This window comes from Anolis carolinensis, chromosome 4 (assembly GCF_035594765.1).
Source record: "Anolis carolinensis isolate JA03-04 chromosome 4, rAnoCar3.1.pri, whole genome shotgun sequence".
Lineage (NCBI taxonomy): Eukaryota > Metazoa > Chordata > Lepidosauria > Squamata > Dactyloidae > Anolis > Anolis carolinensis.
The window spans coordinates 230,380,646-230,486,739 of NC_085844.1; the positions used below are offsets into that span (position 1 = coordinate 230,380,646).

Consider the following 106,094-nt stretch of genomic DNA (forward strand, 5'->3'; position numbering starts at 1 on the left):
CCCCTCCCATTGTTGGCCCTGCTCTGAATATCTCCACCTTCTCATCTCAATTTCTTCTTTCTCCCACTGCTTCCCATTTACATTGTGAGTCTTACTACTACTCTTTGCATCTTTCACAGTCTTCATCAGCTTTGAGAAAACAGGTGAGAAGAAAAGCAGCAACGAGGAGGAAAGGGGATCTTGTCACACCTTGAAAGAACCAAGTTGGTAGCATTAGCTTTTATAAACAATGGCCCTTCCAGACAGACCCTATATCCCATTTAATAGTTTTCCTTTCCATAATTTGATAGTCATTGGATAAATGGAAGGTTGACCTCTTGTGATGATTTCTCTATTTGTTGTACAATCTCAATATTTTAAATACCTATTGTAATACATATTACACAAATTCATTCCTGTTGTTGTTAATTATCATGTTTACTCAGATATAAATGTAAAATTTTGAACAATATAGTTCATCTTAACCATATAATCCAATTCAAAACCTACCCATCTTTTCTCTGTAAAACCTTTATTTTAATCCCTTCAATATCTACTTTCTAGGCTTCCTTTCCATCACTATCACCCAATCATTTTCTAAAAAGAATGTGTTCCTAATTGTATTATGAACCATGTGCCTGTTCAACAGAAGCCATTACTGCCACCCATTGGCAGCAACATGTAATTATATTTTATTAGTAAAACAGTAAAAATACGATTTAGCTTAATGCTTAAAATGTAGTGTGCTTTCCAACTTATGTAGAACTCTTCCACAGGATGGATGTAGAATTTCAAATAAACTTTTAAAAGAAAAATGTTTCCAAGGGTTTGGTACTCAACTTGATTGCATTTTATTTCAGTGTTAAAAATCACACAGTTAAACTTCAGTTAATAAAGCAGATCTGTTATTTTGGCATTACTTGGGTGCATCTTCTACACTTTTGAAGAGAAGCTAAAGGCTACAACTCCCATGATTCCCTAGTCTTGAGCCATGGCAATTAAAGTGGTGTCAAACTGCATTAATTCAACTGCGTAGGTGCACGCTTTTATAAAAGTAGAAATATCATGGAAAGAACAGGCATAACTTCTAAAATCACAAAAAGATCTACAGTTCAACATCTATTCAAAACTAATACCTATTAAGCGCATGCAAAATAGAACAACCAGGTTATGTAAGCCTCACAGAAGAAAACAAAAAGGATTTTGTAAAATCTTCTAGAAACCACTGAAAGTTTCTTTCCAAATATAGTTTACACTTTTGTTGTGATTTCCATTTTGATGGTGATCTATGGTTTTCCAATATGCCAGGGTAGTTGCTAAGGCTGTTAGTGATTCTGTATAGAGTAGTATTCACTGTGCCTGTTGCATGTAAGCACACACTGCTATAGAGCATTAGACACCATTTTGCAGAATTACAATAACTTGAGATCCCGCTAACTTTCATAACTCCATGCTATGGAATCCTGGGATCTGCAGTTTGTTGTAGCACCAGAGTGCTTTGATAGAAAAGTACACATCCCAGAATTCCACAGCATTGAGCCATGGCAATTAATATGGTGTCGAAACTACTATATTTTTGCAGTGTAGTACAGACTTAAATAGCATCTCATTCTTTCCTAGATAAAGATTTACACAACCCAATACAAAAAGTCTGTGTTCTTCCAACCCTCCTTTACCATTCCCAATTTTTTATTGTGTCAGAAGCAACTTGAGAACATACTGCAAGTCACTTCTGGTGTGAGAGAATTGGCTGTCTACAGAGACGCTGCCCAGGGAATGCCCAGATGTGTTAGCTGGGAGGTTTCTCTCATGTCCCTGCAAGCTAGAGCTGACAGATGGGAGTCCACCCCATCTTGGTGATTCGAACTAGCAACCTTCAGGTCAGCAACCTAACCTTTTGGTCAGCAGTTCAGTCAGCACTCATTGTGCCACCACGGCTCCTTACCATTCCCAATGGTAATGCTACACACACTCACACACAAAAAAGCAGACAAAACTTCAATTGAGAGAGAAGACAAGAAAAAAGGATCACAGTGATTTCCCATTTTTAAAATTGTAAAAAAAAAAGAATTTCTTTTTTACAGACCTCGTTAAGTGAAATATGCCTAAAGCAAACATAATTCTGGGCATGTCTGATGTGTTACTTGGGGTAAAAAAAATAAATCTTATGTTATACAGAAGCACACAGTGGCAGAGAAGTTACTAAGCTCCTCTTTGAAAATCTTTTAAAACCCCAGTATTTGTCATAATCTGTCTCTGATACAAATTAGATTATTCTGCAGAAGGTAAGCTCCAGGAACCTCCCGCTGGGATCATCTTCAGTTTGGAGAGAGGGATCCCAACTGAGAAACAGCAACAACAGCTTTTTCTTCTCTTTATTGAAGGGCAATTTAACCTGTCTGGTGTAATGATTTGAATTAGAGCCCTGGAGAACAGACTTTGAATACCCACTTGACCTTCAAAATCCACAACTCATATGCTTAGCCCCAGAAAAACCCATGATAGGCTCACTTTAGGCTCACTATAAGTCGGAGACGACTTCAAGGCACACAACAGCAGATTGGTAAGCATAAGTGATTATACCTACCTTCATGCAGAATGGGAGAAAGTCCACAATAATTTCTACAGGTCTCAATAAATTTTAAAGAACACATCAAGGTTGGGCCCTTCCACACAGCCATATAACTCAGAATATCATAGAATCATAGAATCATAGAATAGTAGAGTTGGAAGAGACCTCATGGGCCATCTAGTCCAACCCCCCGCTAAGAAGCAGGAAATCGCATTCAAAGCACCCCCAACAGATGGCCATCCAGCCTCTGCTTAAAAGCTTCCAAAGAAGGAGCCTCCACCACGGCCCGGGGGAGAGAGTTCCACTGCCGAACAGCCCTCACAGTGAGGAAGTTCTTCCTGATGTTCAGGTGGAATCTCCTTTCCTGTAGTTTGAAGCCATTGTTCCGTGTCCTAGTCTGCAGGGCAGCAGAAAATAAGCTTGCTCCCTCCTTCCTATGACTTCCCCTCACGTATTTGTACATGGCTATCATGTCTCCTCTCAGCCTTCTCTTCTGCAGGCTAAACATTCCCAGCTCTTTAAGCCTCTCCTCATAGGGCTTGTTCTCCAGACCCTTAATCATTTTAGTCGCCCTCCTCTGGACGCTTTCTAGCTTGTCAATATCTCCCTTCATCTGCGGTGCCCAAAATTGGACACAGTATTCCAGGTGTGGTCTGACCAAGGCAGAATAGAGGGGGAGCATGACTTCCCTGGATCTAGACGCTATTCCCCTATTGATGCAGGCCAGAATCTCGTTGGCTTTTTTAGCTGCCACATCACATTGTAGGCTCATGTTTAACTTGTTGTCCACGAGGACTCCAAGGTCTTTTTCGCACACACTGCTGTCAAGCCAGGCGTCCCCCATTCTGTATCTTTGATTTCCATTTTTTCTGCCGAAGTGAAGTATCTTGCATTTGTCCCTGTTGAACTTCATTTTGTTAGTTTCGGCCCATCTCTCTAGTCTGTCAAGATCGTTTTGAATTCTGCTCCTGTCTTCTGGAGTGTTAGCTATCCCTCCCAGTTTGGTGTTGTCTGCAAACTTGATGATCGTGCCTTCTAACCCTTCGTCTAAGTCGTTAATAAAGATGTTGAACAGAACCGGGCCCAGGACGGAACCCTGCGGCACTCCACTTGTCACTTCTTTCCATGATGAAGACGACGCATTGGTGACCACCCTTTGGGTTCGTTCGCTTAGCCAATTACAGATCCACCTAACCGTAGTTTTGTCTAGCCCACATTTAACTAGTTTGTTTGCCAGAAGGTCGTGGGGGACTTTATTGAAGGCCTTACTGAAATCCAGGTACGCTACATCCACAGCATTCCCTGTATCGACCCAACTCGTAACTCTATCGAAAAAAGAGATCAGATTAGTCTGGCATGAGTTGTTTTTGGTAAATCCGTGTTGACTATTAGCAATGACCGCATTTGTTTCTAAGTGTTTGCAGACCACTTCCTTAATGATCTTTTCCAGAATCTTGCCTCGTATTGATGTGAGGCTGACCGGATGGTAATTGTTTGGGTTGTTCTTTTTTCCCTTCTTGAAGATAGGGACCACATTCGCCCTCCTCCAATCTGCTGGGACTTCTCATGTTCTCCAAGAACTCTCGAAGATGATTGCCAGTGGTTCTGAAATAACTTCCGCTAGTTCCTTCAATACTCTTGGATGTAGCTGATCTGGCCCTGGTGACTTGAATTTGTTTAGAGTGGCCAGGTGTTCCTGGACAACTTGTTTCCCTATTTGGGGTTGGATTTCCCCCAATCCTTCGTCCATTCCATGTTGCTGAGGTTGAAGATGGCTTTCTTTTTGTGAGAAGACCGAGGCAAAGAAGGCATTAAGCAGTTCTGCCTTTTCCCTATCCCCTGTCACCATCACCCCATCTTCTCCTTGCAGTGGCCCTATCGCCTCCTTTTTCTTCCTTTTTCTACCAACGTAAGCAAAAAAACCTTTTTTGTTGTTTTTTATGTCCCTAGCAAGCCTGAGCTCATTTTGCGCTTTAGCCTTGCGAACCTTTTCCCTACAGGTGTTGGCTATACGTTTGAATTCTTCTTTGGTGATTTCTCCCCTTTTCCACTTCTTGTTCATGTCACTTTTGAGCTTTAGCTCAGTTAGAAGTTCTTTGGACATCCATTCTGGCTTCTTTGCACTTGTCTTATTTTTCTTCTTTGTTGGCACTGTTTGCATTTGCGCCTTGAGTATTTCACTTTTGAAAAACTCCCATCCATCCTTAACTCCCTTGTTTTTTAATATTGGCGTCCATGGAATGCCGCTCAGTAATTCCTTCATTTTTTGGAAGTCAGCTCTCTTAAAGTCCAGAATGCGTGTTTGACTTGTCTTAGTTTCAGCATTCCTTTGTATTGCAAACTGCAGGAGCACATGGTCACTTGCCCCTAAGGATCCAAGCACTTCAACTGTATTGATCAGGTCTTCCACATTTGTTAAGATTAGATCAAGAGTTGCTGATCCCCTTGTTGCCTCTTCTACCTTCTGGACCATAAAATTGTCTGCAAGGCAAGTGAGGAATTTTTTGGACTTTGTACTCTTGGCCGAGTTTGTTTTCCAGCAGATATCGGGATAATTGAAATCGCCCATGACTACCATATCTCTTCTTTGTGCCTGTTTGGTCAGCTGTTGACAGAAAGCTTCATCAAGTCCTTCATCCTGACTCGGAGGTCTGTAGTAGACACCCACGACAAGGTCTTTTTGAGTCCCGGTTCCCTTGATTCTTATCCAGATGCTTTCAAGCTGGTTTCCCGGATTAAAGTCTTGCATTTCTTCTGCAACGTAACTGTTTTTGACATATAAAGCTACCCCCCCTCCTCTCCCCTTTGTTTTATTTCTGTGAAAGAGGTTATAGCCCTCAATGGTTAAATTCCAGTGATGGGAGTTATCCCACCAGGTTTCAGTGATGCCTATGACATCGTATGTGTGGTGCTGTGCTAAGAGTTGGAGTTCGTCTTGCTTATTTCCCATGCTCTGAGCATTAGTGTAAAGACATGTAAGCCCCTGTGACCTCCCCTTGAGCTGTTTATTTGGGATTATTGTGCTCTCTGTACTTGGTCCTTGCTGTGTTTGTGCAGCCCTCCATTTAGCCTTTTGGCGGTTCCCTGTAGTCGTGGGTAATATAGTGTTCGCCAGGCTGTTGTTCCCCTCCCCCAGTGGATCTAGTTTAAAGTGCGCCTGATGAGGTTTGTGAGTCTGTGTTCAAAAAGATGTTTTCCTACTTGTGTGAGATGCACCCCATCACTTGCCAGTAGTCCATCCTCTTGGAAGAGTAGACCATGGTCAAGGAAGCCAAAATGCTCCTCTTGACACCATTTTCTGAGCCAGTTATTGACCTGTAATATTTTTCCGGCCCTTGTAGAGCCATGTCCTACAACGGGGAGGAGGGATGAAAAGATCACATGCACATTATACAGTTTTAGCTTTGTTCACAGAGCTCGAAAATCATTTGTGATCTTTTAAAAAGTATGCCTAGCGGTGTCATTGGTACCTACATGAATCAACATAAGGTGAGGAGGGTGATGGGGCTTTAGGAGCCTCTGAGTGATATGGTGTATTTTTGCCCCCGAGAGGCAGCATGTTTCTCGAGCCATCCCATCCGGTCTGGAAATGATGGCTTCCGTTCCTCTAAGGAGGGAGTCACCTACTACCAAGTAGGTGACTCCCTCCTTAGAGGAACGGAAGCCATCATTTCCAGACCGGATGGGATGGCTCGAGAAACATGCTGCCTCCCGGGGGCACAACATCTGTTTGGTTTTTATATACCCTATTCTATTCCTTTGTGTTTGGTGATTGGTTTTAAAAAAAAAATTATCTGCAGCACTTATTCAAACTTTTTATTCTTACCCTGGAATCACAGAGTTGGAAGACACCCCAAAGGCCATTCAATCCAACCCCCTGCCATACAATTAAATCAACCGTAATAGATGGTCATCCATCCTGTGTTTAAAACTCCCCAGAAAAGGAGACTTCATCATATTGCAAGGCAGTATATTCCATTGTCAAACATCTCTGTCAGAAAGTTCTTCCTAATGTTAAGGTGGAATCTATTTTCTTGTAGTTTGTATTCGTTGTTCTGTGTTTGAGGCTGCATTTATTCTGTAGAATTAATACAGTTTGACACCACTTTAACTGCCATGGTTCAACGCTATGGAATCATTAGAGTTGTAGTTTTACAAAGTCTTTAGTCTACTCCATGGCTTGAATATTTTATTTCAATAATCAAAAAGCAAACTTTGATTTTGCCATTTTATGTATAGAACACTGCTTTACTATGCCACTGTATATAAAGGAACTTGAACATCCACAGATTAAAGTATCCTCAGGGAGCCTGGAATCAAACTCCTGCAGATACCACCTTATTCCAAAAGTTGTGGTGCAAAAATAAACTATTTCACACTTTTGCTTTATATATTTGAGGCAAAAATAACAACAACAACAACAACAACAACAACAATAAAACAACAACTTTATTTTTGTATCTCGCCTCCATCTCCCTGAAGGGACTCGGAATGGCTTACACGGGGACAAGCCCAATCAACATAGTTTAAAATAACACAATAAAATTCATAAAACAACATTATAAAATAATATAAAGCAAACAATATCATAACACAATATAAAATAACCATTGAGCAAACAACCAGTAGACTGATATAGTAAACATTTACTGAGCTCGGGTGGGAGGGCTGGTGCAATTGGTTTGAAAGGACAGGGCTGATGGATAAAGTACACAAGTCAGATGAACAGAAGTAGAAGTAGAATTGCAATATAAAGTAAAATACTATATCTATGGCAGGGGACAATAGTAAAGTGCAGATAATAGATCTTGGGTCAAAGCTGGAGCCAAAATTATCTGGGGGACTGACTAATCAAAACTCTGTATTTTATAAAACCAGTGACATGCCTTTCCATATAATGTGCCTGGGTTCTCATACTGAATCTATAGATTACAAACTTTTCCATTCTTTTTGGTGAGAAACTGGCTTTGCATGAAGCTATCACACTCATCGTAGCATATCTTTTTATGATAAATCTCCCTTTGGCATTGTTCTGATGCCTGCTTATGGTTTTCATTAGTTTAGTAGCCTTGCCCTATCCCCCCTCTGCAAACTCCCTGCTCAGTTATACATCTTCCAGATTCAAGGTGGTGTTCAGACCAGTTAATTAGTTACGTGGGGGGGGCACTTGAGAGGCACTCTCTGACCCAAGAAAGATCTTGGAAACAAAAGAATGTGAGCTTGCAATTTATTGTCCCTGGCAGATTATGTCCATTTGGAATCTGTTTTTAAAGGGCTGCATATGTTTAGCTTTCTTGGGTTATGAACCAGCATTGAACACTTCATCACTAGGATTCTTTAAGATTTTTACACAATGAAAATAAATACTTTAATCCTGACAGCTCTCACGGTACACTTGCATTCACTAATCTATGCAAGGAAACTCAAAATCCTCATCAGTTATATGGCAAAGATAGGAACCTTTTTACTCCAGAGACCAAATTGCAGTTTCAGAAGAGTCTTAGGAGCTTCATTCCAGCAATGAGTAAAATGAAAGACATGGGATAAGCGGGCAGTGGTAGATATTATTTTTACTTATTCTGATTCCAACCCACCAGAATTTGATTGGTGACCATCACTCTGTGGATCTTTTCATTGGCCGCCCCAAGACTGTTGAACAACTTGCCAGAAGACCAAATGAGCTTTGGATTTAAGACCATCCAAAGACCATCTCTTCCGGCAGGCAGACCCAGCTAGTTTTAAGCATGAATTTAACATTTTATGCTGTATGTGGATTTTTATGACTGTTTTATTGATGCTGATGTTTTATTGTTGGGATATTTGTTGTATTTGTTTTATTGTTTTGCTGTTGTTATTATACTGTTGTGTTGGGCAAAGCCCCATGTAAGCCGCCCCGAGTCCCTTCGGGGAGATGGGGCGGGGTATAAAAATAAAGTTATTATTTATAATAATAATAATAATAATAATAATAATAATAATTAATTCCAAACTTGTGTCCTGTGTATTTCATATGTATTTTATATAAATATGTTTTAATATGTATATTTTATAGAACTACAATTTAATATGTGTGTTTATAGAATTTTTGCAATGTTTGTGTGTTTTGACTGTGCTGTGACCCACCTCAATCCACAACAAGAAGTGAGTAAGTGTAGTTTCCTGGTCAATATGTGTGCTTCATGAAGTAAGACCAACTCCTGGGAATACAAATCACCCATCAGATCTATGTTACAGGCAGAAGCTTTTGCAGACTTATGCTCACTAATCATTAGTTTGCCTGTCTGCAGACTTCTGTTCATTTTGTTTTCTATATTCACTCTTCCTACATAGTGCTAATGTGCTGCCATTCCTCCTCCGAATCCCGTCCCTTACAGGAGTGGTTCTCAACCTGGAGTCCCCAAATGTTTTTGGCCTACAACTCGCAGAAATCCCAGCCAGTTTACCAGCTGTTAGGATTTCTGGGAGCTGAAGGCCAAAAACATCTGGGGATCCCTGGTTGAGGACCACTGCCTGACGCCATGTATTTAATTATGGAGAAGTGTAAATAAAGTTACCTTTATATGGGTTACAAAGAAGACTGGTAGGTGGATGGCATGAGATTTTTGTTCAGCCGCTGCCTTGCCAATTTAGTTACTTTGCTTAATATATGGGCAATTACTCAAAATTTTCAGGCTTTACTTCCTGAACAATTTGATTAATTGCCCCATAACTTGTAATACAGACATTTCTTGAAATACACACATACTAGGGCTTTTTTGCTACTGAATGTTTGTAATTGCTTGCTATAATTACAAGTAATGGAGAGGCAAGATTCAAGTTGGATTAAGAGCCCAGCTGGGACTGATTGATACTTACTTATAGTAAGTAAAATTTGCTTGCTGCAAAAAGATGATATCACGAAAGGCATTCCTCACACAGGCAAAGGAGAATGGAAAAATCATTTAAGAGATCAGGCAATTTGGGCAAAGTCCAAAAAAAAGGCAACTGAGGCAAGGTTGTGGGTATCTTTAGAAATAAAGAGAAGAAGTTCATGCTGGAAAACAGACATGGGGCATTTTATATTGTTCAAAAATATAAAATTGATAAGGGGTCAGGCAGGAATGGGTTAATGAAGTTGAAGTTTAACATGCTAGCAAACTTGCCAAGTACATTGTATTTGTTAAGGACCCAGAGGTTTAATGGAGATGAAATTGGAGCAGCATAGCTCTGCATAAATGTAATGACTTCATCTGCCAGAGCACCAAGGTAATTGACAGACCCTCTGTTCTGGCAAGGGAGGAGGTGATAGTGAGGCTTTCAAGTTTTGCTGTGGTTTCTGACAGCTTAACACAAGGGATGTCAAAGAATGAGGAAAATTGTCATGCAGAGACAGGATATTTCTCTACTTTTCTGTTGGAGTTCTTTCTTCAGGGCAGCTAGTAACTGATGGTTGTTTGCAAAATTGTTTGCGTTTCCCATGTTGCAATTTAGTTGGCAATTCTTTAAAGCGTAATTGGCTATATAAGCCAAATCAGTCTGTAGTACAACTAGGTTCAATAGAGTTGAGTCTCAGGACTCAACTCTATTTCGAAATAGAAATAGAGTTTCGAAAGCTTACTTTTTTGGATTAAAGCACCCAGAAATTCAAAGTGGTTGGAAGATTCTGTGAGTTCTGACAGAAAAAAGGGAAATGTCTATTTTTCTACAGGTCATTTATTCAGAATTGTAGTCAATCATATCTTGTAAACTTCATTAGTAGTTGGTTCTGAATATGTTATACGATATCGAGTATAAATGGGAGGTTACTTCCTGTGAGTACAAATAACAGAAAGGTTCTGAGTGTATGTGTCCACATGTATGCATGTTTACCTCCTGCAAGTGTGACAGACAATAGTACGGCTACAAGCTTCCCACTCCAATGAAGTGCTAGTTTGGTAGTCTAGGTGACAAGGAATGCCATGCAGGCCAGTGCATGGAATTCTATGCAGGATGGGTGAATGGGCTGGCAGAAGAGAAATGAGGGGTTGGGTGGTCTGCACACACTCCGTGCCCAGCATAGCAAGGCAGCAGCCTGTATCCACTGAGAAAAAAACTCCCCATACACATACTGGTTTGCTCCCAGTGTATGTATGTGCCTTCACATCTCCCGTTGACTTATGGCAACCCCATCGATTTTATAGTTTTCTTAGGCAAGGAATAATCTGAGGTGATTTTGCCTTTTTCTTCCTTTGGAACCTAGCCTATAGCACCTAGGATTTGTTGGTGGTCCCCTATCCCATTTCTAACCAGGGTTGACTTTGGCTAAATTCCAAGACTAGATGATCTGGTGCCTTTATTTGCTCCCAGCAGGGCGGTCATTTATTAACAATCAGCCCTCCACATTTACAGCTTTTGTAGATGTGATAATATGTGGATTTAATTAATATATTTTCTCTGGCACAACTCTATAGGCAACTTCCATAGAGTCACACTGGAAGACCTAGAGATTCTTAGAGAAAACACTTCCATAGACATTTTGTAGGTATTCTAACCTGAATCTGTGATGAACTTCCATTAGGCATTGACCACATAGTTGTGCTGGAAGGCCTAAAGCAGGCATCCACAAAAGTGGCCCTCCAGCTGTTTGGACTTCCAATTCCCAGAAGCCCCAGCCAGCTTGGTCAGTAGTCAGGAATTCTGGGAGTTGGGGGCCCAAACAGCTTGAGAGCCACAGTTTGAGGATGCCTGACCTAGAGAATCATGGAGAGGTGTTCTCTCAGGCAATAAGGTTGGGCTTTTTTGTTCACTTGGGCAGAACTCCTGTGCCCCTAGCCCTTGTGAAAGTGTTAGTACATGCTAACCTGTCCCCCCCCCCCCCAAAAAAAAACCAGGGTCTTATATTAATTTTTGCTCTAAAAGATGTGTTAGGGCTTGTTTTTAGGGGCAGTCTAATTTTTCCAAATTGACTTTTAAAATGAATTATATATAGGGCTTATTTTTTAAATAGGGCTTATATTTTGAGCATCCTCAGGAATGCTGAAAAATCATGATAGGCCTTATTTTCCAGGGTAGGTCTTATTTTGGGGGAAACGGGGTAGTAACCTTTCCCTAGATAATTACAAGGCTGATATAGGTAACCAAATAAGTTCTGCATTAACAAACTAGCTAGGCCTCCAGAACTACCTTAGAGCATATCCTTTTGCCTGAAATATCAAACAATACTTACCTCTTTCTAATGGAAAAAATATATAATACCATTCAAGTCTTCTGTCTAAGCAAAGTGATTTCTAAAAAGCAGAGGCATTCAAAGAAAGATGAAGTGGTTAACTTGAACAAACGCTGCTCACAGCTCTTGGAATTCAAATTCCAAGCCAATGCAAGTGGAGCAAGAAAAGCAGCGCCTTCATAGCCATTATCACCATTGCCATATAATATTAAAATAATAGTTAGCAACAATAAATATATGTAGAATGGAATGGAACTTGGAACAGAGAGAAAAACTATCATGAATAAGTTAAGACGGATGGAGTAAAAAAAAAAAGAGAGAGAGAGGAGATGCTATTACTGTAAGACTTCACTTGGCACTTTTGTATTTGACGGTCCTTGTTAGAAGCTGGTGGGTGTAACCCACTGCTTTCTTTGTATAAAATGCAACCAGAAGCACACCCCCACATTCATAAATCTGACCTGTGAAACTATTAATTCATGTTATTGGTTCATAGGGCTGGAAAATATACTTATTGTACATTCTGCTCTAATTAGCAGCAGGCATTACACAGCAATTAATGAAAGCACTATTACATACTTTTGTAGTAAATGAATGCTATTATAGCAGAAGAAATGGCAATATTCAACATCTGTCATGATTGCTAACCACATTATACACCATTATTTAAAATGCAAACTGAATTTCTTCCCTCGAATAATTTCATTCCAGTAAATCCGTTTTTTAAGATCCCAGAGGTCTCTTTAAAATGCATAGCACCCTCTGCTGGATTTGTGTTTTAATTTCTTACACAGTTTCCATGCCATGGTTAAATCAATGCTTGCCAACGTTTAGCTGTAACAAGGGCTCCCAACTTTTACATTAACTCTCAATAAAGTTTTTGTAGCAGAAAGATACTTTCCAGAAAGCTTTGGCTTTGCGTTGTTGGGAGGAAGTTAAAATCATACACCCCATGTTAACATGAGACAAAACACATTCCACTGTCAATTGCCTTTGGAAGCTCATATCAGATACACAATAGCTCAGTCACAGAAAAGTTCAGTTAAGGGGACATGGGCCATATCTTAATCTGAACTGGACAGCAGTTCTGGTTCTGCACCTATGGATTCAACTAATCACAGCTCAAAAATATTGTATTAAATAATTCCCGTATGCAAACCTTGATCTTGCCACACACAACTATAGGCACACCCTGGTATAATGTTCCACTATTTCAGATTCCCAGGCTCTCTCTGGCATTCATTTGAGTTATTCATAATTTTATATAAGGGACATAATTATACTGTGCTGTTATTTATATTGGAACTTGAGCATTTGCAGATCTTGGTATCCATGGGGGTTCCTGAAACCAAACCCAGCCCACTTTACATGCACAGAGGAACATAGAGAAGCAACTGAGAGTCGATTCAGTGTGAAGTCCATACAGGACCAGCCACAGTGAGAATGAAAAGCACATACAACAAGAAATTATTTGTAATCCCTTTGACAACCACAAAGATGAACGTTAGATAGATCATTATCGTGACGTAATGAAAGAAAGCAACATTCTTTTTGTAATTATTTTAGTTCTTATTATAGATATTGAGAATGTGCCCATTAAGAAAAGTTACTATATCAATTTTGGAAAGTGGTTAACTGTTATTTTTAAAAGAGTGATTATAATGGTAACAATTTGATCGTTTTGGAAGTGTAACTCTTGTCAGAGCTTGCAAACATTACTTTTAATCACAATCCAAAGAACCTCCAAGTTATCATAGCTAGTGGCCATTCTAGGAAGCATTGTGGGAGTTGTAGAAAATAACGCTATTAGGTAACCTTTCGAATTCTAAACCAGACTTTAGTTTTTGCCATCCTCAAGCAGCTGCCAAAACCTCAGCACTCCTACAGAGAGAGTATTTATGTCTTAATTGCTGCTATTGTGTGCCTTCACGTCTAACTTTTCACACTCTGATATTGCTTGGCCACACATTTCCCAGATTTGATCTGGGAAAAGTTGGAGGGCATGAAATACTCAGCCACAGAGTTCTAGTATACTGTTGCTATGTGCCTTCCAGTTGGTTCAGACTTATGGCAACTCTAAAGCAATCTTATCCTGTGGTTTCCTTGACAAAATCTGTTCACAGGGGAGTTGCCTTTGCCTTCTTTTCAGGCTGAGAGAGGGTGACTTGCTCAAGGCCATCCAGTTGCTTTCCATGGCTGACTGGGGGGTTTAAACCCAAGTCTCAAGAAACCTAACCCAATGCTCAAATTACTACACCATGCTAGCTCTTATTTATTAAGTAAAACAGTTTTGAAACCAGTTTTCTGCTATACTTATGAGTGCTGGGTGGCTGAATGCCACCATGTATATTTTCTGCAATGTCCTAGAGGTCCGATCTAGGTCCGATCACACTTGCCTATTTAGAGCCCTAAAGGGACAGTCCAGTGATGGATGGACACGCTGCCCATCAGACCACATTGCTTGACTTCTTGTTGAGGCCCCACTCCAAACCAGAGTGGAAGCAATGTAAGAAACTTCCCTCCTAACACAGGACTGCCACACAGAGTGAGAGTGGCCCCGTGTCCCTGCTGTTTTGTCACGGAGGATGGTGAAATGGCACCAGGGTGGGGTGGGATGTCATCCATTTGATGAGGTTGTATGGCAGTGCTTTTCCATGGACCACTGAGGCAAAAATTGGATACAACATGGACCATTGAGTTGAGTTGCAAAGAGGAGACTGCAAATGGGGCTCTGGCATCAAGCAGCCTTCTCAAGAGTAAGGAAGGGTCCAATGCTGGGCAAATGGAGGGAAGGGGGAAATTGGGTCCTTCATTCCTTGCTTGGGATTGAGACTGCTGTCCCCTTTACAGACACAGGTGACAGGAGGGGGTGGCTGAAAGGAAGAGGCTGTGAATAGGGCACTGGAAGAGCAGTCTCCTCATGCCCAGGCAAGGAAGGAAGGATCCAATGTCTCCCTTCCCACCTGTCTATTTGCCCAGTGTCGGACCCCTCCTTCCCTGCTCTTGAGGAGGCTGCTGCCAGAGTCACATTCACTGTTGCCTCCTTGCAAGCCAGATCCCTTGTTGCCTGGCCCTGCAAGGGAGAGGAGCGCTCTGAGCTTGACTGCTAACAGGAGCCAGGGCTCTGTTTGGGACAAAGGAGGAAGGGGGAAGCAGGAGAAAAAGGGTGTGTGAGGGGGATTGTGCCTATGGGGCCCCTTTCTCAACAGCCATGCTGCATGAACTCAGGTTTTCTGTGAAAGACCCCCACTGACTACCATTCTGTTTCTTGCAGACCTCTGATTGGGAATCACAGCTCTAAGGCATTATAGAAAATGTATATATTGGGGGTTTTTTTTTGCCATAATGTGAATTCTGCTTCATGCTTATTACTAGGTAGGTCTACTAGGGAGTTGGTAGGAACCTCCCACATAATGCCTCCTTGAACTAGCAGGAAGCCCTGGTTGGGACTGTCAGATAACTTCTTTGCTATATTTTCTAAATGAGGAGTGGAAATCATGTGGGCCTCCAGATGCTGTTTGACTGCAAGTTCCATCACCCTTAGCCACCATACCCAATACTTAGTGCTGCAGTTTAACAAGAATTATAGAACTATATGTTTCCCATGCCTCTTCAAAGTTTGCAAATGCTGTAGAATCACACACTGTCTTGCTCAGTCCTGTGCCATGAGATCTTAACCAGGCTACGTGCAACTCCCATTTGAGTGTTAAAATATATCTTTAGTTAGACTGCCAGTGCTTGGAAAACAGATTCTCAGTTCAAGAGCAACTCCCAGTTACGAAAATCAGGTAATAGAAATGTTGACAGGTATGTGGAAAGGTATGGAAAAGCATTCCTTATTCATGAGTGCTGATGACCAGAGGGGCTTGTCTTCTATTCCCTCTCAAACCATAATGAGAGCCTAGAAATGTACAAATAACTTAGCAGTGACAGCAGCGCAGTCCACGCATACCTAAAGTGGGGGCCCTTGGAAGTGGCAGGTTGGGTGGAACTCAGAAGACAGATGGAAGGAATCATAGTTTGGCTTGGGTCTGGGAAAACGGTAGCGGTGGGAACAATCTGGCAACAAAACCCAGGCTTTGGCTTCAGCATTGTTGAAAGTAATGCCTAAGAGTGGTTTTAATATATTTTGACTACAGTCAGCCCTCCACATTTGCAGATTTGACTTTTGCAGATTTGATTATTTACTGATTTGATTAAAACATTCTCCCTAGGAATCTCTAGGTCCCTCAGTGTGATTGTATGAACTGTCGCCATAGAGTTGCGATGAAGGACTTAGAAATTCCTAAAAAGGTGTTCTGTCAGGTTGTAAAAATAGGAATACTTGCAGTTTTCCCCTTTCATGGAGGTACTATGTCCATAGTGACTGCAGAAGTCTGTCTGTATATCCATTGAAATCTTAATACATGTTACCATATAATATTTTTATATTAATTGATATATAATTAGCCTGTAGTAAAGGTATATTCACATGTTTGTTTCCCTTTCTTTCAGGACAATGTTGAAAGAACATACAATTTTCATGCATTTCAAGGCTGACATTTTACCAAGATACTTCTGTTGTTTTTGGTAGAGGGAAAGCAAACCCAACCCCACAAGCTTATTTTAACACCACCAAGGACTTAACTAGCAGTTAAGTTCTTGGAAATTATGCCTTTTTGGACTATATCGCTCAGAGCCCCAGAGCCAGCATGATCACTGCACATAGACCAAAAACCACTAGTTTTCAAAATGTTGAGTTGCAGATGTACAACTGAATAGGTGAAGTTGAATGGAAGATACACTGTCATGTTTTCTTTGGTCTTGATCTAATTGCAAGCCTCACTTCCAACCTATCCAAAATGACCTGAACAGATTAAAGAGCTGGGCCAAAATAACTAACAAAATAAATTTCAACAGGGAGAAGCATATGATACTACACTTCAGCAATAAAAATGAAATGCACAGATATAGGATGGGGGACACCTGACTTGAAAATAGTACATGAGCACCACAATTCAAGGAAATTGATATTGACAAGCTGGAGCGTGTCCAAAGAAGAATGACTAAAATGATCAAAGGTTTGGAAACCAAGCCCTATAACTTTCTTTTTTTTGTACCCCACCTCCATCTCTCCAAAGGGACTTGGGGTAGCTAACATGGGGCCAAGTCCAAGCAATTACAATAAAGCAAAATCAAATACATACAAGACACACGACAGCATCAAGTAAAAATGCTTATACAATAACATAATAAAACAATAAAATAGTAACAATAACATAATAAAATTGAGTATAAAAACTGTACAAGAATTAAACAAACGCAAGCTGGGCCAAAGTGCGAGGAGTAAAAATTGTAAGACCTGTGAGTGAGGTTGATAGATAAAGTGCTGCATTTAGTGAGAGACTCGGGTGGGATAAACAATGAGGTTATTCTCAACTGAGGGATGAGGTAAAGCGCATCAGAAAAACAATTGACACTGAGACGGGACCTGACATGGGAATTAGTTATTTATTTTTCAAAAGCACTATGTGGAATGGTTTAGGGAGCTGGGATGTTAGTTTGGAGAAAAGGCTGAGAGGGGACATGGTTGCCATGTTCAACAATTTTAAATGCTGTCACATTTGAGGAAGGGCAAGCTTGTTTTCACTGCTGCTCTAGAGACTAGGCCACAGACCAATGGATTCAAACTGAGGGGGAAAAAGATTCCACCTAAATATTAGGAGCAATTTCCTGGAGGTAAGATCTGTTCAGCAGTGGAGCATGCTGCCTCGGAGCGTGGTGGAGTCTCCTTCTCTGAAGGTTGGATGGCCATCTGTCGGGGTGCTTTGATCGTGTTTTCCTGCATGGCAGGGGGTTGGACTGATGGCCTTTGTGGTCCTTTCCAACTCTGTCATTCTATGATTCTATTAGATCAATGGGATTTTATAAATGTTGACTTATTACTCAGCAAGTGATTCAATAATTCTACCATACCTGGCTTAAGCAGTTGGATTTGGGTGATTGCTCTTTTTAAACAAGCAAGTCTAGAAGCAAATGGAGAAATAATATATTTGTGATACTGAGAATTAAAATTTGTTAGGACTTCATCTGATTATGCTGGGAAGTGTTCAGAAGAAGAGAGTTCAGTCTAACTCCATTACGTAATAAAATTGAGTTTTTCCCTACCTTTTAATCACACTGTTTAGTGCACTCAATTGTCTTGAATATTTTTCACTGAAGAGGTTTCCACACTGCAGGCATTTGTCCCCGCCCACCATCCCTCTCGGTGCTTTTTGGTACTTCCCACAATTCCTAACAGCAGGGAGGGAGAGAAAGAAAAGGGATGGGAGGGAAATCCATTTGGAAGGGCAACAGCACTGGCCCTCCCAACACAGGACACAGACAAATCATGGAAGGAAGGAATAAAGGTACTGTAAAAGGCAATTTTTTATTTTTTATTGCAAAGTAGAAGCGTTATGAGGTAGCTTACAACCAAACCTTCTTGTTTGAGGAGCAAAAGGAAATTGCTTCAAAAAGTTTATTTTGACTCCTCCCCCAATTCTCTTCCCACAAATTGGGTGATTTGGCAAAACATCAGGAGTTTTGAGAAAAATCAATTTCCTCACTTCTTCCTGATACGTTGGAAAAAAATGTTGCCCTCAATGTTTAAAAGACTCAAAAACTGCACTTTAACCAAACGAATGTGATGAACCCAGTGGAATACCAGATTTTAAGTGAAGAATTCAGTGGAATTTAAGTTAAGTTATGTGAGGAAGTGGTAGGTCTTGATTTGCACTCCTTTTTACAGAATTCTTCAGCATGTTAGCTATTGCTCTTGTAATTACAACAGGGAGATCCACGTTTCTCTTGTCTTTCAGTATTTAAACTGGTTGTTGCTATGTCTCACAATTGTATACATTTGCCAACACCTACATTCTTTTCAATGTGTGCTCATTAAATATTTTTCACATCATTGAACTATGTTTAATCATACCCTTTGCAAAGGGCATTTCATCCTTGTTTGTCTGATTTCACAAGCTAAGCAATGTCAGTTAAGCCTGTTCAGCACAACACTCCACTTTTATGAGGGTTAGGAACATAGAACTTCTGTGAAAGTGAAAAAAATGTAAATATCTCTTGCCACATACATACACACACACACACACGCGCGCGCGCGCGCGCGCACACACACACACACACACTAAGCATCCTAGCTCCTGCCCAGGTTTGTTCCTGTCCTTACGGGTGAGGTGGATGCCACCTTGAAAATAAGAAATTCCTCAGTGGTGACTAAGAATGTGTCAAAGCAAAATGTATCTTAAAAAGAATGATAATTCAAGCACTTAGCAGGTTGGTGGTGTGTGCCTCCCTCACTAGGTTCGAGCAACCACTTCACTTAATAAATAAGCCACCTCTGGCTAAAATTGTACCTGAATTACAAGGTCCCCCTATAACCATCTAGATTTTTTTTTTCGTGTCAGGAGCAACCGGAGTTGCTTCTGGAGTGAGAGAACTGGCCGTCTGCAAGGACGTTGCCCAGGGGACGCCCGGATGTTTTTACCATCCTTGTGGGAGGCTTCTCTCATGTCCCCGCATGGAGCTGGAGCTGATAGAGGGAGCTCATCCATGCTCTCCCTGGGTGGGATTCGAACCTGGAAGCCTTCAGGTCAGCAACCCAACCTTCAAGTCACAAGGCTTTTATCCCCTAGGCCACCGGAGGCTGATGAGAGAAATAGAGCAAAGAATTTGGGGCCTGAACTGACCCACTCGTACCTATGGTTTCACTTACCCACACTCCAAAAATTATTCCCAATTCTCTAGTTCTCCAGTGTAATTCCACATTATTCTTTCCACCCAACAATAGTCAAAATATGCAGTTTGCTATGACCCACAGTTAGGTATCCATGAAGAGAATTTATTCCCCATGAACATGGCAGCCTTACTGAACTGCACAATCAGAATACAGGGCACATGGAAGAGTTATAAAATTCTATACATAACAGTTCTCTGTTTAGCCAGTCAATCATATATGTGCACACAGAGAACTTTGGACATTATTTTTGGACTACAGTTCTCAGAAAATCTCAGCTGCCATGATAGCGGAAAGATTCTGTGAACAAAAGTCCCAAACCAAAGATTCAGCAAGAATATTTCAGCTTCCAGTACATGTTAGCAAAATGGCTTTTCTGACAGGATACCAATTTCTGGATTCTGTTGATGGTGAGAGGTGCACATGACTGCATGGCAGTGGGAAAGAGTATGGGCAGAGTTATCAGTATGGTCAGCTCACAGCATTTCGCTGCCTATGGAAGAATAGAAATGACACACCCATCCTTACATCACAGTGCAGTTTACTCAAGGTTGGTCACTTTATTTTGCCAATACCAAGAAAGAACACCATCCAAGGGTATTTTTGGCCAGGAATTATTTTTAAAAGCTGACGATGATAAACCTCAATCTTATTCTCACTTACCTGGGAGTAAGTTCTACTAAACTTACTCCCAGGTAAGCGTATTTTTATTAACAGTATTTAACAATTTACAGCCAACTTAAGACACCTTGAATCAACTGTTTGAGACAGATGCCTCAAGTGTAGGGAGTTATCCAGTTTTCCATTTGATTACCCCAAGCTTTTGGTAATCTGGTCACAAGGAGCCAACGTCTGTAGAATTAAGGAGGTTTTTGTACAACTTTAACAGCCATGGCTGAAGGCTATGGAATCATGGGAGTTGTAGTTTTATAGGGTCTTTAGCCTTCTCTGCCAGACTGCTGTTGCTCCACCAAACTACAAATTCCACAATTCCATAGTATCGTGCCACATCAATTAAAGTGGTGTCAAACTCAATTAAATCTACATTGTAAATGCACCATGCAGAATCTGTCATGTGGTGAATTTGGCTGTTCTTTTCATACCCATGTTACAATTAAATCATTTATTTCACATACAACTATCACAAAGCGGCCAAAAGAGAATGGAAGCTCACTATGATAAATATGGATTAAGTTGTGAATTTGGTACATATCATCAATTACTTAACCATGTTCCCAGGTTTACGGGCATCTGCTCAACATGGCCTTAAGAAGCCATGAATAGTATTCTGCTTTGATTCTGATAGGAATGTAATTTGGTGGGAGGGAGGGAGCTGAGCAGCAGCTAATCCATATGGCCACAAATGGAGCTGGCCGTACCAGGAGGAAAAGAGATTGTGCAAAAAGAGCTTTAAATTCTCTTGTTCCAGGGCCATAATACTGCAAGGCTTAACTTTACAGAGCCTGTAAAACACTGTGTGGATGAAAAGTGTTAAATACTCTTTGTTATCAATACTCCTGCCATATTCTTCCTTCAGACTCAGAGCAATACAATGGTGTATCTGAGAAAGACAAGGCTGGTTGAGACATAAGCAAGGGCTTTTGGAGAATTGTATAGCCTCAGTTGTCAAACTCATCTAATGTCAATAAGGGTTAGCTCAAATGCAGGCTCAGCCTGGAATATTTAACTGCAACCCACAACACTTATCAGTAGACATAATGGAAAAAAATCCCCACTTTCCAGTAAACATAATGGGAAAAAACCCCCACCCACCCTAAGCCAATAGGTAGGAAAACACACGAGAGAATCCCGATATAAATCTATATTTGTTCTTCCATGATAAAAAGAAATATAAATATAATAAAAGTGAAAGAGGGATTTTTATTATAAACTGAACTAACTACTACTATTATAGGAATAAGTAAATCTATTAAGTTCTGGAAAAAAAACTATTTATTGGGCGGCACAGAAAGTCAGGGAGCAAAGTGTAAAGATAGAATTATCCATCAACACAGACAAAAGCAGATCATTCAAAATACTATTTATCTTAAACGTATGCTTCCAGAGGAACAGAACAAATGAGAATAAAATTGCTTTGTTGGTACAATAAAGAATGCTGTCTAATTCTTATTTTAAATTATAGTATCTTTAAATTCTGACAAAATATTTTGTGAAGTTTTATGCTATTTCCTCATCAGGTCCACACTGTTTTTTAAAGTAAGGAAAATAAAGAAAAACCAACAAGTAACACATCAAATAACTAGATGAAGAGAACTGAGGCAGGGAGGAATCTTTTTTATCCCACCAATTGAAGAGAGCTCCAATTTGTGAAACTCAACTCAGGCAGGGGGAAGTCCTTTTCTCAATCCCACCACTGCCTCCAATTGAGGAGATGTGCGTGCGTGTGAGAGGGAGGGATGGAGGATGTGTGAATGTATGACTGGGAGGATTTAGTGGATAAGGAAGGATAACAGAACTGATGGGTTTAAATGAGTAAAGATGGTAACTCATATAGAAAAGTATGGTAACTTATATAGATAGGTACGGTAACTGCCACCAACGTGAGGTAATGGTCTTCCTTCAGGCTTACAGAGAGGCAAGGAGACTGATCTTTATGAAAAATAAAACTCAAGTTTATTTTGGTACATAAGCGTGTGGTTTCAATCAGTAAACGTTCCGGATCTTAAGTTACAATGTAGTCTTGCTTGAATGGATATATCTTAAATAACTTCTTTTCGAACAGTAAATAAAACACCCGGTCAACTTATATCACCAGCCTTTCCCCTGAGTGAACAATAAGCTGCCGTCCTTAGCTGATTCCCACAGCTCCTAATCTTTCCAAAACCTAACAGCAACTGATCCTCTCAAAACCTTATCAGCAACTCAACTTTTAAAAAGGGAATATGCTCCAACTGTCAACTTAGCCACACCCCCTTTCTTCTCCCAAGGGAAGCTGTGTTACCATGGCAATCTACCAAACGCTGCTTCCAGCTGGTTTCCATGTTAGGCTTTTCCTTGCTAATATATAACTCCCTTTTTCCCTTAACAAACAAATAAATACAATCATATCAATAATCTCTGTTTAACACAAAACCTCTCTACACTAGAGTTACTCTGGATATGATACACTTAGTAATAACAATATAACAATGCAACTAGGCACCACTTTAATTGCCATGGCTCAGTTCTATTGCCCCAGGTGGCAAAATGGGTTAAACTGCTGTGCCTGCAGGACTGCTGACTGAAAGGTCGGCGGTTCAAATTTGGAGAGCAGGGTCAGCTCCTGTCTGTCAGCTCCAGCTTCCCAGGCAGGGACATGAGAAAAGCCTTCCACAGGATGGTAAAACATCCAGGCCTCCCCTGGGCAACATCCTTGTAGACAGCCAATTCTCTCACACCTGAAGTGACTTGTGGTTTCTCAAGTCACTCCTGACATGAAAAAAAATTTATATGGAATCCTGGGATTTGTAGTTTATTCAGCCACTAGCACTCTTTGGTAGAAAAATCAAAAGATTTTGTAAAACACCAACTCCCAAGAGTTCATAGTACTAATCCATGATAGTTAAAACAGTGTTAAACTACATTAATTTGACAATGTAGATGCATCCTAAGAGAAACAGGAACAAATGCATTTTTCAAGTCAGTAAATTATCCTTCCTAAACCAGCCTTAATGGAAGACTGCAAGAATTATAGTATGAAACATATAAATGCTTCTCTCTCTTGGTGTATATCTATCTATCTGTGTGTCCATCTGTTTACGAAGCAGTTGCCCAAGAACTCATGTGGCACAAATCTTTTTAAGGGTATAATACAGAATCTGTTTATCTGTGCGAGTTCAGCTGGTTGTTTGGCAAGTCCTTTTACATTACAGTTTAACATCCAGAACACGTTTAGTTTTATAGATTTCCATGTTGAAATATGAGGCATCACCGTAAAGGAATGAAAAGTACCCTTACGGTTATATGCGAGATTACATTTTACACATTTATGTGTGGTAAAAAAGCCAACCACTTCTCCATCTTACTGATTTCTGAGAATAAGTGCTCCCTAGAAAATTCCTAAAACATGTAATTACTTAAATAGTTTTTGATCGCATTTTTCATACTGACCTTTCAAATCAATACATTATTTAGCATCCAAGAGGGGAATACAGGAAAGTAGTAGAGGAGAATAACTGTGAATATAAATTATAATAGAAAATGTATATATTGGATGAAAGGAAGAAATCAGCTATGCACATTTCACAAACTTTAAAAAACACTAAAGTATGCTAACGTATTGAAGAGGTCAATCCATGTGAATTTGCATTAAAACCAAATTCACTGAGCCCATATAATCTGCTTGCATGTGCATATGCCTTCAAGTGGCCTCCCGAATTATAGCAAACCCAGGAAGTTTGTGGCATTTTCCTGGGCAAGGAATACTCAGCCCTACTCTGAAATGTAGCATATAGCACCATTTATTTGTTGGCAGTTTCAAGTACAGTACAGTAGAGTCTCACTTATCCAACACTCGCTTATCCAACGTTCTGGATTATCCAACACATTTTTGTAGTCAATGTTTTTAATATTTCATGATATTTTGGTGCTAAATTCATAAATTCAGTAATTACTACATAGCATTACTGCGTATTGAACTACTTTTTCTGTAAAATGTGTTGTATAACATGATGTTTTGGTGCTTAATTTGTAAAATCATAACCTAATTTGATGTTTAATAGGCTTTTCCTTAATTCCTCCTTATTATCCAACATATTCGCTTATCCAACATTCTGCCGGCCCATTTATGTTGGATAAGTGAAACTCTACTGTACTAACAAAGGCTGACCTTTCACTTCCAAAATCAAATGGCATCTGATTTCCCCATAGTATGTAAGCCATGTCACCTGCTTGACTGTCTTATAACTGCACCCACCCACCATTTCTATATTGATTTTTATCATTAAGATTCTAGGCCTCTTAATAGATGAAATAATAGTGCAGTTCTTACACTTGTGTAGTAAGATGATCTGTGAACCCTGCCCCGAAATGTATAGGATCACACCTTCAAAATTTGCAAAATAAGAACAAAGATTATTGATAATGGCAGTATGTGGTCATACACAATCACTGAATACATTAACTCCTGCAGGATGCTATTCCATCTGTAGGGAACAGCAGCAACAAGTTTAATTTTCAGCGTTGGGCAAAACCTTCATCTGAAATCCACTGTCCATCTATGTGCAGATACTGAAATGCCCAATGGTCTAGCACAGAGCTTTTTTATATATAGACTACAGCTCTCAGAAACTTGGAAACTGTGGGTGCTATAATCCAAAATAAGCTTACTTTCTTATTTAAGTACAAAGAAATAGAATCAAACTTGGTTATCTTTGCCAGTTCAGCTGTGGCATGCTGGAGTCTTCCTTAGATGTTCTCTGGAATAGCAACTGATGAATGCATCACACGAAGAAGACTTTAGTCTGTGAATGCTTTATGTTTCAAGATGAGTCTCCAGAAGACTCTGTTGTCTTTGCTGCCAACATATTAACTCAGTTACTCCTCCCTTTGGAAGCCAATTAAGATAGCTGCTTGTTGCTGCTAAGACTCAAAAATGACATTTGCGGCAGTGGAATGCAAACCATTTAATGCTGTACACAATGATAACTTTACAAAGCCAGAGGCTTATGGTGGTGAGGTGGCACATGCCAGAATGTTCAGTCTCCACCCAAAAGGCTAGTCATTCTGCACTCAGAAAATATTTATTTTCTAAGTACTTATATGGACATAAATCAAGGATAGGAACTGAGTAACCCTTAAAATTGGTGATTCTCAAATTCTATTCCTCCAGATGTTTTGGACTTCAGCTTCCTGCAGTCTCAGACACTTTGGTCAATGGTCAAATATTCTGGGAACTGAAGTCCAAAACATCAGGAGGACCAGAAATTGGGAATCACTGTTCTAGATGTCATTGCACTGCACTCACAGAAGCCCTAATTGGCCTAATCAATGATGTGGTATGATGGGAGTTGCAGTCCTTTAACTGGCATACTTTCCACAACTGGGAACTCGTTGGGTGTACTTTTGAATAAACATGGAAGAATTTGCAGCTATAACATCCTAGTTTGGAATGCCCTCCCCTTGCAGACCCAAATGGCACCAACCTTGTCCTTAAACCCAGACTAGGCATTAAAAGTATAATAAGATCAGGATTTGTTTTTCAATGGTAGACCACTTTTTGAGTCAGTTTTCAAAACAGAAAGTGTTTCAGAAATGTCATTCAAATAGTATAGTTTCAAAGAGATTTGATTCATTGTACCGTACATTGAAATCTACTTATATAGGATAAAGTAGAAACATGTACATAAACAAATGGCAATTTAAAATGAAATCTTTTCATGGTATGTTTTAATTTTGCAATGCAATCCTACACATGTCCATGACAAAGCAAATCTCATTATGGTTAATATGACTCACACCTAAATGACTGATAATGGACAGACCTGGATTATGACTTGAATTGCACTTTTTAAATGGATGTTTTTTATTAATGTTTTAATTTAATTTCATTGTAACTGTTTTAAATATTATGTTGTTAGCATCTAATGATTGCTGGTTGTGAGGCCGCCCTAAGCTGCTGCGCCCCCCCCCCCCCTCCTCTTGGGGGTGAGAAGGACGGGATATAAATGTCTGAAATAAATCAATAATAAATACAAGATTGCAGACTTATAGATAAAATGCTCATATTATGCAATAGAAATATAGTCCTCCTCCTACAAATCCCAGGTAACTTTAGAATGGTACATTTTAGCATTGCATTTAAAAAGCACGTTTCCTCATCTGGCACTGAACAGGTCGGCAGAAACAGAACATTCCTTTCTTTGGGGGCAGAAAAAAAAACCTTTGAGCAAAGTCTGACTCACAGGTTTTGCAGAGCTTGTGACTAAAATAGCTCACTAATCTTGTGCTTTCCCCAGGAAAGAAGACCTGCCTGTTTCTTTACTATCTGAACTTGCTTCCTTTCCTTGGTTGACTACAGTACCAAAGTCATTTGTGTGACGTTAGGCAACAGATGATTAATATTTTTGAAGAGGTGAGGTCCCAAGATTTCTGCCTTATGAATGTACCTTGCTGACTTCAAGAAACCTTTCGGGCACACCCTCCTTATCTGGAACTCCAACCATGCGAAGAATGCAAGGGGGAGAAATAAACTTCCTTCATAGAAACCTAATAAACCTGGAGTGATAAAACCATCCACATGATGAGTATAAGCACTCAGAGTTCAACTGGACAGCTTTTGCGTCTCAGAAGCAAGTCAATTCGACTGACAAGAAAATCCTCTCCGTGTGATCTGTATAGAGTTTGGAAAAGTTACTTTTTTAAATATAGTAGAGTCTCACTTATCCAACGTTCTGGATTATCCAGCGCATTTTTGTAGTCAATGTTTTCAATACATTGTGATATTTTGGTGCTAAATTCGTAAATACAGTAATTACTACATAGCATTACTGCCTATTGAACTACTTTTTCTGTCAAATTGGTTGTATAACATGATGTTTTGGTGCTTAATTTGTAAAATCATAACCTAATCTGATGTTTAATAGACTTTTCCTTAATCCCTCCTTATTATCCAACATATCCGCTTATCCAACGTTCTGCCGACCCATTTATGTTGGATAAGTTAGACTCAACTGTACTCCTGAAAAATGTAACAGACTTTTTGGATTTACATTAATGCATATTAATAGGCAACACATTAATACCCTAAGTATTCTTCCCACCATACACTGGAAAATTTTCAAAGAAATAACTGGTTTGTATATACAAATGGATCCTCAGTATATAAAACTACGTTGATTTTTAGCATCAGTATAGGTACGTCCAGTTGATTTTGATCCCTTCCACTTCTGTTTCTGTATAATTTTGATAAATTTAAATAATTTGTTTGAGATGAGAGTTCAAGTCAAAAGATTTGAACTGTAAACAGGCCAACCCTATCCATGGTTACTCAGAAGTAAATGTTGTGAGTTAATGTGGTTTATTCCCAAACAGAATTACAGTCTAATAGTGCATCTATATTGCAGAATTAATGCAGTTTGACACCACTTTAATGGCTTTGGGTCAATGCTATGGAATCCTGGGACCTGTAGTTTATGAGGTGCCAGCGTTCTTTGGCACAGAAGGTTAAAGACCTTGCAAAACTACAACTCCCAGGGTTCCATATCAGTGAGCTAAGGCTGTTAAAGTGGTGTTAAACTGCATTATTTCTAGTGTAGATACACCCTAATACACACTTATGCCATCCAATTAAATGTTTTTGCCTTAGTGGTCATGTAGGTTCCCCAATGGTGCACCTGTCATTCACCTGAAAGAAGAACATTTAAGGTGTCAAACCATGAGAAAGAATTTGAACTATTTCGCCCAGCATAAATTCTGCAGAATATACTTCCAGACCCAAATAAATCTTCATTCATTGAATGACATAAATCTGTTTCCCATTACAGGAGACTTAGAAACACCTGTGAGGGCTGTTCGGCAGTGGAACTCTCTCCCCCGGGCCGTGGTGGAGGCTCCTTCTTTGGAGGCTTTTAAGCAGAGGCTGGATGGCCATCTGTCGGGGGTGCTTTGAATGCGATTTCCTGCTTCTTAGCGGGGGGTTGGACTAGATGGCCCTTGAGGTCTCTTCCAACTCTACTATTCTATGATTCTATGATTCTATGACCTAAATAAGAATCCACAAGACTCTTTCAGAAACTCTTTCACAATTCAGCCTTTAATAGCAGACACAAAAAACTGTCATACAGTATTTTAAAGATTAATACTGTTTTCTTGAATTTCAGTGATAACTGGCTAATAAGCATACTGAAATCAATAGGGTTTGCATCTGATAATCCACAAACGCTTGTATTAGGAATTTGCTTTTCTTCAGTCACTCTCAAATGTGCCATTTTATGTCCTTTCAAGCTGAAACAGACTAACATGCTTTTTTCTCTGAATACTACTTCCACAGGCCTAAAGTCATTTTTAGTGTAAATTCTACTTACTTTAATAAGATTACTCAAAATACAGCTATATCCAGCCCAATAAGTAAAGAAAGTAGGTGGCAGATGAGATGGAGAGAAATTACAAAGCATGTCCTCTATGACAATGGAATTGTTAAGGAATTAAATATATGCAGATATATGCTAAAAAGGCAATGACTTCACAAAAGCACTGGTCTGTGAAAACACAACTGTCCCAGATTTGTTCTATTAATTAACAACAACAAAACAACAGCATCAGAGCATGCATCCATTGAAACTCAGATAGATAAAAGCTATACTTCTGGAGAAGTTCCAGCTCAACTGTATTAACAATATTACCCCTTTGAAGTTATATTATTGCAAGAAGGAACTTTTCAGGTGAACTATGGAATATGCTGTGGAACTAAAATGTCTTCCCACTGGCTTCTAAATGTTGCCATTTCTGATATCAGATGTGTGTCATGCATTCTTTTGTCCAGAAATGAATTTATTCAATGCAGGAAGCAGCAGGACACAAGCTGGATCTACACTGCCATATAATACCATTTGAACCTATATGACATGGCCAGTGTAGATTCATACGATGTAGTTCAGTGCAGTTAAACTGCATTATATATGTCTACACTGACCATATAATGCAAACTCAAACCGAAGGTGATAAAATTTCTCATGTTGGAAGGAAATCAAGTAAATTGTCACCCTTGATGTTGTGTATCCTGTAACTGGGAGAGAAACAAGGTTGAACACTGCGAAAGCCACCCACTGTATGGCTATCCGCCTCCTCCTAGTAGATTCAAATCAAGGCAAAGCTTCATGAGAATCACCAGCAAGATTATCCCCCTGGGCAGCTGAACCAGGAAATTCCAACTGGATGGCCCCCCACAAGGGTCTTCCTCCAGCGGCAAACCAAGAATGGTCAACTTAGAAGTCCCTGAACAGACTCAGAAGTGGAGAGGGCAGATCAAAAGACAACTTAGCAAAATGACACTACTTAAAAGAATCCTCCACCTTGTGTGATTGTGGAGCAGAACATACATCTCTGCTTCTTTATGCTTGCCCATAATGTCCTGCTTCATGCACAGAGGAGGAATTGTTTAAAGCTACAGTCAATATGGTCACTCTTGCCTGTTTTTGGTCAAAAATTATTTAGCCACTTATGCTCCCTCTATCTTATCACTTTTATACTTATTTATTTATGCAATGCTTTTGACACAAAATTTAAAAAAATGAATTTCTTCCTTCCCATCCCCATAATACATTATTACAGTATTCTTACTTTTTCTTTGAAGGACTTAAAAGACTTTGGTTAGAATTCTTTTCATTTATGAGATTACAAATGGTTATAAAAGTTACAAGATTATAAATCCTGTAACTTCTGTGAATCGTGTTTATTATCATTAATGACTGGAGGCAACTTTTTCTCTATGGATTAAAACTGAAGCGTTTCAAAAAAGGTTTCCCCTGACGTTAAGTCCAGTCGTGTCCGACTCTGGAGGTTGGGGCTCATCTCCATTTCTAAGCCGAAGAGCCGGCGTTGTCCATAGACACCTCCAAGGTCATGTGGCTGGCATGACTGCATGGAACACCGTTACCTTCCCGCCGGAGCGGTACCTATTGATCTACTCACATTTGTATGTTTTCAAACTGCTAGGTTGGCAGAAGCTGGAGCTTACAGCGGGTGCTCACTCCGCTCCCCGGATTTGAACCTGGGACCTTTTGGTCTGCAAGTTCAGCAGCTCAGCGCTTTAACACACTGAGCCACTGGAGGCTCCGGGTTTCAAAGGCCCTGGAAATCTGTTGCTCCTGTAACTAGGGGTCCATCTACAATTTTCCGGGCTGTATAGCTATATTCCAGAAGCATTCTCCCCTGACATTTTGCCCACATCTATGGCAGGCATCCTCAGAGGTTGTGAGATCTATTGGAAACTAGGCAAATAGTGTTTATATATCTGTGGAAGGCTCAGGGTGTGAGGCAAGTGTGAATGTTGCAACTGGCCAGCTTGGTTAGCATTTAATGGCCTTGCAGATTCAAAGCCTGGCTGCTTCCTGCCTGGGGGAATGTGGCTGCTTCTTTTGTAGTCCAAATCACCTGGCCGAAGTCTGCCTATGCCTGATCTACACTGTGGATTTAACACAGTTTAATACATGATATACATGATAGCAAATATGTGAGGGGAAGTCATATATATTTTCTGCTGCTCCGGAGACTAGGACGTGGAACAATGGCTTCAAACTACAGTAAATGCAACAGTATTTCAGTTGCTTAGTTCAACAATGAGCAGGGCTATTTTTTATTTTATTTTAATGGTCGGGTGCTCACTCCAACACGGGCTGGCCTCGAACTCATGACTTCTTGGTCATAGTGATTTATTGCAGCTGGCTACTAACCAGCCTGTGCCACAGCCCAATTGCTATGGCGCAATGCTATGAAATCCTGCGAGTTGTAGTTTAATAAGCCCTCTCTGCCAAGCCACAATTACCAGGAGTCCATAGCATTAAGCCATGGCGCTTAACGTGGTGCCAAACTGCATTTATCCCACAGGACCATAGCCAAAAAATGGGGGGGGGGGGGTTTGAAACTTTTTTTAGCAAATCATGAAGAGTAGTTTCATAAGGCAAAATAATTTAGAAATCAGGCTTCACTTATAAACTTGAGTGGACACTCAAGACAACAATAATTCTTTATTGATTAGTCACTTTTGACCATATCAAAACATGTAAAACATACAATACGTACACACTAACGCATACATACAATAAAACCATGTAAAGATACAAAACATCCTGACCTGCGGCCTAATAACCTGCTCCTAGATAAGTGTACAATACAGAGTAAAAAGGTTAAAATTAGTAATTTCCTAAGGTAAGGTTTGAAGGAGGACAGGGGTAAGTAAAACAAGTGTCTTGTCCATAGTAAATTTTAAGTTTGGATTTTGCAATAATGTCTCAGCTCTCAGCTTCCATCTTCTCACGAATGGCCAGTGCTTTTTGCGTAAAAAGGGCCAGTTTTAAAATAGAGTTTTTATCTGAACCCTGTAGAAGGATACGCAGTTTCTCCTTATTCTCTAAGTGAGTATGATTCTCTAGCAGAGGGTCTAAATAGAGAGATCGAACCCTGGTGTGGTAAGGGCATTTTAAGAGGATATAAGCAGATACAAAGAATTCACCAAGGAATTCTTTAAATTAAACACTCAAGAAGAGACAAAAATTCAAACAATTTGGGACACATATAAAGCCGTAATAAGAGGCTATTTGATTCAACAAAAGGCTAGAAACAATAAACAAAAATACCAAAGAATAAATGAAATTGGAAAAGGGATTGACAGAAAGGAAAAACAGCTGAAAACGAATCCCAAAGACAAATCAATCCAAGAACAATTAAAGGACCTGAAAAAAGAAAAAGACCATATGGAATTGGAGAATACTGCCAAGAAATTAAAATTCATTAGGCAAGATAACTTTGAGAATGCTAACAGGCCCGGAGCCTGGTTAGCCAGAAAAATAAGAAAAAAGCGCCAACAACTAATAACAAAAATAAGAGGGGCTAACAAAATTCACACCAAGGATGAGGAAATTATTGAAGAATTTCACCAATTCTACGCCCACTATACAAAGAGAAACAATTGGATTACCCAAAAATAGCCCAATATTTAGGCAATCAAAAACTGGAGAAAATTACCCAAACACAACGAGAGCTACTCAACAAAGAAATTACAGAAGAAGAAATAAAGAAAATAATAAAATCGCTGAAGGGGAATAAGGCGCCGGGACCTGATGGCTTCTCGGCTAATTTTTACAAAACATTCCAAAATGAACTATCTGCCCAGCTTAAAACCATTGTGTGTATGTGTATGTATATTATATATACATGAGCCCCGATGGCGAAGTGTGTTAAAGCACTGAGCTGCTGAACTTGCAGACCGAAAGGTCCCAGGTTCAAATCCCGGGAGCAGAGTGAGTGCCCGCTGTTAGCTCCAGCTTCTGCCAACCTAGCAGCTTGAAAACATGCCAATGTGAGTAGATCAATAGGTCTACTCTGGCGGGAAGGTAATGGCACTCCATGTAGTCATGCCGGCCACATGACCTTGGAGGTGTCTATGGACAACACTGGCTCTTGGGCTTAGAAATGGAGATGAGCACCAACCCCCAGAGTCAGACATGACTGAACTTAACGTCAAGGGATACCTTTACCTTTACCTATACACACACACACACACACACACACACACACATTATGCAGGGACTATATATATTATATATATACACAGTATATATCACACACACACCAATTTAACAAAGTTTCAGCCACAAAAACAAAGTTTCTGAAGTAGAACAATGACTTTCACAGTAAAGACAACCCAATTTAACAGGAAATAAGACTTTCAAACCAGGAACAGATTTCTGCAATTATTAAAAAATGGTTTATTATAAAAGCTATGAAAATTCGCCAAAAATCAGAGGATAAGGGAAACGTTCCAAATTTTGGTGAGCTATCAGTGTTAAATGTGTTCTACCACTGTACCAAGTTGGAAGAAGATCACTCAAAAAATGAGGGTGGGAGAGTCCTGTAAAGTCCTCTCCCTCTGTGCTGTTTTTGGGAATTGCGCATGCGCGTCCGCCATTAACGAATTAATTTAGAAAATAACGAATTTTCATTAATTTCAAATTTTTTGGGGGGCCAAATTCGGAAATACCATCAGAAACGAAAAGCTGCCCCCCTCTAGTTTTGAAACGAGTTTAGAATCAAATTTTTCGTGGATCGATCAAGCCTACTCACTATTGGGGAGAATCGCACTAATAAAGATGAATATTCTACCAAAACTATTATATCTTTTTCAAAACCTTCCTATTATCCGGAACACTAAAATATTTAATACCTGGAATAAGGAAATCTCAAAATTCCTGTGGAAAGGGAAAAGACCGAGAATTAAAAACTTAATTATGACTGACTCTAAGACCAGAGGGGGATTTGGTCTCCCCGACTTAAGAATTTACTTTGAAGCTTCCGCCCTAACATGGGCGCTGGACTGGGCTCTCTTGAAAAATGACAAATTGCTAGACCTGGAAGGATCCGACTTACGTCGAGGCTGGCATGCCTATATTGGATACGACAAAAGAGCAATTGAAAAAGGATTCGGAGATCACTTTGTACGATCTTCAATTATAAAGGTATGGGAGAAATATAAATCATATATATACAGGAAAATACCGATGTGGATCTCTCCTCTTGAGGCCAATCAAAGAAAAATCCTTGGATGGCAACAATGGCCAATATATAAAGAAATTCTAATAAAAAGAGGGAACCAATTCCAATTGAAAGAACAAGAAGATTTAAAAAAGATCTACCCCAACTTAACTTGGTTCCAATATATACAAATAAAAGAACAATTTGTAAAAGACAGTAAAATTGGCTTCAACGAAAATGAAATGATATGGGATAAGCTGCTTAGGAATGGGAAAAAAAGCATAACAATTTTATATAACACATTGTTAGAATGGTCGACAGAGACGGAAACAGTTAAGGCATGTATGACAAAATGGGCCAGAAATATTGGAAGACAAATTAAATTCGAAGAATGGGAACAAATTTGGAATGTTAAATTAAAGTATACCTATGCGACAGACCTGAAAGAAAATTGGTTAAAAATCTTTCACAGGTGGTACATCACACCGGAAAAATTAGGCCTAAAGTATCCCAATGTTCAAAACAAATGCTGGAAGTGCAGAAACCAGGTTGGCTCTTTCTACCACGCCTGGTGGACATGTGAGGAAACTCAGAAATTCTGGAAAATAATACACGCCGAGACTCAGAAAATAATAAAAAGTTTTTCCCTTTAAAACCAGAATATTACCTCCTAGGAATAACCGACAAAGATATGAACCTCAACAGAAACAAAGATATACTGCTCACATATTTGACTACAGCAGCGAGAATCTTATTCGCAAAATATTGGAAAATACAAGCTATACCAAGCATAGAAGAGTGGACCGCAAAAATTGATGAAATATATGATATGGACTCATTAACCTTTCTGATTAAACAACACAAAGGGAAACCAATGAAACGTACGGACTGGTCGCTCTACAAAGAATATAAGCAACAAAGGAATAAGAATTAACTTACAGAGCAAATATATAGAACAACAAACTTTGATCGGTATAAACAGAAATAAAAAATAAATCCACCCAGGACTACAGGAAGAACGGAAACAGTAGCAAATCATACTGAAGTGACGAGGATGGAAGACTGACAAATTCCCCCCCCCCTTCCCTACACTTATCCCCCCCCCCTTTTTTTCCCCTTTTTCCCCTTCTCTTGCCCTTTTTCCTTTTATCCTACTGTGTATAAAACCCTCAATAAAAATTATTTTTTTAAAAAAAGAAAAAATGTTCTGAGTCCTCCACTTCTGCATCTACCTCACGACACCCACAGGTTCTCTTCGTATAGGGGATATTCTGATGTCTACCTAGCTTGGACTTAATGTTGAGCTGCTCAAATCTGGCCCGGGTAAAAAGTTCTTTAATACATAATGGAAGAGTCAAGAAGAGGTAGGTTTCCATGCCCATGTTGCATTTAAATTTAGCTAGTTATGGAGTGGCTCTAGCTTGCACTATGATCATACCCCTGACCTCCCCCCACCCACCCACCCTTGGCTACAACCTTGACTGGAGGCAACTCTGCAAAGAAAGGAAAAGCACTATTCCTCTAGGGATGAAAACTGAAGGGTTTCCAAAACTCTGGAAATCTGTTGTGTTGCTCCAGTGACTAGTGGTCCAGCTACACCAGTGGTTTCCAAACTTATTTGGCCTACTGCCCCCCTTTCCAGAAAAAATATTACTCAGCACCCCCTGGAAATTAATTTTTAAAATTTTTTAATAGCAATTAAACAGAAAGATATAAGAATGTTTCCACCTTTTTCGTAAAATAAAGAAAGGTGTAAATTAGAAACATTGAAGTTTGAAATTATGAAACTATTTTTTAAACTCAGAACAGAAAGATAATAGTTATTCATCACCCTCAAATGCACCTGTGGCCATCACTGCCCCCCTGGATCTCTGCAGCGCCCACCAGGGGGCGGTAGCACCCACTTTGGAAATCACTGAACTACACTGTAGTTAACGCAGTTTGATACCATATTAACTGCCATGGCTCAATGCTATGGAATCCTGAGAGTTATAGTTTAACAAGGCCTTCAACCCCTCTCTGCCAAGCTACAACTACTAGGAGTCCATAGCATTAAGACATGGCACTTAACGTGGTGCCAAACTGCATGAATCTCACAACATACTGTGTTTCCCCGAAAATAAGACAGTGTCTTATATTAATTTTTGCTCCCAAAGATGCTCTAGGTCTTATTTTTCCATGAAGAAGAATTCACATTTATTGTTGAACAAAAAAAATGAACATTTATTATATACTCTACAGTAGTTGTCATCACAAACCAGCATAACCAGACAAACTGTGAATCCTATCAAGAATTTCTTGTTACTACCATTATTTCCATGTACAACACTCTATGGTAGGTACATTTACCAATCCTGCATGCTCTGGTGTTCTGTTTGGCTGGCGACAGGCATGCTTCCAAACAAAAACTTTGCTAGGTCTTACTTTTGGGGGAGGCCTTATATTTAGCAATTCAGCAAAACCTCTACTAGGTCTTATTTTCTGGGGATGTCTTATTTTAGGGGAAACAGGGAAGTTATTCATCGCCCCCAAATGCACCTGTGGCCATCACCGCCTCCCTGGATCTCTGCAGCGCCTACCAGGGGGCGGTAGCACCCACTTTGGAAATCACTGAGCTACACTGTAGAGTTAACGCAGTTTGATAGCATATTAACTGCCATAGCTCAATGCTATGGAATCCTGGGAGTTATAGCTTAACAAGGCCTTCAACCGCTCGCTGCCAAGCTACAACTACCCGGAGTCCATAGCATTAAGACATGGCACTTAACATGGTGCCAACCTGCATGAATCCCACAACTGTATATGCACTGTGTTGTCGAAGGCTTTCATGGCCGGGATCACAGGGTTGTTGTATGTCTTTCGGGCCGTGTGGCCATGTTCCAGAAGTATTCTCTCCTGACGTTTCGCCCACATCTATGCCTCTGAGGATGCCTGCCATAGATGTGGGCGAAACGTCAGGAGAGAATACTTCTGGAACATGGCCACACAGCCCGAAAGACATACAACAACCCTGTATATGCACTCTTCTATTATGGAAAACCCCGATCAGCAGCCGCGCATGCGCCGTCCTCTTCCTTTCTTAGGAATCCAGCCCGGCAGGTATTTCTTTCACCTCCTCCTTCCCTGTCCCAGTGGCGCAGGCGCAGTCTGGATCCACCCTGCCTTCGCCAGCAGGTGCCTTTCTCCTTTTTTCCCCTCTTTCTTCTTCTGCCCAAGAAGCAACAGGTGCGCATGCGCCTCCGGGGCTCGCAGGTGTGCAGGGGCTTCCCCCTCCTTGTGGTGGATTTGCGGGGCGTTTCCGTTGCCGCGCATGCGCGCTGCTTCCTTCTACGCCTCCTCCTCCTCCTCCTCGGAGCTGCAGGTGCCAGGAGGCGGCGGCTGGAGCTGCTGCTGCGGCGTTGCTGTCGGGCGGAGCTTTCCCTTCCGCAGTTCAGAGCGATCGGGATTGAAATCGGCATCGGAGAAGCCTCACCTTCCAGTCCGAGCGACCCTCGGGCGGCATGAACCGGGTCCAGCGGGGAGGAGGCGGAGGAAGCCGCAGCCTCGGCCCCATGGAAGTCAAGAGCAAGGTGCGTTTCGCCTCCCTGAGCCCCGATTGGGCGGTTTCGGGGCCTTGTTTTCCCCCTTGCTTGGGTTGCTGCGCTTGGAGGGTGGTTTTGTCGAATCTTTGTTGTGGGGAGGGGGTTGGTTCTCCTCTTTCTGAAGTGCCTCTGAGCATATGCAGAGAGCCTTCCACGCTGCGTCAGGACATCATCGGGGGTTGTGCCAAAGACGCACAGGACTCTGGAGTTGCCCCGGTTGGGAAGTGTTTTTTTGTCGAATCTGGGAATGTCTTGAGTACGCAAGAGTGCTTCTGGGCATGTGCAGAGGGCATTCACTCTGGGTAGCCATGGTCACTCGCTAACACCACACTTTGTCAACGCGCACGGGACACACAGGGCTCTGTGAGCCCACCCACAAGTCACAGCCACGCTTAAAAGCCCAGTACCAACTTTCCTAGGTATAACAACAACAACAATAGAATTACAGTAGAGTCTCACTTATCCAAACTAAACGGGCTGGCAGAAGCTTGGATAAGCGAATATCTTGGATAATAAGGAGGGATTAAGGAGAAGCCTATTAAACATCAAATTAGGCTATGATTTTACAAATTAAGCACCAAATTTGACAGAAAAAGTAGTTCAATACGCAGTAATGTTATGTTGTAATTACTGTATTTACGAATTTAGCACCAAAATATCATGATATACAAAACATTGACTACAAAAATGGCTTGGATAATCCAGAAGCTTGGATAAGGGAGGCTTGGATAAGTGAGACTCTACTGTAATATGGATTAAACCAAGCATTGGGAAACTTGGGCCTTCCCTCCAAGTGTTTTGGACTTCAACTCCCACCATTCCCAACGGCCTCAGGCCCTTTCCTTTCCCCCCTCAGCCGCTTAACTTCAGTTATAGCTAGGATGTAGTTCTCTGTGTTGAATACACAGGGTATCGTTCTTAATCAATTGTCCATAGTCTGTAGGTTTAATTGTACTCACTGAAGTCCATAAGTCATCCTTCCCTACTGAAGTTCAAACAGCAACATGCATCTACCTCCACTGAGGTGTAAATCAGAATGCAAAATGGAGTCCTGAGTCTGAACATGCTCAGTACAATCACCTGTAGGGAAGGCCCAAGTTTGCCCATGCCAGAGTTAAACCTATGATAAGGACATACATTACTAAATATCTTTTGAGGGCTTAAACACTCTGCTGCTGCTTAGTCGTTTAGTCGTCTCCGACTCTTCGTGACCTCTAAAAGTACCAAAATCTGGTCTGAACTTGGGAGCTAAGCAGGGTCAGCCCTGGTTGTTCCTTGGTTGGGAGGCTGTCAATGGGCTATATTTCAGAGGAAGGAAGTGGCAATACCAGCTCTGAATATTATTTGCCTTAGAAAACCCTATGAAATGCAATGGGTCACCATAAGTCTAGTCTTATGAGCACGGATCCAGTTTCTGCCTCCTTCAGAATTCTGGGGTTGTAGTTTAGTGCGGCCCAGGAGCTGTCCTAAACTATAAATCCCCGAATTCTGCAGGAGGCAGAAACTGGATTTAAAGTGGATCCATGCTTTAGTGTGATGAGATCCTACAGCAGTAGTTCTCAACCTGTTGAGTCCCCAAATGTTTTGGTCTTCAAATCCCAGAACCTCACAACATCTGAGGGTGCCTGCCATAGATGTGGGTGCAACGTCAGCAGAGAATGCTTCTGCAACATGGCCATACAGCCCAGAAAACACACAACAACCCAACTCACAGAAATCCTAACAGCTGGTAAATTGACTGGGATTTCTGGGAGTTGTAGGCCAAAACACCTGGGGACCCACAGGTTGAGAACCACTGTCCTAGAAGCTAATCAGGGACAGCCATGGTTAGCACTTGGATGGGAGACTGCCAGTGAATCCCAGGTGCTGTAGGCTATATTTCAGATTGAGGAACTGGCCAAAACACCTCTGAGTTTGCTTAAGAAAGCCCTATTGACTTTCATTGGGTCCCCATACGTGGACAGATGACCTGAAAGCACATACACGCCCACGTTTATATTCTGTTGTCTGGGTGAGGTGAGAGCTATAGCCAATTACCCCTAGAATCACTTCCTCCTATCAACAACACTTCTCCCGATTGCTCTATTTTTCTTTTCTGTCTCTAATAGCATGTTCAGTGACATTTGTTTTATGACAGAAGGAACGTGAGCTTGAAGGCGAGGTAGTAATTTTCTTCTGGAATAACATTGGGCAACAAGGGTGAATTGAATAAGTACTGTGGGATGGGCGGAAGGGACATACTATGGGGAATCGGTAGCAGAAGATCATTTAATGCCCACAAGTTTGCAGTGAAGAATACAGTTGGGTTTACTGGTAGCAATTATGATCAGCAAAACATTAGAATCCCCCCTTTTGTTCATACATGCCAATTGTGATATGATGGATGACAGAAAGGGCATCTACATGGTAGAATTAATGCAGTTTGTCAACACTTTTGCTGTTGCAGCTCAATGCTTTGTGATTTGTAGTTCTACCCCACCCTTTTCACCCCCAAAGTGGGACTCACAAACTTACAAACTATGGCAATAATTGAATGCTAGATTCAAACAATAATAGTAAAACACAATATTATAAAACTATAAAAACATATATGTATCCATTATAAATAATTTATTATTATTATTATTATTATTACAGTATTATTATTGAGCTATGGCAGTTCAAGTGGTAACACAGTGCATTAATTTGACTGTAGAAATGAATCCAGAATTAGGGGGTAGTATTTATTCAATGATTAGCATGAATTAATAGGGTGTGAATATATGTGGGCATTATCTGTTTGTCATGATTGTTATTGCCACATTTTTTCCTTTATGCCGTATGTTAATATGCTTTTATTGAAACACAAAGATTCAGTGTAACCTGCTGGGGATTTATGTTTGTTAGTGTTTGTCAAAGGCAGCCAGAACTATTTAGGAAATACTGATCTGTTCTTGACTGTAGATTTAGGATGCATCTACACTGTAAATAATCCAGTTTGACACCACTTTGACTGCCTTGGCTCAGTGCTATGGAAGCATGGGGTTTGCAGTTTTACAAGGTCATTAGCCTTCCCTGCCAAAGAGTGCTAGTGCCTCACTAAACTGCAACTTGCAGGATTCGATAGCATTGGGCTTTGGCAGGTAAAGTTCTGCATTAATTCCACAATGTACAGTAGAGTCTCACTTATCCAAGCTCGCTTATCCAAGCCTCTGGATAATCCAAGCCATTTTTATAGTCAATGTTTTCAATATATCATGATATTTTGGTGCTAAATTCGTAAATACAGTAATTACAACATAACATTACTGTGTATTGAATTACTTTTTCTGTCAAATGTGTTGTATAACATGATGTTTTGGTGCTTAACTTGTAAAATCATAACCTAATTTCATGTTTAATAGGCTTTTCCTTAATCCGTCCTGATTATCCAAGATATTTGGTTATCCAAGCTTCTGCCGGCCCGTTTAGCTTGGATAAGTGAGACTCTACTGTAGATGCTTTCTTAGACCATAGAAATGCTTTATATGAAGTGTTTGTGTTTATTGGGGAAGGAATGACTGTTCGGATCAATTTCCAGGCACAACTTGAGTGCAGTTCCCTCCTGAAACGTTAAAAGAAGTCCTGCAGCTTGAAACACAGTTGTTACTTGATGCAGTATTTTATCTGCATGGGAAAAACTAACAGAACTGTATTCCAAAGCTGCTATCAAAAACAGCACTTTTCTTTGTGTATTTCCAACCTATTGGCAGGTCACAGCCGATTGTTAAGCACTTGCTGCAAATCTCTTTTGGAGAAAGGGGTGCAGGAGATGCCATTTTGAGCCAATGAAGCAGTCTTTTGTTTCCTTTAGCCCCTGAATTGCTCAGCCATGTTAATTCAGCTGTAGCAGTGGCACCGACTTAAGGGCTTCCCAAATTGCACACACCTTCCTGCTGAAAGGAGATCATAGGTGGGCAATAAAGAGACGTTTATGGGAAGGGACTTTGAGAAATCAGGCAGCTTCACACTTGCAATGCTTTTGCGAAAAATGCTTACCCCGGGGTGGTTTTTAGAACCTCTTTGTACCAGTGAACACACCCAAGTGTACTTCTTTTGTTGCTTATGTTGTCATGCCACAAATTAAGATAGGTGAACTATTTAACACTATGGCCTCTGAGTAACAGGATGTATCTTAATATAGAATGGCAGCAACGTCATTTTATCACTCATTTACCTGTACTTTGACTTCGCGGCTTGCTATTAAATACATCCAGAGCACTATAGTTCCGATGACTAGTTATCAGAGTTGTAGTGTTCTGGAAATATTTAATTGCTATTATATGTTTTTAAAATCCCTTTAGCTGAAAATAGCTAATATTATACGTATGTAAAACAGAAACCTCTTGTTTGTAGAATAAGTAGGTCCAGTATTTTAGATTCAGCTACAATCTAGTAGCCTGTCCTCACTATTTTCCCCTTTCTTTAGCGAGGTTCCCTCTTAGTATTCCTAAAGCATTAAATCCATTAATTGCCTGTCTTATTAGTCTGCTGTTAGTGCAGTCACCCTTACCAAGATTATAATGCTGATCCACATTCACATAAATACTCTGAAAGCCAGTAACGTTTGGTAAACTATATCACATGCCTAAGATGTTACATGTTTCATTTATTGTATTTGTATGCCATGAAGCAACTGAAGCTCTCTTAACCAACATTGCAAGTTCTGTAACTGATATGGAAAAGAACTGTCATTTCACTGAAAATCTCAGTCACTTTTATCCCGAAAGAATAGTTCTGATGACAATCACTATGTTGTATATTTAAAATGATTGTAACTGAAAATAGCTAGTATTCCACATATGCAAAAGAGAAACCTCTTCCTTACTTTTAACTAAGTGGATCCTAAAGCATATTACCTGTGATCCAGTATTTTAAATAGAGTTACATTGCAGTACCCCTGTCCTCAGTCTTTTTCTTTGCTAGGAAAAGGTAAAGGTTTTCCCCTGATGTTAAGTCTAGTCGTGTCCGAATCTGGGGGTTGGTACTTATCTCCATTTCTAAGCCGAAGAGCTGGCATTGTCCATAGACACCTCCAAGGTCATGTGGCCAGCATGACTGCATAGAGCAACGTTACCTTTCCTCTGGAGTGGTACCTATTGATCGACTCACATTTGCAGGTTTTCGAACTGCTAGGTTGGCAGAAGTTGGGGCTAACAGCGGGAGCTCACCCTGCTCCCTGGATTTGAACCACTGACCTTTTGGTCAGCAAGTTCAGCAGTCAGCGGTTTAATCCACTGCGCCACCAGGGGCTCCATTTCCTTTGCTATTGTATATATTTAAAATTCCTTTAACTGCAAATAGTTAATAATCTAGGTAAGCAAGTTCAGCTAATATTCTAGGTATTTTTCAAATAAGTGGGTCTTAAAGCATATTACTTGTGATCCAGTATTTTGAATTCAGCTGGAATGCAGTACTCTTTGTCTTCAGTTGTTTTTCCTTTCTTTAGCAAGATTCCCTCTTAGTATTCCTAAGGCATTAAATCTATTAATTGCTTATCTTATTAGTCTGGTCCCCCTTACCAAGATTATAATGCCGACCCACATTCACATAAATACGCTACAAGCCTGTAATTTCTGTCAAAATGCATTGCGTGCCTAGGACAGTCTGTACTAGCTTTATATATTTCATTTATTATGTTTGTACATGAAGTACAGATGTAAGAAATGTAGTAACTGAAGCTCTCTGAATGGTAATTCCAAGCAACGAATGTGGAAGAGGACTGTCATTTTCCTAAAAATCCCAATCAGTTTAAGTTAAAACCTTCTTTATGCTATTAATAGAGCAGAGTAATTCCATAGTTTTAAAGAGTAATTGATTATTGTACCATATCTGAAGAAGTGTGTTTCTATCCATAAAACCTCATGCTAAAATGCAAACCAGTTAGTCATAAAGTTGCTGCTACAGTCTTTTCCCTCCTTTTTATCTTCAGTATACTGTACATCTTTAAGAAAGCCATATCTATGTAGCTGAGTCTTGGACTATAGCTCTGGAGACCAGAATTCAAATCTCCACTTGGTGATGGAAAGCCACTGGGTAATCTTGACCAAGTTACAGACTCTTAGGGCCCTTCCACACAGCTGTCAGGTAAAGGTAAAGGGTTTCCCCTGACATTAAGTTTAGTCTTGTCTGACTCTGGGGGTTGGTGGTCATCTCCATTTCTAAGCCAAAGAGCCAGTGTTGTCCGTAGACACCTCCAATGTCATGTGGCTGGCATGACTGCATGGAGCACCATTATAACACAGAATATCAAGGCAAAAACTCTCACAATATCTGCTTTGAACTGGGTTGTCTGAGTCCACACTAACATATATTACAGTTCAAAGCAGAAAATGTGGGATTTTATTCAGCTGTGTGGAAGGAGCTTCTGAGGAAGGCAAATGAGGAAATGCCCTCTGAACAAATCTTGCCAAGAAAACCCTTTGATGAGTTTCTTTTAGGGTTGTCCTAAGTCAGAAATGACTTGAGGGCACACAACAATATACATAATCAAATAATTTGTCAGTGCTGCCTCATCAAATAAAGATTTTAAAAATAAAGAAAAACGGAGAATTGGTGCATAATTAAGTCAGTCTTAGACATGAATTGATTTTTTTGTTTAAAATTCTTGTATTTATAAAACGAGAGAGGAAAGTTTTGTATTGTGTTTTAGTATCTACCAACACAGCACAAAACGACCTTCTAAGTGACACCAAATGATTGATATTGATGGCCTATAAGGTGGAACCTTTCAGCGCTATTGCATTGTTGTTTTCCTGTTTTGTGTTACATTCATAATTCCAACTAAGCAGCTGTGCTTATTGGTTATAGAACTTCATTTCTCATGTATGTTTTTGTATGTTCTGTTCACATAGTAGACATGGTCCCTTCCCCCACTTAACGACCAGTTGTGATTAATTAGTTCCCTAAGCTGTATTACCTCCCGGTACCTTCTCCCAACATTAGTAGAATTTAGATACACATCCCCCTCCCTTAAAAAGGGAGGAGATCTGGAACTATAAATGCTTTTTACTTTCATGAAAGTGTGTTTTGGGTTTTGAATGTATGGAACCTGGCTCAGGCGTTATGTAGAGATGGAGCCGGAAGCTTAGGCAATCTTTTGTTGCTGTACATAAAGACAGGAGTTGGCAAAAGCCAGCCTCTTTTATTCTGTTCATATCTCTTCTTTCTCCTTTGCCCACAACACAATATCTTTGGCATGATGTTGTGACTAATAATAAGTAATAAAGGATGATTACTTTATTTCCTGATGTTTTTTTTCCTTCTCTCCACCTTTTCCAAACATTCAGAGTGGGATGGCTTCTGTCCTTTTGTCCTCCATTTCCCATTAAGGAGTTCAGAATTTTATTCAATATATAGATACAGTAATATAACTAAAACAATTAATATAAAGAAAAATATGAAGCTTGACAGCTTAGGCTAGTGTTGTACTAAGTTTAAAGTGAGATAGAAAGCTTTGTCTGGGTCCAAAATACTTTGCTCCTCTCTTCTTCCTTTTAACTCCCAGTCTAGTTCATAGTGAGCTGGATGGGACTCATTTTCGCCATTCTGTTCAGTGCCAGCAATGAATATTATCATTTGTATGAGTTGTACTTTGTCCTTCTCCATAAGTGTTCAGGGTGACTAAACATTTTAGATTCAAACATATCATTTAAAGATGTCGAATTCTACGACTAGTAATTTTTAAAATGATGTTGCATATATAACACTAGAAAGATCCAACATTGCAAATTGTACTTATTTTCTAAAATTCTATAAAATTATGTAAACAGCAGAGACAGGTTAAACACTTGCATTATTTCCTGAACCCTTTGACAAATGTCTTTCTGCCCAGTGCAGTTGCACTTCGAATGGGAGTCCATTCATAATCAAACTGCAACCTGTGAGAAGGCCTGTTATGTGCGGTAACTCTATGATAGCCACACTGCTTTGGAGCATTGTGAGTAGAATCATGGAATCATAGAATAGTAGAGTTGGAAGAGACCTCGTGGCCATCCAGTCCAACCCCCTGCTAAGAAGCAGGAAATCGCATTCAAAGCACCCCTGACAGATGGCCATCCAGCCTCTGCTTAAAAGCCTCCAAAGAAGGAGCCTCTACCACGGCCCGGGGGAGAGAGTTCCACTGTCGAACAGCCCTCACAGTGAGGAAGTTCTTCCTGATGTTCAGGTGGAATCTCCTTTCCTGTAGTTTGAAGCCATTGTTCCGTGTCCTAGTCTGCAGGGCCGCAGAAAACAAGCTTGCTCCCTCCTCCCTATGACTTCCCCTCACATATTTGTACATGGCTATCATGTCTCCTCTCAGCCTTCTCTTCTGCAGGCTAAACATGCCCAGCTCTTTAAGCCGCTCCTCATAGGGCTTGTTCTCCAGACCCTTAATCATTTTAGTCGCCCTCCTCTGGACGCTTTCCAGCTTGTCAACATCTCCCTTCAACTGCGGTGCCCAAAATTGGACACAGTATTCCAGGTTTGGTCTGACCAAGGCAGAATAGAGGGGTAGCATGACTTCCCTGGATCTAGACGCTATACCCCTATTGATGCAGGCCAGAATCCCATTGGCTTTTTTAGCTGCCGCATCACATTGTTGGCTCATGTTTAACTTGTTGTCCACGAGGTCTTTTTCGCACACACTGCTGTCAAGCCAGGCGTCCCCTATTCTGTATCTTTGATTTCCATTTTTTCTGCCGAAGTGAAGTATCTTGCATTTGTCCCTGTTGAACTTCATTTTGTTAGTTTCGGCCCATCTCTCTAGTCTGTCAAGATCATTTTGAATTCTGCTCCTGTCTTCTGGAGTGTTAGCTATCCCTCCCAGTTTGTTGTCGTCTGCAAACTTGATGGTCGTGCCTTCTAACCCTTCGTCTAAGTCGTTAATAAAGATGTTGAACGGAACTGGGCCCAGGACGGAGCCCTGCGGCACTCCACTTGTCACTTCTTTCCATGATGAAGACGACGCATTGGTGAGCACCCTTTGGGTTCGTTCGCTTAGCCAATTACAGATCCACCTAACCGTAGTTTTGCCTAGCCCACATTTTACTAGTTTGTTTGCCAGAAGGTCGTGGGGGACTTTGTCGAAGGCCTTACTGAAATCCAGGTAGGCTACATCCACAGCATTCCCTGTATCAACCCAACTCGTAACTCTATCGAAAAAAGAGATCAGATTAGTCTGGCATGACTTGTTTTTGGTAAATCCGTGTTGACTATTAGCAATGACCTCATTTGTTTCTAAGTGTTCACAGACCACTTCCTTAATGATCTTTTCCAGAATCTTGCCTGGTATCGATGTAAGGCTGACTGGACGGTAATTGTTTGGGTCGTTCTTTTTTCCCTTCTTGAAGATAGGGACCACATTCGCCCTCCTCCAATCTGCTGGGACTTCTCCTGTTCTCCAAGAACTCTCGAAGATGATTGCCAGTGGTTCTGAAATAACTTCCGCTAGTTTCTTCAATACTCTTGGATGTAGCTGATCTGGCCCTGGGGACTTGAATTTGTTTAGAGTGGCCAGGTGTTCCTAGACAACTTGTTTCCCTATTTGGGGTTGGATTTCCCCCAATCCTTCGTCCATTCCATGTTGCTGAGGTTGAAGATGGCTTTCTTTTTGTGAGAAGACCGAGGCAAAGAAGGCATTAAGCAGTTCTGCCTTTTCCCTATCCCCTGTCGCCATCACCCCATCTTCTCCTTGCAGTGGCCCTATCGCCTCCTTTTTCTTCCTTTTTCTACCAACGTAAGCAAAAAAGCCTTTTTTGTTGTTTTTTATGTCCCTGAGCTGAGCTCATTTTGCGCTTTAGCCTTGCAAACCTTTTCCCTACAGGTGTTGGCTATACGTTTGAATTCTTCTTTGGTGAAGTACCTCCCTGAGTGATTTTAAAACCTGAGTGGTTTAGTGGTAGACTGAGTGGTTCTTTAAATAGTTTTTAGGGCTTTGCCTGGTGAACTGGGCTTGCTTACTGGAAGCCAAAGCAGAGATGCCAAGGTGGGTGTCATATATTCGGTCATTGCTCACTACCTTGGCAGAGCCCTAAGCACCAGCCACAGCTTCTCAACCTGAATCATCAAGGGAAGTTCTGTATTGGAGGCCATTGTGATAATCTAATTGGGAAGTTAACAGAGCATGAACTACTTTGGCCATTTCATTTTAGTCCAGGAACACCTGTAGCTGGCATACCACTTTAATTAGACATAAGTGTTTCACAAGACCTGGGCTATCCAGTGAGAGCTTTAAATTGAAGAGTACTCCATGTCTCCATACTATAAAAATAATAATACTGTTTGGTTCTTACCCTCTTCCCCCCAAGGTAGGTTGCAACATTATTTTTTTAAAACAACACATAAAAATGTAACAATAGCCAAAAACATGCATCTATTTCAGATACATGGATTAAAACACATAGACAAATTGAAACATACAGTGAAATCACATGTGTATAATATCAATCTGAAATTCACAGGTTGAAATTGATTGGTCTTTGGTTGTTTCTTAAATTCTGACAGCTGATTTAGCTGTTGGATCTCTTCCAATGCATATGTTCCCCCCCCCCCCCCTTAAAACCAACATTTTGTATTGTGCTCAGAAATTAATTTTAGTCCACACCTACTCCATCCAGTGGAGCTCCCAGTGGTGTGGCATATTAAACCACTGCTGAACTTAAACAGCTGAACTGCTGAACTTGCTGACCTAAAGGTTGGTGGTTCGAAACCAGGGAGTTGGGTGAGCTCCCACTGTCAGCTCCAGCTTCTGCCAACCTAGCAGTTTGAAAACATGCAAATGTGAGTAGATCAATAGGTACCGCTCTGGCAGGAAGGTAATGGCACTCCATGCAGTCATGCAAGCCACATGACCTTGGAGGTGTCTACGGACAATGCCAGCTCTTTGGCTTAGAAATGAAGATGAGCACCAACCCCTAGAGTCGGACACGACTGAACTTAATGTCAGGGGAAAACCTTTACCTTCTTCATCCAAATATTGCTACCCTCTCTCAAACAATTGTATATCTGATTCCCAAACCTGGGACCCATCTATTGATAAGTGTCTATCTTGTCAAGATTTGACTACAGTTTATTGTCCATTATCCAACTCATCAACTCAAGATAGCACAAGAGGGAAAAACTTAGGAGTGCTTGGGTGTATGTAAAATAAACGTGAGATATCCATAGAAATAATTTACATCAATTTTTTTACATCATTTTTTTACTCAAGCAAACAAAAAATATCCCCAGAGGGCTCTTTTCCTTCACCATTATCTCCTTTCTTCCTAATTCTGCTTGGGGCAGCTGAAAGGAGAAAACTTGAATTGTCTCTATAGCTTTATTGTGATGCACAGTGGCAGGGAGGAGGAAATGTAAGGGGGTGTGTCCCATCATTGTTTCCCAGGCTTTTCTTGGGACCACTGACTTCTCTGTCAATGCGATGCTCAACTTTCTGCTCAACTTTCTACTCTCTTCCTCTTGGGCTTTGGTGGGGACTTTTGTTCTTTTTTCATTCAGATTTTATTTATTTATTTATTTATTTTGTGGTGACTTCTCAATTTTCTCACTGGCTCATGTTTATCACTGATGACTGAGCTTAGCAAAATATACTATCTAATTGATGAGTCTCCACAATAATTGTAATTGGTTGTAAATGTTTTTGATGCTAGATATTTATTTATATCTTATTTCTGGATGTTAGTATGCTTTGTGAGATTTTTGTCTTTTATTTTATGTTGAATGTGCTTTGGTTTGATAAGTGTTGTATTATATTTGTACACTGTATATTTCCAATGTGGCACTGAAGTGGCCAAACTGTATGCCGCTCTGAGTCCCCTTCGGGTGAGAAGAGCAGGATAGAAATATAGTAAAGAAATAAATAATACATCTCCCACTTTTTATTTTTTTGTGAGACATCAATGCAATATCATTTCATAAGACAGAGTTGGAAAGAAAAGGGTTTGTGGGGTAGTTTTTATTTCATAAAGAAAAATGAACAGATATGAGTATGACTGGAAAATGGCACTCCAATAGGAAGTGAAGATGCATAACGTTCAGCCTCCCCATAAGTCCCTATAAAAATGCCATTCTTTTGAATAAATGGAAGAATAATGCCAAGGATGACTGATTTTCTATTTCCACTAGTTTAAAAGTCAGTTGGTCTGCATTTAGGAAAGGGGAATTGCAGAGATTACAGGAGGGCTGAATTTGATCATGTAGATATTAAGATAAACAAAACAAAGCTCTTGCAGACTAAAGATTTTTTTCCCCTGAAAACCTCGCATAACTCCTTTGTCTTGATTGTGAAGGAAGTTGACTCCAACAATATATATTTAATTTACTTTTGTATTGCACAGGTGAACAAAACAGAATGACTCATCTGTTTTGCCTGATTGGTATTTAATGTAGGCATACTGAATTCTTTATTTAGATACCTTTCGGACAAGAACATGTTTTATGGCTAATTTTAAACTTTTTTCTAGAATTCAAAAAGAATTTCTTCTAGATTTGATTGGCCGAAATATTTCCAAATTAGGAGCCCCCGGTGGCACAGTGGATTAAATCCTTGTGCTGGCAGCACTATTGACTTGAAGGTTGGGTTGCAGACCTGAAGGTTACCGGTTTGAATCCAACCCGGGGAGAGCGTGGATGAGCTCCCTCTGACAGCTCTAGCTCCATGCGGAAACATGAGGGAAGCCTTTCACTAGGATGATAAAATATCAAACATTCAGGCGTCCCCTGGGCCACATCCTTTCAGATGGCCATTTTTTTCACACCAGAAGCGACTTGCAGTTTCTCAAGTCACTCCGGACACGAATTTTTTTCCAAATTAGCACCAGTCTAGACTACATTCTATAGCTAGAATTTGCATGTGGAATTGCTTTAACTTCATGGGAGATCCTGCTTTGCCTTCATCACTCCATAAATATGCTACATATTTGTTTGACAAAACTGGTCTTACAGCTTTGATGTTACATTTCAAAAGTTTTTCTTCAATAGTACTGTACTGTTCACTGTTGAGCAGAGTTCAACCGTAGCATGCTAATTCTGCAATGTGAACTAAGTGATTCTGTACTGATATCTACCAAGAATTTGTGTTTATTAAACCGAAGTAAGGATTAATGCCAAGTTTCCAAGCCCCCGGGTGGTATAGTGCAATGCAAGATGTATGAGTATCTCTGTGTGTCACTTTACATGTTTAAAGAGGACAGCTGAAATTCAGATAACTTACCCGAATTTGAGCATCAAAGCACAGCTCACTTTAACTACACTTTTAAAATAGTTTTGAATATTTCATCCACATTGTCTTTACTACTTAAAATGTATATTTATTTAGGTTTCACTGCTGGGGGCGGGGAATAATAACGTAATTTGTAAATTGCCTCATTGTAGGTTTTTTCTACCACAATAGATGTTCTTATTGCTTTGAATCATTAATAACTATCATTCATTAAACATTGTTGACCATGTTTTCTTGAGTGTGACTCAATTGTCTGTTATGATTGTAGTATTGATTTGCTTTCAAATTTGAATGGGCTTCATCTGCAGAATTGAACTGAGCTGTAGAAAAGGGACATTAGAATTTTCCTCCTGCTAATGCTTCAAAGATAAGCATTATGAAGTTTGCTTCAGTATGACTTTTAAAGTGCACTAAACTCAAATAGAATAAGACTACTGTGCAGTCTTCTCTCACCTGTGAATACATTTAAATGTAACAGAGCATTTGAAAACTTGTCTCTTTCTTGAAGTATCATTTTCAGGTGTAATATGCCAGATACACAGCCCAGCATCAAGTCCCTTGATGTTCTTCGACACAGCTTTTGGACCCCCCCCCCCCTATATATATATATATATCTTGAAGAGACTCAAGGTGGTGAACCACAAGCAAATTCCACACAAATTATTTAGACATCTTCAGAGTTATGAAACCAATGCCTTTGAAAGAGTGGCAGTTTTGAAATGATTTTGAAAGAAATTATCTGTAGTGAAGTGAATAGAGAAGTGTTTACCAAAACAGTAGGACAAAACATAAAGTTTGTTATCATTGCAGTGAGGGGCAAAAGGCAATAAGATTTAGAAAGCAATCTTATACAAATTGTATCAGAAAAAGTTCTTACTACCTTTGTGTCATGTTTGTAACCTTACCCTGTTTCCCTGAAAATAAGAGAGTGTCTTATATTAATTTTTGCTCCCAAAGAGGTGCTAGGTCTTATTTTCAGGGGATGTCTTATTTTCCCACAAAGAAGAATTCACATTTATGGTTGAATTTTTAAAAAATGAAAATTTATTATCTACTGTGTCATGCAGCCAGATCCCAGGGCTGAATTTCCAAGCCCTGAATCTGACTTCATAACATAAACATGCGAGCACCTGGCGGGAGAAGATAAAATGAGCCTGGGAACTCAGGGGTGAAAGTATAAACAATTATAATTGCTGTAGTGTGGGGGGGATAGAAACCTTGGTGGAAATGTGATCCAGAAGGTGGGGTTTGATGATGATATTTGCGTGTGATATTACGTTGCATCAGAAGTGATAAAATTAGATGTATGTAAACATTAGGTCATTCTCGACTTTTCCAAAGTCATGTATTCTTCAATAAAGATTGTGTTTGAGAGCAGCTGTCTTTGATCTGCGTTCAGACTGGTCCTTTGAAGTAAGCCTGACATTAAAGTCGAGAATCCCATTTCTCACCCTCCTGCGGAATTCGCAGTGAAGTGATAATGAGCGAGGAAGAAGATCAAAGCCCAAATGAGGCAGAGAGGCCTTTGCAAGGGGCCCGGCCGAAGAGAGAAGAGACGCTGCAAGCCATAGCTTCCTCTACGGGGTACCCCAAGCCGAACGGCGTGACCCAGAGAATTCCCAGGCTCGGAAGAGGCGTCTCTGCAGCTGCAGAAACCAGTTGGGGATCTGGAGGAAGTATGCCGGAGACCGTGGCCCTGCGGTTATCCATCCTGGAAACTAATTTATCCAGGCTGTCGGAAACCGTGGGGAGATTGGTGCCATTATTGGAAGAGAATCTCCAGAAGGAGGCCAGCCGATATGGCGCCGAGAGAGAACCAAGCAAAGAAGGAGATTGGAGCCAGAGGGGCCAGCGGGCGTCAACGCAGAGCCCCGTGGCGGCAAGGGACGAGGGAGATGAGGAATACTGGCAGGAGCTGCAGTTCCGGGACAGCATGGCGCGAGAAGTGGAGCGTCAGCGAGCCCTGGGGACCCTGAGGCCGCCGTCTCCAACAGAGCTCCCAACCCCCCGAATGGGCGTCGGGGTGGAAAGGCCACTGGGGCCAGGGATCGGGTCCAGTGGATTCGCAGACGAAGGCGGAGAGGAGCGGGGGGTCCAGGAAGAGGAGGAGGATGTGCCGTACGACGAGGAAAGGCGAGATGAGGGGGCTACAGCTAGGCCAGTATGCGGATGGGCGGAAGAGCCAACAGCGGCGGCAGACTTCCAGGAGCCGCGCAGAATGACCACCGGAGTGGGGCGCGGCGTGTTCCAAGGAGCCACCCGAGGAAACCTGATGCAACCCTTCCCCATGCCGCCCAGACAATATCAAAGGGCTGCAGAATGGGTGCCTAGAAGGGAAGATCTCAAGCTGGAATACGGAGGGGAATCAGAGGAACTGAACTTTTTTCTAATTAGCATTAGAGGATACATGGAAGACAACGCACACACATTTCCCTCCGAAGCAAGCAGGGTTCGAGCCATCGGCAACACACTAAAGCGAGGAGCAGCCAGCTGGTATGTGCAATTGCATGCCAGACGCGACCCATGCCTGAGGTCAGTGCCCCGCTTCCTCGCCGCACTGGAGAACCGGTTCAGAGACCGGCTAGAGCAATTGAGGGCTCGAGACCAGCTGAAAGGAATAAAACAGAGGGACAAAACGGTGCCCGAGTACGCAGAGGAATTCCTCCACCTCGCGGAAAGGGTACCGGAGTGGTCTGAAGTAACCAAAGTGGAACTATTTAAAGAGGGACTACGCCCCGAGATTTTCAGCTGGGCAGCGCACAGAGACGACCCCGAGACGCTCCAGGGATGGATTCAACTAGCGGGGCGCGTCGAATCTACCCTGGCACAAGTAAAGCGCTTCAGGAGCAGCAGCGGCCAGCAAAGACCGGTGGCGAGAGGTCGAGGAGAAACGAGGAAGCAAGAAAGACCCGGAGGGAGGCCGGGGATTCCCTCCAGAGGAGACGACAACAAACCTAAACCGGGATGCTTTGTATGTGGGAAGACGGGCCACCGAGCAGCGGAATGCTGGGCCCGGAAGGGGGAGCCGCCAAAAGCCCCAAAGCCCAAGCCAGCAACCGGGAGGCGTGCGGAGGAGGAGGTGCAGGCCCCAGAATCTTCGGAAAGATTGGTGAGTCGGGACAAACGCATGATAGTAGTACCAATTTGCCTCTCGGGGCTAGAAAATCGGGCCACCTGCAAGGCGTTTGTAGACTGCGGGTGTTCTAGGAACATTATAACCCCAGAGTTAGCAGGAGCGCTGAAATGCCAGCAGATGGCACTTGACTCCCCAATTGCATTTTCGCAGCTAGATGGATCAGTCGCTGCTGGGGAAGTATCTACAAAGGAATTACGGGGAGTTCCATGCAAAATAGGCAAATGGGGAGGAAGAATATCCTTTGTGATAGCCCCTATTGCCACATACCATGTAATATTGGGGATACCATGGCTCGAACAAGCAAATCCTGAAATAGATTGGAGAGGAAAAAGCTTAGCATTTAAAGAACAGCAGATGCAATGGGAGATAAGCAAAATTGCAGAAGAGGAGGACGAGGAAGACGAAGCAGGGGAAATAGACCCACAGCTATTGCCACCTGAATACAGAGACTTTGCGGATGTTTTCAATCAGAAAGAGGCCAGTAAATTGCCTCCCAAAAGAAATATAGAAGTAGGGATTGAAATAACCCCAGGAGCAGACTTACCAAAACCAAAAGTGTATCCCATGTCTGTGCAAGAGAAGGAGGAATTGAGAAAATACATTGATAAAAACCTGGCTCGAGGCTTCATTAAGCCATCTAATTCTCCTCTCGGGGCTCCAGTGTTATTTAGGAGAAAGAAAGACAATTCCCTAAGATTGTGTATTGATTATCGAAATTTAAACGCAATTACCAAGGACAATAAATACCCTATGCCCTTAGTCAAGGATTTAATTACCGTATTGAAGAAAGGGAGCATATTTACTAAACTGGATTTAATTGAAGCGTATCATAAATTAAGGATCAAACCGGAGGATACTTGGAAAACCGCATTTTCCTGCGCATTCGGCCATTTTGAATACGAAATTTTGCCTTTCGGGTTAAAAAATGGAAGCGGCTGCTTTATGCAGCTTATAAATGAAATACTACACCCGTTATTGTACAGAGGGGTGTTCATATTCCTTGATGATATCTTGATCATTTCTGAAGATAAGGAAAAGCACGTAAAATTGGTCCGGGAAGTTTTGCAGAGACTAAGAGAAGCAAAGCTGTACGCAAAACTGTCCAAATGTGAATTTAATAAAACTCAAATTGACTTTCTGGGATATCGGATGTCTCCAGAAGGGTTAGCTATGGATCCAGCTAAAGTAGCAGATGTGAAAGAATGGGGAGTGCCTCAAACAAGGAGGCAATTACAATCATTTCTGGGGTTTGCAAATTTTTACAGACCCTTCATAAAAGGCTTTGCACAAATAACCGCACCCCTTACAGAACTTTTAAAAACAAAAGGGAAAGGGGAGACAGCAAAAGTGAAAGCTCCCGGCGCCAAACTGAGTTGGACGCCAGAATGCCAAAAGGCATTCGAGACCTTAAAAGAATGCTTCACTGAAGGACCCATCCTAAAACACCCTGATATCGGGAGCCCTTTCATAATCCATTGCGATGCCTCAGACTGTGCGTACGGGGCAGTGCTATTGCAAAAGGATCAAAATGGGAACTTAAAACCCTGTGGATATTTGTCACGGAAGTTCAGCGAAACTGAAAAAAGTTGGCCAATATGGGAAAAAGAGGCATTAGCCATATTAAAAGCCTTAGAATGCTGGCGACACTTCCTCGAAGGAAGCGGAATCCCGTTCGAAATTTGGTCTGACCATAAGAATCTCCAGTATTTAAAGTCTCCTAGAAAATTGTCCCCCAAACAAATCAGATGGGCGCAATACTTCAGCAGATTCGATTTCCAATTAAAGTTTTTTCAAGGGAAACAGAATGTCTTGGCAGATGCTCTTTCACGCATGCCTCAACACGAAGGCCTAACCACAGCAAAGGAGGGGACAATATTCTCTGACAAACAATGGGGCTTAGCTGTCAGGACAAGAGCACAAACCCAAAAGGAGGACACGGCTTTTGTCGAACTCGGCGGGGAAGATAACTGGGGAAATGAACTAAAACAGTCTTATAAAGGAGATCAATGGATCGCGTCCAACGCAGAAAAGGGGGACCAGAAGGGGGGATTTTGGTTTGTAAACAAGAAACTGTATATCCCAGCAATATTAAGGATTAAGATTCTGCATCGTTTTCACAACAACCAGAGCGCTGGTCATACAGGAATTACCAAAACAACAAAGGCAATAGCAAAACATTGTTGGTGGCCAGGAATGAGGAAGGACATAAAGAATCATGTTGTCCAATGTGATGATTGTGCCAGAAATAAATCGGGAGGAGGGAAGCCTATGGGATTGTTACAGACAGTAGCGGAACCTACCAGGCCTTGGGAATGTGTAGCTATGGACTTTGTGGGAGAACTGCCAGTCAGCAAAGGACATCGTTATATTTGGACAGTATTAGACCTGTTTTCTAAACAGGCCCACTTTATAGCACTGACGAAGCTACCATCGGCTGAGAAACTAGCTGAATTGTACATAAACCATATTTACAAATTACATGGATGTCCAAGTAGAGTAGTCAGTGACAGAGGAGTACAATTCACAGCAAAATTTTGGGAAAAATTCTTGGAAATGCTAGGAGCAGAAAGGAGTTTAAGTTCTGCTTTTCACCCCATGACAAACGGGGCGGTAGAACGTACTCAGCAAACGCTTGGGCAGTTCCTTCGAATGTACTCTAACATGAGACAAAATGACTGGTCTAGGTGGTTGGCGTTTGCGGAACTAGACTTTAATTCAACTATACATTCAGCAACAAACAAAACCCCCTTTGAAGTAGTTTACGGGTATGAAATACAACCGTTACCCCAATTGCCGAGGTGGACAGAAAATGAAGGAACAGAGGCAGGGAAATGGAAAACGCAAATGATGGAATGTTGGAATCAAGTGACTGCTTCGTTAAAAGAAGCACACAAAAAGTATAAAACGTTCGCAGACAGAAAGAGGGTGGAAGGCGATAAATTAGATAAAGGAGATCTAGTGTGGTTAAGTACCCAAAACATCAAATTGGGGTTACCTTCAAGAAAACTGGGCCCCAAATATATTGGACCATTCAGAATACAGGGTGTTATCAATGAAGTGACTTTCCAATTGGCATTGCCAAAAAGTTTAGGGAAAATACACCCAGTCTTCCATCGCAGCTTGCTGAAAAAATATATGGGGACTTTAGACAAAATGGACCCATAGAGTTATTGTTTGATTTGTTTCAGGACTATGGTGAAAGAAGAACTGAAGAGGAGGACGAAGAAAACGGGGGCGCCATGTCATGCAGCCAGATCCCAGGGCTGAATTTCCAAGCCCTGAATCTGACTTCATAACATAAACATGCGAGCACCTGGCGGGAGAAGATAAAATGAGCCTGGGAACTCAGGGGTGAAAGTATAAACAATTATAATTGCTGTAGTGTGGGGGGGATAGAAACCTTGGTGGAAATGTGATCCAGAAGGTGGGGTTTGATGATGATATTTGCGTGTGATATTACGTTGCATCAGAAGTGATAAAATTAGATGTATGTAAACATTAGGTCATTCTCGACTTTTCCAAAGTCATGTATTCTTCAATAAAGATTGTGTTTGAGAGCAGCTGTCTTTGATCTGCGTTCAGACTGGTCCTTTGAAGTAAGCCTGACACTACTGTACAGTAGTTGTCATCACAAACCAGCATAACCAAACCGTGAATCCTTTCAAGAATTTCTATATTATATTTTATTGCTATACTGTTTTTAAATTACTATTTTAAATTTCTGTTCGTATGTAAATTTATGTTGTTGTTTTGCTTGTCCCTGTGTAAGCTGCCCTGAGTCCCTTCTGGGACATGGAGGTGGGATACAAGAATAAAGTTATTATAATATTACTAGCTGTGCCCGGCCACGCGTTGCTGTGGCAAAGTGGTGGTGGTATTGGTTAAAAATTGTTGTGTAATTTTTATTTGACATTTGTATTTTTTTTATTAATTTTATTGTAAGTTTTCTTTTTATTTATTATATTTTATTATTTTCTTGTATTATTTTTAGTTATTTTCTGTTATTATAGTATTTTATTGTATTAATTTTTTAGTGTTTTTAATTATTTTTTAGTGTTTTTAATTATTTTTATTGGGTTGCTAGGAGACCAAGTTGGAGGAGCTTAGCCTTCTAACTGGCAGCAATTGGATAAAAGCAATTATTCCTCTCTCTCTAATTAAGACTTTATTTTTCTTTTCTTTTTGTTGTATCAACCTAGAGCCGTGGATGATGGGTTGTGTTGTCAAATTTCGAGGTTGGGGGACCTGTAGTTTTGTTGTTTTGTGGGTCGCCGTGATGCTATCACTCATTTATATATATAGATTATTATTATTTCTTGTTACTACCTTTATTTCCATGTACAACAATCTATGGTATGTACAATTACTGATCCTGCATGCTTCCAAACAAAAACTTTGTTAGGTCTTACTTTTGGGGGAGGCCGTATATTTAGCAATTCAGCAAAACCTCTACTAGGTCTTATTTTCTGGGGATGTCTTATTTTCAGGGAAACAGGGTAGATGCAGGAAATGTTTGCAGATCTTGTTCCTAAACAATTGGAAAGATTTGCCAGTGATGCTCTGTGGTATAATTATTGGTTTTCAACATCCGTAAAACTTGATAATATCAAAGGCAAACTTGAAATAATAACAGACGTGTCCTTTTCCCCTGTACATATTATATTTACACAACTGTAATCCAGCATAAGGAGATGTAATTGCAAGACCCTCCCTTTCAGTGTCCTCAACTCACCTTTCCCAGTTACAGGACTCTGAACCTGTCCATTTCTTGTGGAGAGTTGAGGGGAGAAGTAGACAAAAATTCACTTGTTTCCTGTATCTCCTGCAGATTACGTCATTGTTTTGTATCAAGCTGCAGGAAAATAGCTGGATGTTTGTTGCTCTTCCAGCTCTGTTGTTGTTTGCTTTAAAGTTGTTTCCAACTCTAGGTGACTCTAGGCTAAGGCAACCCTATCATGGGGTTTTCTCAGGAAGGTTTGTTCCTCTGAGGCTGAGAGAGTATGACTTTGCTAAGTCAGTCTCCATGGATGAGTAGGGATTCAAACGCTTGTCTCCAGAGTTCAACTTTCAAACCACATCACCACATTGGTTCTCTACCTAATTGGAAATTGCTGCACTTAGGGTTTAGGTGGGTTTGAGGCTGATGTTCTGCATTCCCATGATTGAGTGGATTTAATGTAGCTGATATTAACAACTGGATGTAGGTTGGGTGGAATGCAAATCAAATTGGGAGCCACATCCTGTGACCAGCAAATTTTGTTCACTAATCCTATATTTGTGGAGGAAGGCTGTAGTTATCTAACTATGAAAGGTACTTTTTGGAAATACAGTAGAGTCTCACTTATCCAAGCTAAATGGGCCAGCAGAAGCTTGGATAAGCGAATATTTTGGATAATAAGGAGGGATTAAGGAAAAGCCTATTAAACATCAAATTATGTTATGATTTTACAAATTAAGCACCTAAACATCATGTTATACAACAAATTTGACAGAAAACGTAGTTCAATATGCAGTAATGTTATGTTGTAATTACTGTATTTACGAATTTAGCACCAAAATATCACGATATATTGAAAACATTGACTACAAAAATGGCTTGGATAATCCAGAGGCTTGGATAAGCGAGGCTTGGATAAGTGAGACTCTACTGTACATGGATATGGTGTTGCTCACCACCATATGATACAGATTCACACAAGCTATTCACAAATACTTGCAAAGATTTGAGGAGGGAAGGCTTCTGGGATAGCTCATGGGAGGGCATGAACTATGCTAATGTGAGTTTTAATGCATTAATTTTTTGCAACCTCAAAGCTATGTTTGCATGGTTAAATAGCTGTCTCAGGAAGCAAGGTGTTTATTTCCCTGGTCAAGGTATGAAATGAAATTGTGTTGAGTAACATCAGTTCAAATTTCTAGTTAATATATATATGTGATATATAATGTCCTAAGGATAGGTATTGCTGTGCCTTAGAATATTTTGCTTCCTTGTTTGGGGTTTTCTGTAAATGCACATTTATTCCCTTTGGCTTGATGGAAAGAGGGAAAATCCTGTTATTGGTATTGCCTTATGTATGCATATGCCACCCACATTTCTATCTTGATAGTCATTAAAATTGAAATGTGGGTGGCATATGGACCAAGTCTGACAACGTGTATAGTAGAAAACACACTTTTGTTTAGGCTACATTTTCACAGTTTCTACCAAGTCTTGAATGTTATTATCTCAAACAAATTAGAATAAAAGAATTAATTGTTATTTATTTATTTACTATATTTATATGCCACTCTTCTCACCCCGAAGGGGACTCAGAGCGGCTTACAAATAAAATGTACGTACAATATATTGTTGGTTAATAATTCAAAACTTAACTATGGATTTAGTGGATCAGTAGTTAAATATAATATGTCGCATTATTAAATTCATTTTTATTTTCTTTTATTTATAGTTTGGTGCAGAATATAGACGATTTTCTTTGGAAAGGTCCAAACCTGGCAAATTTGACGAATTCTATGGATTACTGCAACATGTTCACAAAATACCTAATGTTGATGTCTTAGTTGGATATATAGACATTCATGGGGACCTCTTGCCAATCAACAATGATGACAATTATCACAAAGCAGTGTCTACAGCAAATCCTTTGCTTAGGATCTTTATTCAAAGAAAAGGTAAGTGTATTTTGTTATATATATACTCATGTATAAGTTGACCTCATATCAAAGTTGAGGTTATGGGGTCAAAAGTATGGGTTCTGATATGATTCATGGATAAGCTGAAACCATTCTATAGAGAGGAGAAATGGCCAGCCCTGCTTCAGAGATCCTGCTGCCCCTGGCCACCACCATTGCAGTTGTCCATCCCAAGCCTTCAAAAAGACCAAATGCCACTGTTTTAATCACAAATGGTTCCTTTTATGATAAAGGGTAAGGTACAATACTTAAGTTGACCCATGCATTAGTCAGCCTGGACTTTTCTAGACTTGTATATTAATATAGACAGTAGTTTTGACTAATCTAAATTTCTTTCTGTTACTAGTTTTACCAGAATTTAGCTGTAACTTTGTTTTTATGCCATACTGTTTCTTATGAAAACATACCTTATAGTTGTGTTGCTTATGCTGAGTTCCATCCTGTCGCTTTTCCTTTCAGTGCAGTAGAAAGAAATTGAGGTCTCATTGATGTTGGTGTCTGCCAGTAATTAATCTTTTTTAAAAATCTTGAATCCAGTTGCTTGTCCCAATTGGAGAAGATTTATTGAGTTACTGGGATTTGTTAAAATGTTTACTTAACCTTAGGTGGATCAATTTTAGTAGGGACTAGCAATTTGATTTTAGTAACTTTAAGAAATATTTGAGATTTTGTTGATGCCTGTTAATTTTGCTCTGAATTTTGTTTTTCTAGTCAGAGACCTAGTTGATCGCTTTCTTAATAGTAGTAATAGTATTAGTCTAATTATATTCTCAGAAAGATTAGCAGAAATAAAACAGTATAGGTCAGGAGATGAGAACATATGGATGCATTGTCTGTTGGGATAGAAACACGAGCATAATTTTTAAAAGCCAGCAATAGTTAAAGAATACCATTGATTATCTTACATGAACCACAGAAGAAATGTAACTTTAAAATCATTACAAATCATGCCTCAAACTTTTTAAAGCTAAAAACTGTTAAGCAGTCTCTGCCAGCTATTACTGATATTATTTTAAAATGTTCAGTAAATCAACACAATTAAATAAGGCTTGTTGAAACCCCTTTTGTAAACTGTCTGATAGCTCTGTGATGAAGATCCAGTTGAATGCAGTAAATTGTGGTCAGATTAGCAGTGAGCCATGTGCCCCCTTCTTAACTTGTACATCCAGCTTCAGATGCCATAGTTTAAAAAAATCTTCATTTCCCTCTGATGTCTAAAGTGATGAAGCATAGTTTAGGTGCTGTTTACAAATCAGATGAACAACTGGGAAGGATAAAATGTGACGAATGCAAAACCATTACTGATCTGGTAAATCTAATGTAATGGGCTGAATTCAGCATGAATTTATCAAAAACAAATAATGCCAGACTGATCTTATCTCTTTTTTTGATAGAGTTACAAGCTTGATAGATGCAGAGAATGCTGTGGATGTAGCATATCTTGATTTCAGTAAGGTCTTTGACAAGGTCCCCCATGACCTTATTGCAAACAAACTAGTAAAATATGGGCTAGATCAGTGTTCTCAACCTGGGGACCCCAGATGTTTTTGGCCTACAACTCCCAGAAAATCCAGCCAGCTTACTAGCTGTTAGGATTTCTGGGAGTTGAAGGCCCAAAATATCTGGGGACCCCAGGTTGAGAACCACTGGGCTAGATAATATTGCTGTTAGGTGGATCTGTAATTGGTTAAGTGACCGAACCCAAACAGTGCTCACCAATGGTTCCTCTTCATCCTGGAAAGAAGTGATGGGTGGAATGCCACAGGACTGTTCTGGGCCCAGTACTGTTCAACATCTTTATTAATGGCCTGGATGAAGGTTTAGAGGGTGTACTTATCAAGTTTGCAGATGACACCAAATTAGGAGGGATAGCTAATGCTTCAGAAGACAGGATCAGAATTCAAAATGACCTCAGCAGAGCTGGGTCAAAACTAACAAACTAAATTTCAACAAGAAGGATAGGACACCTCACTTAGACAGAAAAAATGAAATGCATACATACAGGATGTGTGATACCTGGTTCGACAACAGTACATGTAAAAAAGATCTTGGAGTCTTCGTGGACAACAAGTCAAACATGAACCAACCATGTGATGCAGCAGTTTAAAAATCCAATGGGATTTTGAGCTGCATCAAAGGAGTACAGTGTCTAGATCAGGCATGGGCAAACTTCAGCCCTCCAGATGTTTGGACTTCAACTTCCGCAATTCCTAATAGCCAGTAGGTACCAGGGGATACTGTGAATTTATGATGTTGTGTTGACTGTTTATTGCCTATGTTTTGTTCTGAACTTGTTCTATTTTGTGTCACACCTTGAGTGTTTTGTGAGCTGCCACAAGTCCTTCTGGGAGATGGTGGCGGAATATAAAGTTGTTGTTATTATTATTATTATTAATATTAATATTATATAATTGTGGGAGTTAAAGCCCAAAACACCTGGAGGGCTGAAGTTTGCCCATACCTGGTCTAGATCAAGGGGTGTAATGGTGCCCCTCTATTCTGCTTAGGTCAGGCCTCGCCTAAAATACTTGTCCAATTCTGGGTACCACAATTGAAGAGGGATATTGACAAGCTGGAAGGTGTCCAGAGGAAGGCAACTAAAAAGCTCAAAGGTCTGGAGACCATGCTCTATTAGGAACATCTTAAAGAGCTAGTATGTTTATCCTGCAGAAGAGAAGGTTGAGAGGAGACATGATAGCCATATTTCAGTATTTGAAAGGATGTCATAAGGAAGAGAGAGCAGACTTGTTTTCTGCTTCCCTGGAAACTAGGACTTGGAGCAATGTTTTCAAATTATAGGAAAGGAGATTCCACCTGAACATTAGGAAGAACTTCCTGACTGTGAGAGTTGTTCAGCAGTGGAACTCTCTGCCTCGGAGTGTGGTGGAAGCTGCTTCTTTGGAGACTTTTAAGCAGAGGCTGGATGGCTATCTGACAGAGGTGCTTGGACTTTGCTTTTCCTGTATGGTAGGGGGTTGGACTAGATGGCCTGTGTGGTCTTCTCCATCTCTATTATTCTATGATTCTATGATGTTATATCTGAGGCTGGCCATTGTTTATCTTACTTGTTCTCATGAGCTGCTCCATTCAAATCAGAGAAGAAGTAACTGATTGATCTGAGAGTCTGTAAGGAAAGCAACTGCAAGCTGTCCCTCTGCTGGGAAAGAAACCTTAAACACCCCAGCACAGCTTCACAGCAGAACAACCCTGTTTTGTCTTGTGCTGAGTGACAGAAGTTGTGAAAACTGCCATGCTTTAACTGAATGGAAGCAGAGGATCAAGGAAAACATGGACATGTGGAGCTGAGCAGCAGGCAGCACAATTATATTCTAGGAACACAGAATCATAAAAGAGCAGGATCTGAGAAGCCAGGAATAAAGACAAGAATCTCAAGAGAGGGAGAAAGCGAGAGAGATTGAAAGCAAGGGGTAAGGAAAATAAAAAGCCAAGCACAGCAAGTTGGGAAGGGTTCATTTGAGTTGGCACTTGTCCTTTTTGTGTTCCTATTTCTATTTCTTCTTTCCTGGCATTTGATGGAAATCTTGCAGCTTTTATAAAAACCGGAATGATATGAAGAAGAAATGAAAATAAACAAGTGGAATTTTTACAATCATCTTGAAAATAATATATTTTTAAATGATTAAGCAAATAAGCTATGGAGTTCTACAGAGAGAGTGAACTACAGTAGAGTCTCACTTATCCAACGTTCTGGATTATCCAACGCATTTTTGTAGTCAATGTTTTCAATATATCCTGATATTTTGATGCTAAATTTGTAAATACAGTAATTACTACATAGCATTATTGCATATTGAACTACTTTTTCTATCAAATTTGTTGTGTAACATGATGTTTTGGTGCTTAATTTGTAAAATCATAACCTAATTTAATGTTTAATAGGCTTTTCCTTAACCTCTCCTTATTATCCAACATATTCGCTTATCCAGCGTTCTCCCGGCCCGTTTATGTTGGATAAGTGAGACTCTACTGTATGTGCACCTTGTTGAATATTAATTTGTATTCATTGAATGGATAGTCTTTCAGTGTAAGTGTCCACAAGTGACTTGTCATATTCTTTTAAAAATGCATAGAGGTGACATACTTGAGCTAAAGAGAAGGCAAGGTTGGTTTTTTAAACAATTTGGGCATGTATATTACATTGCTGATCTTAAAATGTCTATATCTGTACAAATACAGATAGGGGGAGGCTTATAAATGAGGGGAAAGAATGAGAATGCCACTGAGAAAAGTGGGGAGAAAAGCAAGGAAAACAACCTGCCTCTATTAGGGATAATAATAATAATAATAATATAATAATAATAACTTTATTTTTATACCCCACCACCATCTCCCCAAAGGGACTCGGGGACCCAGTGCAAAGACAATAGCACGAGGCAGAGGCGAGAAGCCCAGTTTGCGGTGGTGGGATGTGAAAGTAGCATTCCCATCCAGGGCTGTAGCCAAGGGGGGGGGGGGGTGTTGGGGGTTCAATTCCCCTCCCCCGAATTTTTTCAGGTTTTAAAAAAACCTGGTTTATTCATGGATTTTAATTGGTAAACCAAATCCCCATGAGTGTCCACTGAAGTTTATCTGTCTTGAGTGTCCACTCAAGTTTATCGATGGAGCCTGATCTCTAAATTATTTTGCATTATGGAACTATTCTTCATGATTCACTAAAAAAAAGTTTCACCCCCCCCCCAATAGATTGCCCTGCTCCCAACCTATTACTCCTCCATGACCCAAACTTTTAAAAAGGTAGCCTTTCTCACTTTCCTCACCTTCTTTTTGGCCTGAACCGCATTTAGTAGCAACTTGGAGGAGCCTGAATAATAATAATAATAATAATAATAATAATAATAATAATAATAATAATAATAATAATAATAATAATAACAATAATAATAATAACAACAACAACAACAACAACTTTATTTTTATATCCCGCCACCATCTCCCCAAAGGGACTCTGGGTGGCTAACATGGGGCCAAGCCCAAAAGAAGAACAAGGTATAACAAATTAAAACAAGTAAAACAAAAGCAACCCGACATCAAGCAAAATAATCAAATTCAACACAATTATACAATAAAAACCATGATGCAACACAACTGCCATTTTTGGAAACCTGAGGTGGATCAGAATGGCAGTGGCTTACTGTAGTCTTTCTGCAAGTCTTGTGAGCTTACAGAGCAACTGCCAGGACTCACAAGGCTTTACAATAAGCCTCTATTAAAAACAGCCAACTCTACTTCACTTCAAGCTCTCAAAATGGTGGGGAGCCAATGCATTTCCAGCATTGACCTGTGGACAGTCAATACAAGTTTTGAGGGGTTGATTCTTAGTATTTTTTAAAGTAATGCACACACTATATACAGTGTGTTTGATTTTGAACTATTAGCATTTATTAGTGAAAATATAAGAACATTAATAGCTCAAAAGAGCATGTTGAATATGTTTTGGGGGGGGGGCAGAAAATGCCTTCTCTCTACTGATCTTTGAAGGCAGGAGGACTTCAAATAGTTATCTCAGTTGTCAGGGAGGCTTTTAGGAAGAATGCAGCCCTTGACACTTCCCATAACCAAATCTGTAAACAATGTTAGTGCAATGGATTTAAGGGCATATGTGTGATTTAGATATATGAAATTTATTTTGTAAAAGCAGAAGAATATTTTTCTGAGAGCTAGTATTTGCTACATCTCCCTTGTTTAGTATATAACTGATGGCAAGTTCATTTGTCTGTTGTGAAATGGCCCTCATACATAAAGGTGAGATTCCCAGACAGTGAATGTTGGTGGAACACAATAAACAAGGGAATAAACATTCCAGGAGCTGGTCTTGGCCAATGCCTGAATTTGTGGCACTGTGCTGCATAGTTTCTCTGACGTAAGTCATACTTAAGAGAGTCCAGAGCAGCATATTCCTTCCCTTTATTTATATAATATATTACAAAAGCTGTAGTCCTCACATGCTTAGTAGGAAGAAAGTCCAGGTGGATGCATTGCTACTTGTTTTCAAGTAAAAGATCGCACTGTGGCAATTTCTACAATGACAAATTTTGCTTCTTTTTTCTTAACTTTTTAAATTTTGGCTATCATTTTTATCTCCCCTTTTTTGTAACAAAAATGGAATCTTTGAAAATAGAAGGACTATTTTATAAAGTTGGGTCCAGCATTTCTGCTTAAGCTCTTTCAGTAGCCATATGACTCGAGCAGATAAGCCACTTTGGACTGGGATTATTACTTATGTTTAACCCCATATGTGTGTGTTTGTATGAGTTATGTAACATATTGGATTCAAATTTTCCAGGAGTACTCTTAAGACAGAATTTTATCAATTTTGAATATTCTTTAACTCCTATTTAAAATTCAAACCAGCTTACGGAAACGTGAAAAGTGCAACAGAGACTCCCCCCCCCCCCAAAAAAATAGAATTTTTCTCAACTTAAAAAGGGTTGAGTGTGAAAGGGTTTCACTCCAACAAAGCTTTTTTTTGCATTTCAGCTAATTTTAAACAATGTTCAATTTAAAAGAATGTGTGATGGTCTATATATTCTTAATAGGCATTCTTCATTAAAAGTTTTAACAATTTCAATATCCTCTATATTTGTCTTTGCATAGTTCAGCTGTATATGAAAGCTTTGTTAGAATGTAACCCTTTTAGCATTGATTTAGAGTACAATCCTTAGTAATAACTCTGATGTATGTGATATTTTAGTAAATTGTATGAAGATATTTTAGTGTAAATGTGGGATATATATATACAGAACAATGCAACACTGTTTTCTGGTTGAACGTGGTTCTTTGACTACAACGGATTGTATGGCTGTGGATCAGCCTTGGGTGCACTATGATTTTGGAGGAGGTAAAATTGAATATTCTAGCCAAGTTTCTGGAATTTAAAGTAAGTACAGGCAATCCCCAACTTACAAACATAAGTTCTGTAGGTTTGTTGTTAAGTAGAATTTGTTTGTAAATTGGAACAGGTACATTTTTAAGTGGAACTCCATATATATATATATATATATACACACACACACACACACACACACACACACACACACACAAGAGTCGGAGCCCCCAGAGATGCAGCAGGTTAAACCTCTGAACTGCTGAACTTGCTGACTGAAAGGTTGCTGGTTCAAATCCGGAGAGCAGGGTGAACTCCCGCTGTTAGCTCCAGCTTCTGCCAGTCGAGCAGTTAGAAAACATGCCAATGTGAGTAGATCAATGGGTACTGCTCGGGGGGGGAGGTAATGGTGCTCCATTCAGTCATGCCGGCCACATGACCTTGGAGGCATCTATGGACAACGCCGACTCTTTGGCTTAGAAATGGAGATGAGCACCAACCCCCAGACTCGGGCACGACTAGACTTAATGTCGGGAAAACCTTTATATGTACTCTGTGTGTGTATGTGTGTGTATATATAATATATGTAAGCTTTGGATAGCATAGGGGAGGGTTAACACCCCTATGCAGTCTGTTTTTCCTTCTGTGTCCCTGTTCAGAAGATTTCACCTCACTTTCTGTCCCTGTAATAATCAGGTTTCAAAAATTTGGCTTGTTGTAGAAACAAAAATAGGCAAGAAAACCTCAGTGGCGACACCTTTCTCCCATGATAATTCTTTCAAGCATCAATTTCCATTCCTGGGTGTAGATTTTTCTCACTTTCTGTTGCCTCACCCCCATTCTTAACTATGAGTCCTTTTCAAAACTGATGTTTGTAACTCATGGCCTGCCTGTACAATAGGGGTGCTGCTTGTGATTGATGTGGACACAGTCTCCTTGGGAATGTAGGTTTACACTCTTGAATGTAACCCAAATTTAATCACACGAAGAACATAGAAATGTGTCCTGTATTTTAAGTTAAAACATTAGCTTGTCTTGCACAATACTGTGTCAAGACTGACAAGCAATCACTCCCCAGAGTTTCAGACAGAATTCTTTCAAAGCCCTCTCCCAAGAATCTGCTTTTGCCAGGCTTCTTCCATCTTGGTGTGGATTATGCCCAGCCCTGGTTAGCCTCTGAAATCAGACAAGATCAGGTTAGTTTCAGATCGTATGGTAGCAAGTGTGCAGATAACCACCCCCCCCCCCCCCCCCCGAAAAAAAAAAAGCTTGGTGTAAGCTGTTTGAGATACCTCATTCTCTCATATGAGCTGAAAAGAGAGGCGTTTTAAAGAGATGTTTCATCAATGACCCATTGTCGGAGGCAGTCTTGGTGCAAAAGTGGGCATTCTCAATGGCCTCTCATAGGCACTGCATTTTTCTGCCAAGGCAGGCAAGACTATGAGCTCCGGTTCCATTGTTCTTCCTCTGGCAGGCCAAGATATTTTTATTCAGGCAGGCTTTTAGCTGTTCCGTCGTCTTGTTGCTGAGCTAGTTTTGACAGGCGCAGTTTGTTTATTATTATTTTTAATCTGACACTTTGTATTAGCTCTTGATTGCTTCTAATTTTTGTTAAACTCTAAGTGGAAAAGTGGGGTACATATTAAATATGTATATTGGAAGATACAAGAATGTATACTTCATGTGTTTGTGTCTCCTGATGAGATACTCTGCCTAGATATATTTGAACAAACAAAATATTGTATCTTGAGATTAACTCCACAAACAAGAGACTTGGAAGTTTGTTGTATTGTAAAAACAAACAGAAAGCTCTGCTCATCAGAAATTCTACATATGCCTTTCATACATATCAAAATTATGGACATTGCTGTTAGTCATAGAGACTATTAAACCTTATTGTGATTCCTACTGAAGATTATAGAAGCATTTCTTCAAAGATAGCACTACAGTAAGAAGAACTCCATACATTTCTGAACTGGCAGTAGAAACAGAAAACCATAGATAAGAGTAAACCTGATTGAAATCTACTTCCATCAAAAGTTATCATAGTCACCCTGGATGACCCAGAAAATTCCTAGAAAGGACATCTTTTGTCAGAAGTGGTTAGGTGAAGTACCGATCCCGTGGTTACAAGTGTCATACTGTATAATTTTAAATACTTTTGGCTCTTAGGATAGTGTTTTATCCAGCATTGTACTAGCACAATAATTAGAATAGGGATTCCACTAGTGCTTGTTAAAATAGGAGCAACCCATACAAGGAAGTGCTGGTTTCATAAAATTATTTGGTTTGTGAAATGATTTAATAGCAATAGAGCTAAAATACTAGATTTGATACTGGCACAAGGCTCAAAATGGGATTCCTCAAGAAATGCAAGCAATATTCGTAATATGTCATGGCTAAATATACCCCGTCATCTAATAATGGTATGTTGAAGAACAATTCACAAAGTATTTATTTATTTACTATGTCAAAAGCGAACCAGGGCTATAGTTGTAATGTATTTAAAAACACCAACAAAGTTAAAAACTTGGCATCATACTAAATGTCCTTTGACCAGTAGCTGGCCACTTGGAGTGCCTCTGGTGTGGCTATAAGAAGGTCCTCCGCTGTGCATGTGGCAGGCCTCAGGCTGCATTGTAATAGGTGGCCTATGGTTGCTCTTCTCCACACTCGCATGTCGTGGACCCATTTCTTAAGGTTGGCTCTGCAAAGTAAATTCACAAAGTAAATGATATGAGGCATTTATAAAATCTATACATTCAAGGGCACACTTTAGTTACCGGGCAACCTGTATAATTTTATCTTTCTCAGGTACTGTCCAGGGAAACTGAGTAGCAGCCAATCATGCATAGACAACAGAACATAATTCTATAAATGACTGCCTGCTTGAAGGCTCCTGCGTGGGTTGAGTCACTAGATCTGATCCAAAAACAGTTAGGCAATGTCTCGTTCTTTGTGTCCAGTGTGGCAACATGCAGCTTTGGTTTCACATCGGCAATTCTGCTTATTAAAAGCCAGTCACCTTTGGGCTATATCGATATTCGCCTTATTTATGGTAACTTTTATGATTCCTTGCCAAACGGTTTTCACTGCAGCTGTAAACTGATTAGTTTGTGTCAGAACAATGGTGCCTTTGTAGTGAATGATCTTGCTTTAAAAACATTATTCCAGGGTTTTTGAGAGGCTAAATAGTCATGCAGTCTAGAAAAGTTTATGAACGTTAGTCTTTTAACCGGAATGTATGTATTTTTTTCAAACACTCTGCATTTATTTGTGACACAGTGCAGTTTCAAGATTTGTGTTTCATGGGATAGGATTTATCTGCTACCATGCCATAAGATCCTTACTATATTTCCATGCCCAAAGCAAATGAGAATGTGCTGCCTTACATAGCATTTTTGCTACCAGCTCAATGACTTTTTTTAAGTATGTCAAGATACATCTAAGAAGATAAATTTAAAAGAACACTACACGCTAATTTGTAAGGATTAATTTGTAATACAATGGGTCCTTGTTATCCTCTAGTGCCAGGACCTCTTGAAGATACCCAAATCCATGGATGCTCAAGTTCTATTATATACACGGTGTATAAAATTGTTTCCCTTCCAGAAAATGGCAAAATCAGGTTTTGCTTTTTAGATTTTTTTTTTGAGAGTGGGGATATTTGCAAGGTGTGGATGGTAGAATCTGTGGACATGGAAAGCCAACTGTAACACAAATTGGCTTTTGGGGAAAGGAGTTGAGAACTATTCTGCTACAATGTTAATGAGATGAAGAATAGATATTATGAAGTTAGCATTATTCCTACATATTCATGGCTATGGAATATGCTCTTTATAACCTTCAATAACTTTCCTTTAGCCATGTAGTTATTATACAGCTTTCATTTCACTTAGAATTGTGGAATATCTCCACATAGTAACCGTATTAATAGGTAATGTAGTTTCTTATTCTAATGCTATAACACACATTTATCATTGCTTCCTGGAAAATATTTTTTTCCAATCAAAATTAAATTCCCCTATCTTTCCCTCCCCCCGATAATATGAACATTTCCCATTATGTATAAACAAAATGCCTAAAATAAAGTACTAAAATTAAATAAATATCTGATCTTACCCCATTGTAATGTGTTTTGATGGAAGAAGTCCTGGTTATTAAAGGAAGGCAGTCATTGAACTTTCAACCCAGGCAGCAGTTGAAATCGAGATCTATATATCTACAGATTTAACTTTAACTTGGGTTAAAAATTACTCACTTAGTAGTTTCTTGGGATAGCTTTAGGGCATTTTGAATTTCATTCAGTAATTTCTTTTCGTATGTATGCGTTATCCATTCCTCAAGTTGACAGTGTTCAAAATACTAAGATGGTTTAATAGCTGTTCAAATACAATTATATTACCGTGTTTCCCCGAAAATAAGACAGTGTCTTATATTAATTTTTGCTCCTAAAGATGCTCTAGGTCTTATTTTCAGGGGATGTCTCATTTTTCCATGAAGAAGAATTCACATTTATTGTTGAACAAAAAAAAAAACATTTATTATATACTGTACAGTGGTTGTCATCACAAACCAGCATGACCAGACAAACTGAATCCTATCAAGAATTTCTTGTTACTACCAATATTTCCATGTATAACACTTTATGGTACATACATTTACCAATCCTGAATGCTCTGGTGTTCTGTTCGGCGGGCATGCTTCCAAACAAAAACTTTGCTAGGTCTTACTTTGGGGGGAGGCCTTATATTTAGCAATTCAGCAAAACCTCTACTAGGTCTTATTTTCTGGGGATGTCTTATTTTAGGGGAAACAGGGTAGGTGAATGATAAGATTGGAAGCATTTTCACTGCATTCTCTCTTAAGAGAAATTTGCATTGCTCTGGAGCTTTTCAGTTGGTTCTTATGCCTGCAAGTTTTGAATGCAAGTTTTAAAAGCAGTTACTGAAAAGAAGCATAGAGCTAGAGTTTTCCTTTGCACTGTAGCAGGTGCTATATATGATCATAGACAAAGCGAGCAATGACCACATATCACTCTTACTGAAGGCTCCAGGAGAGACTGCAGTTGAGGGAAGAAAACGCTGAAGTTTTGGATTGTGAAGAAGGCATGAAGTCTTTCTTATATTTGTCTGTTTTGACCCAAAGTGGCCAGTACTACTTTTTTTATTAAAAAAAAACACTCAATGTTTGTTGCACAGCTAAATAATTGAAGCATTAATGGAAGTGACATCAATGTTCGCCGATAGTGCCATTGAACATTTATTTTGTGTTCCCAGATGCACAAATGGCACAGAGTGGTCCTTTGTGCAACTGTATTGTAAAATATTGTTGGCCTTTCTTTTTGGTCCTGGCTTCATACCATAGCATGATGTATAGCAGAAGAATAACTTTTGCATTTTGGTCACTGACATTAAAATAATGCCTGTGAAAGGCTCCTTGTCCCAATGCTTCCAATGTGTTCAAATCCATTATGAACCATTGACGTTCTCTTTGGACTGAGTGTTTGTTCTGGAGCACTTTTGCTTATTGTGAGGTCTGTTTGTTGCTTTGGATGTAAGTAAGTTCCTGAATAAAAAGCCCTGCCGATTGGGTGCTCCTTCATTGAAATGGCTGTATTTCACTTGTTTAATTTTTCCACTATTTCACCTGGAAATCTTTAGACGGTCTTTTTGAACTCGGCATAAATCTGGTACTGTCTTTATGATTTGTAGACAAAGACATTTTGTGTAGTAAAAGGCCCAGTGCTATTCAAAATATTCATAAATGACTTGGATGATAGAATAGAATGCATGCTTAGCAAATTTGCAAGAGAGACAAAATTAGGAAAGATAGCTAAATACCCCAGATGATCGGTTCAGGATCCAAAATTACTTTACCAGATTAGAGAGCTAGGCCAAAACTAACAAAACGAATTTCATCAGGGAAAAACTTAAGGTATTACATTGAAATAGATAGATACAGGATGAATTGCACCATTGTGCCAAAATTATGCTGTTAGATATGAAACATTGCTTTTAAATGTTTAAAACATCACCACATAAAACCTAGAAAGTACTTTCAGCTGTTTTTTCTTTCATACAATAAAAGAGCATTGATTTGAGATTACCAGGATCTCTGCATAATCAGCTAAATCAGTTTTTGATTGCTGTTATGTGACATTGTGTTCTGTTGGGTAGAAAGAAAAGTGTTGGGTTGCATTTTTAGTATGAAAAATGAAACCGTTGTAGTTTATACTGAATCAGATTTAGACACACTTTGGCATTCCTGGGGTCAGTTTCCAACCCGTTGTACCCAGTGTGCACTTACAATGGGAAAATCCTGAAAGTTGTGATGACTCATGGGCCTTGTAGTCCTGCTCATGACATTGTGATGCCTGATGAAGAAGAAAACTTGGGTTTTTTACCTTCCCAGTCAGAACTGGAATCTTCTCAGCAAGATCTTTCCCAGGCAGATCTGGGAACCTTGCACCTGCAAGAAAGCTGTGTCCCAGAAGTATGTCAAACAAACCCTGAGCCTACATCTCCTGTGTTCTCTCGCCATGAATTTTGTAAACAACAGAGAGGTTTGGAAGCAGCCTCGCGCAGGAGTGCTAGAATAACAGCTAAGAATTTAGCCAATTAAGCCTGCTTTTCGTGAGAATCTTTAAGGAGTCAAACATCTGGCCTCAGAGTTTAGCTTTCGTTTCTGGTTCCCAGAGAACTGCTTCGGCGGGAAAGTTAGACTCTATATAGGTGTTTTACCCGCGAAGTAACTTTGCGGAGTCAATTCGTCAGCCTCCGGAGCGAGTTGTGTCTGGACAGCGCGCTCCGTTTCAAGCCTCGTTCCTGCTCAAGCCTTGTCCTGGTTTCCAGCCTTCGCTCCTGTTTCCCAGCCTTTGTTTACCTACGGACCTTGCCTTGTTTCCCAGGACTAAACCTTGCCTTGTTTCACGGATTTTACCAAGTTATTCCACGGACCTTGTTCTTGTTCCTCGTTACCTTGTTCCACGATTCAAGCCTTGTTTCAAGTATCAAGTTATTTCCTAGCCTTGCTCAAGTTCATGGACTAAAGGACCTTGTCATCTCCCCTCACTTTGCTTGGCAAAGTGAGTGTTTCGGTTATTTGGATTACAACTTTGGACCTTAATATTTCATATTGGACATTGTTTCTTTGGACTAATTCTGACCTTTCCTGAAAGGTCTAATTCTGGACTATTTTCTACACTTGTTTTTATTAACTTTATATATTCCTTCAATAAAGATATTAGATAGATTCTGGCCTCTGTGTATGGTTATTGGTGCCTTGCAGCCTGGGTCCTGACAGTTTGACTCCGCCACCCTAAGCACCAATTAACCTCGGCCAGTATGTCTACCGGAGCCGGACCTGGACCGGGCGGCCAGCCGATTACCTACACCATCGACAAGGATGAGGTGGACCGAATCCGTGATAAGCTCAATGCACAGGATGGGGAAATAAAGGGTTTGAAGGAACGCGGAATCCGTCTTCCGGCCATGGCGTTGCCAACCAAATTTACTGGAGAAGCTTCTAAGGTTCATGTTTTCCGTCGCCAATGTCAAGCTTATCTAGAGGCCCGTGCTGCCGAGTTTCCCCAAGAAGACATCAAAGTGGCGTGGGTTTACAGTCTTCTAGACGGGCCAGCGGCCAACTGGGCGACGGCACTGTTCGACCAAGCCTCTCCACACCTAAGATCAGCGCAACGTTTCTTGGACCACCTTAAGGAGACTTGGGGAATCGAGGACAATTTGGAGGCAGCCGGTCACAAACTCCGCCGCCTCTTCCAAGGAGACAGACCCATGTCTCAGTACATAGCCGAGTTCCGAGTGCTGGCCCACAACACCGGCTGGAATGATGTAGCCCTCAGAGGACAATTCCGGGAGGGTCTCAACATCGAAATGCTGGAGGAAATCTCCAAGGTGGATCCTCCCCAGACCCTCGAAGCACTCATTGATCAATGTTTACGGGCTGAAGTCATGATTGCCAACAGGAAACAGTGGGTTCGAGGCCAGAGCGGTAGAGCTGGGGCAAAACCCCCCGCTCCCGCCAGCGTTCAGCCACGTCCAGTGTGGAGACCCCCACCACCAACCCCATACCCCAGAGGAAGCGAGGAGGTGCCGATGCAGTTGGGCAACGTGCGTCCCAGACTAGATGCCGCCGAGAAGGCCCGTCGTCAACGCTTAAACCTCTGTTGGTACTGCGGGAACGGGGGCCACTTCGCCAGAGAGTGCCCAGCCAAAGGGAAGCCCGCCGCCCGTCTTGCGGCGGCGTCCTCCACGGAGACGAAGGCGTCTGAGGCGGCTGGCACACAGCCGGCGGGGGAAGCCAACGACCGGGCGTAGAGAGGCTCGCCAACCCGGTCAAAAAACCCATTCAAGAGCCGCCAACCGGGGTCCTGTTCCTTCTAGTGGTCACCTTATGGTCAGCAAAAAAGGGACCCGTCATGATCCACGCCATGATAGACTCCGGAGCTACCAACAATTTCATTGATAGAGAGTATGCCGACTCTCTGGGATTACAATATCATGACTTCAAGAATGCCCGTGTGGTGCAAGCCATAGACGGCCGCCCCCTCAAGACGGGCCCCGTAAGCCAGTGGTCGGAACCCACCAGGATGTGGATAAGAGAACATATGGAAGAGATTTCTTTCTTTGTTACTGAGGTTCCCCATTTCCCTGTGATTTTGGGGATTCCATGGCTGACACTTCACGACCCAAGCATCTCCTGGTCCAACAGGGAGCTGCAGTTCGCTTCAAAGTACTGCCAAAACCATTGCCTCGTAGCCAAGGTCTGCCATACCACAGACACCGAGCCCATTATCACCTTGCCAAAGAAGTACTCCGAGTATTGGGATGTATTCAATGAAAAAGAAGCCGAGAGACTACCCCCACATAGACCTTATGACTGTGCCATTGACTTGGTGGAGGGGCCCCCGATCCCGCGAGGGCATCTCTACTCCCTGACTGAACCGGAGCAAGAAGCTCTCAGGGAGTTCATAGAGACAAACCTTCGCAAGGGATTCATCAGACCCTCTCAATCTCCAGCCGCCTCCCCGGTGATGTTTGTGAAAAAGAAGTCAGGAGACTTACGCTTGGTGGTGGACTATAGAGCATTGAACAATATCACAAAGCGAAACAGCTATCCCCTGCCTTTAATCTCGGACCTTCTAGACCGACTCCGAGGAGCCAAGGTCTACACCAAGCTGGATCTTCGGGGGGCTTATAATCTAGTTCGCATCAGAGAAGGGGACGAGTGGAAGACCGCCTTCCAGACTAAATTCGGATTATTTGAGTCCCGAGTTATGAATTATGGATTATGCGGAGCTCCCGCAACGTTCCAGCATTTTGTCAATGACATCTTTCAGGATTATCTAGATCGGTTCTTGATAATCTACCTCGACGATTTTTTGGTGTTTTCTAGATCACAATCAGAGCATGAGAACCACGTCAAAATGGTGTTACAACGATTGCGGGATCATGGGCTCTATGCCAAGCTAGAAAAATGCGCTTTTGATCTACAAGAGGTAGATTTCCTGGGGTACCGCATCTCGCCTCTAGGGCTCTCCATGGACCCGGCAAAGGTTTCAGCAGTATTGGAATGGCGGGCGCCAACCAACAAGAAAGAGGTGCAGCGTTTCTTGGGGTTCGCGAACTATTACCGCAAGTTCATTCCAGATTTTGCCCGCTGGTCTGACCCAATCACCAGCTGCATCCGTGGGAAACAGCCCTTCCGCTGGACAGATCAAGCAGAGAAAGGGTTCCAGCAACTAAAGAAATTATTCACGTCCCAGCCAATTCTTCAGCACCCAGATCCTGAAACCCTTTTTGTTGTGCAAGCAGATGCCTCTGATGTGGCAATTGGGGCTGTACTCCTACAACCGGTGGGAGATCACCTTCATCCTTGTGCCTTTTATTCCCGTCAACTAACAGCACCAGAGAGAAATTACACCATCTGGGAAAAGGAACTATTGGCCATAAAGGCAGCCTTTGAAACTTGGAGACATTGGCTAGAAGGGGCCAAATTTCCCATTGAAGTCCATACTGATCATCGGAATCTAGAGCATCTAAGAACCGCCCGCAAACTAAATCAGAGGCAACAACGTTGGGCTTTATTCTTTGAACGTTTTAACTTCCAGATTCATTATGTAACCCCAGCTCAAACCAAGCAAGCAGACGCCCTGTCACGTAAACCGGAATACGCTGCAGGACGCAAGGAGACCTTTGAATCCCAACTATTACAGCCCGAGAACTTTGCCACGCTCACAGTGGGGAACACCAAATCCACTCTCATTGATTCAGCTTCTCCTACTCTTGGACCCCTCTGTGCTCAAGAAATCAGGGCTAGTCAGCAAGCAGATGCCTGGGCGCAAGACCAACTCCGTCAAGGATTGCAATTTCCCTTCTCACTTAAGGATGGACTGCTTTGCTATAGAAATCATGTTTATATCCCACCAGGGCAGGGCAGGGAAAAAGCACTTCGTCTGTGTCATGACTGCAAGCCAGCAGGGCATTTCGGACTATTTAAAACCATGCATTTGATCCTAAGAGATTTCTGGTGGCCCAAGATCCGCAAGGATGTGGAAAAATATGTCAACACCTGCCCAGTATGCCAGCGCTCCAAGACAAGACGGGAGAAGCCCTCAGGGCTTCTGCATCCCCTTCCTACTCCATCTCGCCCATGGGAAATAATCTCTGCGGATTTTATCACTGACCTACCACCTTCCTGTGGATTCACCACGATCCTAGTGGTGGTGGACCTTTTCACCAAGTTAGCCCATTTCATTCCCTGTGAAGGCCTTCCCACGGCCAAAGAGACGGCAGATCTATTCCTCCAACATGTTTTCAGATTACATGGATTGCCCAAGAGTCTGGTCACAGACCGTGGATCTCAATTCACCTCTCGTTTCTGGAAGGCACTACAAAAACTATTGGGCATAGACTCTCGTTTATCTTCAGCTCATCATCCTCAAACAGATGGGCAAACGGAGCGCACCAATGCCACTTTGGAACAGTACCTTCGCTGTTATGTAAACTACCAACAGGATAATTGGGCTTCTCTATTACCACTGTCAGAGTTTGCCTACAACAATGGAGTCCAGGCTTCTACAAAAGAAACGCCGTTCTTTGCAAACTACGGCTTCCATCCACGTTTCTTTCCCCCTGTCATTGAAACTTCAGAAGTCCCCGCAGCAGAGGATTGGCTGCAGGAACTCACAGCGGTGCAACAACTTTTGCTCCAATAACTAGACCAAGCCAAGGAGGACTATAAACGTCACGCGGACAAACATCGCCAACCGGGCCCCGAAATCAAGGTAGGAGATCGGGTTTTTCTGTCCACTCGCTTTTTGCCCTCCCATCGCCCTTGCCGGAAGTTAGATGCCCGTTTCATTGGCCCCTATCCTGTGGTGGCGCAATTAAACCCCGTGACTTTCAAACTCCAACTTCCGCGTTCAATGCGCATTCACCCAGTGTTTCACCGCTCCCTGCTCCTTCCGGCGGATGGTGTGCGTCCTGATACAGACCAACCGGCCCCCCCTCCTGTTTTGATGAATGGGGAGGAGGAGTTCGAGGTTGAGGACATTTTGGATTCTCGCTTTCACCGCCGCCGCCTGCAATATCTCATTGACTGGGTGGGTTTTGGCCCTGAGGAACGTTCTTGGGAAGACGCCTCCACAGTCCATGCTCCTGATCTGACCCGTCGCTTTCATCAGACCTATCCCGCCAAGCCACGACCTCGCGCCTCGGGGAGAGAGTCCCAGTTTGGGAGGGGGCTTGAGGAGGGGGATAGTGTGATGACTCATGGGCCTTGTAGTCCTGCTCATGACATTGTGATGCCTGATGAAGAAGAAAACTTGGGTTTTTTACCTTCCCAGTCAGAACTGGAATCTTCTCAGCAAGATCTTTCCCAGGCAGATCTGGGAACCTTGCACCTGCAAGAAAGCTGTGTCCCAGAAGTATGTCAAACAAACCCTGAGCCTACATCTCCTGTGTTCTCTCGCCATGAATTTTGTAAACAACAGAGAGGTTTGGAAGCAGCCTCGCGCAGGAGTGCTAGAATAACAGCTAAGAATTTAGCCAATTAAGCCTGCTTTTCGTGAGAATCTTTAAGGAGTCAAACATCTGGCCTCAGAGTTTAGCTTTCGTTTCTGGTTCCCAGAGAACTGCTTCGGCGGGAAAGTTAGACTCTATATAGGTGTTTTACCCGCGAAGTAACTTTGCGGAGTCAATTCGTCAGCCTCCGGAGCGAGTTGTGTCTGGACAGCGCGCTCCGTTTCAAGCCTCGTTCCTGCTCAAGCCTTGTCCTGGTTTCCAGCCTTCGCTCCTGTTTCCCAGCCTTTGTTTACCTACGGACCTTGCCTTGTTTCCCAGGACTAAACCTTGCCTTGTTTCACGGATTTTACCAAGTTATTCCACGGACCTTGTTCTTGTTCCTCGTTACCTTGTTCCACGATTCAAGCCTTGTTTCAAGTATCAAGTTATTTCCTAGCCTTGCTCAAGTTCATGGACTAAAGGACCTTGTCATCTCCCCTCACTTTGCTTGGCAAAGTGAGTGTTTCGGTTATTTGGATTACAACTTTGGACCTTAATATTTCATATTGGACATTGTTTCTTTGGACTAATTCTGACCTTTCCTGAAAGGTCTAATTCTGGACTATTTTCTACACTTGTTTTTATTAACTTTATATATTCCTTCAATAAAGATATTAGATAGATTCTGGCCTCTGTGTATGGTTATTGGTGCCTTGCAGCCTGGGTCCTGACAAAAGTGGTCAGAGAAATAAAGAGATTTGTAATGTAAAACTATAGGAATGGAGACTTGTAATGTAATTGAAAGATGAATCACATTTGTTAGAGAGTTCCTGAAATTCCTAGATACATTTTTCACTACAAATATTTTGGGCTGGGCATGGAGTAGAAGACTCTACAAAGGTGGGCTTTCCCTCTTGCTGTAATAATCCTGAAACAAACTAATTTTGCATGGCTTGGTCAATGTTTGCAGCTAAGGGGAAGTGATACAATAAAACGTAGCTTCTGCTGGATTTGACAAAGGAACTGCTTATATTTTCAAAACCATTGCCTGTGTTGTGAACACATAATTAATCATTTGAAGCAATGTTCACTGAACTTTTTTATACTTAACAGTAGTTCTCTGGCAGATTTGACTTGGTCTTTCTCTCCTTCCTTCAGGCTTAATTCTGTTCATAGATTGGAAATTAATGGAGGATCTTTTTCTTAAGGCTAACAGAAGGGCTAATGGTTGGATAGAGTCTCTTTAAGGAAAAATGTGTCCATGTATACCAGCAACTGTTGGTATACATTCTGTTGACTTGTGGTCAATAAGAAAGGACTTTAACCATAAAGGCAAACAAAACTATATAACCAGATTGAAAATGAGTCTGAAAGTAGTCATGTGTCTTTACCCTTAAAAAGAAAGGTTCAGCAATCTTATCTGTTTCAAGACTTGCAGAGTCTTCTAACCATCTGTAAATAATTTCCTCACTACAGTTATTAAAACCTTTTTCAAAGTGGAATTAGAGACCGTAGATTGCAGCATACTTTAGATGTGTGTTGAGACGTACCGCTCTGTACCAGTTATCTCGACTATAATGTCAAAGAAATGTTCAACCTAGGGTGAAATGTTCAACTTGTCCCGAAGAGCTATAAATTAGAAGACATTGATTAATTAGCTAAGTATGTGAGGAACCATAACTTTTATTTCTCTGATTGACATCTATATATAAATTTAGTTAAGCAGTGGATTCAAATGAAGTTTACAAATTCTCCTTCTTGAAGTAGCTTTTTAGCAAAACAATCCTTTTGCTAAAAGCTGTCTAAAATCAACTCAAGAACTTTTTTCAGCTTGAGCTCCAGGGCGTGAGGAGCATTAGTTTGTGGTTTAACTTCTTGCTAGAAGTATCTTCCAATATTTGAATATGTTACTTATTTAGTCTCTTACCATCCATTTTACCTACTCTCAGTGAGGGGCAGGGAAGAAAACTTGTGGAATGGTATTTGTTTTCAGATTAAAACCAGGTCATTTGGATAACATCCAAGTATTTGGCAGGAGCTGGTCCACTGGCTGTTTGCCTTTCCCCATTCTTTTTATCCTAATATACTGAAACTCGAGAAAAAGGAGAACATAACAGAGATTTATACTTTGAGGAAAGAATTCTAAGTGCATATCTTGTAAACCAAGAGTGGGAATCTTGTTCACTCCCAAAAGTTGGAATCATTTTCAAAGAAGGTATTGAGGGCCACTTTCCAATATAAAACCTAAGATAAGGTAAAGGTTTAAAGCTGGGGCTAACAGCAAGAGCTCACCCCACTCCCCAGATTTGAACCACCAACCTTTTGTCAGCAAGTTCAGAAGCTCAGTGGTTTAATCCACTGTACCACCGGGGGCTCCTAAAGCCTAAGATAATAATAAAAAATAAAAATACCAGTATAGTTTGGTTTGAAACTCCTCTTGCAATCAATTAAGCCAGTGGTTCTCAACCTGTGGGTCCCCAGATGTTTTGGCCTTCAGCTCCCAGAAATCCTAACAGCTGGGAAACTAGCTGGGATTTCTAGGAGTTCTAGGCCAAAACTAAGCCACAGAGGATTGCCTTCAGAAAACATCCCATACTGGTGTCATGTGGAAGGAGCATTGCCATCTGTGAGGCCACTATTGTGTCAGATTCAACTCCAAGGCCCCACCTGTCTTAAATCATCTTCTAGTACAAATGTCTATACTAAAAATGCTTGACTGAGAGCCTTCTGATCATAGGTGCATAGAATAAAATATAGGCATGTGGAAGCCCTCCTGTATGGTTGCACCCCAACTAAGAGCAAATAGTTATGGGATAGGAGAAGAGAGTCATCCCTATTTTTAACTAATTCCTATCTCTGGCCATTGTCCATGCTAGTTAGGATGGGAATTACAATTCAGAAAGAACAGGTGACGGTTGAGATAGGGACTGCTACTCTTTTCCCACAAAATTAGATCAAGACGCCTCAACAATATGAGCAGCTTTGGCTATAGGAAATTTTGGTAGATCTGATTAGATGCTAGGCCCAGTTCTCCATGTCTGGGATTTCTTTTTATATCTTTCTGTATAGGAAATTCCTCTGTTTTAAACAGAACCGGAGGAAAATAGACTGATGATGATCCATGTACTTCTCTGGCTTGCTTCTATAGCTTTCACTGTTTTTATCAATTTTCTTGCAACAGACTGGCTAGCTTTTAAAATATCTGGAATTTAAAATGCATTTTTTAAAAATGCAAAAAAACCACAACAACAACCCAATACTATGCCAAAAACTGTTATTGATTGTTCTTTAGAGTGACTGAAACTTCAAACATTGCATTTGAACCTTACTAATGTGCAATTTCTCTCCCTTGCCTCTTTTGTTTTTGCAGAAGACGCTGACTACAGTGCCTTTGGGACAGATACCTTGACAAGGAAGAAAAATGTCTTAACAAATGTGCTGCGTCCAGACAACCATAGGAAAAAGCCGCACATTGTGATTAGTATGCCACAAGACTTCAGACCGGTGTCTTCTATTATAGATGTAGACATACTCCCAGAAACCCATCGCAGAGTGCGGCTATACAAATATGGAACTGATAAGCCACTAGGATTTTATATACGGGATGGCTCTAGTGTCAGAGTGACATCCCATGGGCTAGAGAAAGTTCCAGGGATTTTCATATCCAGGCTTGTTCCTGGAGGCCTGGCTCAAAGCACAGGTTTATTGGCTGTCAATGATGAAGTTCTGGAAGTGAATGGTATAGAAGTTTCAGGGAAAAGCCTTGATCAGGTTACAGACATGATGATTGCCAACAGCCGTAACTTGATCATTACTGTGCGACCAGCGAACCAGAGGAACAATGTTGTTAGGAACAGCCGGACGTCTGGTAGCTCAGGACAATCCACAGATACCAGCCTTCCTAGTTACACTCCACATACAGTGTCAACGTACCAACCTGAAGAAGAGGAAGACAGTGATGAGGATGATATCATTATTGAAGACAACGGTGAGCCACAACAAATTCCAAAAGCTGCTCCTTCCAGTGAAAGCCTGGAATCGTTGACACAAACTGAAACCCTTCATGAGTCCATGCAAAATGGCTTCATTTCTTCCAGAGAAGCAAACTTGTATTGTTCAACGAGCAGCATTAACATGGAGTTTCAAAACCAGGACTCAGAACAGAAGACCTTAGAAGAAGATGGGACAATCATAACTTTGTGAAACTGCTTCGGTTTATTGAGTTTCTGAAATCAAGAGGCCATAACTTCTTTTTAACTTGGCTGTATTGAAAACAGTATAGATCTCAGATAACCGTATTCCAGTAGCTTTTTAGATCTCCAGAATGAAGTTTTGAGACATGTCTTTTATTCCATTTTGGTACATAACTAAATGAATAATATATCGGAACATGGGAGTGTTTCTTATTTCATTGTCAGACAGGACAGCATTGCTGTAACTTAAAATTCTGCAGATGCATTTTTCCAGAGATGTTTTTGAGATGAACTGTACATTGATAGGTAATGTTGCTTTTCATGTTTTATTGCCTTGGGATTTGGCTGCATGTGTTATCAACCATAGAATTGTAAATTTCAGTGCTGTTTTGTCTTCATGTGAGCATTAGCCCAAGGCATACCGTATTTCAGCACAAAAACATTAATGAAACATAAGAACTAACTACAACAATTTTATGCTAATTAAAATATTTTAAATAATTAAAATTGATCAATTTCCTTTTCTTACAAAATTTAATTAAATTTATAAAATTAGAAGGGGGCTCTTGGACTTAATGATACACTGGATAATTCAGAGGAATACCTGTGTTTTACCTTTTTGAAAACAAATACTTTGCTGTATTGTGATCTACTACTGATAAAATCTCCACTGTAAATTGTTTGATCTACAATGTGTGGCTATATATTTGTGCCCTTTGGTGATAGGAAATAAGATCTTGAATGTTATGCTGTAATCCAGGAGTATTGACATCTGTGGAATTTTCGTTGTATTTCAGTGGGAAAATTGCAGGGATAGGATCAACATCTAGACACTGAGACCTGCAAAAACACAAGCAGGACCTAGTACAGATGTTTGTATTCTTCCCTCCATCATCTTTTTTGTTGTTATTGTTATATTTCTAGGTTGCTGGATGTAGCCATGCATTTAATTTCCCACAATGTCCAGTTCCAAAGCTTTGGGGTAAATGGAAAGCATGGGTCCTTTCAGCTTCCCAGAGCTGCTGCTATCACAGCCAAGACCACAAGGGCTCATTCACACAGGATATTTTTACCTTGGGCTCACTCTATAGAGCTGTTTCCATTGTACCCGTCATGTGAAAGTCTACAAATGTTATTTATTTTGTACTTCAACTGTACCCTTGGTTTACAGTGTCTCCTGTTTTCTATGTCTGAAATGGAATGATTTTCAAAGTGTAACATTTGTAAATCCAAGGGCTAGTTCAAATGTTGGATTTGGCTATCAGGTAATTTATAATTGGAATTTTTAACGAGGTAAAGATGTAGTGGAAGAGTTCCATCAAGATGTCAGGTTGTATTCTCACAAATCAGTGAGTTTTATTGGGTTTGTTGAGTTGATTTCCCTGTGACAAAAAGGTTTTTTATAAAGCTTTCAGCTAAGGATATCTTTTAATTTATCTTTTGTGTATATGTTTATACCATTTTCTTCACGTACTTATGACTAAAGTGGAGTCCACTTGATTGCCACACAAATGGAGACGACTGGTTGCACACCTTTTCATCATTGAAGTGTTTGCCTGGTACTACTATGGATCTAACATGCGTTGTACTTTAGATGAATTGTAAAATGGATTTGATCAAACATGGAAGCATGGGAACCAAAATATTGGTGAAAGAGTTGGATGTTAATTTATTGTGAAAATGTATAGGTTTGTTATGCTGTTTAATTCATTTGCTTTGATTTTTGGTACGTGCTACAATCATTTGCATGTTTTTTGTATATATTTCACTGCAGTTACCAGCTTAAGGAATTGTTTTATTATACTATGCTTACATTTTATTCCATAAGATCATAGTTTCAACCAAGTTGCTTGCATAATGAAATGGAGTATACTCCATATCCTATACGTGCACACTTGTAAAAAAAAAAAAAAACCTAAACTTGGTTTGAAGCTATTTCAGAATGCCTAATAAAATTTTGGGATTTGAAAAAAAGCAGTCAATGTTAGAGATGGAGGGAAATAAGCAAAAGGCTTCATGTCTTCTGCTCTTGAAATGACAGACTGCACTGCATATAATTGCAGAGGAATGCAGTTGCCGTGATGACAGAACTATAACCTTTCTATCACAACTGTATTTTTACTAAGTCTTATTCAATCAAATTGCTGAAACATAATATTAAAAATTAATTTTATATATAATACAGTACTGGACTTCAGTGTAATCAGACTGATGTAAACTTTCATATACTACCTCTTAAACTTCAACCATTAGCATCTTATGGGGAGGGTGTTGTCTTGTGCTGGAGGAATACATGAAGGCTTAATGTGTATGCATTTTTTAAAATGTAAAATCCAGAATCTAAGTAAGGAAACTTAGATTTTTATTGTTTTAATATTCTGTTGTATGTTTTTGTGTATGTGTAATACACACATTCCCAATTTTTGATTGAAGCATATCTCATTATGTATGAACAAATAATTTGGGCTTCTTCATCACAGAATGAAAGTTCTTGTGTTATTTGTACTTATTTACAACAGTGAGACAAATGTAAACCCCTCTAAAGCAATTTGGGGATGGACTAGCCTTTAAGTGCACCTTATCTGAAAGAGCGAAATATGGCTACAGTGGTACACTTTTTTGGAGTTATTGTATAATTCCAGATGAAGTCAAGCTGAACTGTGAAATCATTGTTCTTCCACCCTGACTTAGGAAGTTATTGTCATGTACTTTTGTGACCTCTGCATTTTCTAACTAAAATCTTTATGCAACATGATTTTTACATGAACATGTATAATATGTCAAAATGTCAGTATTTTTCTTACCACTTCAATGTGTGATGTACATCAATGCCACTAAATGAACTTTGATTTTACAAAAGTCAAATTGTCATGAGTTATATGTTAGTCATATTTTTATGAACATGATAATAAAAAAACCTATAACTATTGTTAATTTGCCATTTGCAAACTTTCAATAATGTCTTATCCTGAAGTCTGGAGATTTTAAAGATGATTTGGTGGTCTCCTCCAGATCATGATGTATTTGTGTAGGTACCAACTTATTGGTTGCAAAAGTAGAAATCATTTAGAGAGCTCACAATACAGAGCATGCCCCTTTAAATCCTAATTCATCACAAGGGGGGAAATAAAAGAAAAATCACATAATTTCATGGAAAGCTCTGGAACTGAAAATGAAATGGTTGCCTTCATTACAGCTGAAGTGGAATATACTTGAAAACTAACCAACCTTTTACATAGATACTCCACATTTGTTCCATGATAGAACTTAACAGTAGTATGCTTCTGGTCTTCCATCCAGGTGTTAGCCAAATCCAGGTCTGACTTTACACAAACTTGGATTTATATTACTCTTTTGTGTCCTTTCGATGAAAGAATGTGTGTTCATTTTATTATAGTAAACTCTGAAAGCTGCATTTCACAAAAGCATCTATTAGGACTAGGTTTTACATCTCCCATATCAGCTTCTCTGTCAGCCAGAAATTCTGCTGTGATTTACTGTCTATTTACAGGAGCTGGTTGTTTTGCAACAATACAGCCAAAGAAATACCTCTCTGTAATGGAGACTCCTCCTTTGGAGGCTTTTAAACAGAAGCTGGATGACCATCTGTCAGGGGGTGCTTTGATTGGCTTTTCCTGCATAGCAAGGGATTGGACTAGATGGCCCATGTGGTCCCTTCCAACTCTAAAATTCTATGTTAAAGGGAGCCTTTCAACATCTGTGGTAGATGGGCAGGAATGGGGAAAGACATCATATTTAGACTATACTGAGGGCAGTCAAAAAGGAGGGAGATCATATTGTGCAACTTAGCATTGCATGAACATTCATATAAAAAGGGATAGGGAATGGTGAACCACCAGATGGTGGCAGACTGCAGCTCTCATCATTCCCTCACCAATAATAATAATAATAATAATAATAAGTTTATTTGTATCCCGCCTCCATCTCCCCCGAAGGGGACTCAGGGAGGCTTACAGCAAAATCAAAATACAAACAATGATAAAATATAAAACATCAGGACAAAAACAAAACCAATAAAAAAATACACAATAAGTTAGTTAAAAACCACAACGCAGAATTAAAACATCAGGTTAAAAACAATGAGATTGCAATAGTGGATAAGCAAAGTGTACGGTGCACATTATGGGTAACAAATTCATAAATAGATAAAGTGCATTAGAATCATTTAAGGTCACATTAGGTACGGTAGGGAAGAGTCCTGAGTAATATCAATCAATCAGGAATCGGGAAGAGCGACCAGTGCAAAAGGTCGAGGAGCATAATTGTGATGGAAAAAAGATGATCTTAACCAAAGGCCTGAGTGAAAAGCCAAGTTTTCAGACTCTTCCGAAATGCCATCAAGGTGGGGGCTTGCCTGATCTCCCTAGGCAGCAAATTCCATAACCGGGGGGCCACTACAGAGAAGGCCCTGTCCCTCGTCCCCACCAACCGCGCTTGCGATGCTGGCGGAAGCGAGAGGAGGGCCTCCCCTGATGACCGAAGAGACCGTACAGGTTCGTAGGGGGAGAGACGATCCCGAAGGTAGATGGGTCCCAAACCGTTTTGAGCTTTATAGGTGATCACCAGCACTTTGAATTGGGTCCGGAAAATAAGCGGCAGCCAGTGGAGCTCCTTGAACAGGAGGGTTGACCGCTCTCTGTATTGACTTTAAGCTGGTTAGTGCTGATATGGCTTGTGATCCAACTCTGGGCTATATTATAATGAATATAAGGGAAGAATATCACCTCATCTAGTTTTCTAACCTCTTGTGTTCATATTTTGTGTATATTCAGACTTGCTTTGAAATACGGATGATAATATATTCAGCAATGAAATTTGGTCTATCTTAGACTCCATCATCAATTCATTAGCAATAGAGTACCATGATAGGGCCACCATAGGATCACCATGAGTCGGAATCAACTTGAAGGCAAAACAACACATTATTTGCTTACAAAACTTACATAGGCAACTTGAAGGCACACATCTGAGAGAAAGATAATCTTAAAATCCTGTATTTTAGGGGATGGGGCTTCATAAAGACAGAAATGTGTGGGTCATTGTAATTTATGGACATGTACAATGTATTAATTTTACAGAAAAACACGTATAGTTGACTGAAATTCTCTCATTTGGCTTTTAGGTAGAACACAAACTTGTTATTAGCTACTTCCTTTTTGTCAATCATGGCATGTCCTGGATTTTGAGTGTCCTTGTTGCTATTTTCAAAGCCTAGCAACACCATGGCATGGAGATGAACACAACACACATTCATGTGGGTGCACACACAAAAACAGTTCCTTTTTCCTGCCTGCAAGACAGCAGGAGACTTTTAAATTGATATCTCCCCTAACAAGTCTGTTATTCATCATGAAAGTGACAAGTGGGGATTTGGTTACAAAAGCAGGCTGTAAGGCAGGCTCTGGTTTGTGCAGCCCTGTGTTTTGGGTTGTACAGAGGTGCACCAGTTGGACTATAATTCCCAGGGCTCATTGAGGGAAGATATATCAGGCAGAGAAGAAGCAATCTAAAACCTGAGAGTGGTGAGAGTTTTACATGATGGTACTGAAAACCCATGTCAGTATCACTTACCAAACAGCTAAACAATGTATTGTATTTTCTTCTAGATAGAACTACATAGTTTTTTCATGCATATTAGGATGAGGATGGCAGAGGTTTAGTTTTACTCAAACCTTGATAAAGACCAAGATCCTCTAGATATCTTGAAGATGGGACCATTCATTTATTTTTCCTTTCCAACTTAAATACCTAGCCTGAAGGTAATTTTGTGCAATATTTTAAATAAATTCAGTTATGTTTCATGTACACCTGATATACATAGTCTGAAAGGAATTTAATACAATATTTTAAATAATTTTGTGCAAGAAACAAAGCTTGTGTGCTTGAATCATCAGAAAACAAAGATCCCCATCATCCACCCAGTTTGGATTTTTGGACTATTTTGAATTTCAGAATTCTGGATAAGAAATGTTCAACTTGTATTTAAAGCAGAGGTGGGAATTTCTGTGATCCTTTAGATGTTAGATTACAACTCCCAATATTCCTCATTGTCTGGAAACTGCAGTCCAACAACATTTCAAGGATCGCATTAATCCAGCTTCTGATTTAAAGCAAGTAAACGCTGAAAAGTAAGATAGCAATTATTCATTTTGTTAAGTTAATTAGTACATATAATGGAAGAGCACAATGACAACACAGGACAATTGTTTTACTGGAAACTATTGTCAATCATTAACCTCTGCCACTGCAGACACTAATTAAATCCCTAAAATCCCTAAATAGAACAATGGTCTCTCCACAGCTATACAGTGGGACTAGAAAATGACCCTCAGAATAAAGGTTTCTTGTCCCACTATTGTGCAGTGAGTGGTGATTTTGCTGTTTTGAGAAGTTCTTTTCATTACATTTTATGTAAAGTAGTCTCAGACAGTAAGTGTAATGATGAAGTACATTCCATTGTGTGAAAGGTTAAGCTACAATAAATCTATTTGTCATGATGGTGCTACAGTTCAAAATAAACACGTGAGTCATATAAGATGCCTACATTGTGCAAAGACAGTTCTCCTTAGCGTTCAATGTTTGCATATAAATCTATTTGTTTTGATATGACTATTCCAGCAGAAAGCTGTCAGCACAGCGATAGAATGAAAGTGCAAATGAGTCATAGGAAATGTCTTAAACCAAATGGGTCAGTAGTACTATGCCAGCCAAGATTGAATAGAGTGCAGCTTCCAGTCATTGTATTGCAACTCCAAAGACTCTCCAGCATTGGGTCTGCTGATAGAAGCTGGAGTCTAATAACATCTGGGAGATACACCTTGTTTCCTCTTGACATAGGTCCTCCAAGTCCCCTATATGTGTAGAAAGGGCTGCAGGGTGCCTGTTGCTGCGAAGGAGCATAGACAAAGAACAAGTGGAGTCAATGCTGTTTTTTGTGGGCAAGATGACATTGAATTGCTACCTCTCTTGATTTGCATTGATCATTCTGAAATGGTGGTCTATGAATTGGTTCAAGTGACTTAATAAGCAAAAAAAAGCCTCTAGTTGAATTCTGCCTGATGATTCCTGCAATTGGACAGTGGTGTCACTGCATTTGGTGTCAAGCAGTGCTTTAACACATGGGGTAACAGCACCCCAAACCAAATAGGTGACATAAAGCCAAAATAATATATTTCTGCTGAGACAGGGCATGTCAAGAGGAGACACACACACCCACCAACATGCCTTCTCTTCCATCTCCCATCTCGGGTGGCAAGGAGAGCATGTGGGCAACAGCAGTGGCTTATCAGATGCCTTGCAGCAGGAGATAAGATAGTAAGGACGAGTCGTGAGCGTACATTGCCATGGTAATTGGGGAAGGAGAAGAAAAACACCTGTTCTGCTTCCACTCACCACTGTGGTGACTACACTGGGAACATCTACATTGACCACATAGGTCAGTCTGAACTGGAATAACAAAAACGGGTTTTATGGTGAAAATAACTAGACTGACCTCTATAGAACTAGTTCAAGATTTGGATGGTGAATACATAACAGCAAACCAGTTCCAGGATCTTCAGCATCCACAGCTTGACAGCCACTGAGAATACATTCTTTTAATGCACACACACACAGAATGCGCATATACACATCAGCAATACACTTGGGGTTTCCACACAGCTATTCACCTACAGAACTCTGCTGTGCTCCTGCTCTTGCTCCTACTCCAGGACTTGCTTATTGTGAAGTCCAAAAACAGGTATATCTTCTGTTCTGGGTTTTTTCTTGTACAACAAGTCAGGGAAGGAAATCTTAAACCATGGGATCCATCTCTTATTTGTTGCAAAAAAAAAAACTAATTTGGTAGGGCCACCTACATATGAATATGATCCTAAGCAAAATTTAGCTGTTCCTACTCCAAAGAGGAATGATACAGAAGCATGTACAGTAGAGTTTCACTTATCCAACACTCGCTTATCCAACATTCTGGATTATCCAACACATTTTTGTAGTCAATGTTTTCAATATATCGTGATATTTTAGTGCTAAATTTGTAAATACAGTAATTACTACATAGCATTACTGCGTATTGAACTACTTTTTCTGTCAAATTTGTTGTATAACATGATGTTTTGGTGCTTAATTTGTAAAATCATAAACTAATTTGATGTTAATAGGCTTTTTCTTAATGCCTCCTTATTATCCAACATATTCGCTTATCCAACATTCTGCCGGCCCGTTTATGTTGGATAAGTGAGACTCTGCTGTATCGCCATGGTTCTCATAACCAATAAGCCAGAGTTTTTGTATGTTCCTGACCTATTCTATCATAGTAATGGAAAGAATATTTGGGAAAAATAGTTATTTCTTAGAAGAATCCTGACAGATAAAAAAAATTGCAAAACAGAAAATTCCTATTTCTGTATAAAAAATAATTCTGTAGATATGGTTTTCTCCACAGAAAGTGGTTTTTTCTGTGCAAAACACCCATGTGCAAATTTTGTGCAGAAGAAGTCCCAAAATTGCAAATAAGCTTTTAAAACTCTGCGGTTTTTCAAGACTTTTTTGCAGTGGGAAAAATACGCTGAAATTACTCATTGCTTCAAGAAGAAACTTGTTTCTCTCAGTCAGTCTCAATAGTACTATAATATATCTTGGCATTCAAGAAAAAAATAGCGAATTACTTTCCTATGGTACCATCTATACCACCTCAAGCGTGAAGTGCCCAGGGATGTATTCTCTTCTTGCTTATGGCAAGTTTTCCAGCACCTTTTGTCCCACACTTACATCTAATAAATCTTTATGTTCCTTTGTGTCTGATTATATGAAAGGTAGACATAAAATAATGACTTCAAAAGCTTGAAGAAAGCCAACTAAAAGACAAATGTTTTTTAAGGAAGGAGTTCTCAGAGAGGATTTCACAGAAGGCTTACCTCTGGGTGCACAGAAATTCCCATGATGGGGAAAAATTGTATCCAAATAATTTAAATTTGTTTAGAGGCACATAGAAAGAAACACTGCTTCAATTGTTGTAACAATGCGTCAGAAATCTGTTATATAACAGAACCACCTGATAATGCCAGCATTACACTGGCAATATTGCCTTGTATGGCCTAAATCCATATAAAAACTGCTTTCTGTTTCTTTGTGAGTAATGCTTGGAGCAGGTTCTGCATGACAGATAAGTTGCAAACACAGCTTGCGTAACCACGGGTGTGTACTTTGTACCTATTGCTTATTTTTCACATGAGAGCAGGTTGGCCTTTCACCTGCACTGCACAATGACTTGATTCTCAGGTTTTTTGTTTCCAGCCAAGAAGACAGCAGATCTTCTGCAATCCATGCTAAGTTTATCTATCTTCCTTTACAGCTTAAATTCCTGAAGCATTGGTGCAAGAAAAATAGGCAGGAATACAATGTGATTTAAAAGGAGGGCACGTGGAAATGTTAGGGACCTGTTATTATGGCACTTCTTAATATCACTGCTAAAACCATGCCTTTAAAAATATCTGTAACTTTTAAAAACAAATTTTGAGCACTATACAATAATACAATTATCAAAATGTCATTGTTTAAAACACAAAATAATTGCACCTGTTGGTCTTTCAGTTCAAGAAAATTTTCGCCTGCTCACACTTTGACCATCTTTGGCTTAGTGTTCACAGTAAAGCATTAATATGATAGGAGAAGGGCATCCAATGGTGTTCACCCAACAGAGGCAGATCAAGTTAGGAATTTTCAGGAGAAAGTAGGCTGATATACCAGTCAGAGTTGGTAAAAGCCATTCTAAACCATTATGGCTACTTTTTATCTCCAATGACAAAGATGAATAAACTTACAACACTTTTGATTCTGACAAAATGCAAACCTGTCAACAGTTTAGTAGTTTTTCTGGTAGTAAGCTATATTCTTCACATGAGAATCACTAAGGCACACATACTCTGGAGACACCATCTTGTCATAATTTCATTTCTGGTTATTCTGCATAGCATTAAGTCCAGACATAGCAAAAAGTGCTTTTCCTTTATTGAAAGAAAGATCTTTTAAATGTGCATTTTGATGATGATGCTATTATAAAAATGGTGCGCTTTGATGCGTTTTAATGTGCTTTGTTTTGCTATCTTTCAGACTATGAAAAACCATATTGGCCAATATGTGTCTAATCAAGTATTAAGATTGTGAAGAAGGGCTTTATCTCAATTCCATCAACATCTATTACTGAGAACATATAAGACAGCTTCTCTCTGTCTCTTCCTGAACTGTGGTATTCCTATGCTATGGGAAATACCTGTCCCTGTGTTCCTCCATTCATCCATGTCTTGAATATATCTATATATATAAAAGGATAAAGTTGCGGGCGCAGTGACTATAACAACAAAACTAAACACCACAGAAATACGAAACTTGGCAACACAATGCAAAAGCCTTGCCTCCCGGTTACAACAACACAACCACACCACAAAACCATAATCCAGACCCACAAAACTCACAACAACACATCATGACTATAACAACACAACTAAACGCCCTAGAAATACAAAACTTGACAAAACAACGCAAAAACCTTGCCTCCCGGTTGTAACAACACAATCACACCACAAAACCACATTGGACCCACAAAACTCACAACAACGCATCGTGACTATAACAACACAACTAAACACCCCAGAAATCTGAAACTTGGCGACACAATGCAAAAGCCTTCCCTCCCAGTTGTAACAACACAACCACACCACAAAACCACAATCCGGACCCATAAAACTCACAACAATGCATCGTGACTATAACAACACAACTAAATGCCCCAGAAATACAAAACCTGGCACACAACTAAATGCCCCAGAAATACAAAACTTGACAACACAACGCAAAAGCCTTGCCTCCCAGTTGTAACAACACAACCACACCACAAAACCACAATCCGGATGCACAAAACTCACAACAAAGCATCGTGACTATAACAACACAACTAAACGCCACAGAAATACGAAACTTGGCACACAACTAAATGTCCCAGAAATACAAAACTTCCAACACAACGCAAAAGCCTTTCCTCCCAGTTGTAACAACACAACCACACCACAAAACCACAATCCGGACCCACAAAACTCACAACAACGCATCGTGACTATAGCAACACAACTAAACGCCCCAGAAATACAAAATTTGACAAAACAACGCAAAAACCTTGCCTCCCGGTTGTAACAACACAATCACACCACAAAACCACAATCCAGACCCACAAAATTCACAACAACGCATCATGACTATAACAACACAACTAAATGCCCCAGAAATACAAAACCTCGCAAAACAATGCAAAAGCCTTGCCTCCCAGTTGTAACAACAAAATCACACCACAAAACACAATCCAGACCCACAAAACTCATAACAATGCATCGTGACTATAACACCACAACTAAATGCCCCAGAAATACGAAACTTGGCACACAACTAAACGCCCCAGAAATACAAAATTTGACAACACAACGCAAAAGCCTTGCCTCCCGGTTGTAAGAACACAACCACACCACAAAACCACAATCCGGACCCAGAAAACTCACAACAACGCATCGTGACTATAACAACACAACTAAACGCCCCAGAAATATGAAACTTGGCAACACAACACAAAAGCCTTCCTTCCCGGTTGTAACAAAACAACCACACCACAAAACCACAATCTGGACCCAAAAAACTCACAACAACGCATTGTGACTATAACAACACAACTAAACCAGATGGCCATCTGTCTGAGAGGTTTGGGTGGGTTCTTCCTCCATGACAAAAAGAAAGAAAAGGGTTGGACTGGATGCAAACTACAAATCCCAGCACCCCATGGCATGGAGTCCATGCATTTCAATTACAGGCCTCTTCCTTCTCCCTTTTCCCACCATCCAACCCATTGACCCAGTTCCATGGCTCCGCAGGCAGGAAAGGCTAGGACAAATAGAAAGAAGGAAGGAGGGAGGGAAGGGAAGCGAAGGAACGCCAAGTACAAGAGCCCTCCCTCTCTGCCCGGAAAGCCAAGAGCAAAAGGGAGAGAAAGGCCATTGATCCGGTTATATTTACCCTCCTTTCTGACCAGTGTGTTCTTATCAGCGAGCTCAGGATCGGAGCAGAGAAAGGGAACAGCATAGGAATAAAGGAAACAAGGAGAGCACCCACTCTATCTATCTATCCACTCATCTATCCATCCACTCACCCACTAATAATAAACACCGACACAGGCAAGAATCAGCCATGCACTGAGTCTACAAAGCAATTCAGTGCTCATCCACCTCCCCAATCCCTACATTCACACTTGACCTCCAAAAAAACAATTACAATAATATCAATGACAACAACAACAATAAGAATCAACACCATCACAGGCAAGAAGCAGCCAGACACTGAGGCTGAGAGGCCAGTCAGTGCTACACTGGGCCTCCAAAAAACAATACAGTAGCATCTAACTTATCCAGCCTTCATGACCACTACAACAACAACAATAATAAACACCTACACAAGCAAAAAAAAAAAAAAAGATTATTGTACCACAATAACATGTAAACCACACTCAGCAGAATCAGACATCACGATTAACAACAAACCAAAGACAACAGGGATCTCAAGCAATTATCAATCAACACAAAAATTGAACAACGCAACAGACTTCAAATACTACTACTACTAATGTGAGTATAAAGAAGGGTGGAGGTCACAGCATCAATACAACCTAATGTAGACTGACCAACACCACCAGACTCAGCCACAGCAACGCGTGGCCGGGCACAGCTAGTATATATATATATATATAAAAAAATCCCAAAAGCAAATCTTGATTTTGCCATTTTAGATATGGGATGTCACTTTACCATATATGTATATATTTGTATATGATGGGACTTGAGCATCCATGGATTTTGGTATTCATAGGGGGTCCTGGAACCAAATCCTTGTGAATACCAAGAGCATACTGTACTTTGTAAAAATATGAACATCATTCATAAGGTAAAAAGTTGTCTTCCTATGTAACCCCTAGATGTTCTCAGGACAGAAATTGGTCCCCAGATCTGTCAAAAATGCCTATCCCTGAAAGGTATGGTGCTTCTTAAAATAAAGGTTGATCTCCTCCCCAAACTGAGGAAAGATCTCAGTAAAGGAGGGCACATGGCTACCATAAGGATCACTATAGGTTTCCGCCTGGGAATGCTATAGCTGTCCTCAAATGGCCTCTCAGAATTCTCCACCCTTTTTGTGAGCAGAAAAATTGTGTGTTGGATTAAGAGCGTTATTGCATTTCTCAAAGGGATTGAGACATTTCCAAAAAGTTGTCAAAAAGGTTGCCTCAGTTTCAGTAGCACACCCTTGACTATTTACTGGGATATGTTGTTGTTATTTTTCCTTTTCCTTAATGTGGACAGCCAATATCCAGTGTCATTTGAGAGCACGGTGCATGTGTGTGAAGTGTTTTTCACATGCACATGCAAACAGAAAGCATTCAGAAAATTAAATGAAGCGTATTTCCTTTTTTAAAAGAGAAAGAGAAAACACCCAATCTTATTATATTATTATATTGTATTATTATTAGCATTATATTATATTACAATATTATGATCAATATTATATATACATACAATATATTACATTATTAGCAAAGCACAATATTAGCAATATTGCAGAATTTGATGCCACCTGAACTGCTCTGGCTCATTGCTATAGTTTCACAAGAGTTGCAGTTTGGTGAGGCATCAGACCTCTTTGACTAAAGATCTTGTAAAACTACATCTCCCATGACCCTGTAACATTGAGCCATGGCAGTTCAAGTGATGTCAAACTGCTACTTCTACAGCAAAAGATGGTCTTCAAATATACGACCCCAAATCATTTAGGGCCTTGTAGGTCAAGAACGCTGAAATGAGTTTGGAAGCAAAGTGGAAATCAGGTTAGTTCCTGTAAGACTGGTATTACTATGGTCCCTAAAATGCATATCCAACAATAGTCTGGCCACCACAAACATACCAGGCAACATGTTTTCAAGCCTGCAAGCTCTTATTTTAAACTAATCTCAGATGTGTGAGGGAGATAGCTGTTACTCTGCGGTGAAGAAAACATACCCGGCATACCTCTGACTACTTTATTCTGGAATTGAGTTCCTCCCTCCAGCCATGTACTCACTGATCTGTCATTTGCCTGCATCATACTAAACTAAAAGCGAGGTGAGAATGTGCTGGACCAGTTTAGCAAAGAGAAAGCAGAAATTGCTGTTTCCTGTGTCTTCTTGGATGTCTAAAATCACAACGTTGTCCTCCAGTGTTCCATGTGGAGCAACTGTCTTTCCATCCTTCTCCTCTCAAGAAAGAAGAAGGGGAATAAGAATGAAAATAATAGCAGGTTATGATCTCAAATAGTCTTACCATATATCAAATGGCAGCAAATTGAATTAATGTGAGGATGTATGATTTTTAGTGAAAATACTGATTTTATATCTATATCAGAGTGATTAACTGAAGAATGAAATAAATTAGCAAAATATTTTGGGTTATGCCTTCTTCAGATGCTGAAAAACAAAAGTAGCAAGCCTCCCAGTTAGTGGTTTATTTATTTTAATGATAAAATTGAGATTGCCAAAAAGGTTACAAAATAGTGTGAAAAGCAATCATGGTATGAATAGATTCCTCATGAAGTGCTCTTTCTGGAGGACAGATTGAGTGGCATAGGGGCTGCCAGCAAGAGGAAAGAAAGGGAAAATAATAATAATAATAATAATAATCATCATCATCATCATCATCATCATCTATACCCCGCCACCATCTCCCCAACGGGAACTCGGGGCGGCTTACATGGGGCCATGCCCAGAACAATACAATATAACAAAATATAATAGAACAACAAATCATAGCACATTAAACAACACAATAAAAGAAAATATACACTACATTAAACAAGATCAAAAGGTTATGTTTGTGGCTATATATGGTCCTTTGGCTACATTTGCAGACCTTGTCGGGGCAAGCTTCACACTTGGATCATTTCTAGGTGTTCTAATATATAGGATGTCTTGTAGCTTATGGACTTCCTATCATCTCCCTGAACATGGCAGATTGGTTATCTAGCCAATGGGCCATAGCCCATTTAGTAAGTGTCTTTAAAATACAGAAAAGTAAGAGCAAGTTAAACAGCCTTCCATATATTTGGGACTTTGTTGTTGTTGTTGTTGCTGTTGTTATGTGCCTTCTGGTTCCCTTTTTTATGGCAGCCCTGTAATAGGGTTTTCTTGGCAAGATGCAGTCAGAAGGTAATTTCCCATTCTCTTTCTTTGAGCTCAGAGTGAACCATTAGCTCAAGGTCAGTTTTGGACTACAACTCCCCAAATTTGTGACCAGCTAGAACTAAAGAATTTTATGGTCCAAAACATTTGGAGGATACCAGGTTTTACCAACCATTTACACATGTTGAAATTACTGTTTTGTACTTCCCACAGCACTAGTCTTTTGCGTATGTGTAAAAGAATACAAAAGAAGAAATGGGAAAATGTGGGAGGCGTACAAATGGATAATGACATTGTGCGGACTGGGAGTGAACTAAGCTGATTCTACACCCACAGGGCTGGAAAACAACACCTGCCTTCCTCTAGTGCAGGGGTCCCCAAACTAAGGCCCGGGGGCCAGATACGGCCCTCCAAGGTCATTTACCTGGCCCTCACCCTCAGTTTTATAATATAATATTTTTATATCAGTTTTAATAATATATTGTATATACATATAATATTGATAATAATCTTATGTTATACAATATAATACGAATAGTAATACCATATAATAATATTAATTATATGTTATATATTACATATTATATAATAGTATAGTGGTATAGTTCAATATAGTAATATATAATGCTAATATTGTGTTATGCTAATAATATAATATATTGTATGTACATACAGCTGCTCTGAGTCCCCTTCGGGGTGAGAAGGGTGGGATATAAATGTAGTAACTAAATGCAGTAAATAAATAATTAATTTTAGACTTAGGCTCGGCCAAAGTCTGACATGACTTGAAGGCACACAACAACAACAACAACAACAACAATCCTAATTAACTTGACTATCTCATTGACCAGTAGCAGGCCCACACTTTCCATTGAAATCCTAATAGGTTTATGTTGGTTAAAATTGTTTTCATTTTTAAATATTTTATTGTTCTTTCGTTGTTGTTGTTGTTGTGGCACTACAAATAAGACATGTGCAGTATGCATAGGAATTTGTTTGTATTTTTTTTTCAAATGATAATTTGGCCCCTCAACAGTCTGAAAGAATGTGGACCGGCCCTCTGCTTTAAAAGTTTGGGGACCCCTGCTCTAGTGCATGGGTTGGTAACTTTGTGGCCCTCCAACCCTGATCTAGATAGCATCATTAGTGGTAAGGGAAGATGGAAGCTGCATTTCAACATCTGTAGGCCTTGAGCTTATTCCCAACACAGCTCACTGATTCAATAAGATTTCACCATAACATACACTGAGGAGCTGTAGAGGCTGCTTTGGGAAGACGGAAGAGCATGAGAAAGTAACTTTTTCAACCATGCTGGCTTAGAGATCTTGGAAGTTGTAGTTACTTCCCTAAGCTTTGGAAAGAGCAAGTTTAGAATTACACCTTCAGCGGGACATTTCATTTTGATCCAACAACAGGAGCTGCTTTGTACTTATATCAGTTAAAATGAAAACATCCAGAATTATCTATTTTGGGCAAAGTGCCAAGAGAAATGAATATACAACCAGGGAGCCAGACTTCCTACCTTCTGCTCTAAAAAGTAGCTCTATTTCTTTCCCAAAAAAGAAAACAAATTGGTAGGGCAGAGTTATTCCCATACTCCATTATCCCTAAAATCTCAATACCAATTAGGTTGCCATAGTTGCTATTGCCTGCAGGAACTATTAATGTATGAGAAGATTATTTATGAAAGGCACAATTAAAACCAAGAATAAGAATACAGATTGGAGCCATCTAGACAGAATATGTCCTTGTGGTGTTTTGGATTGTCATATTTGAGAGAAGGTTAGAGAGCACATTAAGAAAAAGTTACCTTTTTGGCTACAATGTCCCATAAGTGTTATGACCAAAGGACATGGGTTGTAGTTTTACAAGGTATGTTACAATTACAACAACTGTATCCAAGCAATAATGGCTGAGATCGTGTATCATGGAGATGTAGATAACATCAGCATTCTATAGACAGAACTACATTATATTTCCTCTTTCATCTTCCAGAAAACCCGTCTTTTACCCATTTCCTGATCTTGATATAGTCATATATAGCAGGTGAAGAGTGGGGAAATTCTGAGATGCATCTGCCCAAGTCCTTCTAGTGATATGCACAACAATGAAAAGCTCCTCCAAGACCTCCCAGGAGTACTTGGAGTAAGGATGAAAACAATATTTTTAAAATGGTCAAATAAATGTTTTTGGAGTGTTAGGAAATTCTGATGAGAAGAATCTTGAACTGGTAAAAATATTCACAGTCCATGACTAATTCTGCACAAAATTTGCACATTGTCGTTTAGCAGATACAGCAGTATTTTCTATGCAGCAAACAGTATTTATGTATAGGGAAAGGTTTTTCTGCCTGGAAAAATATATCTGTGCATATAATGCTACTATTAGAACTTATTCTGCATAAAAATTGCATATGGGTCATTTAGACTGACATGCAATTCTGTATAAGAAATCATTTTTCTATATGGCAAATAATTCTGCATAGAAATATCATTTCACATGTGGAAAAATGCTTTTTCCTGCTGAAAATTCTGCATCTGAATTTAGCACAGAGATTTCTGCTGAATTGTGAATCGGCCTCAAGAATTCTGTAGTTTTCTCATAGCAAAAGAAATATGGCTCAAGTTACTCATTGTTTCCTTCGGGCAGAAATATAGTGAAGAATTTCATCCCTATCTTGGAGATCCTATGGGATAATGTCAGCATCACACACCTCACAATAGCAACATAGCTAAATGGTCCTTAGATGTACCTCACTCTACATTATATGCTTTTATGGTTTTAACTTGAATTGTTTTTATAGTAATGTTAGATGTTTAATACTATTTTAATATTTTTATATTGTATATTTTAAGTTGTATTGTAATACTTTTAATTGTGAGCCGCTTTGACTCTGTATGGAGAGAGAAGGCGGGATAATAATAATAATAAGGAGACAGAAGACCTGATCCTTGTAGCCCAGGAGCAAGCCATCAGAACAAATGCAATTAAGGACAAGATGAAAAAATCAGCTGATGACCCAAAATGCAGACTGTGCAAGGAAACTGACAAAACCATTGATCATATCTTCAGCTGCTGTAAGAAAATTGCACAGATAGACTACAAACAGAGGCACAACTATGTCGCCCAAATGATTCATTGGAACGTATGCCTCAAGTACCACCTCCCAGCAGTAAAGAACTGGTGGGATCACAAATCTGCAAAAGTATTGGAAAATGAACACGCAAAGATACTGTGGGACTTCTGAATCCAAACGGACAAAGTTCTGGAACACAACACACCAGACATCACAGTTGTGGAAAAGAAAAAGGTTTGGATCATTGGTGTTGCCATCCCAGGTGACAGTCGCATTGACGAAAAACAACAGGAAAAACTTAGCCGCTATCAGGACCTCAAGATTGAACTTCAAAGACTCTGGCAGAAACCAGTGCAGGTGGTCCCAGTGGTGATTGGCACATTGGGTGCCGTGCCAAAAGATCTCAGCCGGCATTTGGAAACAATAGACATTGAAAAAAATATGATCTGCCAACTGCAAAAGGCCACCCGACTGGGATCTGCGCACATCATCTGAAAATACATCACACAGTCCTAGACACTTGGGAAGTATTTGACTTGTGATTTTGTGAAACGAAATCCAGCATATCTATCTTGTTTGCTGTGTCATGCAATAGTAATAATAATAATAATAATAATAATAATAATAATAATAATAATAACAACAACAACAACAACAACAACAACAACAACAATTCCTCATTATATTGCCTTGCTAGAAGCAGTTAGCATTCAAAAGGTGGGTTTACAGTAAGGTTTAGCCATTGGATCCCCTGTACCTTAATAATTACTTATTACTTTACTCTGTATTTGTCTAGCAGCGGGTTATTAGGCCGCAAGTCGGGATGTTTTGTATCTTTACATGGTTTTATTGTATGTATGTGTAAGTGTGTACATTTTGTATGTTTTACATGTTTTGATATGGTCAAAAGTGACTAATCAATAAATAATTGTTATTGTACTTATTACTTAATAGGGAGCTGTTATGTGGCATCCCACAAGGTGCCATTATATCCCCAGTGCTTTCTAATATCTACATGAAACCACTGGGAGAGATCATCCGTAGGCATGAGGTGGGATGTTATCAGTATGCTGATGACACCCAAATATATTTCTCCATTCCTTCAAAAACAGCCTCAGGTAAGGATAGCATGTCTTCTTTGAATGAATGCCTGGAGTAGGTATTTATTTATTTATTTATTTTAATTTAATTTATATACTTCTCTTCTCCCTCAGGGGAACCCAGAGTGGTCTACTACTAATTTAATGAGCTGGATGAGGAAAAAGAAATTGAAACAGACAAGCCAGAAGTGCTTGCCATCAGTGGTCCTAACCTGGGAATTGAGGTGTGTCAATCAGTTCTGGATGGGGTTACACTCCCCCTGAAAGACTGTGTTCGCAGTTTGGGACATAGGCTCCATGGGCTCTCTAAATGTCAGCTCTGGTAGATGTGACAGTCAGGAGTGCTTGCTACCAGCTTCAGCTGACATGCCAGCAGGACCCCTTCCTACATTGGGCTACCTTTGTGCCAAATTCAAAAACTCTATTTGGTTCAAAATACAGCAGCCAGATTGATTACAGGGACATCCAAGAGAGAGCACATTACATCTATACTAAAGTCACCTCACTGGCTCCCAATTAGTTTCCAGGCAAAGCACAAGATGTTGGTTTTGACGTTTAAAGCCCTACATGGTTTGAGTCCAGGTTACCTAAAGGACTGTGTTTTCCTGTACAATCCACCTCAAACACTGAGGTGCTCTGAAGGACATCTGCTCCAGCCTGCCAGACACGACTGGCGACCATCACCCAGAGGTCCTTTTAATTGGCCACCCCAAGACTGTGGAATGACCTTCCAGAAAAAGTCAGATAGCTAAATAAACTATCATAATTTAAAAACCACCTAAAGACCTATCTCATCTAACAGGCCTATCCAGCCAGTTTTAATCACCAATTTTAAACTTGCATCTTATGTTTAATCTTGGTTCTGTGTATTTCAATATGCATTTTGTAGAAATAGGTTTTAATATATGTATTTTGTAGAATGATTTTAGATTGTGTCTTTTTAGCAACGTTGTAACCCGCTTTGAGCCATGAGGAGAGGTAAGAAATAAAATTACTACTACTACTACTACTACTGCTACTGCTACTACTACTACTACTATTGTGCCAAGTCATTGAGCATTCCATCTTTGCTATGAAATGCTATCTGAAGGGATATGGAGTTTGTTATATTTTAGATATAGGAAAGGCTTTTTAAAAACCTGAAAGAAAACCTGGGGAGCTAACAGCAGGTGAGAATCCCTCACAGCCTCTAGAGGTCATTGCAGGTCATTTGAGGACAAAACATCTGAGATTTTCTGGTGGGTGGGAGTTGTGGTGGAAGGGTGCAATGCTCCAAGATTGCTTGAGACCCTAACATGGTTGCTAAACTCTCCCTACAGGGAAGGGTGCCTGTTTCTCTAGCAGAAGTAATGGAGCACAAACTCATTTTACACAAGTGGGGGGGGGGGGGGAGCCAAGGACCAAGGGGGAAATAGGAGAAGAGAGAAACTGGGACATTCCAAAGCAGCTGAAGAAGTGAGGCAACAGAAGACAGTCCCAGAGTATATAATTAATGTTTAGAAGCTACACAAGGAATTATATAGGTCTAAATGCAAAGTTTGCCAGTTAAACGTATAACAAATTACGTAGTTCCTTCTGCTCTTTAGGAGTTGCCACCTCCAAGGAGCATGGCAGGCATCCAGATTACATAACAAACTTCCTTAAGCACCTGATACAGTTCAGCACCAAATACATCATATTATACTTAAGGGTTTTTTAAAATCCTAAATAGGCACATTTAAAAGGTCTACGCTATACAGCCAACACACACAGAGAGACAAAAATATGCATTGTTTTCTTGCATTGAATATGGAAGTGGGAAATCATGTTTTACCCATTTGTGTTACAGTCAGGAGTGCTTCCTATCAGGGATCCACCCATGCTGTATAGAGATTTGATTTGATTTTTTATTATTTTGAGAAAAAGAAGAAAGGAAGGAACTGAATGTATGCCATGAACCTAATGTACATCTCTAATTTACATCAGAAGTGGGATTGGACTAGATTATAATTGTTGTCAGCAATAGTTGGCCTCCATCTAGTGGTGGACAGAGATATCTCCTGAACACAAAGAAACAAGCTTTATTATCAGCTATGTCTGGCTTAATTATGTAAATGTAACAGTAGTGACAGAGAAAATGAGGGCTCGTTTACAAACGTGAAGAATAGATAATCAAATAAATGAAGATTTGAGATTTTGTTTCATCTGTCTCCAATAAAGAAAGCTAGCATTGCAAGCCACATGCAAATCCATGAACAAATGTACAAGACTACAAATGTCCAGTGTGGTGTTTCAAATCAAATGGCAGACCAGTAAAACTGCCTTTGATGAGATTTACTTTTTAAGAGTTTTAAAGTGCTACTTTTCTTGTCTTTTTATTAATTTCTATATTCTGTTGCATATGCCCATTGGTCCTACGCAATTATCTGAAGAAATACACGCAATACAATATATCCTAGCAAATGTTTAAAGGCCATTTATTTTCTTCATTATTTTGTTATTTCATCTTGTTAATTGATCAGCAAAATGTGGAAAAAAGAATAAAAAATGGATGCTGAGCTGGAGAATACGGTTGCCTTAGAGAGGTACTAGAGAATGCCAGATTTTCACTCTCAAAACTTAGCAAATGTCCTTTTGATCATTTGGTCATTTATAAGGTTACAGAATTGGTCTTGAGATTTACTAGTAAAAGGCACAAAAGCTTGGGACACAATACTTGTTTTGAACCAAGCCATTGTAAATGACTTTCACCAATGAATGTGAAGGCCAATATTGGATGGAAAATGGTTACTTAGCTACAATTCAGCATGAGACAAATTGTTTTAGAATGTGTTGGTATTAAAAACATGGAAATAATGACAATGTGAAATTCTGTTTTTCCTTTTCTTTGCAGGAAGCATGGCAATAGATTAGAGGGTTCTTATCACATCATGCCATATATACGTCAGAGCAGTAGTTTGGTTCCACTTTTGTTTCAGCCTTATTGCATGATGTCATGGTTTTCTTAGTGTGGTTGTGCCATACTTTGTTGGAAACATGATTTTTTTTCATGCTGATTTTTTTTCATGTGTTTCCTGCTATAACCCAGTTACAAGTTTGTTTCATTCCACTTTGTTAGGGGAATGAGTGATTAATCAGTATAGAGTGGGTATGGTCTGGTTATCTCTCCCTTGGGGATTCCCATGAAAACCTTCGACAGGGGCACATCAGTTTACTTTCGATACTTGGGCAGGCAGGACAAAATTTATTAAGACAATAACTTTTTTTTAGTGTTCATTACTCTTGATGTTTTCAATTTTTA

General features: G+C 40.1%; 1 protein-coding gene and 1 long non-coding RNA gene across 2 annotated transcripts; both read left to right on the top strand.

Annotated features, from left to right (window-relative positions):
• Positions 1-17,634: 17,634 nt before the first annotated feature.
• On the top strand, positions 17,635-26,990 carry LOC134298681 (uncharacterized). Its single transcript, XR_010005795.1, has 2 exons — positions 17,635-18,124; positions 26,463-26,990. It is a non-coding gene; the product is annotated as an uncharacterized LOC134298681 (long non-coding RNA).
• A 9,929-nt stretch (positions 26,991-36,919) lies between these two features.
• pard6b (par-6 family cell polarity regulator beta) lies at positions 36,920-86,314 on the top strand. Its single transcript, XM_062979750.1, has 3 exons — positions 36,920-37,262; positions 60,079-60,301; positions 82,563-86,314. The coding sequence occupies exons 1-3, from the start codon at positions 37,194-37,196 to the stop codon at positions 83,393-83,395; spliced, it is 1,125 nt and encodes a 374-aa protein (XP_062835820.1). The 5' UTR covers positions 36,920-37,193; the 3' UTR covers positions 83,396-86,314.
• The last annotated feature ends 19,780 nt before the right edge of the window (positions 86,315-106,094 follow it).

What these genes read in the sequence shown, in the direction of transcription:
- pard6b (XM_062979750.1), top strand. Translation starts at nt 37,194, where the DNA reads ATGAACCGGGTCCAGCGGGGAGGAGGCGGAGGAAGCCGCAGCCTCGGC. An exon ending in CCATGGAAGTCAAGAGCAAG is followed by an intron (nt 37,263 to 60,078) that starts GTGCGTTTCGCC and finishes TTTTATTTATAG; the next exon opens with TTTGGTGCAGAATATAGACG. An exon ending in GATCTTTATTCAAAGAAAAG is followed by an intron (nt 60,302 to 82,562) that starts GTAAGTGTATTT and finishes TTGTTTTTGCAG; the next exon opens with AAGACGCTGACTACAGTGCC.